Source organism: Eumetopias jubatus, unplaced genomic scaffold (assembly GCF_037043125.1).
Source record: "Eumetopias jubatus isolate StellerSeaLion01/CBP00866 unplaced genomic scaffold, mEumJub1_p1.0 scaffold_14, whole genome shotgun sequence".
NCBI classification, from domain to species: domain Eukaryota; kingdom Metazoa; phylum Chordata; class Mammalia; order Carnivora; family Otariidae; genus Eumetopias; species Eumetopias jubatus.
The window spans coordinates 26,017,539-26,161,717 of record NW_028274820.1 but is presented as its reverse complement, the minus strand read 5'-3'; the positions used below and the strand labels follow the sequence as shown (position 1 = coordinate 26,161,717).

The following is a 144,179-nucleotide window of genomic DNA, read 5'->3' as shown; positions in this document are numbered from 1 at the left end:
CTCCCCATCCGCCACTCCCCCGTGGCTGCACCCACCCATTGTTACAGCTAGAAGCCTGGGAACTTCGTTGTCTAGAAGCTCTACCAGGAGCTTCCACTTTAGGTTCCACGAATCAGAAACACCTGCTTGAGGCTTGGACGCAAGAAAAGCAGCGGAGGCCCTGTTACTGCTCCTCGGGCTACAGTGGGCGGATTGGCCGGGTTTCGGCAGAGATCCTACAGCTGCCTCTGGGCATTTTTCCTGCCTCACCTTGCACAGCATGACCCAGCCCTGTGGTTTTCACAGCATCATCGGGGGACTTGAAGCAATGAAAATTCTTGGACCACGCTGCAGTCCTACGCGCTCAGAAGCTGTGGAGGTAAGTGTCTTAACGGAGTCCCCTAGTGGATTTTATACACCTGTTGACTGAGAAAAGAGGCAGAACTGAAATAAAACAAAAGCATTTATTTGGGGTCTTAGAACTGTAATTCAAGGAGCAAAGATTGGGTAGCAATGCAAATTATGTCCCACTAAGGGAGCAAAAGTCTGTGGGTTTTTGTTTTTGTTTTTTTAAGATTTTATGTATTTCCTTGACAGAAAGAGCAAGAGCACACGAGTGGAGTGGAGGGGCAGAGGGAGAAGCAGGCTCCCCGCAGAGCAGGGAGACTGATGCGGGACTCGATCCCAGGACCCTGGGATTATGGCCTGAGCCAAAGGCAGATGTTTAACCAACTGAGCCACCCAAGGCGCCCCTAAAAGTCAATGGTTTTTAAAGACAAAAAGGGAATGCTTATGTACCTGGTTTACAAAGCATTTTGGTTGGTGTGGCTGCAGGAGATTGATCTTAGCTTAACATAACTGGCCACTAACGGTACCACTACTCTAGCAAGTTGCAGGTGGTCCTGCAGAGTCCTTGGAACATTCGCAGTTTGGTTCAGTTCAAAAGTTCATGGGTTCACCCAGTGATGACAAGCATAGGGTCTGCCTCCTTAATAGCCTCCTAGCTGATTTTTTAAACCCCTTACTTGAATGACTCCATTTTATTTCACCTTTCATATATCGAAGAGGAGAAGTGTTGAAGTCTATTTTAATACAGCAGATCCTTCCAGAACCAACCTAGGTTGGGTGTCTGCTTTCCGTTCAGGTTGTGATCTCAGGATCCTGGGGTGGAGCCCATGTTGGGCTTCTTGCTCAGCAGGGAGCCGGCTTCTCCTTCTCCCCTTCCCCTTGCTTGAGCACTCGCACATGCACTCACTCTCTGTCTCATGAATAAATTTTAAAAATTGAAAGGGGGGGTTGGTTATCAGAATTACGAGGAGTGATTATGAAAATTATAGATTCCTGAGTACCACCACATACTTCCCCATAAATAAGACTCTCCAGGAAAAGGGCCTCTGAATGTGTATGTTTCCAGATATCCCCAGGTGATTCTGATTGTCAGGTGTGAGAATTTGATAAAGTATTGCCCTGTGGCCTTCCCAGTGTCTCGTTTAAACAACATTCCCTTTTTCCTTATAGTTGCAAAGGAAGGGAGAAGCCATTAAGTTTTGATGAAAAAGCTGTCACTTGCTTGTAAAAAAGTGTGCTCATTCAGCATAAAACCCCTTTTTGAAACTTTCCATTCTACAGTTCTGCCTTTCTCAGTACCAACCAAGACGGACCTGCCTCAGCACAGTGATCTCGCCATCCCTGTTGAAATTGCAGACACTGGGCTCCGTTCAGACCTAGTGAATTTCATCTCTGGGCCTGGGGCATATTTAGCAAATACAGCAGCACACAAACGTTTGAGAGCCACCAAGCAATTTTTCCAAGGTTTACATAGACACCACACTAGAGCGTACCACTGGATGCACTCTCTATGCTCCAAGGGCAAATATGACAGAGGACCATCTTCGGAGTCCTGGTGTTAGCTCTGGGCTTCCGTTTCTTCATGGGTCACTGAGGGTATGGAAAGAGATTGTCTCTAATTTCTCCTACTCTAAAGTGATATGATTATATTGTGTCTTATCAACCTATCCACACAGCCACTTCAAAGAACCATAAATAATGTGATATGGTTTCCCTTGGGCGTCCTGCTTGACCGCATCATTTATTGCGTTAGCTAAAGGACAATATTTCAATTGTATTGCCCTTGTTGGCGCAAAACAAAGGGGAAAGAGAAGAATGTTCTAAATATTTGTTCATACTTTGATCCATTTCTTACAAATTTGTTTTTCTTTTTTTCTCAAAATATTTAAAATAATGATCACATTCTTGGACAATCTTATGAAATTACTGAATTAGATTATACTTTGAAATGAAAATATTGTATACTTTAAACATCAAAAAAATCAGTAATATCTAAAACATTCCGTTTCATTTCTTATATAATTTTAATAGTAAATATTTTTTGTTATAAAAATATGACCTATACTGGGGCACCTGAGTGGCTCAGTCAGTTAAGCATTCAGCTCTTGATTTCAGCTCAGGTCATGATATCAGGGTCAAGGGATTGAGCCCCGTGTAGGAGTCTCCACTCAGCGGCGTGTCTGCTAGAGGATTCTATGCCCCTGCCCCACATGCTTGTGCATGCTCATGCATGTGATCTCTCAAATATTTAAAAATATGTATACGCTATACTAATATTCTATTAATGATTGACATGACTAAATGTTTAACCATGTAGGCTTTTTATTGTTTTGAGTTAAAACGTGTCTTTGTAGCCTGTGCCTAAGTAATGATGAACAATCTATATGCTTATAGTGAAACTAAACCTATGTTAAGAAGTATCTAGTACCATGTCTTGCCCTCGTATTTAGCAAATGTTTCTTCAGTGGTGAGTAGGTATCCCACAAATTACTTCTGACACAAATGGTTACTGAAAACATCTTTTGCATGACTTGAAAAAATGAAAGTCTTTCTGTGGGTTTACAGAGGCTTCAGTTTTCTTTGCCTATAATTTTAATGTATCTTAAAATAATTTTCCATTGCCCTGAAATGCAGAAATTTCTCTAGATAAACTAAGAGTTCTTAAGGACATGGGAGTGACAACTGTGAGATTGCAGAAACCACATTATTTCTTTCGTAATGGAATTTTGGTGTGTGCAGCGACCATCTTATTAAAGAAAGGTTTATCAGGAAAAAGTTGGCTAAAGGTAAAATCGAGCAACCATCCAAAATTGATTAAAAATTCTAATGCTGTTTAGGGGTGCTTGGGGGGCTCAATCAGTTAAGCATCTGACTCTTGATTTTTGCTCAGTTCATGATCTCAAGGTGAGGAGATCGAGCCCTGAGTAGGGCTTTGTGCTCAGCGGGGAGTCTGTTTGAGATTCTCTCTCCCTCTGCCCCTTCCCACTTGCGTGTGTGCGTGCGCTCTCTCTCTCTAATAAATAAAATCTTTTAAAAAAATTCTGTTTGGTGACTTAATCTGAAATGATAAGTAAAAAGTGTTGGTTTGAGATGAACATAGGGGAAGGGAAAAAAAACAACAGAGAGGGAGGCAAACCATAAGAGACTCTTAAAGATAGAGAACAAACTGAGGGTTGCTGGAGGGGAGGTGGTGGGGGATGGGCAAATGGGGGATGGGTATAAGAAGGGCACTTGTGATGAGCACTGGGTGTTGTATGTAAATGATTATCACTAAATTCTGAAACCAATATTACACTGTATATTAACTAACTAGAATTTGAATTAAAATTTGAAGAAAAAAAGTGTTTTGGGGGCTTTTTGTGTCAGTTGTTAAGATGTTTCCCAAAGCTAATTTGAGTCACCTTATTTCTGGAATATCCCAGTCTGGTAAAGTGTTAAGAGTTAATGACAAGGTAAGGGCAAAGCTATGGCCAATGGTCATGGTCCAGTAAAGCCAAGTGTATTTTTCTTCACGGCTCAGTTCAGGATCCATCTGTGTAGCCAGATATTTTTCCTAATTGAGAAGTCAGTCGGTTCCTTAGTTTCAAAATTGCATCATTTCACTTTATTTTGATGGCTTTACTTTCATATGTATAGTTCCTGTGATGTTTAATATCAGTACATTTTTAGAAATAAAAGTCTATAATGATTGTTTTTGGCCTTTGAGTAGATTTCATTGTTACTGTTAAAAATAATACTGATGCAAGAAAATTGTACAAAACATGCCAAACTTATTTTAAAACTTGTATTTTTTATAAATTACTCTATGAAAATTCCTTACTATGTGTAAGACTTTATTTGAAAAGATTCCACATACATATAAATTAATAAAAGAACAAAATAATAAAACTTAGTTCCTCTGCAAAAAACAAAAACAAACAAAATCCTTTTTAAAAATCTCATTTCCAAAATGATTTTCTAAGAAAAGTGCTTCTCAAAGTCTGGTCTCTGGACCAGCAACACACTTCATACTTGTTACAAATCCCCCACCTACTGAATCATAAACTCTGAGAGTAGATCCCAACCATCTGAGTTTTGATAAGCTCCCCCATGAAATTCTGGTGCCTATGACAGTTTGAGAACAACCATCTTAGACTGTGGAACATAAGTTAACAAAACTAAGATAGGTCTGAATTTCTGGGTAGACTCATTGGTTCTCCCTGAATCTCAGTCCTACCTGCTGATCCCACTCGAGAGTGTTTTCAAGACCCCAATCCAGAGCAACTGAATCAGAATCTCAGCCTTAGCGTCAGCATTTTCAAAAGTTCTCTGGTGGTTCTAGGGAGCAGCAAGACTGAGTGACACCATTATGAGTTATGCCTTCTCGCTCTCTAGGTCAAGCATGGGCTGTATCTGCAGCAGAGATTAATGCGGGGTTATTCCTGCTGCCCTTCTCTGTTGGCCCTACTTCCTTGCTTTCCCCAGGCCCCCATTAGCTGAAGGTACAGAGAGCTGAGGAGAGCGTGGATCAGCTGCCAGAGTAGCTTACATGAGTTGCTCCTATTTGGGGAATTTTTATGTTTGACTTAAAAATTAGCCAGCTGTTCTTGCTTTTTGTCTTAACCCTTTTCAATCCATTCTCTACGGTATAGTCAACATTATCTTTCTAAAACAAATCTGATCCTGTCCAAACTCTTTTTCATATTGTTTTTTATTTTAATTCCAGTAGAGTTAACATACAGTGTTATATTAGTTTCAGGTGTACACTATAGTGATTCAATAGTTCTGTCCATTACTCAGTGCTCATCAGGATAAATGTACTCTCTTAATCCCCTTCACCTATTTTCCCCGGACCCCTACCCCCTTCCCTCTGGTAACCATCAGTCAGTCAGGAGTCTGTTTCTTGGTTTCTCTCTCCCTCTCTCTCTCTTTTTCTCCCCTTTGTTTTATTTCTTAAATTCCACATATAACTGAAATAATATGGTATTTGTCTTTCTCAGACTTATTTTGCTTAGCATTATATTCTCCAGCTCTATCCACGTTGTTGCAAACAGATTTCACTCTTTTTTATGGCTGAATAATATCCCATTGTGTATATATATACATATATACTATATATTATATATATGACTATATATAATATATAATAAGAAAAATATGTTATATATAGAATATATCTATATACATCTATACATATATATATATTCTTTATCCTTTCATCTATCAGTGGACACTTGGGCTCCTTCATAATTTGGCTGCACCAGTTTGCATTCCCACAAATAGAGCAAAAGTGTTCCTTTTTCTCCACATCCTCACCAACACTTATTTCTTATGTTTTTTATTTTAGCCATTCTGACAGATGTGAGGTGATCTCTAGTTGTAGTTTTCATTTGCATTTCCCTGATGATGAGTGATGTTAAGCATGTTTTCATGTGCCTGTTGGCCATGGATGTCTTCTTTGAAGAAATGTCTGTTCATGTTTTCTGCCCATTTTAATTGGATTATTTTTTGAGTGTTGAGTTGTAGAAGTTCTTTATATATTTTGGATACTAGCCCTTTATTAGATATGTCATCTGAAAACATTTTATCCCATTTTGTAGGCTGCCTTTTAGTTTTGTTGATTGTTTACTTCATTGTGTAGAAGCTTTTTATTTTGAGGTAATCCCAATTCTTCATTTTTGCTTTTATTTCTCTTGCCTCAGGAGATCTGTCCAGAAAAATGTTGCTAGGGCTGATGTTAGAGAAACTTATGCCTGTGCTCTCTATAAGGATGTTTATGGTTTCATATCTCACATTTAGGTCTTTAATCCATTTTGAGTTTATTTTTGTGTATGGTGTAAGAAAGTGGTCTAGTTTGATTCTTTTGCATGTGGCTGTCCAGTTTTCCCAACACCATTTGTTGAAGAGACTGTCTTTTTCCCATTGTATATTTTTTCTCCTTTGTCAAAGATTAATTGACTATACAACTTGGGGTTTATTTTTGGGTTTTCTCTTCTGTTCTATTGACTGATGTGTCTATTTTTAATGCCAGTGCCATATTGTTTTGATCACTACAGCTTTGTAATATCACTTGAAGTCTGGAATTGTGATACCTCCAGTTTTGTCTTTCTTTTTCAAGATTGCTTTGCCTATTCTGGGTCTTTTGTGGTTGCATACTAATTTTAGGATTGTTCTAATTCTGTGAAAAATGCTGTCAGTATTTTGATAGGGATTTCATTAAGTGTGTAGACTGCTTTGGATAGTATAGACATTTTAACAATATTTATTCTTCCATTCCATGAGTAAATCATGTCCACTCTTAAAAATGGCTTGCTAGGCTGTGTCTAAGTTCTTGCTTCCTCTATCCACTATTCTCCTCCCCAAATTCCTCCTATGCAGCAGCCGTACTAAATGGTTAGTCTGTTAGTTTGAGCCCAGCATGTTTTCTCTCTCCTCCTACCAGCAGATCACATGCCATTCTCTCTGCTTGGAACAATGCTCCCTGACAGGTGGTCACCTCACCATCACCCATTCATCCAAGTCTGTGATATGATGTCTTCCAAGAAAACTTAACTGATCATTGAAGCTTGGGATAACACTCTGAGGTTCCTTAGGATCTGCTTTATGGTACTTTGGTATATAGCTTGCTTACTTACCTCAAATTCCCAGGGGACTGGAAAATTAAAAGTATTCATATATTTATTAAATTTTTATTCCTACATCTAGCACAGAGCCTACACATAATGCTTTCAAGAAACTTTTATTAAGTAAATGAAAAAATGAATTTTTTCATTTAAACATTTAAACATTTAAACATTAAACATTTAAACATTTAAACTTAAACATTTAAACATTCACTTAAAACAACCTAAAGACAGGCAGCACAACCACGTAGCAAATTAAAAAAGAAATACACCAAAGAAAAAACAAAAAGGTAATATAGAGTCAGAGTGAAAGTTGTGTATTCACTGCGGTGATCGACCTAGGGTCCAGATGGCTGAGCTCCCAGGTAAATGGCCTTGTTCCTATGTCAGCCTGACACTTGAACCCTTTTCTCTCTGTCTTCCATGAAAATACTGTCTTTTGGCAAAACATTTCAGAGATGCCATTGTCTTTAAAAGGAAGTCCACATCTCTTCATTTGTCAGTATTTCCCATACTTTGTTCCTCAAGCAACAGACTTAAACGATTTTAACAAATCTGTCCTATAAAACTGTTCTCTGGCCAGAAACATTTGGGAGGTACTAGGTTAAATTAAGCAGTTTTCTTTAGTGCAGGCACATTCAGAATGTTTATTATGCTAACCTACTTTGTAAATCTCAAAAGATTTTTTTTTGAGAGATGGCTTGCAGAAATAATTGTCAATAGATTGAAACAATTTGAGAAACATTGGCTTAAAAATATCAGTAAATTTTTCACTACAAGAAATTTGAGAGAAAAAAGAGGAGGGTGTTGCAGAGAGATTCCCTCCATCCCTCAGGAAACTAATTGATCAATTATTTTCTGAACTATGTGAACTTTGTGAGCTCAAAACAAAAATCGATATATAAAAATAGTGACCAATTTATATATTATCAAGGCTACTTAAAAGTATGCATTAAGTGCATACAGCATACAGTATGATAAGTATAAGATCTTGATCTTTCTATAACTACACACTCTTGTGGAACACACAATTCACTGTGGGGCAAAGATGTTCTGCATTGCGAAGACTAAATATAACAGTTCAGAGAAAAAGTTTAGCAAAAATGTCAGCTAAAATAGATAAGGAAGACATAAAGATTTAGGAGAGAACTTAATTGGCCCTATGAGAAAATAGTATGAGACCTTTTTGGAGTCTTGGAACTTGGGGTTCAGTTTACAGCGAACACAGTGGAATGACGCACCATTCGTTTCCAAAGTTAGGCTTTGGGTGTCAGTGGGTAGCTTTAGTGGGTACCTCTACTCTGTGTGCACATTTATACTTAGGAGCCTCTTAGGAGAAAAGGTACTGACACTTTGATGACTATGATTTGAGGGTATGAAACTGTGACTGACCAGAGTGGAGCCAACTGAGTGATTCTTGATTTTCTTGGGCCTGAGTTCCTCAGAAAGAAACTCCTCTCAGTGAGAGAGGCTGGGCCAGGGAGCAGCACTTGAGTGTGCCAAGGTCTCAGTTATCAGAAGAAAGTGTCTTTTCAGGCACACTATACTCTTAATTCTTTAACTTTTCTAAGCAGCCATTCTGGCAATGAGGGAAAATTTAGATCTAAGACAGGCAATTTGACCAGCTCATGTCATAAGAACCCACTTCAAGTTTCTGTTAAACATGGGGGCATGGAAGTCTTCAGTATAGGATCCCTAACTGGGCTTATATTAGAGGGGTCTAGTGGACTGTGTGTGTGTGTGTGTGTGTGTACACATGCACATATGTTCACATTTCATCACTATTTGCACTGAGGAAATATTCCTCTTCCTTTCGTGGTGATTCTGAGGGGACCTGTCAATCACATAGTCCCACCCTCTCCTAGCCACAGGATTTGGCCTAGCTCATCAGGGTAACCTATCTAGTCAATGAGTATGATAGTCTAACGGATAGATATGCACATCTGAGTCCTTCATGAGATGAGCTAGATATCGGGAAAGAGAGAGGCTCTCTTTCTTTTAGTTCATAAACTATGCAGATAAGGAGCTGAGGCTGACTGCATTCCTCTTTTCTGTCATGTAGAAAACCTTCCATAATAATGAAGTTGTCATGTAGAAGGAAGCAGAGCCCAGAAATGGAGAAACTGAGTCAGCTTTGTTAGAGACCCTGAATCCAGATGTTCTCAAAGTCTACCTCATGCTTTCACTTCTCAGGTGCATGAATCAATATTTACTTATTTACTCCCTTAAGCTAGCTTGAGTTTGCTTTTGGTTTCTTTTAGAGAGAGGCTTTTACTAATGGAGGGACCTTTTCACAAGGAGGAGGCAGGAAATGGATGAGACCACTGGCAGCAGTTTTCATCAGGATCTTGGGGAGCAAGACTCTAGGGATTCAGAAAGAGGTGCCTGATGTTCAGATGAGCCACAGACTTGAAGAATTGCTAGGGCTCCCAGCAAAGTTGGCCATGACAGCTAGGTCCCACTGTACAACTAGGAAGAACGCCATCTGACCCTGGGCCATGCTCAATTAATGGCAGAAACGGGTTTGGAAATGGAGTTTGACCTCTAGGAGACTTACTTGTGGTATTGCTCCCTTGGAGTCTGAAGGGTGAGTCCAGTGACAAATATTTCATAATTGACCACAAGCAAATGTTGAAAATTTCTAAAACAAGTCCTTCCAAATATTGTAATTTCCACAAGCAGAATTGGTGGAGGCTTGTAGGAACTGTGGTTTAAGGTACAGTTTAAGTATAACCTCAGACGACTTATGTAGAGAAAGAAGTGAGGAGAGGTCATTCTAAAGAGAAGGAAATACAATGAAATCTTGACATATTCATACAACTGTGAGAACCTCAGACTGATAAGACAAGATGACAATTTTGGAGGGGGTTGCGAGAAATAAGCCTGGTTATTATAAGAAACATGGATTATGGTGCAGCTTGTCAGAGAAGTTTAAATCAGACTTAGTATAAAATAGGGGAGAAGATCGGGCAGAGCAAGATGGTGGAGGAGTAGGACACCTAGATTTCGTCTGGTCTCAGGAATTCAGCTGAATAGGGATGAAACCATTCTGAACACCTACGAACTCAACAGGAGATCAAAGAGGAGAGTAGCAACAACTCTCTGAACAGAGAAGCGACCACTTACTGGAAGGTAGGACGTGCGGAGAAGTGAATCCGAGGCGATATTCGGGAGGCTAGACGGCGGGGGAGGGGGCCTCCGTCGGCCGCTTCTGGCAAGTGCTAGAGCCTCGGAGCACAAAATCGGACCTTTTAGAAGTCGGCTCCGCTGAGGGACGTCGCTCCAGTGGCTAAGCGGGGGGTGGAACCCTCGCGGGACAGTGTGGTCTCAGGACCCTTGGGGTCACAGAAGGACCGGGGGTGCCTGAGTGCGGCAGAGCTCCCAGGTATCGGAGGGGGAAGCCGGCTGCAGAGACGGAGCCGAGGCGCGGGCTCTCAGCTCGGGGTTGCCATAAACTGTGATCCGCGGCCCAGTCGGGCCACTGCTCCTCCAGCAGGGACCCAACAAGCGGCAAATCCGGGGAGACTCCCCTTCCTCCCCAGGGAGGAGCAGCGTGGGAGCGCACCGCAGGGATCTGCTGGGTTTGGAGACTCCACACGGGGTCGGGAGCCAGAGATAGAAACGCTCGGTCACAGGCCGGGTGAGCACGGAGTGCGGCCGGAGACCGGGGAGATGGGAGTGACTGCTTTTCTCTGGGGGCGCACCGAGGAGCGGGGCCCCGAGTTCTCAGCTCCTCTGGGTGGAGATTGGGAGGCCACCATTTTCACCCTGGTGCTCCAAAGCTGTACTGAGAGCTTGCAGGGAACAAAAGCTCCTGAGAGCAAACCCGAGCAGCTTGCTTAGCCCGGACTCACAAGGGCGGGGCAATTCCGCCTCCGGCAAAGACATTTGGGAACCACGGCAACAGGCCCCTCCCCCAGAAGATCAGCAGGAACAGCCAGCAAGCCAAGACCAAGTTTACTGATCAAGGAGAACGGGAGAACTCCAGCGCTAGGGGAATACTGCACATAGAATTCATGGCTTTTTTTTACCATGATTCATTAGTTCATCAAAGTTAATTTTTTTAACTGTTTTTTTAAATTTTTCTTTTTCCCTTTTTCAACCATCATCTTATCAATCCCTTTTTTAAAAAAAATTTTTTTTATTTTTCATTTTTAGAATCATATTTTATCCCTTCATAGTAGTTACCCTTATTTTTGGCATATATATATAAGTTGTTCTCTCTTTAAAATTTTGAGATATAGTTTCTTTTAACAGATCAAAGTATACCCTAAATCACTAGTGTATGGCTTTGTTCTAGTTTCCTGCCTGATCACATTCTCTCCCTTTTTTTTTTAAATCTTTCTTTTTTCAAACAACTTATCAATTCCTTTTATAAAATCTTTTATAATTTTCATCTTTACAGTCATCTTCCATCCCTTCATTGTATCAACCCTTATTTTGTACATATATGTCTTTCTTCCTTTAAAATTTTAGGAGGCACTTTTTTCTAACAGACCAAAATACGCCCAAAATCTAGTGTGTGGCACTGATCTATGCACTAGCCTGATCATATTTGATCATATTCTGCTTTTTTTGTATTCTGTTTTGTTTTTATCTTTTTTTTTCTTTTTTTCTCTTTCTTTTTATTTTCTTTCCCTTTCTTTTCCCCTGGTTTCAGGTCTTTTCTGAATTGTATACAGTATATTTGCTGGGGACGTTGTTAACCTGTTAGCATTTTGTTCTCTCATTCATCTATTCTCCTCTGGACAAAATGACAAGATGAAAAAAATCACTTCAGCAAAAAGAACAAGAGGCAGTACCGTCGGCCAGGCACCTACTCAATATGGACATTAGTACGATGTCAGACCTAGAGTTCAGAATCATGACTTTAAAGATACTAGCTGGGCTTGAAAAAAGCATGGAAGTTATTAGAGAAACTCTTTCTGGAGAAATAAAAGAACTAAAATCTAACCAAGTCTAAATCAAAAAGGCTATTGATGAGGTGCAATCAAAAATGGGGCACTAACTGCTAGGATAAATGAAGCAGAAGAGAGAATCAGTGATATAGAAGACCAAATGATGGAAAATAAAGAGGCTGAGAAAAAGAGAAACAACTACAGGATCACGAGGGCAGAATTCGAGAGATAAGTGATACAATAAGACGAAACAACATTAGAATAATTGGGATCCCAGAAGAAGAAGAAAGAGAGAGAGGGGCAGAAGGTATATTGGAGCAAATAATAGCAGAGAACTTCCCTAATGTGAGGAAGGAAACAGGCATCAAAATCCAGGAGGCACAGAGAACCCCTCTCAAAATCAATAATAATAGGTCAACACCCCGACATCTAATAGTAAAACTTACGAGTCTCAGAGACAAAGAGAAAATCCTGAAAGCAGCTCAGGAGAAGAGATATGTAACCTACAATGGTAGAAATATTAGATTGGCAACAGACCTATCCACAGAGACCTGGCAGGCCAGAAAGGACTGGCAAGATATCTTCAGAGCACTAAACGAGAAAAATATGCAGCCAAGAATACTATATCCAGCTAGGCTGTCATTGAAAATAGAAGGAGAGATAAAAAGTTTCCAGGACAAACAAAAACTAAAGGAATTTGCAAACACGAAACCAGCCCTCCAAGAAATATTGAAAGGGGTCCTCTAGGGAAAGAGAGAGCCTAAAAGCAGCAGAGATCAGAAAGGAACAGAGACAATATACAGTAACAGTCACCTTACAGGCAATACAATGGCACTAAATTCATACCTTTCAATAGTTACCCTGAATGTAAGTGGGCTAAATGCCCCAATCAAAAGACAAAGGCTATCAGATTGGATTAAAAAACAAGACCCATCGATATGCTGTCTGCAAGAGACTCATTTTAGACCCAAAGACACCCCCAGATTGAAAGTGAGGGGGTGGAAAGCCATTTACCATGCTAATAGACACCAAAAGAAAGCTGGGGTGGTGATCCTTATATCAGACAAATTAGATTTTAAAACAAAGACTGTAATAAGAGATGAGGAAGGACACTATATCCTACTTAAAGGGTCTATCCAACAAGAAGGTCTAACAATTGTAAATATCTATGCCTCTAACATGGGAGCAGCCAATTCTATAAGGCAATTAATAACAAAAGTGAAGAAACACATTGACAACAATACAATAATAGTGGGGGACTTTAACACCCCCCTGACTGAAATGGACAGATCATCGAAGCAAAAGGTCAACAAGCAAATAAAGACTTTAAATGACACACTGGACCAAATGGACTTCACAGACATATTCAGAACATTCCATCCCAAAGCAACGGAATACACATTCTTCTCTAGTGCCCATGGAACATTCTCCAGAATAGATCACATCCTAGGTCACAAATCAGGTCTCAACCAGTACCAAAAGATTGGGATTATTCCGTGCATATTTTCAGACCACAATGCTTTGAAACTAGAACTCAATCACAAGAGGAAAGTCGGAAAGAACTCAAATACATGGAGGCTAAAGGGCATCCTACTAAAGAATGAATGGGTCGACCAGGAAATTAAAGAAGAATTTAAAAAATTCATGGAAACCAATGCAAATGAAAACACAACTGTTCAAAATCTTTGGGATACAGCAAAGGCAGTCCTGAGAGGAAAGTATATAGCAATACAAGCCTTTCTCAAGAACAAGAAAGGTCTCAAATACACAACCTAACCCTACACCTAAAGGAGCTGGAGAAAGAACAGCAAATAAAGCCTAAACCCAGCAGGAGAAGAGAAATAATAAAGATCAGAGCAGAAATCAATGAACTAGAAACCAAAAGAACACTAGAACAGATCAACAAAACTAGGAGCTGGTTCTTTGAAAGAATTAACAAGATTGATAAACCCCTGGCCAGACTTATCCAAAAGAAAAGAGAAATGACCCAAATCAACAAAATCATGAATGAAAGAGGAGAGATCACAACCAACACCAAAGAAATACAAACAATTATAAGAACATATGATGAGCAACTCTATGCCAGCAAATTAGATAACCTGGAAGAAATGGGTGCATTCCTAGAGATGTATCAACTACCAAAATTGAACCAGGAAGAAACAGAAAACCTGAACAGACCTATAGCCACTAAGGAAATTGAAGCAGTCATCAAAAATCTCCCAACAAACAAAAACCCAGGGCCAGATGGCTTTCCAGGGGAATTCAATCAGACATTTAAAAAAGAATTAATACCTATTCTCCTGAAACTGTTCCAAAAAATAGAAATGGAAGGAAAACTTCCAAACTCCTTTTATGAGGCCACCATTACCTTGATCCCCAAACCAGACAAAGACCCCATCAAAAAGAATTACAGACCAATATCCTTGATGAACATGGATGCAAAAATTCTCACCAAAATCCTAGCCAATAGGATCCAACATTACATTAAAAGGATTATTCACCACGACCAAGTGGGATTTATCCCTGGCTGCAAGGCTGGTTCAACATCCGCAAATCAATCAACGTGATACAATACATTAACAAAAGAAAGAACAAGAATCATATGATCCTCTCAATAGATGCAGAAAAAGCATTTGACAAAGTACAGCATCCTTTCTTGATCAAAACTCTTCAGAGTATAGGGATAGAGGGTATATACCTCAATATCATAAAAGCCATCTATGAAAAACCTACAGCGAATATCATTCTCAGTGGGGAAAAGCTGAGAGCTTTTCCCCTAAGGTCAGGAACATGGCAGGGATGTCCACTCTCACCACTGCTATTCAACATAGTATCATAGTATTAGAAGTCCTAGCCACAGCAATCAGACAACAAAAAGAAATCAAAGGCATCCAAATCAGCAAAGAGGAAGTCAAACTCTCACTCTTTGCAGATGATATGACACCTTATGTGGAAAATCCAAAAGACTCCACCCCAAAACTGCTAGAACTCATACAGGAATTCAGTAAAGTAGCAGGATATAAAAGCAATGCACAGAAATCAGTGGCATTCCTATTCACCAACAACAAGACAGAAGAGAGGTAAATCAAGGAGTCGATCCCATTCACAATTGCACTCAAAACCATAAGATACCTAGGAATAAATTTAACCAAAGAGGCAAAGGATCTGTACTCAGAAAACTATAAAATAAAATACTCATGAAAGAAATTGAAGAAGACACAAAGAAATGGAAAAATGTTCCATGCTCATGGATTGGAAGAACCAACATTGTGAAGATGTCAATGCTACCTAGAGCAATCTACACATTCAATGCAATCCCCATCAAAATGATATCCACCTTTTTCAAAGAAATGGAACAAATAATCCTAAAATTTGTATGGAACCAGAAGAGACCCCGAATAGCCAGAGGAATATTGAAAAAGAAAAGCAAAGCTGGCGGCATCACAATTCCGGACTTCCAGCTCTATTACAAAGCTGTCATCATCAAGACAGTATGGTACTGGCACAAAAACAGACACATACATCAATGGAACAGAATCGAGAGCCCAGAAATGGACCCTCAACTCTATGGTCAACTTATCTTTGACAAAGCAGGAAAGAATGTCCAATGGCAAAAAGACAGTCTCTTCAACAAATGGTGTTGGGAAAATTGGACAGCCACATTCAGAAGACTGAAACTGGACCATTTCCTTATACCACACACAAAAATAGACTCAAAATGGTTGAAAGACCTAAACGTGAGACAGGAGTCCATCAAAATCCTAAAGGAGAACACAGGTAGCAACCTCTTCGACCTCAGTCGCAGCAACTTCTTCCTTGAAACATCGCCTACGGCAAGGGAAGCAAGGGCAAAAATGAACTATTGGGATTTCATCAAGATAAAAAGCTTCTGCACAGCAAAAGAAACAGTCCACAAAACCAAAAGACAACCGACAGAATGGGAGAAAATATTTGCAAATGACATATCAGATAAAGGGTTAGTATCCAAAATCTATAAAGAACTTATCAAACTCAACACCCAAAGAACAAATAATCCAATCAAGAAATGGGCAGACGACATGAACAGACATTTTTCCAAAGAAGACATCCAAATGGCCAATAGACACATGAAAAACTGCTCAACATCGCTCGGCATCAGGGAAATCCAAATCAAAACCTCAATGAGATATCACCTCACACCAGTCAAAATGGCTAAAATTAACAAGTCAGGAAACGACAGATGTTGGCAGGGATGTGGAGAAAGGGGAACCCTCCTACACTGTTGGTGGGAATGCTAGCTGGTGCAACCACTCTGGAAAACAGTATGGAGGTTCCTCAAACAGTTGAAAATAGAGCTACCCTATGATCCAGCAATTGCACTACTGGGTATTTATCACAAAGATACAAATGTAGGCATCCGAAGGGGTATGTGCACCCCAATGTTTATAGCAGCAATGTCCACAATAGCCAAACTGTGGAAAGAGCCAAGATGTGCATCGATAGATGAATGGATAAAGAAGATGTGGTATATATACACAATGGAATATTATGCAGCCATCAAAAGGAATGAGATCTTGCCATTTGCAATGACGTGGATGGAACTGGAGGGTGTTATGCTGAGTGAAATAAGTCAGAGAAAGACATGTATCATATGACCTCACTGATATGAGGAATTCTTAATCTCAGGAAACAAACTGAGGGTTGCTGGAGTGGTGGGGGGTGGGAGGGATGGGGTGGCTGGGTGATAGACACTGGGGAGGGTATGTGCTATGGTGAGCACTGTGAAGTGTGCAAGACTGTTGAATCACAGATCTGTACTTCTGAAACAAATAATGCAACATATATTAAGAAAAAAAAAAAGAAAAAGATAGCACGAGGGCAAGAATGAAGGGGAGTAAGTCAGAGGGGGAGACGAACCATGAGAGACGATGGACTCTGAAAAACAAACTGAGGGTTCTAGAGGGGAGCGGGATGGGGGATGGGTTAGCCTGGTGATGGGTATTAAAGAGGGCACGTTCTGCATGGAGCACTGGGTGTTATGCACAAACAATGAATCATGGAACACTACATCAAAAACTAATGATGTAATAAATGGTGATTAACATAACAATAAAAAATTAAAAATAAATAGGGGAGAAGAGAACCGTTTTTGTATCACCAAGTGGTATGAATTTAGCCTCACCTGTTTCACTTGCTTCCAGTATAAATACAATCACATGTCTTACTTTCCAGTTAGTGGAGTTTTCAAGTTTCCTTGTATAGCATAAGTTCCTCTCTTTCCCTTTTTGACATGTCCTGCTACACTCCCACCCCAACCCCACATTGAATTGTTGAAGAACCAAAGGGCTTACTCCATACAAAGGAAATTATTTCTGCTTCCATATACCACACAGGGAGAGAGGCCAGTAGGGTCAGACGGGCCCACAGTCAACACTGGTTTGGTCACGGGCATCTCACACTGTCAGATGTTGCTTGCCACCTCCTTCTGAAGTGCCCTTGCAGCTCCAGTTTCCTGCCCAGGATGGCGTGGTGACCAGTTTTCAGCTTCAAGGATAGAGATCTGAGGTAAATAGTTATTTTCACAGACACTGTTTCCAAAACAGGTCACCATATACCAGAGTGGCTGGGTCTGAACTCACCCCGCCTCATAAGGAAGCTGGAGTCACAGGGATGTTCTTTTCGGGTAAACTCAAAATTCCACAAGCTCTGCCTCCCAGCAGCTGATCATGAAGTACATTTTGCTGCCCTGCTGCAAATTAGCTACAAGTTGAACAATACCAAGTGTTCTTGGGGATGTGAATAAACTGCAAGTTTTATAAAATGCCAGTAGGAGTAAAAATTGCTACACCCACCTTGAAAAACAATTTCACATTTAGCAGAGTTCAAGATGTGACTCTGCTTGTATTAGATAATTCTGCTTTGAGATGTGACTCTGCTTGTACTCTCTACTTCTACTTCCTATCAGCTCAAGATGAGCATGCTCATGGCAGTATTGATGAAAGAAAGGAAAATGATCAAAACGTTTAGCAATGAGGGGCTCCTGGGTGGCTCAGTCAGTTAAGCGGCTGCCTTCAGCTCAGGTCATGGTCCCGGGGTCCTGGGATCAAGCCCAGCATCGGGCTCCCTGCTCCGCGGGAAGCCTGCTTCTCCCTCTCCCACTCCCTCTGCTTGTGTTCCTTCTCTCGCTGTCTCTCGCTCTCTCACAAATAAAATATTTTTTAAAAAAGTTTAGCAGTGAAGAATACATAAATTGACACGATCATACAATGGATTAAAATTTAGTGAAAACGAATAAGAGCTACACATGCCAACATGCATAAAGCTCACAAACAGGTTGAGCAACAACAACAAAGGCAAGTCCTAAAAGAACACATGCAATTTGAGGCCATATATCCTATACCATTTCAAAAATATGAAAAACTGAGCAATATATAAAGACTATGTACATGTGTGCTAAGTTAATAAAGTAACACAAAGATTGCTAAATATCAACCTCAGGATCCTGGTTAGCTCTGTAGAGGATGGAGAGAGCCCAGTCAGGGTTAGCCATATGGGGGGGCTCCAAAGATACTAACTTTATGTAACACAGACAACACAAGAATCTGTTTTATTTAAACCATATATCCATGCTCTGTTTTGTGCACACCTATCTACATACAAACAGATAGAATTTCATAATTTAAAAAAAAATTCTTGAAGGATCATTGAAGTGGGCTCTGGAGCTCTAGAAGTGCAAGTCAGTCAGAACATCTTCTCGGCTCCCTCTTGACTCCCTGGCTTGCAACATTCTACAGAGGTGAAAAATCATTTGCAGGGTGACTGGGTGGCTCTGTTGGTTAAGCAGCTGCCTTCAGCTCAGGTCATGATCCCAGGGTCCTGGGATCGAGTCCCATGTTGGGCTCCCTGCTCAGTGGGGGGTCTGCTTCTCCCTCTGCCTCTGCTCCCGGCCAACTTCTGCTCTTCCTCTCTCTCAAATAAATAAATCTTTTAAAAATTTAAAAAAAAAAGAAAAAGAAAAACCATTTGCACAAGAACCTCCGGGGCTTTCTGAGCCAGGAAAGCTCAAATACCAACTCCTCCCTAGCTGTGCTCTGCAAACAACCACAGATACTTGTGACCAGATCATGAGACACTGGGAGAGCCTCCTTACACAAGAGTCTCCCTATAAACGATGACCACTCACATCTTCTTCTGGAACTTTACCTCAAGGTCTCTCCCCTCCAGGCAACCATGGCTCAGGCATGTAGCCTCCCGTGTAGCCATCTACTCTACATTTGTTCAGCATTTGTTCCTTCCCTGCTTTTCTCCTCTCTTTCTTCACCTCCTTTCCTGTTCCTTTTTTTTCCTTTAAATTTTTTTATTGTTATGTTAATCACCATACATTACATCATTAGTTTTGGATGTAGTGTTCCATGATTCCTTGTTTGTGCATAACACCCAGTGCTCCATGCAGAATGTGCCCTCTTTAATACCCATCACCAGGCTAACCCATCCCCCCACCCCCCTCCCCTCTAGAACCCTCAGTTTGTTTTTCAGAGTCCATCATCTCTCATGGTTCGTCTCCCCCTCCGATTTCCCCCCTTCATTCTTCCCCTCCTGCTATCTTCTTCTTCTTTTTTTCTTAACATATGTTGCATTATTTGTTTCAGAGGTACAGATCTGTGATTCAACAGTCTTGCACAATTCACAGCACTCACCATGGCACATACCCTCCCCAATGTCTATCACCCAGCCACCCCATCCCTCCCACCCCCCACCACTCCAGCAACCCTCAGTTTGTTTCCTGAGATTAAGAATTCCTCATATCAGTGAGGTCATATGATACATGTCTTTCTCTGACTTATTTCACCCAGCCACGTCATTGCAAATGGCAAGATCTCATTCCTTTTGATGGCTGCATAATATTCCATTGTGTATATATACCACACCTTCTTTATCCATTCATCTGTCGATGGACATCTTGGCTCTTTCCACAGTTTGGCTATTGTGGACACTGCTGCTATAAACATTGGGGTGCACGTACCCCTTCGGATGCCTACATTTGTATCTTTGTGATAAATACCCAGTAGTGCAATTGCTGGATCATAGGGTAGCTCTATTTTCAACTGTTTGAGGAACCTCCATACTGTTTTCCAGAGGGGTTGCACCAACTTGCATTCCCACCAACAGTGTAGGAGGATTCCCCTTTCTCCGCATCCTTGCCAACATCTGTCGTTTCCTGACTTGTTAATTTTAGCCATTCTGACTGGTGTGAGGTGGTATCTCATTGAGGTTTTGATTTGGATCCTTTTTTTTTTTTTTTAACCTTTGTTCTCTACTTGCCTGATTCTTAAAGCACATAGTTAATAGAGAAGAAATGGAGTGAGAAAAAGACAAAAAGAAAAAGAAATACTTCCCCAAATACTGTTCTGAATATACTCATTTTGTCCCTGTAGGTGTTTGAGAGGGACACAGCCTTCCTTACTCGCTAAGTATAGCAAACATAAAGAAGTTTTATTTTGCATCAGGACTTATCAGTGTCTTTAAAACACTAAGGGGAGGATCTAGTATGCTATTCATTTCCAAATGTGACCAAAAAAATTCCTTCTTTTCTACCTGTCTTTCTTGAATAATACTAAGTTCTGTGGAGAAATTATGGGAAATACCGAGTTTGAATCATGACCAATATTGTTTTCATAGTAAAAGGAAAAGAAGTTAAAAATTATACTTTTTCTACATGAAATATTAGTAATAAAATATTTTAATTGAATTCTCCTACTTTCTACAGTGGATTCTTTGTTGATAGGCGGATAGCAAATTCTCTATGGTAAATACTGCAGTTTAGTGAATATTTTCTCAATGTAATCACCTTTAAAACAAACTAACATCATGCTTTCTCCCCCAGTACTGAATGAGTGTCTGCTGTATATTAGGTACTATCTTACTGCTGGGAACACAATCGTGAAAAATAGAGACCTAATTACTTTCCTCATGGAGCTTATATGTAAGAAAAATATATTATTAGAAATTAATCCCTTCTCTTTTAAATGCACTTAACAGTAACATAAGGAATACAATTTTAAGGCAAATTTAATGTGATTCTTTTAGCCCCCGATATGTTTTTCAAATTGTTATGACTCTTTAGGTAAAGGCCTGGATTAGTTACCTGGGTTTTATTATTTGAAAACTATTAAAAGTAAAAAATATTGTGTAGGGAAGAAAAAGTCGTCCTGTCATAAAAAAAAAATTGACTTAGAACTTTTGATTTAGCTGGTCCTTGCTCAAACATCCCTCTTCTTTTTAAATTTTATTATGTTATGTTAGTCACCATACAATACATCATTAGTTTTTGATGTAGTGATCCACGATCCATTGTTTTTGTATAACCCCCAGTGCTCCGTGCAGTACGTGCCCTCCTTAATACCCATCACCGGGCTAACCCATCCCCCCACCCCCTCCCCTCTAGAACCCTGTTTGTTTCTCAGAGTCCATAGTCTCTCATGGTTCGTCTCCCCCTCCAATTCCCAGCCCCCCTTCATTTTTCCCTTCCTTCTCCTAATGTCCTCCATGCTGTTCCTTATGTTCCACAAATAAGTGAAATCATATGATAATTGACTTTCTCTGCTTGACTTATTTCACTTAGCATAATCTCCTCCAGTCCCATCCATGTTGATGTAAAAGTTGGGTATTCATCCTTTCTGATGGCTGAGTAATATTCCATTGTATATATGGACCACATCTTCTTTATCCATTCGTCTGTTGAAGGGCATCTCGGCTCTTTCCACAGTTTGGCTATTGCGGACACTGCTGCTATGAACATTGGGGTGCATATGGCCCTTCTTTTCACTACATCAGTGTCTTTGGGGTAAATACCCAGGAGTGCAATTGCTGGGACATAGGGTAGCTCTATTTTTAAATTTTTGAGGAACCTCCACACTGTTTTCCAAAGTGGCTATACCAACTTGCATTCCCACCAACAGTGGAAGAGGGTTCCCCTTTCTCCACAACCTCTCCAACATTTGTTGTTTCTTTCCCTGTCCATTTTTGCCCTTCTAACTGGTGTAAGGTGTATCTCAATGTGGTTTTGATTTGAATTTCCCTGATGGCTAATGATGATGAACATTTTTTCATGTGTCTGTTGGCCATTTGTATGTCTTCTTCAGAGAAGTGTCTTTTCATATCTTCTGCCCACTTTTTGACTTGATTATTTGTTTTTTGGGTGTTAAGTTTGAGAAGTTCTCTATAGATCTTGGATACCAGCCCTTTATCTGTAGTGTTATTTGCAAATATCTTCTCCCATTCTGTGGGTTGCCTCTTTGTTTTGTTGACTGTTTCCTTTGCTGTGCAGAAGCTTTTTATCTTGATGAAGTCCCAGAAGTTCATTTTTGCTTTTGTTTCACTAGCTTTTGGAGATGTATCTTGAAAGAAGTTGCTGTGGCTGATGTCCAAAAGGTTACTGCCTATGTTCTCCTCTAGGATTTTGATGGATTCCTGTCTCACATTGAGGTCTTTCATCCACTTTGAATTTATCTTTGTGAATGGTGTTAGAGAATGGTCGAGTTTCATTCTTCTGCATGTGGCTGTCCAATTTTCCCAGTACCATTTATTGAAGAGAATGTCTTTTTTCCATTGCATGTTTTTTCCTGCTTTGTCAAAGATTATTTGACCATAGAGTTGAGAGTCCATATCTGGGTTCTCTATTCTGTTCCATTGGTCTATATGTCTGTTTTTGTGCCAGTACCATGCTCTCTTGGTGATCACAGCTTTGTAATATAGTTTGAAATCTGGCAACAAGATGCCCCCAGCTTTGTTTTCTCTTTCAACATTTCCTTGGCGATTCGGGGTCTTTTCTGATTCCATACAGATTTTAGGATTGTTTGTTCCCGCACTTTGAAAAATGTCATTGGAATTTTGATTGGGATGGCATTGAAGGTATAGATTGCTCTGGGTAGCATAGACATTTTAACAATGTTTATTCTTCCGATCCATGATCATGGAGTATTTTTCCATCTTTTTGTGTCTTCTTCAATTTCTTTCATGAGTGTTCTGTAGTTCCTAGAGTATAGATCCTTTACCTCTTTGGTTAGGTTTATTCCGAGGTATCTTATGGTTTTTGGTGCTATTGTAAATGGAATTGTTTCTCTAATTTATCTTTCTACAGTTGCGTTGTTAAAGAAAGCAACTGATTTCTGTGCATTGATTTTCTCTCCTGCCACATTACTGAATTGCTGTATGAGTTCTAGTAATTTGGGGGTGGAGTCTCTTGGGTTTTCCACATAAAGTATCATGTCGTCTGCAAAAAGAGAGAGTTTGACTTCTTTGCCGATTTGAATACCTTTTATTTCTTTTTGTTGTCTGATTGCTGTTGCTAGGACTTCTAGTACTGTTGAACAATAGTGGCGAGGGTGGGCCTCCTTGACGTGTTCCTGATCTTAAGGAAAGGCTCTCAGCTTTTCCCCATTCAGGATGATATTCGCTGTGAGTTTTTCATAGATGGATTTTATGAACTTGAGGAATGTTCCCTCTATCCCTAGACTCTGAAGAGTTTTAATGAGGAAAGGATGTTGTATTTCATCAAATGCTTTTTCTCCATCAACTGAGAGGACCATATGGTTCTTCTCCCTCCTCTTATTAATGTGTTCTATCACATTGATTGATTTGCGAATGTTGAACCACCCTTGCATCCCAGGGATAAATCCCACTTGGTCATGGTGGATGATCCTTTTAATGTATTGTTGGATCCTATTAGCTAGGATTTTGTTGAGGATTTTGGAATCCATATTCATCAGGGATATCAGTCTGAAATTCTCCTTTTTGATGGGGTCTTTGCCTGGTTTGGGGATTAAGGTAATGCTGGCCTCATAGAATCAAACATCCCTCTTCTGTTAATAGGAGCACACTGAATCATAGGACAAAAGCACCTTCATCCATCCGGGCTTTTAATTATTGTTTTTGCCTTTTATTACCCGAAGTTCTAGCAAGTGTACTCAAATCAACTGTGAAGTCAAATTACCAATGCCGTTGAGAATCTGAGAATTAACACAATTGATGAAAAAAATGATGGAAAAATACTATAATCAAATCTGATATAGAAAGGACAGTCTGGCAGAATAAGAAGTGTTAACAAATAAAGAAAAGTAATTATAAGAATGATAAAATGAATTATTCAAGGGTGAAATAAGAGAGAGGCTTGACAAATATGGTAATCCCTCTAATATTCTTCAAAATACCCCTTTAAGATCATTCTGTAAAAGCCAAATATGAAGGTAGTCAGACTCTATCACATTCATTTATTTATTTGGAAAAATACTATACCAAAAGTATATATTGTTTTACTCTTTGTTCAACAAATTAGAGCACAACTGAAACGTAATCTAAATTTTGTTAAATATAAGCTATGTATTTTTTTCAGTATTCTTAAATTTCATCTGTCAGGAACACATCCAGTCAATTTTATCATTAGTTATTACTCATTTTTCTTCCTATTTTAAAAGGATTCACGTCAAAAGCATTTTTCATTGTCTATTATTCTCATATGAAGAAGATTTCCTACCCTGGTATTCTCCTAGTTTAAACATAAATCTAAAAGTCACACTGAAGTTTAGAGCCCTATTTTCTCAGTAAATGAGTTCCTAATTCTAGTTTGGGAAATTGTAGTTAGCTGACTTAGCCGTGTGCTTGAGGTTGCTAAAATATTGAAACTTTCATTTTTAATAGGATGGGTTTTGGCTCCAATTACTATGCTCTTGACACCAAAGCAATGAAAACAATAAGTCTCTGTTGTAGGCAGAATAATGGCTCCCCACAGATGTCTATGATCCAATCCCTGGAATCAGTGGATACATTATACAGTGTAGGGAATTTTACAGATGTGATTACGTTAAGGATCTTAGCATGGGAAAGAGTAGCCTAGCTTACCCAGGTGGGCCCAATGTAATCACAAGGGTTCTTAGGGAGGCAGGAGGGTCAAAATATTTAGATGGAAGCCAAGGTCAGAGAGGAGAGGTTGGGCTGCAGGGAGCAAGGGGCCTGTGAGGCAAGAAACACAGGCAACTTCCAGAAGCTTGAAAGTCAAGCAAACAGATTCTCCCCTAGAGCCTCCAGGTGACATGCAGTCCCGTGGACCCATGTTAGACTTCTGACTCCAAAATTGTAGGAGGACAGTTTGTATTGAGTAAAGCCACTAATTTGGTGGTAATTTGCTGCAGCAAGAGGAAACCAATACAGTCGTGTTTCAGTTTTTTTTCCCCTGTTTTCTGCTCTGCTGAAAATGCAAGGAAAACTTAGGTTTCCCCTACCTCAGGTCCCTTTTAGGAGAAACTTGGCAAGCAACAGAAAAATGGCTTTCATTTTCCAACTGTTCTTTATAGATCAGTTCAAATGTCTTTCCTCCACAAGGCGTAGGTCCATCCCCTGGCCTCTCCTACCAGGATGCTTTTATTTAAAGTGACCATAGGTCAATTCTGAAGGTGCAATGGGTGAAATTAATAACTATGCTGGGAAAACAGGGATAAACTGGAACTGTCGTGGGACAGGTGGTCACCTTACTTATATTTCCACCACAGTGCTCATTGCAGCTTGCTTTTGAATTACAGTTAAATACTTGTTTGTCCCGCCGCTCCCCGCCACCCCCCGCCCCATTTATTTTCTCCTTCTGCCAGAGATAAGGGAGGTTTTCCTCTTTCTCTATTCTCCATGATATATTTATCATCATCATTACCATTAGCATGCTCATGACCATCGGTATCATGATCATTATCATAGCTAAAAGTTCCATCGTACTCACTATGTGTTGGACACATTGTGTGCATCACATGTAGTAACTCAGCCCTTGCAACTATGGAGGATGGCACTAATGTTATCCTCAGTTTATAGACCCATTATTGAGGCAGGGAGAGGCTGAGTAATATGCTCAAGTTCATACAGTGGGAGGTGGCAGAACCAGGATACAGCTGTAGACAGGACAGCTTCTCTATCACTCTTGCCTCCCCAAGTAGGACTTTTCACTGACACAGTATATGTAGTCATTTGAAAAGTAAAGGACATAGAATTTAGCACAATTACACCCCTAATTCTAATTGTTAATGGAAAAAAGGGTTTAGGAAACAAATAATTGCAATATAATAGTTCGTGTTCTATCTAAACCTCTATGACATGGGGCACCAGGGTGGCTCAGTTGGTTAAGCATCTGCCTTCAGCTCAGGTCATGATCCTGGAGTCCCAGGATCAAGCCCCACGTTGGGCTCCCTGGTCAGTGGGGAGTCTGCTTTTCCCTCTGCCCCTCACCCTGCTCATGCTCTCTCTCTCGTTCTCTCTCTCTCTCTCTCTATCTCACTCTCTCTCTCAAATAAATAAAATCTTTAAAAAAAATTTTTTTTAAATAAACCTCTATGGCAAATTAAAATAGCTATCCATACAAAATGTTGCCCTTGATATTTTAAGATGTCAATTGAAATTATTAGAATTAACTTGGGGAAACAGAAGTCACTAGAAAGAACATATGCATTTTTTATTTTCCAGTTGATTAAGATATAAGTGACATACAGCACTGTAAAAGCATACATCATGATTCAACTTACCTATATTGTGAAATGATTAACACAGTAAGTTTAGTTAATATCCATCATTTCATATTTTTTTTAAATTAAAACTTTTTTTCTTTGTGATGAGAAGTCTTAGGATCTACTCTCTCTTTTTTTTTTAAGATTTTGTTTATTTATTTGAGAGAGAATGAGAGAGAGCACATGGGGGGGGAGGGTCAGAGGGCGAAGTAGACTCCCTGCCGAGCAGGGAGCACAATGCGGAACTCGATCCAGGGACTCCAGGATCATGACCTGAGCCGAAGGCAGTCGCTTAACCAACTGAGCCACCCAGGTGCCCAGGATCTACTCTCTTAACAACCATCAAATATACCATACAGCAGTGTTGACTATAGTCATTGTGTTGCACATTAAATTTCCAGTAATTATTTATCTTTTAATTGGAAAGTTCTACCTTTTGACCACCTACATCTAATTCCCCTTTCCTTCCCGCTCATCTCTAGTAACAAGGCTGATCTGTTTTTCAAAGAGTTTGGTTGGATGTTTTTCTCTTTTTCTTTTTTAAGATTCTACATCTAAGTGAGATCACATGGTATTTGCCTTTCTCTAACTTTTTTTTCCCTCTAACTTATTTCACTAATCATAACCTCAAGGTTATGTCAAAAATGGCAAGATTTCTTTCTTTTTTATGGTTGAATAATACGCCATTGCATTGTGTGTGTGTGTGTGTGCGCGCATGCACGAGCTTGCCCACGGTGTTGTCTTTATCCATTCATCCATTGGTGGACGCTTAGGTTGATTCCATGTCTTGGGTATTGTAAATAATACTGCTATGAACATGGGGATCCAGACATTTCTTTCACATAGTGTTTTCATTTCCTTCAGATATATTTCCAGAAGTAGAAATGCCAGATCATATGCTAGTTCAATATTTAATTGTTGAGAAAACTCTATATTGTTTTTCATAGTGTTTGTAAAAATTTACAGTCCCACCAACAGTGCACGCAGGTTACCTTTTTGCCACATCCTTGTCAGCATTTATGTCTTCTTCTTGAAGATAGTCGTTCTAACTGGTGTAAGAAGATACCTCATAGTGGTTTTAATTTGTCTTGCCCTCATGATTAGTAATGTTGAGCCCCTTTTCATATACCTGTTGATCATTTATGTATCTTCTTTGAAAAAAAATGTCTATTTAGGTGCTTTGCCCATTTCTTAATAGGATTATTTGGGGGGTCGTTAATGGGTTTTATGAGTTCTTGATATATTTTGGCTATCATCCCTTTATCAGTTTATGGTTTGCAAATATGTTTTCCCTTATGTAGGTTGTATTTTCATTTTGTTGATGGATATTTTTGCTTTGCAGAAATTTTTTAGTTTGTTGTAGTTCCACTTGTTAATTTTTTTATTTTGTTGCTTGTGCATTAGGTGTCATATTAAAAAAATCATTGCTAATATTGATGTCAAGGAGCTTACTGTCAATGTTTTCTTCTGAAAGTTTTATGTTTCAGATCTTATATTTAAGTCTTCAATCCATCTTGAGTTAATTTTTATGAGTAGTATAAGATAGTCTAGTTTCATTCTTTTACATATGAATATCTAATTTATTGACAAGACTATATTTTTTATGGGGTATTTTTGGCTCTCATGTCATGTATTAGTTGTCTTTATATGCATGTGTTTATTTCTGGGCTCCCTATTCTGTTCCTCAGATCTATATGTCTGTTTTTATGCCAGTACATGTCATTTTGATTACTATAGCTATATAATATAGCTTGAAATCAGGAAAAGTGATTCCTCCTGTTTTGTTCTTTGTCAGGATTGCTTTGGCTCTTTGGGGTCTTTGGGATTCCAGAAAAATTTGGGGGTTATTTTTTTCTACTTCTGTAAAAAATACCACTGTAATCTTGAGAGGGATTGCATTAAATCTATAGATGGCTTTGGGCAATATGGTCATTTTAACAGAATTAATACTGTTTGATCTATGAACACAGGATTCCTTTCCATTTATTTGTGTCTTCTTTGATTTCTTTCATCAGTGTCTGATAGTTTTCAGTGTAGCGATCTTTTATGTCTGTGGTTAAATTTAGTCCTAAGTATTTTATTTCTTTTGATGCTAGTATAAATGGGATTATTTTCTTTACTTATTTTTCAAATAATTTGCTAGTATATAAAAATGCTACTACTTTTTGCATGTTAATTTTGTATTCTGCAACTTTATGGAACTTGTTGATTAAATCTAACAGTTTTTTGGTGCAGTCTTTTAGGATTTTCTATATATAAAATCATGTCATCTACAAATTGAGACAGTTTTACTTCTTTTCCAATTCTGATGCCTCTTATTTCTTTTTCTTGCCTAGTTGCTCTGGCTAGGATTTCTAGTACTATGTTGGTTGGGAATGGAGAGTGAGTATGAAGCTTTAGCCTTTCACCATTAAGTATATGTTAGCTGTGGGCTTGTAACATATAGCTTTTATTATGTTGAGACACATTTATTTTATACCTAATTTGTTAAAAATTTTTATCATGAATGGATGTGAAATTTTTATCAAATGCCTTTCTGCATCTGAAATAATCATATGACTCTTTATTCTATTAATGGGATGTACCACATTGATTGATGTGTGTGTGTGTAGAACAATCCTTGTATCCCAGGGATAAATTCCACTTGATTGTGATGAATAATTCTTTAAATGTGCTACTGAATTAGGTTTGCTAGTATTTTATTGATAATTTTTGCATCTGTATTCATCAGTGATAGTGGACGTAGTTTGTCTTTTCTTCCTAGTGATGTCATTTTCTGGCTTTAGTATCAGGATCCTTCACTATAAGTATGTGTCTCTTTCAGGCTAAAGTGCTCTCTTGTAGGCAGCATATAATTGGAGCTTGCTTTTTATCCATTCAAACATTCTGTGTCTTTTGATTAGAGAATTTAATCCATTTGTGTTTAAAGTAAATAGGTTAAGAAATTCCTAGAATTGCCATTTTGTTAATAGTTTTCTGGCTTTTCTAGATCTGTTGTAGATTTGTTGTTTCTTATTTCTTGTCCTGCTGTCTTTTCTTGTGTTTTCAGGTCTCTTGGGTATCAGTATGCTTTAATTACTTTATCAGGTTCTTTTGTGTAATTGCTACAGGTTTTTGCCTTGTGGCTATCATGAGGCTTATATAAAATATCTTAAAATTATAGCACTCTTATTTTAAACTGATAATTTGATTTTGATAGCATTCCTAAACTTTACACTTTTACTTCTCTTCCCCACAATTAAGTTATTATTGACATTACTATATTTCATATTTTTATGTTGTGAATCCAGTAACAGATTATTGTAGCTATGACTATTTTTATCTTTGTTTTTCAACTTTTAAACTGAAGTTGTAAGTGAATTATACACCACCATTACCATAATGCACAATCTAATTATGACTATATACTTATTAATACCAGTGAGTTTATACTACCTTCTTCTATTTTTATGATGTTAGTTATGAAAGTATCCTTTTACTTCTACTCAAAGAACTCCCTTTAGCATTTCTTATAAGGCAGATTTAGTGGTGATGAACTCCCTCAGAGTCTCTCTCTCCTTCATTTCTGAAGAACATCTTCAGCAGCTATAGAATTCTTGGTTGACAGGTGTTTTTTTTTTCCCCCTTTAAAATTTTAAATATATCATCTCATTTTCTCCTGGCCTAACAGTTTCTGTTGAGAAATACATCAATACTCTTATGGGGATTCCTTTATACGTAACTTGTCTCTTTCTTGCTGCTTTCAAAATTCTTTCTTTGTCTTTTGACAATTCAGTTATACTGTGTCTTAGTGTAGCCCTATTAAGGTTCAACCTATTGGGGGTCCTTTGACATCCATGAATCTGGATGTCCATTTCTCTTCCCAGGTTCAGGTAGTTTTCAGCCATTATTGCTTTAAATATACTTTTTGTCTCTTTCTCATGCTCTTTCCTTCCAGAATTCCCATAATGCAGATATTGTTTCTTTTGATTGTGTCCTATAAGTCCTGTAGGCTTTCTTTGCTCTGTTTCATTCTGTTTTCTTTTTGACCTTCTAACTGGAAGATTTCAAATGTTCTGTCTTTGAGGTCACCAATTCTTCCTTCTTCATGGTTAAGTCTCCTTTTGATGTTCTCTATTCAGTTCTTCAGTTAAGTCATGGTATTTTTAGCTCTAGGATTTCTGTTTGGCTTCTTTTTTCTTCTTTGATGGTTTCTATTTTGTTGAATTTCTCCTTTTGTTCATCCGTTGTTTTCCTAATTTCACTTAGTTGTCTGTGTGTTCTTATAGTTCACGAAACTTCTTCAAGATTATTTTGAATTCCTTGTCTGATAGTTCACAGATTTCTATTTCTTTAGGGTTAGTTATTAAAGCTTTATTAGTTTCTTTGGTATTTTCATGTTTATGTGATTTTTCATGATCCTTGATTCCTTACGTTGTATCAGTACATTTGAGTAAGCCATCTCTTCATCCAGACATTACAGATTCATTATTTTTTTTAAAGATTTTATTTATTTATTTGAGAGAAAGAATGAGAGATAGAGAGCACAAGAGTGAAGAGGGTCAGAGGGAGAAGCAGACTCCCTGCTGAGCAGGGAGCCCAAGGTGGGACTCGATCCCGGGACTCCAGGATCATGACCTGAGCCGAAGGCAGTCGCTTAACCAACTGAGCCACCCAGGCGCCCTTTACAGATTCATTATGGCAGAGAAAATTCTTCACCAGTTGGCTCAGTTTATCCGGATGTGTCCACTTATAAAGTCCTTGGGGAGGTGGAGCTTGCTATCAGTGTCTATTTATAAGTGAGGCCACTGCCCACACTCTGAGGTCGGGGAGGCAGGGCTACTACTGGCTGAGAAGAGTTGAATAAAACCCCAGGCTTTGTTCCCTGCCCAAGCAAGCCTGCAGGACAGTCTCCACAATTTCTTGGGTTCTCCAGTCAGGCTTACTAGATGGTCAGGATTGGGAACTATACTGAATAATAGGTGGGGATACAAATTAGCTCCCCTGCCCTGGTGGGGCAGCAGAACAAGCTCCTGAGGGCCTGCATGGCTTATTGTTTGGGAACCTGAATCAGGCAAGACTATGTACTAAATTCCCTGGTATTAGAGCCACTGGTTTTGTTCTGCAGATGGGGGAAAGCCCTGGTCTGTGCTTTCTGTTCAAGTACCAGTTAAGCATGGATGTTGGGTGGACTGTGCAACTTCTGTGTGCAATACTGACATTCAGTGGTTGAGTGGGCTGAAGGCTGTATTTGGCTATGAGTGAGGCTACAAATACTTTTCCTGCCTAGGCAGAGTGGGAAAACTGGTTCCAAGGTCAGAAAGGCTCTTTGTGGTCTACTCAAGTTGACCCATGCCCCAAGTTCTCTGGCAGACTAGGGCCACTGGATTTGCTCTGTGGACAAACAGGTCTACCTGCTGGACTCTGCTCAAGTATTGCTAGGCTATATAACATTCAAGATGTTTTTGGCCAGGCTTTCTGCTAAAACAGTTCCAGGAGCTACACTTAGCTGTGGGCTGGGCTATGACTCAGCTCCAGGGCCAGCAAGGTGTTTATGTGAAGACCAAAATCAGGCAGACCTTTCAGGTTCCCTGGTCAGATTACACCATTGCCTTGGCTCAGCAGATTAGCAAAGCTGCTGGTTGGGACTACAGCTCAGGCCCCACATGTATGAACTTAGTCTCTCAAGATCCAAATGTTGGTTATGCAAGTCTCTCCCTTCATTCTCCATCCCAATCAGATTCCCAGTGGCCAAGCCCCAAAGATTCTGCCACAGTTTCTGTGGGACAGGACTGGACTGGGAACTCCCGGGAAGTTAACCCCAAGGCTGGGGTTGCTGGATGTCTATCCTGGACTCTCCCCACTGGAAGGACCATAGGCACAGGGTAGACCTCTCTGCATGATTTTTAGCCAGCGTGGGAGAGGGGCAATGTGATCAATGTGTAGTCATTCCTCTTACCCTTCTATTGTGTTGTCTGTTGGTCTCTGTTATAGAGCACGGTGCTTCAGTCTCAGCCCTGTGTTCTAGGATTCTCTCAGTTGTCTTGTATATGAATAGGTCTTAGTTCTTCTTGTGAGGAGGAGCAAAGTCAGGAATGACCTATGTCATCATCTTAGTGACATCTCTCCTGAATTTTTAAGTTGCTTAACCTTAGTATCTGTAAGTGGAACTGGCAGCTATATTTTCCTAAACAGGTAAATGCTTTCCAATTGCCCTTGACAATAACTAAACAAAAGGCATTTTTTTTTTTGTCCAAGGCTCAAGAAAAATAACATTTCTTCAGAAAATAAGGAACATTTATATGGCTTATTAGATAAACTCTTTTGTCAAATTTGAGAAAATCATGTTGAGATACAACCCTGGGCTGGGACTGCCAGCCAAGTGAGTGAAGTCTTCTGCCACTTAGTAAACAGAGTAACTATGATTTTGATTATCCACACACTTATGAAAAAAAAAAAAAAAACGAACAGTAACAACAACAAAAAATAGGCCTAAAAGAGGAAGTTAGACTCTTAGGATTGATACAGCTATTTCTCTATGGAAAAGTACTGCTTCCAGTCTGAACCGTGGTGTATTTAGGTAAAGTAAGTTCATTCTAGGGCGCATGGGTGGCTCAGATGGTTAAGCGTCTGCCTTCGACTGGGGTCATGATCCCAGGGTCCTGGGATCCAGTCCCGCATCGGGCTCCCTGCTGGGTGGGGAGCCTGCTTCTCCCTCTGCCTCTGCCTCTCTCTCTCTCTCTCTGACTCTCATAAATAAATAAATAAATAAAAACACTTTAAAAAAAAAGTAAGTTCATTCTACTGATTCAGTGATATAAAGGATAGAAACACATGGAATTACCAGAATGCAGATAAAACGTGTATTCATGTTTGCATGGTGGTTTGATTAAAAAAATTATTCTTTCAAACATTATATTGTTTGATACAAAAATAGGGATATAAATTTACTTGAATCTTAATGCCTTTATCGGATATGTAATGATTTAATCAAATTACAATTAAGTTGATCTAAAAGTAGGGTTGTTTTTTTATTCATAATTGTTAGAGCAATTTAAATAAGCTTTAATCATTTGGGCTCTTCCAAACCGAAAGAAATATACCTAAACATAGTTCTGAAATGCCTAGTGTCTTTATGATTTCAATAATTACAAGTGAACTTATTCACCTATTCTGATATAGCTAACTTTTATTTGGTGCATCTTGTGCCACATAGAAAATTGTGATATTTCTCATGGAGTAACTTATCCATGTATATTCTAAAGAGGAGTACAGCTAAAATATGCATAATGTATAATAACCTTCCTCAGATTGATACGATTGAACTAATGAGCTCAGATCCTGAGGGGAGTTTTGACAAACTAGAAAGCTTCAATTGTATAGATAAACAGATGTGATTTTATTGAAACTTTGAGAACAGATGTGATTTTATTACTGTCTTTTGTCTTTATCAAAAACCAAAACATGCATTGAAGGCGTTGGACTATTTGATATGCTCTCATGATTTAAGTCCTGCAGAATATGAAATTCCTGTCCTCCTTCACAGCTCTGGGGAGCTACTCTTTCCGAAAAAAGTTCAGAAGCTTTTTTAATGCATGACTGTCCTCGGCCCAGTCCTGTGGGAGGTGTGGAGGAAGAAAGGAATTTGGCTAAGGGAATTGAAACATATTAAAAAAACAAAACACAACAACATTAAAAAAAAAAAAACGAATCTTGTGATTTGGCTAAAGAACACTGAAGACATGGGTTTGTAAACCAGGGCTTAGTAATTTTCCAGTACCCTGATGGGTCTACTCCTACTCCATGTATTGGAACTAAAAATAACGACACAGCTAATTTAAAAATTCAGTTTTAGAGTATGGATTTTAAAGTGTGTATTGCTCTCTTTTATTACAGCTGACATATTTGAAGTGAGAATGAGCTAGTTCCCCCCCTCCGCCCACAGTAAAAGGCCATATTACATCAAACCATAGCATTTCAGAACTGGAATAGTCTTCACATCTAAGCTTTTTATCTATGGTATATGCTCCTCTAAAAACTTGGGAACTTTTCCATGGAATGCAAATCGAGTTGTGGAAGAAAAAAAAGTGTTTTACTTTTCAAGTAGAAATATAATTCTAGATGCTTGAATATTTTATATATTCCAGTAGCCACATTAACAATGTGAGAAGAGGTCGAATTTTAAAGATACATTTAACTTAACCCGTTATATCCAAAATATTAGTTTACCATGTGCATTCTTTTTTGTATAAGTCTTTGAACCCCTGTGTGTGTGTTAGTCTTGCTGCCCATCTCAATTTGGAACAGCTACATTTCAAGTGCTCCATAGTCACATATGGGTCATAGCTACTGGGTCAGCACTGCTCCAGTGTTTGTAAAACAGTGTGTTAACACACTAGGCGTCTTTCCTGCAGGACTTCTCATAGCCATTGGCATGCTAGTGTGCACCATGCACAGTTATTAACATCTACTTAGGTAACAGCATTTGGGATATGCTACTCTATACCTTGTGGCACTCAGGAAAAATGTCTTTATGCCCCTGGATTTTGAAAAAATTAATTGGTACTCTACCATAACAGAGAATTTAAGAATGGAATAAAATGTATGCCCATGCCTGCACAAATATTCTATTCATGAGAGGTTAACTGTCTTGTGAAGTAATTGCTTGAGAAATGGTCACTTATATTGACAGGTACTTATCTTTGTCATAAAAAAAAAAACCAAAAACAAACAAACAAAAAACCCTATGTTATTCTCCAGTGGAGTGCTACAAAGTGAGTCCAGCACAAATTAGATGAATGAATTTGCTGCCAGGATGGTTCACATTCCACAGGCTACAGAATACCATTCACATTTTCTTTATCCATTCATCCATGGTGGAAGCTTAGAATGCTTCCATCAACACTTGCTATTTCTTGTCTTTTTGATAATAGCCATTGTGGTTTTGAGTTGCATTTCCCTGATGATTAATGATGTTGAGCACCTTTTCACAGACCCATTGGCCATCTGTATGTCATCTTTGGAAAAATGTCCATTCAGATCCTCTGCCAATTGTTGAAATGGATTGTGTGGCATTTTTTGCTATTGAGTTGTAGGAGTTCTTTATATATTTGCAAATATTTTCTTCCATTATGTAGATTATCTTTTCATCTCATTGATCGTTTCCTTTGCTGGACAGAGCTTTTTAGTTTGATGTAGGCCCACCTGTCCACTTCTACTTTTGTTGCCTTTGCTTTTGATGTCAAATCAAAGAAGTCATTTAAGGCCAAAGTCAAGTTACTTACTGCCTATGTTTTCTTCTAGGAGTTGTATGGTTTCAGTCTTACGTTCAAGTCTTTTATTCATTTTCAGTTACTTTTTGTGTATAGTGTAAGACGGTAGTTCAGTTTTATCCTTTTGCATGTAACTCTCCAGTTTTCCCAACATTATCTATTAAAGAGACTGTCTTTTATCCATTGTATATTCTTGTCTCCTTTATTGTATGTTAATTGACATATATATGGGTTTATTTCTGGGCTCCCTATTCTGTTCCTCAGATCTATTTGTCTATTTTCGTGTCGATACCACACTGCTTTGATTACTGTAGCTTTGTAATATAGTTAGGAATCAGGGAGCATGATGCCTCCAGCTTTGTTCTTCTTTCTTAAGATTGCTTTGACTATTCGGATTTCATGCAAATTTTAGGATTGTTTGTTCTATTTCTATGAAAAATATTGGTATTTTGATAGGGATTACATTGACTCTGTAGATTACTTTGGATAATCTTTCTATTTGCATCTTCTTCAATTTCTCTCGTCAATGTCATGGTGTTCAGTGTGCCTCTTTGGTTAAATGTATTCCTAGGTATTTTATCCTTTTTGATGCAATTGTAAATGGGATTGTTTTCTTAATTTCTTTCTCATAGCTTGTTATTAGTGTATAGAAATGTATAGAAATGCAACAGAGTTTTGTATATTGATTTTGTATCCTGCAACTTTACTAAATTTATTAGTTCGAACAGGCAGCAGCTTTTAAAGTATGAAAATATATACAGTTCTGTGGGGCTGCAAGTCTGAAGTCTCATTGGCCACCACAGCCAGGTGTCCTAGAGGTGTCCTCTGGGTGGCAGTAGCAAAAGTTAGGGTGCCAAATGAGTGTATAAGCTCCTTTCCAGGAGATACTGATGACCTGGAGTGAGGCAGAAGGAGAATGCAAAGATGGTCAGTCCACCGACCTCTCTCCCTAGAGAGCAGTTCAGGAGATGCCTAGATGTGTGCCACATTAGGAGCCTGTCTCTTAGGTTGAAGCTCCAGGAAAAGTAAATAGGCCACTTCCAGAAAGACTATGTTTCAGTCTATTGTTGGTCCCGTCCCCTGAGGGTGGTAACTAGTCAAGAACTGTTTCTCCATGTGTTACAGTCCCATGAAACCCATGAAAGCAAGCTCTGCTGGGCTACCAGAAACAAGTAATCAAGGGGCATCCCTGGGTGACAGTCACAGAAACTAGGACAACAGACACATGTACAAGCTCCCCTCTGGAAGACTCTGTCACTCAGGAGCACAGCAGAGGAAGAGCACAAAGCCTATGCCAGCCCTTTGAGGTCTCTGGAGAGGATTATAGTCGGCCCTTAGATGTGTGTTCCATTAGCCTGACTCTCAGGCTGCAGGTATGAAGAACTAGTAGGCTTCTTCCACAGAAATACTGGATGCCTCAGTCTGTGGCCTCGTGCTGTGCCCTAGGGGCAGTAGCCAGTTAAGAACTCTGTTTCTGTTTCTCTCGTGTGTACACCATGACCATAAGCCCCACTAGCCACCCAGAGCGAGGTGTTCTGGAGGTGTTCCCTGGGCAGCAGCCATAGAAGTCAGGGCACCAGAGGAGGGCACAAACTCCTTTGCAGGAGATAACAGCAAGCTGGAGTGAGGCAGAAGGAGAGCGCAAAGATGGCACCTGCTGGCCTCCATCTCCAGAGTATTTCAGTAGACCTCTAGATGTGTGTGGAATTAGATGACTGCCCTTAGGCTGATGCTTTAAGATAAGCAAATAAGCCTCTTTCATAAAAGTCTGGGCACTTTTCAGTCAGCGGCCTCTGCACTGGGCACTGGGGTGGATGAGTCTGCACACTTGAGCCTTTAAGAAGTGTTTTCTCAGTTCACTATAGTCTTGCGGGTTTCATGGATGCAAGCCCCTGTGGCTTTCAGAGCTGGACTTTTTGGGGGTTCATCTCTCAGGTGCAGGTGTTAAAAGTTGTGGTGCTCAATGCCAGGTTCAAACCCTTAGCTGTTCACAAAGAAGCATGGGGTTTTGAGATTTTTCTCAGTCGTGGGTAGCCATGCTAGGAATGGGTTTTATGGTGAGATTGTGACTTTATCTCTCCTACCCACTTCAATATGGGGGTTTTTTTCCCCTCATTCACTCAATGTTTAGGAGTTGCTCAGCTAGTTTTTGGGATGTTGGTGGTTTTGTTCTGTTTTTGTGTTTTGTTTTTTTTTTTCCCAGAGGAAATTGTTCCATATATAACTATAAATTCAGTGTGTCTGTGAAAGGAGATGAGCTCAAGGTCTTCCTACATCTTGACCTGGAAACCAGTACTATTTAATGTAATAAAAATTAAGGACAGAGTTGTCTGGAAATAGCTTTGACTTCACTCCTTTTTGATTTCAGAAGGAAAGGATCGAAGCTGTACTGTGAAGTTGCACAGAAAATAATTAAAATTCAAGAGTGCCTAACAAAATTCTAGGTAATATGTAATCTCCCAAATGGCTTACTTTTAAGACTAGCTTTATACTGAAATTGTACAAACATCTCTCAATTTAGTAAAAATGAACTCCAAAATTACAGATCTCATTAAAAAAAGAAAATTCTGGTAAGATAGAGAATACATATATAGCATATGCAGGAATAAAATTAATTTTAAGCATCCCTTCATAGACACTGCAACTGGAAGAGTAATTTCTTTGGCCTTGAATCTTAGGTTATCAACAGTCCCGCCTTCTATCCTCCTGGGCATTCTTTTAGATGAGGCACTATGCAATTCAGGAGGAAACAGCACCTTCTCTTATTAAAAGTGGCACTTACCATCTGCTAAAATAGTCGTTCAATCGGCCTCGATCTTCTATACCTGCTTTGCTCAACACTACTGTCTCAATTTTCGTCAGTAAATCAATGCATTCTTAATTCGAACAACTGTCTCTTGGCGATGGCAGTTTGCTGGTACGGAGCTCAGGAAGATAGCCCATAAGTCAGGGAAGCTGGAAACATCTGTCCTTCTGTACGGTGCTTGAGAAGATTCATCCCATGGCATGCGTGTCATGGCCTCCTCAGCCCCAGTCTGCATGCTGCCAGTGACTTCCTGCCTGTGCACTTTGGGGTGTTTCTGTACTTGATGAAATGTGTTTCACAACTTTTAAGGTAACTAAAAAAATCCAAGTAAATAACAGAAATCATAACAGACACCAAGGCAAGTCATATTGATTAAGGGAAAAATGCCTGGGAAACCCGCCAATGGAGTTGTGAAATATAAAGCTCGTGATATAGAGGGGCATTTTAACTATTAAGATCGGGTTTTGAAAAGCAACTAACAAGAAAAAAACCTTCCCATATCAACTTTAAAATAACCTAAATCTCTCACATTTTTGGTTACATGAAAACAAGAGACGAATCCTGAGGTTGAATTTTAAAAAGATGCATTTTTGGTCCTCCTTCACTTGTTCCATTCTATCAGGATCAATGTGAGACACTCAGAAGTTTTAACTATAAAGATAAATCCCAGTGGTTATTTTGTTTCTGAGGCGTTGCATCCAAGGCTCATAGCAACAACCACTGGTCAAGCACTGACGATGATTTTAAAGGCACTGCCAAATTAAATAGTCTTTATAATCAAATAACAGGGACATTTATTGTTTGCCACATGCCAGGCTCACTTCTCAGTGCTTAACAGTCATTGTGAACTTACTAAATACTGACAACCATTATGATTAGTGGTCTGATTAGTTAATCCCTATTTTTTTCAGGTGATAAAAAGGAAACAGATACAAATTAAATAAATTGCCCAAGGTTACCCAAGTAATAAGAAATAGAGCCAGGATTTGAACGCAGACTGGATGCCAGAGCCTAGGCCCTACCACCACTCTCTACTTGCTCTACAATAGCACACTGAGCAATGACAATAGTAACATCTGTAACATTGATGATGTTATTAATTAAATTCATTTACACAAGGCACCATGGTTGGTTTGGCAGACACTACATGATATAAAACATCTAAAACTGTTCATACTCTTAGGTAGCTTCAAATCTAATGGATGTTACACTTAATCTTAGCCAAAAGGCCGAGAAGCAATTAATGGATGTTATAACATAAATAGCTTGGGTATAAGACATAATAGGTATCATATTTAATTTTTTATTTTTATTGAGATATATTTGACATATATTAGTTTCAAGGTGTACATGATAATTTGATATTTGTATATATTGTGAAATGATCACCTAGTTGACATCTGTCACCTCACAGTTACAAAATTTTTTCTTGTAAAGATTTACTCTCTGACTTTCAAATATGCAATACCGTATTAACTATCATTGTCATGCTGTATTTTATATCTCCATGACATATTTTGTAACTGAAAGTTTGTACCTGTTAACTTCTTTTGCTCATTTTGCCCACTAGCCTGTTCTGGCAATCACCAATCTGTTCTCTGTATCAATGAGCTTCTTTCTTTTTTAACTTTTTTTAAAAAAGATTTACTTATTTATTTGAGAGGAAGAGAGAGAGAAAAAGGGAGAGAGAGCATGAGTACGGGTAGGGGCATAGGGAGAGACTCTCAGGCAAACTCCCTGCTGAGGGCGGAGCCCGCTTCGGGGCTGGATCCTATGACCCATGAGATCATGACCTGAGCTGAAACCAAGAGGCGGGTGCTTACCGACTGAGCCACCCAGGGGCCCCAGCTTCTTTCTTCCCCCCCCCCTTTTCTTTAATCCACATATAAGTGAGATCATATAGTATTCGGTCCTTCACTCTGACTTATTTGGCTTAGCATAGTGCCCTCAAGGTCCATCCATGTTGTTGTAAATGGCAAGATTTCATTCTTTTTATGGCTGAAAAATATTCCATTGTGTGTATGGAATTGATCCACTCAGCTGTTGCTAGACACTTAGATTGTTTCCATATCTTGGCTACTGTAAATAATGCTGCAGTGAACATGGGGATACATATACATCTTTTTAATTACTGCCTTTCTTCGGAAGTGAAATTGCTGGATGATATTACAGCTCTATTTTTTTAATTTTTTTGAGGAACTTCCATACCGTTCTCAATAGTGGCTGCACCAATTTACATTCTCACCGCAAATGCACAAGCGTTCTCTTTTCTCCACATTCTCACCAACTCTTATTTCTTGTCTTTTTAGTATATGTGCTGCCGAAGCGAGCACATTTCTTGTCTTTTTAGTAATGGCCTTTCTAACAGGTATGAGGCAATAGCTCATTGTGATTTTATTTGCATTTTTTTCTGATCATTGGTGATGCTGAGCACATTCATGGACTTGTTGGCCATCTGTATGTCTTCTTTAGAAAAATACCTATTGGGCACCTGGGTGGCTCAGTTGGTTAAGCGACTGCCTTCGGCTCAGGTCATGATCCTGGAGTCCCTGGATCGAGTCCCGCATCCGGCTCCCTGCTCTGCAGGGAGTCTGCTTCTCCCTCTGACCCTCCCCCCGCCATGTGCTTTCTCTCAAATAAATAAACAAAATCTTGAAAAAAATAGAAAAATACCTATTTAGGTCCTCTGCCCTTTTTAAAAATCGGATTGTGTGATTTTCACTATTGAGTTATAGGAGTTCTTTATATCTTTTCAGTATTAACCCCTTATCAGATGGGATTTGTGAATCTATTCTCCCATTCCATAGGTTGCCTTTTCATTTTGTTATTTCCTTTGCAGCACAGTATCTTTTCAGTTTGCACTCCTACATATTTTTGCTTTTGTTGTCTTTAATTTTGGTATCAGATCCAAAAATTGATTGCCAAGGCCGATGTTAAGGAGGTAACTATGTTTCTTTAGGAGTTTAGGGTTTCAAGTCTTAGATCCAAGTCTTCAATCCATTCAATTTTTGTGCATGTTTTAAGATAGTGGTCATTTCATTCTTTTGCATATGGCTGTCCAGTTTTCCCAACACCATTTATTGAGGAATGTCCTTTCCTCATTGTATATTATTGGCCCCTTTGCTGTAAACAAATTGACCATAAATGCATGGGTTTCTGAGCTCTCTAGTCTGTTCCTCAGATCTGTGTATCTATTTTTATGTCAATACCATACTATTTTGATTACTCTTTTTAATATCGTTTGGGATCAGGCAGCATGATGCCTCCAGGTTTGCTATTATGTATTTTTAATTTAAAAAAAAAAGTGTCGTGGCTCAGATAAACTCAAAAGGTTAAGAGTGGGGATAAGCTACTTATACATTTTCTGGAAATTAGGTAGCATTCTCAAGAGTTCTGTAACAGGGGGCACCTGGGTGGCTCAGTTGGTTAAGTGTCTGCCTTCAGCTGAGGTCATGATCCCGGGGCTCTGGGATCGAGCTCAGAATTGGGCTCCCTGCTCCACGGGAAGCCTGCTTCTCCCTCTCCCACTCCCCTGCTTGTGTTCCCTCTCTCAGTGTCTCTGTCAACTAAATAAATAAATAAAATCTTAAAAAAAGAATTCTATAACAGACATTAAGTCAGAAGTCACAGATTGAAAACCTTGTTGATTTGATCTTGCTCAAGTTAATTAACCTCTCTGAGCCTTTTCTGGTCTTACAGTTACTTTGGTATTCAAGTAAGACCACAGGCATTTTATTCAGGACTTTTTCAGTAAGTAATTGAATGACTTAGATTAAGCATAAAAGGAGTCTTTTAGAAGGGTATTTAATGAAGGGCATTTTAGAAACCAGAACAGCTTTTAGAAACTTAGGGATGAGAACTGGGACTACAACTGGTTCATTTTGAGTCACGTGCCTAGTGACAGGAGACTAGGACTGGTCAGGCTTGGAGCCTATGCCAGCGAGGACTGGCAGCTCTCCTAGAACTATGGAGTTCTCAAAAGGGCAGAATAAAGAAGATGCCAGTTGAGTCTAAAAAGATATCACAAACAAAGGTCCTAATAAATAAAAACATTAGATAGGAGTGAACACTTCCCATGTCCTGGACATTGTCTTAAACATGTCTCACATGTATGTAGAGAGATGCTTGAAAGAAAACACAGGCTATGCACAAAGTACTATTAAGATGTAGTGTGGGAGAGGAGTGGAAATGAAAGGAACTGGGCTCAGATGATGGAAGAGCCCTGTATAGGAGGCGAAGTTAAATTTGATTTTGACAGGTGAGAGACAATGCAGGTCAATGCACAGATGATAACACAACCGCAGTTCTGTTAGGATCACTGGCCTGGATTAGAGAAGGGAGAAATGGGAGGTGGAGAATTTAATTAATAAACCATTTCCTGTGCAAGTTACACAAAAACCTGCTTTCAGTAGGTGGTCGTAGGTATGGGAAAAAAAAAAAGTGAGGCAGTGGACAAGTAGAATTGTGAGCAAGATGGAGATGAGGGCTAAAAAGAGTTCTAAGTGGCTAAAAAGTTCCCCACTAAAGGACTGAATCAATGATGGTATTGAGTGGCCACACCAGGAGGTAAGAACTTGTTTAGTGGTAGAATGATGAGGAATATGGCTTGGCGCATATGGACCCAGAGCTGGCGGCACCTTCTCAGAAGCGGGTATCAAGCAGTCAGCCCTAAATGTGATACCATAGCTCATGAGGAAAACTTGGAGCCGGAAAATTTACTCAAGCTTCTGGAGTGGATGAAATTGCAAAAAGATACCAAAGATACAGGAGAAATGGACATTCTAGATAGATGCTTAAATCCTCAGGCAAAACATGTTTAAGTCAACAGGTTTGTAAAATTTTAAAAATTTGAATTTATTAGGATTTATTAGTAACACAATTACACAGAATAAAGTTCAGGAATTCACCAATGATGGTCACCAAGATGTGCTTCTTTGTGGCTTTTTAAACGGTATTTCTCATGATTCAAATTTATTCATAGTATAGGTGAATTTCATACATAGCTTCACAATATGGATGTTACAGGTCTTCCATCGGTAAAATTAATGAAAACATATCTTTCATGAAAGGCACATAAAGAATCTAAACTAACACATTTAAGAAAGTGTGACAATTTTGAATTTCTTTACAAAGAAGAAAAACGAATCCCCAAAATAGAACAGGTGAAAATGTAGTCTGTGGTTACCCCCCACACACACACACATACACATACTCTTCAAGAAATACACTTCAACAAAATGACAGCACATAACTCAACTTAGAAACTACTTATCCACGAAGCTTACTGAAGGACTTCTTCAAGATGAGGAAACAAAACAGAAGGAGGGTAGGGAATGCTGTTCATGTTGCTGAAATGAGGTCACAGACACACGTTGTGAGGAATCAAAAGAAAAGACTATCAAAATTCAATATCGAGCTGACATGTAAGACTTATTTCAGGACACATACAGTCACTGACTTCTTTATAAATACTACTACTCATTTTCTAAGTGTAATTGCCTGTTTCATTCTCAGAAATAACAGCACAATTTAAAAAGATATTGACTCAAGCAAGTGGAGGAAATCTGAATAGTCTAAGGGAAGAAAGTAATTTTAATATAGTGTGATAATTAAATTTGAAACTAGTTACATATATGAATTTAAAGCTTGCATTATATCAGCAGCAGAAAAATGAAAGGTCTTTCTTGTTATCTTCCAAATAAGGAACTATCATGTATACTAGGTACAAGGGATTTCCCAAAGGAAATACACAAATGAATGTCTCAAAATTCATTATGCTGACATATTTTTTACCCACAAAATGCTCTCAATAATCCACCTAAACTTAGTTATAAATAAAAATGTAGTTATTTAAAGTGTATAAAAATTAATCTGGCATCACCTTTAAGGAAATGCATGAATACCATCCAAATATTAAAATTCAAAGTGAAAACAAACCAACTGAATAAAAATTGTTTACAGTAAGCCTAAGAGAGTATATCCTCAGAAATCTGAAATTTTAGTTTTTCAAACCAAATCCAATGTAGAATCAGATCAGCATGCACTCTTAAAAGAAAAATTAAAATGCATACAATGTTTACATAACTGATCCAAAGGCAGCTATATTCATCCTCTTAAGAACATTTCAATAAAACACATTGAATTTAAAGAACAAATCATGTTATTAAAATAGTCTGTGCAATGTTTATACAAATAACTTTTTTAGGATTATAAGTATACATATAATCAAGATAAGGACGGCAATGTTTCCTATTTTTAATTACTATACTTAAAAATTTACAGGACATGAACATAAATAAAGCTGTTTAAAACTGGCAAACACAGTAATAGTCTGTCATTCAGTACAAAGTACTTAATATTTCTGATATGACCAAAGCCATCACGCTAGAATTTTGCCACTCTTAAAGCCTAAAAGTAGTGTGGGAAAACTAAAGTTATAAATACATGTATACATACATTTGCATATTTACACTTAACGCAGAAATCATCAATACACTAGAGACGAGCGTTAACACTGCCCTTAGTTTCACACTGCAGGACCACCCTTTACATTTAAGAAAGATCCTTCTGTACCTTTCAGTTAAAAAAAAAAAGACACAACAGAACAACTTTGGTCAGGTCCCAGATGCATTTGCTGTATACTACATTCCCGTGTTGCTGCAAGACTCTAGTTTAGAGAGATCCACATATAAGCACTCATTTGGTTTGAAAATGCATTTTTTCCCATTAACTGCAAGACTCAGAAGAGACCACAATCTTTTAGATTATTTTTTATGATGACATCTGTTACAGCATCAAAAACAAACTGCACATTCTTAGTATCTGTGGCACATGTGAAGTGGGTGTATATTTCCTTTGTGTCCTTTCTTTTATTGAGGTCTTCAAACTGACACTGAATGTATGCAGCTGCCTCTTCATATGTGTTTGAGCCTGAGATGGGAAAAGGCAAGAAAAACATAAGGTGAAAAGTTAAAATGAGTACATGGCTAAGCAAAATGGACCTGCAAATACTGAAGTTCGTTTCATACATACAAAATATGTGGATTCTGTCACTGTGTTTTTCCTTCTGGGATGAGAGAAATGATTTCTTCTAAATGAAAAATGCCCAATGTTAATTACCCTTTCATGACTGTCAGCCTTTTAAAAAAACCCCACAATCAAGAGCATGGTATTCCAGGCTCCCCAGGGTCTTTGTCCCCACCAGATTCAAATACCAGATCTCCCTTTTTTCTTCTCCCTTATATGCTCCATCCCAACACCGAACCAACTCCCTTCCCTGATGGTGGCATGCCATTTCCTTTCTAGCCTAGTGGTTGATCAAGAAATGTTGGCTGAATGCTGATCAGTACTTTTTAATTCCCTTTTCTCTATACACATTACTTAGCTTTTCCCATTTTTCTTTATTGAAAAACTGGGACATGGGTCTCCAGTGTGGCTTACGGCCATGAGGTTAAAGACTTCTGAGTACAAACACTCCAGAAGTGGTCCGTATCTAAAGACAATCACATGCATATTCTGCGATGCAGCAATAGTGTCTCGGTGTGCCATGGACAGAACCACGTACATATGTTCACCAGAAGACCTATAAGGCTATTCATAGCAGAACCAACTTCTATGTCAGGAAACCACCCCAAAGTTCATTGATTACAGACTGGCAAATAAAGCTTGTATATCTGTATAATGAGCTGCCGTACAGTAATGAGAAATGAGAATCAAAGTACTATTGCTATGCACAACATGAATGAGTTCCAGAACCATACTGTGCAACAAATGAAGCCAGACACACAAAGGGTATAAAACTGTACAATTCAACTGATGTTTGTTTGGAAGAAGATGGAAAACAATCAAAATTAATCAATGAAGATGAAGGTCATAATTACCCTATGTGTGTGTGTGGGGGGGGTTGTGATCACTTAAGACTAGGAGAGGCATGATGGGGTTTCTGGGGACCTGGTAATATTCAGTTTCTTGATCTGAATGGTGAATAGATCTGTATTTTCACTTTTTAAAATTCAGTGAGCTTCACATTTATGCTAAGTGTGCATGTATGCATCTATTTTATATGTGTACATATAGAATACCTCAAAGATGTTCCATTTGGGAAAAAAAAGGTGAACTCTCTTTTGCAGTAATAACACAAAATTATTTGGTTTTCAAGGTCCTCTGTTACCCAGCCTGCTTGATAAAGCTATTCTGACATCCTCTCCTCCACACCTGTGGTTCACTCCATGTCGGGCAGGACCCTGTACACCAGCTCCCACCTGTGATACTACAGCATGCTTCCCCTCCAGTGGACTTCACCAGTTTCCGTATCTTGGCTTTTGTAAATGCTGCTGCAACGGATGTGGGGGTGTGCTTATCAAGTGTTTTCATCCTTTTTGGAAAAATTCCCAGAAGTGGAATTGCTGGATATTTCAATTTTCTTTTGTGGGACTCTATACCACAGTGGCTGCACCAATTTACACATTCTCATCAACAGTGCAAGAGGGTTACCTTTTCTCTACATCCTCGCCAGCACCTGTTGCCTTTTTGATAATACCTATTCTAACAGGTGAGGTGATAACTCACTGTGGTTTTGATTTGCATTTCCCTGATGAGTAGTGATGGTGAGCAACTCTTCATGGACCTGCTGGCCATCTGTAGGTCTTCTTTGGAAAAATGTCTTTTCAGATCCTCTACCCTTTTAGTGGATGTTTTTTGCTATTTAGAGGTCTTTATAGGTTTTCAATATTAATCCCTTATCAGATACATAATTTACAATATCTTCTCCCATTTTGTTGATGGTTTCCTTTGCTGTGTAAAAGCTTTACAGTTTGATGTGGTCCTACTTGGGTATTTTTGCTTTTGTTGTCTTTAATTTTGATGTCATATCCAAAAACTCATCACCAAGACCAATGCCAAGGAGCTACTGCTTGTTTTCTTCCAGGAGTTTTATGGTTTGGAGTCTTCGTTTTAAGTTTTTGATCCATTTTAAGTTCATTTTTGTGTATGGTATAATACAGTGCTCCAGTTTTCCTAGCACAATTTATTGAAGAGACGGTCTTTTCCTCATTGTATGTTCTTGGCTGTAAATTTTTTGATCATATATGTGTGGGTTTTCTTTTGGGCTCTCTATTCTGTTCCTCATATATATGGTCTATTTTTATGGCAATGCAATACTGTTTTGATTACTATAGCTTTATAATATAGTTGAAAATCAGGGACCATGCTGACTCTCTGTTCTTTCTCAGGACTGCTTTGGCTATTCGGGTTCTTCTGTGGTTCCACACAAATTTTAGGATTGTTTATACTATTTCTGTGGGAAAAAAATGCCAGTGGAATTTTGATAGGGATTGCATTGTATCTGCAGATTCCTCTGGGGAGTATGGGCATTGTAACAAAATTTTTCCAAACCATGAACATGGACCATATTTCCATTTATTTAGGTCTTCTTCTACTTCTTTCACCAATGTCTTGTGGTTTTCAGTGTAGAGATTTTTCTCCCCTGAAATTTATTTTTAGGTATTTTTTCTTTTTAATGCAATTGTAAATAGTATTGTTTTCTTAATTTCTTTCTGATATTTCATTACTAGTTTATGGAAATGCAAAATGTTTGTGTATATACTGTGTATCCTGCAACTTGACTGAGTTCATTGATTAGTTTAAAAGTAGTTTGGTAGAGTCTTTAGACTTTAGAGGTTTATTTATATATATATAAATATCATGTGCACATAGTGACAGTATTCCTTCTTCCTTTCCATTTTGGATGCCTTTTCTTTTATTGTCTAACTGCTCTGGCTAGGACTTCTAATAGTATGTTGAATAAAAGTGGCAAGACAGGAAGACAGGGACTCCTTGTTTTGTTCCTGATGTTAGTGGAAAAGCTTGCAGTTTTTCATTATTAAAGTATGATGTTAACTATGGGCTTATAATGTATGGCCTTCATATGCTGAGGTCCATATATTCCCTCTGTACCCACTTTGCTGAGTTTTTATCATAAATGAATGCTGAATTTTGTCAAAGGGTTTTTCTGCATTTGAGATAATCAAGGCTTTTATCTTTAATTTTGGTAAGGGGGTATATCATGTTGATTTGAAATGTTAAACTACTCTTGTGTCCCTGGAATAAATCCCACTACATCATGGTGTATGATCCTTTTTAATAGATGTTGAATTCTGTTCACTAATATTTTGTTGAGGATTTCTGCATTTATGTTCATCAGGGATATTGGCCTAGAAGTTTTTTATGTCATCCTTGTCTGGTTTTGGTAACAGGGTAATGCTGTCCTCATAAAATGAGTCTGGAAGTAATCCCTCCTCTTCCACTTTTTTGCAAGAGTTTTAGAAGGACTGGTATTAATTCTTCAGTAAATGTTGGTAGGATTCATCAGTAAAGCCATTTGGTCATGGACTTACTTATTGGGAGGTTATGATTACGAAGTAATTGGTCTGTGCAGATTTTCTATTTCTTCATGACTCAGTCTTGGTAGGTTGTATATTTCTAGGAATTTTTCTACTTTTTCTAGGTTGTCTAAGTTTACATTTTAATTTAACTTTCATGTTGCTAGCAGACCACCATATGCCTTACAAATCAAAATTTAGTTTATTAAATCACAATAAGTTTGGTATTCTGAAATCCTAAAGCAATAAAGTGTCTTAATGAAAGAAGTTAATGCAACCTATCAATTAAAAATATGTTTTGGGAAAACAGCTTGCACTGAGTGCATAGCTCAACTTCCTGTATATATTATGGGTAGCTAGACTGCTAAGTGCCAAGAGCTAAAAGATACATGAATAAACTCATGAGCACATTCTGATTTTAAGGATGTGGTGGGAGGGTGCTATCTCTTCTTCACGCGCTAGAACCTTCATGTATAAAGGCAGGTACAGGTGATAACCTGGTTCACAAATGGAGACCTGGGAGTGGGGTGGTAATAGAATTGAAAGGGAGATCGAGGAGATTTGAGAAAACAAAACACACGGGTTCAGTTTGAGTTTCAGGTGCTAAAAAACATGTACATGTTCAACAAGCAGCTGGAAACGTAAGCTTGAGGCTCTAGACAGAAATGAGAATCCACCATGGAATTTAAGTGTTGAGAATAAGACTGCGAAAGGAGAGTGCACTGAAAGATCACAGGTTACAGATGGAATGTGGTGAAATGCCAACACATGGATATTTAAGTAGAAGAGGAGGAATAGTTTCTTATTCAGAAACCCAGTATGTAAACCAGATTAAAAACGAAGTCCCTCTGCTTTAATAAGAGAGGTGCTGTGTGCGTGTCTGGGCAGCAGAGAGAAGCATCTCCGTTCCTGGGACCCACTTTTCAACAGCAGCCCAGGAGATTGCAGGGAACTCAACGAAAACCAAGTTTTAACTCAAACTTCCGACTTCACGAATGGGGTACTGAGACCCAGGTACATTAACGGCCATGTTCCAGATCAAAGAGCTAATCACAGAAAGGCCAGGGCTGTACCTCAGGTTCTCCTTTTCGAAGTGTGAACCATTTCCTGCAGCAGGGAGATTACAGGACCACTAACAGTCTCATTACCAGGGCTGGGATTTCTTGTGAACCTTTGCCTGACTCCCCCGAAAAGTTAACTCATGGATTCCTTCTTCATTTATTCCCTACAATTACCGTTCGTGCTCCTTTGCAGTAACATGTTGCACTGCTTTTTTTTATGAGTACATCCATCTTTGAGGTTAGACTGCGTGCACACACCTGTCTTACCATGCATCAAACATACCTGGTCACTGGACAAACAAATCAGTATTTTAAATGAGTCATCACAGAAAATTGTCTAACAGCTTTCCCATATGACTATGCTATTTTCAATCATCTTAGCTACACCTCAAGGAACTACTTGTCCTTGAATGCAGTTTAATAATTTCCCTTAAAGGTAAGAATTATTAAGGCAAAGATTCAAATCTATAATTGAAATTTTGCATTAGGGGGACTTTCCCTAGAAATACATGACTTGGTAAGTTATCCACAGAAAGCAGAATACCTGCATATTCTGGATAGCATATAGTGAGAGGGCTCTTTTTGATTTTTTCTTCGAAGAGATCCTTCTTGTTTAGAAAAAGTATAATAGATGTATCTGTAAACCATTTGTTGTTACATATGCTGTCGAACAACTTCATGCTTTCATGCATTCGATTCTGTAACAGAGAAGAATACAATCAATTTGTCACAAGGGCAAGGATTTTGAGAAGCATTACTTTTTTAAAAAGCATTATAATAAAATAGAGCTTAGTCAGCTAAAAACCAGCATACCACAAAAACACATTTCTGCCATTTAGGGACAAGTACACTTGATTACAGGTAAGATGAATGCATACACCACTCATCACTTTTTGCATTCAACCAGTGCTCAGAGTGTCCGCTATGTGTCACTCTGCCCGGGGACACCCTGCCGCAATCTAGAGATGCCAAGTGCAAACATCTGGAGACCTCACTGTTATAGACGGAATCGAAGTTTCCATTAAAAGACAAGGAGAGGTTTTTAAAGATTAATAAATTAAACCGAATAAGCTGAAACACAATTAGCTCAACACTCTAAAGATAATGGTTTATTAAGGAAGGAAACCTCCAATCCTGTTTCCTGCCCTTCTAGTGTCTGTGGTTTCTAAAAGGGCATGGATACATTTTATGGTGCCAAAATGACAGAAATGGATGTATGATGGTATAGTGTACCTACTGCACTGCAATTGTATGCGCCTGATTTTAAAAATACAAAAGTGACATTTTGGGGTGCCTGGGTGGCTCAGTCGGTTGGGCGTCTGTCTGCCTTCGGTTCGGGTCATGGTCCTCGAGTGCTGGGATTGAGCCCCGCATTGGACTCCCCGCTCAGAGGGGAGCCTGCTTCTCTCTCTGCCCCTCACCCTGCTCTCATGCTCTCTCTCAAATAAATAAAATCTTTAAAGAATAAATACAGAAGTGACATTTCAAACTTTTTTTTCCCCAACCTGTACTAATGTTAATTTAAAATGACAGAATTTTAGATTTCTATTTAAAAATATTCCCTCTAGATTAATGGTACCTTGGAACACATCTGAAAATTACGTGTCAATAGCAAAATGTAACCTGGATCAAAGATTACAGAGCTGACAGAAGTTAACATTTAAGAAAAATGAGCCTTAGACTATTATGGGAACTAACTTTACTTTCAGTCACTATGTAGATAACCAGATACTAGAAATGCATAGTTAAGCATATAGCGTTGAAGTGAGATTAACTCTCAGTCTTTTCTTATTGTGGGGGTCCATCCTTGCTTCTTGAGTGAGTGTAACTTCCCTTTTATTATATAAACAGAAGAGCTAGAGAAAAAGAAAGAAAGAGACTGAACTTTCAAATAATTCATGCATTAGCAAGAATTACTCAAGAATTTTTCTCAGAAAAATTCTTGGCAACATCTCCAGCCCTTCATATTTCACACTTAATTTTCTTTTTTTTTTTTTTTTAAGATTTTTATTTATTTGACAGAGAAAGAGACAGAAAGGGAATACAAGCTGGGGGAGTGGGAGAGGGAGAAGCAGGCTTCCCGCGGAGCAGGGGGCCCGATGCGGGGCTCGATCCCAGGACCCTGGGATCAAGACCTGAGCCGAAGGCAGACACTTAACCAGGCGCCCCTCACGCTTAATTTTCAACAGTGGTTCTACTTGCCATTTCTTCATCTTCAGCTAGAACCAGGTCATAGTCACTCAGCGCCACACAGAAGATGATGGCGGTCACTCCTTCAAAGCAATGAATCCATTTCTTCCGCTCAGACCTCTGTCCTCCCACATCAAACATTCTGTAAGAGAACGTGTTTGACATCACATTAAATGTTCAAAAGCTCTGAGGGGTTCTATACTATCATCAAAAAAGCTCCAAATTGCAGGGGGATATGGAATGGGAAGAAAGGAGAACATTATAGGAGGAAAATGATGTCACAAATTGGTTTTTGCAAAGGGGGAAAAAATCTGGTTTTTAAAAATTTTTGATTGAAAACAAAGCCCAAAATACCCTCAAATAAACAACACATTCATTAACATATGAGAACACTTAGATCAGAACATTAAAGCAGATACAAATGAGTGGACTGCACTATTAGTAAACACTGAGAAGTCACAGGAAGCAGCCAGGCAATGCGGAGATAATAGAGTATATTCAATTTGCCAAAGTCACAGAACATTAGAGCCAGAGGACACGGTCCCCTCTTCCCACTACAAAATGTTTCCTTTCCCTCAGAGGCAACAAGTAGGACGCTGACATAGAGAAGAAACCTTATTCCAGGTAAGAAAAAGCTGAGCAAGAAGTGGTATTTACATGGGGAAAACAGGTTGTGTAAATTAAAAAGTAAAACCACGTATAGGAACAAAAAAAGATGAAATAGGAGATCAAAGGGTTAAGACTACTGAATAGTCTTAAAATTTAGAGTGAAAAAAAACTGTTATACAATATACCATAGTAGACCATTGTAGCTTAGTGCAGGGTAGTAACACAAACAGTATAAAGACGATGATCTTTTCATCTTTTCCTTATAAGAGTTTATTAAGTTAAGAGTTGAAATTCACATAGATTGTTAATGCAACCTAGCAATAACCACTTATATAATGGAAACACGATGCAAACTGGTACAATCTAAAAGGCTCCATTTATCTCAATGGCGCACTAATTAAAATAGTCCCTATTTAATTCCCAGGCAAAAAGTATTTCCCTGCAGAGTAGTACTGGCCTATAAACCAAATCTGAGTTCATCAATTAATACTGTTACTTTTACCATCATTTAAGTGCCCTTCATTCCACTGGGTTAGTTAGTGAATTGTTACGTATGCTATATCACAAAAGGATTCTACCACACAATAAATTAAAATGGGTAGGACACAAAAAAGGGAGCTGGTAATAAAGATCAAATAAGAACAAAATAAAAACTTAGAATGATTACCGATCTGTTAAACTGCCAAGGAACACAATTTGAAAATAAGCTTACCAAAAAGACTTTACTTTAGATAACTTTTCTGATCAAATGGCACATATATCCCGACCACTCAATATAAAGTAACAACCAAACCCATTCCAACCCACAATTTCCTTCTGTGATGGTGAGTTTTATGTGCCAATTTGGCTAAGCAGTTATTTAGTCAAACACTAACACAGATGTTGCCGTGAAGGTATTTTACTGCTGTACTTAGCATCTCTCATCAGTCGTCTTTCAGTGAAGAAGCTTATCCCTGATATGGGCAGACTTCACCCATCCAATCAGTTGGAAGGCCTTAAGAACAAAATCAGGTCTCCCAGAGGGAAAGGAAATTCTACCTCAAGAATGCAGCATCAGTTCCTGTCCGAGCCTGCTGTCCTGCCCTACAGGCCTGCACTCACCAGCCCCCATGGTCATAGAAGTCAAGTCCTTGGAATGGATAAGCCTGACTGACAGAAATTTTAGCACCCACAGTGGGTGGGTCACAAATACCTAAAAAGGTGAAGCAGCTGTAGAATTGGGTAAGAGGTGGAGGCTGGAAGAATCTTGAGTTACTCAACAGAAATAGCCCAGATTGCTTTGAAAAGATGGTTGATTAGAAATACAGACATAGGGGCGCCTGGGTGGCTCAGTTGTTGAGCTTCTGCCCTCAGCTCAGGTCATAATCTTGGGGTCCTGGGATTGAGCCCCGTGTCAGGCTCCCTGCTCAGCAGGAAGCCTGCTTCTCCCTCTCCCACTCCCCCTGGCTTGTGTTCCTTCTGTCAAATAAATAAAATCTTTAAAAAAAATTTTTTTTAAAGAAATACAGATATAGAAGGTAATAATTTTGGAGATACTTAGGAGTGAAAAGGATGGCGGGATCCTCTCCTATCTTAGAGGATATGTGTATCATCATGAACACCATGTTGGGAGATACATGAATGTTAAAGATGTTTTTGATGAGTTCTCAGAAGGAATTGAGAAAATATGTTCCTGGACACTGGAGAAAAGGCAATTCCTGTTGTAAAGTCACAAAATCTTTGCTAGACTATGCTCTAAGGCTGGGTGTTAAGAGATGAACTTGAATATTAGTTGAGGAAATTTCCAAGCGAAGTGTGCAGGGTATGGTTTTGTTTCTCCTTGTTGCTACAGTAAAATAGATGAGGAAGGAAGGAGAAACTGAGGAAGGAGCCATTAAGCCAATAGGAACCAGGGAATAAGGCCAAGTGACAAAGGCCAAGGAATACCGAGGATTTCCAACCACTACCAGAAGCAGAAAGAAGCAAGAGAGGATTCTTCCCTAGAGCCTTCAGAAGGAGCACAGTCCTGCTGACATGTTGATTTCAAGTTTCTAGGCTCCAAATTTCTGTTGTTTTATGCCACCTAGCTTGTGGAAATTTGTTATACCAGCCCTAGGAAATGGATATATCCCCCCCACCTTGCTTTATTTTTCATTATAGTGATTATTACCTCCTGATAATTATAGTAATTTCATCACCCCTCCCTCTTTCCCAACAATGTAGAGACAAAGACTTTGCTGTACTTCATAAATATTTGTTGAATGAATGAACTATGTCTACAGAGTATTCTAAAACACCTTCAAGGAATAATAGACGAGCTTTCCTAAGTTCAAGATCTAGGTCTTCTAGTTATGCTGTGGGAATGTTGCATATAAGAGAGCTTTAACTTGATAATCAAGTAATTTACAGAAGAAATCTCTATCTAATTTAGAAATGAATGAAGGTCATTCATATATTTGTCATAAGCAAAGAACCTTTCATCTAAACCAGTACTTCTCAAATGTTAGTGTAAATCAGAATCACCAGGTGGATAAAGGTGATGCTGCTGATCTGGGGACCATACTTTAGAATCACTGGTCTAATTCATTAGCCATGAAGCAAAAATGACTAAAATCTGATGTTACAAATGACTGTGACTAGGCATTATTCCATTTTCACGCATACATTAGAATTATCTTCAAATCCTGATTTTTTTAAATTAACCAAAAATAGAAAATTATAACACATTCTCTTTCATAGGAACAGATGAGACTTTTTTCTAGCATCAAATAGGGGAATGGATTTGAGTTTTCTTAGATTTCTTCTTTTAGGGGAAGAGGGGAAAGGTCACAGGGATACTGAAGATTCTGAGATGTTCTGACATTCTCAGGCTGTCATCTAACACTTCCGGGACCAAGACTGGTACAAAGCTAGCTGACCATATAGGCCTATCAACCTTATAAATATAACATACTCCAAAACCCATTTCATATTTATAGTACTACAGAAAAGGAAGACACGTTTGTCTTATAATTTTATAATAGAAGGGATGCTTTAATTCTATATTTGGCAAAAATATTAGAGTAAAATTGTTGATTCCTTAAAGCAAAATAATCCACGTAGACACTTTCCGCAAATGCCTAGTCGCAGAAGTGATAATATACATTCTTAAATTATAATGCTTTATTGCCTCATTTTGAATTTAATTCCAATCATACCAAAACTAAGCGAGACTGAAATTTTACATCAGCTGTTAAAATGAAACAATGAACTACAATACAAAACATGCAAAATGATAAACACACTGGAGAGTTCCCAGTAGAATTATTCTAAGTATATTTCTGCCCTCATTCTTCTAAGGCTCATTTAACATATAAAAAGCAAAGTTAGAACCAAATGTTAGCAATGATAGTAATTTAACAGAACTCAAATCCAAAATAAGATAAAGTTTATCTCAAGTTCCTGACAAACCTATGTTTAAGACAGCAAGTGAAAACAGTAACTAAACACATCCTGTGAAATTCTACCTCACCCAAGGAGACTAAAGATAAATGGACTTTCTGGGAACATCATGCTGAGAGCCAGCTTTACTGAATCCCAGCACTTGTGTGATGATGAAATGACAATTCTGAGACACCGAGGTTAGAAGTGAAGAGTATGCTCTGGAAGGTGAATATTTAAGGTGAATCTAACCAAGACTGAAAGTGAATTTTGTACAGATTGCTTAAAGTGCCGAATGACTGACTGCACCCCACCCCCCCCAACCCCCCGCTGACAGAGCTCTGCCCTCTTCATTTCCCTTAGCGGCAATAACCGCATTTATGTTTACACCTCTGACAATGGGCAAGATTGTAATGCTCTCTGCTAAGAACTTTAACCAAATGGCCCCTTTACCTACTAGGGTAACCTAACTCAAGAATTTGCACTTGTTAACCCTCAACTCCCCGCATTTTCTCCTCAGACTACATTTGTTAGAACAAAGCCATTATTTGAACAATTTAAGTTTGCTTTTTAAAAATAAGGCATTTAGAACAGAGTCAAAAAAGCAAAAAAAAAAAAATCAGAATCTAAGTTAAAAAAAAAAACTTGGAAGCCTCATTTTGACAGTGAGTTTCCTTAGATAAATAGGACAATAGTTCCCAGACCAGACATACCAGACTATTTAAATATTAATGTTTTACTATTCCCGACTTTGGTATTTAATATCCTAGAAATAGTAAACAGATTAAAAGAAAGTAAATGATTTTGGTTAAGAGCTATTGCCAGAAGCCAAAAAATGTCCACTGACAGATTAAAAACTGGTGAAAACAGAAAAGAATTAAAAGCAGATGAAAAACACGACCATGTATTAAAGTACAAAGTTACATGGTCAGATAAAGTAATTATGATCTATAATTCTGTTTTAAAAAAGCAGGGCCATGTTTGTGGGCTTTTAGGGAGGGAAGCTGCCATGGAAAATTAAAATTCAATTGCAGTTTTCTGGAAAATTCAATTACATGAACCACTGAATGTGGGATAAATTGGTGACAAAATGATAGTAACAAATGTATTTAAAATACTTATGGAAGGGGGGCTCCTGGGTGGCTTAGTCAGTTAAGCTTCCGACTCTTGATTTCAGCTCAGGTTATGATTTCAGGGTCGTGAGATCAAGCCCTATAATGATTTTCTCTCTCCCTCTCCCACCCCATCACATGCACCCATGCTCACTTGTGCGCTCTCTCTCTAAAAAAATAAAATACTTATGGAAGGAATCATAAGTACAGTTGCATGTATGTAACTGTACTTCCCACAACTTGTAACAGTGAGCTTCTTTATGAATATCTTTAATCTTTGACTAGGAATCTTTAGATGCTTTCAGAAATTCTGCTTTATTATTACTGTTTCAGAGCATTAAACTGAAGCAAAGTCCAACAGTTTTTTTCATACTTTAAAAAAAAAAAGAGGAACATAGGTCTGTAAATTAATGTTTCACTGAACTTCCCTGACTCTAGCGCCTTACGAAATGAGTGTATTGGACAAAAAGAGTTCCAAGATCCCTTGCATTTCTAAAGCCTATATACAATTCAGTGCTTCTCTGCTCAAACCTCAGTAATTTAATATTTAGTACACACTCTAAATTAAATGACATTTTCCATCATGAAAAAGTGCAAACATGTTTGCATGAATGAAAATTTTCAGGAAAATTTTTAAAAAGGTACCCTTCATTTTTAATATTTCCATAAAATAAGCATATAATCAGTAAAATTCTTTTTACCTAAAAATATATAGCAACTTTCTCCAAATATACAATATCAGAGCAATATTTTCCATTTAGAAATAAAAGCCAAAAACTATTTTTATTTACATCACTTTAAAAAACATAGCCAAGAGATTTGCATGGCCATTTTGTCTTAAATAAATATATAAATATTCCTCCCTAAGAATGTTTCTTGTCCTCTTTCAAAATATTTTGTCCAATCACCTAAGAAAAGTGTTTTGTAATTTCTAGCTCAGTTTAAAAAAAAAAAACTTTTATTAATTCTACCTTTCTTTACTAAACAAGGTGTTTTATACCTAAGTTTGTTAAGTGATATGCTTTGAAGCTACTCACTTAAAATGAAGATCTTTGAAAGTAAAATGGGTTTCAACAATTCCTGTCGTTTTCACTCTGGTTCTGAGAACATCCTGTTGAGTTGGGATATAATTTGGTTGTGCTATTCTGTCCAAGTCATTCAAATAGCTGAGGAAATAAACAAAACAATATGCTAATAGTTAATATAGCCATTAATGATCATCTACATCAAGGATTAAAACATTTTGATGCATGCAATATTCCAAATTATTGTGAATTTTTACATTTCTCTGTAATGATGTAATAATACAACCAATTTAAGTTTATATGTTACACAATTTCCACTGAAATGAAAATGTTTATACTTCTCCAGCCACAAAGCTCTTTTAACATTTTCTAGGTATTGTGTACTTTGCTTCCTCAGGACAGGAATTAGTAATTCCCCTTGTTGGAAACAGAATAACTTCTAAAAGACCACACGCAACCAACTGTACACTAGGAGTTTGTGTCTTGAAATTCTTTATCATACTTTTTTAAGGTGGCACTGTGTTTATTTTCCAGACATTACTCTTGCTGATGATTTAGAAAGTCAAGTTTTTGAGAAAGCAATGAGTAAACCTCTAGCCAAAGGCTGAATTCAATGCTGTTCCTTTTTAATCAGATTTAAGTCACACACAGGGAAACACTACACATGCTCTTTTACTCTGCCTCTTCCTAGCTCCCTAAATCAATATTCACGTTTTACTTCTCACTGACTTTAGTTACCCACCCATTCAACACTCCCTGCCAATGATGCCAAATACGCTGTGCTACTAAAATGTAGTGGTGTCATTTTATATAGTAAATGATGTGACAGAAAGTCCAGGTATGGAGAGATTAATGTGAACTTGAGTGGTTAAAGAAGCATTCATGGATGGTGAGGAGTGTAAATACAAACCTGAACAATGGGACAGAAAAAACAGTGCCCTCCACATAAGGGGAAGTAGTCAAATAGTATGGAGGCAGGAAGAGTCACACCTTGTTTCTCAGAAAGTAAGGCCCCCAGGAGGTTGTGCATAAACTTAATGAGCAGTCTGGAATTGATCCTAAGGTCAGCTGGGTGTGGGGAGCATCCCTACAGTGTTTTTCTGATACTAGAGGGAGTGGTCAAAGATAATTTAGAAGATATACATCTATGTTTATTACAGAGAGGCACCAACTACCACAACTTTGATATTATCCTCTGAAACTCTTCCTTAGCCATTTAGAACAGTCTTGCAAACAAAAGAGCTCAATAAATATTTGATTTGTGGAGATGGAGCTGAAAAGCTATCCAAACACTGAATTAGGAATCAAAAGTGTTTTTAGATAGTTAAGTATATGTATGTGACACTGATACTAGAATACACAGAGGATAGCCTAAGTTATCCATATTGTATTTATTGAACTTAAAAATATCATCTTATTATTGCACTGGTGGTAATCCCCCAGTACTTTAATCGGTGTTTTAATTCCACATACATAATGTTATACATTATTGTAAGAAAATCTGATTTAATAAACAGGTCAAGGCAAGATTTTACTAACTGTCCCTCTGAAGTAGTGTGTTACTCTTATTTAAAATGTGCTTTGAGGGTGCCTGGGTGGCTCAGTCGTAGAGCGCCTGCCTTCAGCTCAGGTCATGGTCCCAGGGTCCTGGGATCGAGCCCCACATCGGGCTCCCTGCTCCGTGGGAAGCCTGCTTCTCCCTCTCCCACTTGCCCTCCTTGTGTTCCCTCTCTCGTGCTGTCTGTCAAATAAATAATCTTCAAAAAAAAATATTTAAAATGTGCTTTGATTACTCAGATGCATTTCTTTGCTTAAAACTGCTACAGTTCTAATAGTCTCTAAAATTAATGCACATTTATATTTCAACATGACAAATGAGAAAAACAGGCATTGTGAAAAACTCCAATTGTTTTAAATGATCACAAATTTAAAGTAAATAGGTGGTTAGATAGTCCTAACGGGCAACTTGGCAGCATCCCTCCATCTCCAGTCAAAAAACTCAGAAATCAAGATGCACTGTGACGTGACCACTATGGAGAAACAGATTTCTATGACTTCCTTCATTCTTGAAAAATGGCTCCATTATTGCCATCTTAAGGTCAGAACTACTAGTAATGAAATATTGGGGAGCCCAAATGACTTATTTTACTCAGTGCATACCCAAACAGGTGAGCACAGGAAACAAGCCTTGGTCATTAGACTGCAGTGGTCCAGGAGGTCTCACCATATGGGGAAACTGACTTCAATCGATTATACCTGAGCAGCACCCCTTATTTACTGAAAAAGCTCCCCTTGCTGGGCTCAGCTCAGAGCAATCTTCTCAACATAACAGTGATTCCCATTTAGATCTTTCTGCAGGTGCTGGTGGTGCCAAAGTATATAATATGGTCTAAGAGTTATGTTCTTGCTGTAAATACTTTTCTTCTAATTTCTCTCCTAGCCTCTGTAAAGTATGGTTTATTCATTCATTCATTATTAAGTGAGGGCATAGCAAATGACAACTATGTGTCAGGCAATGGACAAAGAACATACGGTGAAAACAGACCTGACTGAATTTACAGTGTAGTGTCAGAGACAGAAAACAATCATTTCAACGTAAATATAAACCAAATTACCTCAAAATGTACATCTGTGAGTGCTCTGAAATATTTTGTATTATAAGTATATAAAACAGGGAGGGCAAAGACATAATCTGTGAGTCAAGGAAGAAATATCCTAAGAAAGGATGATACCAGTTGGAGAGGGGAGCTATAAACTCAGTAACATGTTACATACACATATATAAAATACAAACGAAATAATACATATGGTTTATATAGTTGTAAAGCATTAAAAATACAGATTAGGAAATAAACAGAGCAAAATAAAAGTTGGTGTTGGTTACACGATAAGGTGTATTACTTCCTCCCGCACATGAAATCACTCACATGACACGTACTGAGTACTCCGCTGTGTGACCCATGACATGCTGCGTGATAATCAGAAGAGCCATCCCCTATCTGTCTGTTGTTCACTGTGGGGAAGCATGTGTATTTTCCTAGATCTTATTAATAATTCTATCTTACCCTCACTTGCATCCCTGAACGCCAATAGCTCGGTCAAGAAAATGAATAACGTGAAAGTAAAATGCGTGCAGAGCACATTTTTTTTTTCAGAGCACGTATTTCAAGACCAATTAATGCCACTCCTATCTGACATTTTTGAGTATGTGTGCCAAATTATGGAAACAAATACTTGATTTTTTAAAACTGTAGCTAGATCACTAAGCAGAAAGTCCCTGACCAGGTTTTATCACAACTTGATTTATGAGCTTTCTGTGGCCACCACCTAGAAAATTGGGGCAGACTTTTCTTACAAAATACTGTACTTAGCTATCTGTAAACAAGGTCTGATGCAACAGGGCACATACAATTGACAATTTTCAAGCTTAGAGCTATTTTACTCAGTGAGAAAACATCTTGGGATCACCATACACCCCTTCAAAAGGGGTACATCTCATGCAAGGTGCCTGTCACTGGACAAGTAACTCTTCTCAGGCCCTTAATTAGCATAATGAAAAGAACCACATCAGTTACCCTCCCCTTGGGCTAGTCCCAGGCAAACTAGAGATACACCCAAATTCAGAGTGAACTTTGCAAAGTTCCAATTTCTTGGAAATACGCTGCAAACAGTCCATTCTGCATGTTTCAGTTACAGTTACATAAGCATGAGTCTCTTGAGACACTTCTGGACACAAAGGAAACAGTAGTAATGTTATCTACAAACTCACAAGAAACAGAAAAGTTTTCAAATACTGTCATCCTGAATATCCTGAGTTTTACAAGAAGGTGTCAGCCAATTCTGCAATAACACTGCTTTGGAGGTATATATGACTTGCAAGTAATTATTCACGGTACTTAGTTCTGAAGTTATGATTACTTACTATGCTGCAGAATCATTAAGCTGGTACTCTCGGGATCTGTTGAAACAGGCTTGTACACCACTATCTTTCCACAATCTCTTTATAACTCCAGCAAGTTCCACAGTCATAAAACCTTCTTCAGCAGCTCCAGCAAGCACAAAGAGTTGGCGGGCATCATCCTGGACATTCAAAGACCGTTTTTTTGTTTGTTTGTTTTTTAAGTAAAAAGGGAGACATTACAGATGAAAAGTACAAAGGGAGGCATTATAGATTACAAAAAGTGCAATGGTGAATTTCCTTTGTTTTTCATTTGGGGTCATGACTTTTATTTCTCTAAAGCACCACTGAAAAAAACTGGCTTAATCCAAAGAGCATAATCTTAAATCATGAGTCTATGTTTTGTAATATTAGTAATAGCTGTCAAGCACTAGGAAACTGGAAGAATGACTTACACCTACAGCTCATGAGGGGACACATTAACCAACTATTCACTATCACTGACAGCTTGTTGTGCACTGATAATGATCAGTTTTGGAAACAGAAAAATAGTGTGCGCCTTACCCCTCCCACCCAAAATGTTTCTGAGAGGCACACTAACACCATTAGAGATTATTTTAAGATAGAACCTCATTAAATGTTGGCTTTCTGATATTCTCTATAGAAAAAAAGAAATTCAGAGAAGGGAGAAATCAATGTGGAAATAAGAAAAAAGTTTCACAGAACGATGTGAAATTTTCAGGAGACCTTGAAATGTGTATACATTAAAATCAACAGGCCAGGAGGTGGGGGCAGGTGTTTGTTAATGCAGGCATAGGAAACAAAACACAGCTATGAAGGAGAAATACTCACGATGCATATTGAAGACAGCATGAAAAATATTTTAAATGAAGGAATGCTGCATATACAGTTAATTAAATTATCCTTAAGTTTTGAGACTACAAATAGTCATTCTGATCCATAGGTAATCAACGACATTAGGTTAGGGCTGTCCAAAGGAAATAAAACATGAGACACTGATACAATTCTAAATTTTCTAATAACCATACTTTTTTAAAAAAAGGTAAAATTAGTATAACAAGATATTTTATTTAACCTATACATAAAATATTTCAACATGTAATCAAGATAAAATTATTGAGATAGTTCGTATTTTTATTCATAGTCTTCAAAATCTGGCGTTTATTTTATACAGATAGCACATCTCAATTCAGATTAGACACATCTTCAATACTCAATAACTGTATGTGGGGAGTAGCTACAGTGCTGAATAACACAACTAAATTTTCAGGTAAAAACATAGTTAATCCAAAAATACGAGAGATGTGAAGTTGCTAACTTCATAGAGATTTTCTGTACCCTGAAACTTGTAGCTTTATGTTAACTGGGTGGACAATCCCTAATTTTTCTCAAGGGGCATTTTCCTAAAGTATTGTAGTAAATGTTTATAAAGTGATGGCACATATAATGATAAGGTACACAGTAGAGAGGCATGTGGGGACAGAGGAGAGCAAAGAGAACTAGCTGACAGTATAAATTCATTCCGCTGCCAATTTGTGAAACTTTTTTTTTCCCCAGATAGAACCCATACTGAAAAATAATTAAGTAACTCAGCATGGGAACCTATTATACAAGCATATGTTTCCCTTTTTGGTAAATCACAAGATAAATGCATGCAAGCAAGTAACACATGTACAACAGCCTTAATAAAAAACCAACATAACACAGTTTCAAGTCATTCTTAGCACCACTTAACTAATTACAGTAAAAATTTGCTTTTTCAAGTAATTACCTTATATGAGAAATTTCTAAATTTGGTAATTTTTATTAATTAAACATCAAACATACATCTCTGTCCACTTCAGAAAAGTACTTTTCACTTAGTTTTCATGAGCCTTCCTTATGATATATTTATTCAATTTCAATACAATTTCTTATGATATATTTATTCAATTTCAATACAATTTCTTGATAGAAAACACTAATGCCCTCTAGTATGGGTCGTAAGATCACACTCTCTTCAATCTTTCTAGGAAGAAGCCTGAAGAAAAGACATGAGAAACTTTGGGAGTATATTTATAAACTACACTCTCTCTGTTGCATTCAAAAATTTATCTTCTAGGGCGCCTGGGTGGCTCAGTTGGTTAAGCGACTGCCTTCGGCTCAGGTCATGATCCTGGAGTCCCGGGATCGAGTCCCACATCGGGCTCCCTGCTCAGCAGAGAGTCTGCTTCTCCTTCTCACCCTCCTCCCTCTCATGCTCTCTGTCTCTCATTCTCTCTCTCAAATAAATAAATAAAATCTTTAAAAAAAAAAAAAAAATTTATCTTCTAGGGGTTATAGCTCAGTGGTAGAACATTTGACTGCAAAAATTTATCTTCTTCACAAAATGGAAAATAGTCTCTTTTCCTTGAAAAGCTAATTAGAATATTCCCTTCCATGTCATTAGGAGGACATTCAGATGTCTGCAGATTGAGCTTTAAGGTAATAAATTTAAGCAGCAAGGTACCTTAGTAATTACTCTACCTAAATTTGTGTTTTGTATAAGAAGACCCTGGGGCACAGAAAAGTTAGGCAACTCATTTAAAATTTCACTGCGAACTGGTCACCCAATCACACATACCAGCAAGAAATTAGTAAGCAGCCATTGCCCAAGACAAATGTTAAAATTGCAGAATGATAACAATGATCCCACCGAGCCATGGAAGGAGCTCTTTTCAAAATTTGTGTAAAATAATGTTACTTAAGAACATTTAGGGGCCCCTGGGTGGCTCAGTTGGTTAAGCAACTGCCTTTGGCTCAGGTCATGATCCCAGGGTCCTGGGATCGAGCCCGGCATCAGGCTCCCTGCTCCACGGGAGGCCTGCTTCTTCTCCCTCTCCCGCTCCCCCTGCTTGTGTTCCCTCTCTCGCTGTCTCTCTTTCTCTCTCTCTCTGTCCATTTTTAAATAAAATCTTTAAAAAAAAAGAACATTTAGAAAGCTGAACATGAGTGTACCAAAACAGCATGACATAGGGTAGGAAAAAAAAAATTGGGATTACTAAAGAAAAGACTGTAGTTTAATCAGAAGGGACACAGGTTAGTAAAGTGGCATGGGTAGATAGGCAGTCTTTAGTGTTGTTGAAAGAAATGTTGTTTGCCAGGCAATTTCTGAGTAGCAAGGAAAAATTCCTGGATGTAGCCATGTTAGTATGTTTACAAGCTACAAAGAATGAAAAGAAAATCAGATGGTGGAGAGAATGTAAGCTCCAGGTCGCATAACTGTGTGTTCTGGGAACTCAGAAAGGAGTTATGAAATGCTTGCATGTCAAGAGACACATCACAGGGCCTCTTTTCCCACTGATGGTCAGGGACCACTTGGCATATTGTATGTAGTGACAGCACATCTTATTCGAAGCCACTTCATGAGAATTAGGAAGAGTCCTTCTGGGCTGGGGAAGGGAAGACGGAGGGACCCTGACAGCTGTCTTCTGACATATTAAGTAAGGACCATTAAAGGAAAGAGTAGGCTTCCTTATTAGTCATAAAGCCTTTATGGATTCTTAACGAAAAAGATTTCAATTCTGTAAGAACACTTTTAAACAATCAAAGCCATCCAAAGAAAATGGGGGAGGGGGGAGAGGGAGTGAGAGACTGGAATTTTCAAGCAAAGATTAGATGATTATTTATGGTAATACAGCAGACAGAATTCATGAATGAGATTAGGGGTTTAAACAGAAAACATCAGAAAGCCCTCTATAACAGAGACTAAATAATATGATACAGGCGACTTAAAAACAGTGAAACTCTAAATTTTTGGCCACAAGGATGATATACTGAGGTCATGATTGATACATGTACAGGAATCTTTTGTTCCAGTGACTTAGCGGAATTTTTTCATTAATAACATTAGTCAACAATAGTGAATACCGCATATGAGAACCACTCATATATTTAATCTACCACATTTCTATAGGATATAATCACCCCCAAAATTTAAGACAACTATACCACTTTTATCAAAGTTAGTATACTTTTAAGGAAATCCTGAGAATAATGGAGTCACCACACCACTCCATGGCTCATGGTGCCAATCCCAGATATTTCAAGAACTGCTTTGGAGGCACCTGGGTGGCTCAATCTGTTAAGGGGCCAACTCTTGGTTTCAGCTCAGGTCATCATCTCAGGGTGGTGAGATCAAGCCCTGCACAGGTCTTCACGCTCAGTGGGGAGTCCACCTGAGAGCTCCCTTTCCCCTTGCCCTTCCCTTCCCCCTACTCTCGCTCACGCTCTCTCTCAAAAAATAAAGATCTTAAAAAAAAAAGAACTGCTTTAAGAAATATACAAATGTAAAACATTTTTCCCTGTCGAAACACAAATGTAATCAAACTTAAAATGACTGAGGCAAAAAAATAGGAAGTCATTTTTTTTCCCCATAGCACTGCTTAACGGGGGGGGAGCCTAAAAATAAAATAATCTAAGTTAATTTTAACTAAATTGCAGAGAGCAAAATTCTACTAAATTGCAGTGAGCATGAGCTTCTCTATATAAAGAAAGGAGATTACAATAAATGTTGGACAAATATAACTTTTATACATATATTTATGAATCTTATTATTTCTATTTTTTATTTTCAAGTTAATAAAATAAAAAGTTTTAGTGTTTTTTGGATGGACAATAGAACCTGTTGTCAAAAGAGATATAAAAATATGTGCTACCTAATATATGAATTGAGGGAAATAGAAAAATACTGTGGAGCGTCACATATTACATTGCAAATGAAGGTCAATTCCACTTTGCCACATACATAAATCAATATTCCTTAGAATCAAAAATAATATAATCCTGTAACAACCTCTTAGTTCTCAAACATAAGCCAGAATACAAAACCAATTCAAAAATTCATCTGAAAAAATAACAAGTAGAAATAAACCAGGAACATTTTGACAAGGATACTGGGGAAGGAGAGCTAAAATTCTCAGATATTCAAAGCCTAAGTATGTAGGACATTCTGGTACTAAAGCAGATCAACAGGGGAAAAAAACCCAAATCTGACCTTATTATATGATAAAGGTGGCAAGGTAAATTAGTAGGAAAGGATATGATTACTTAAAAAAAAAACTCTAATAGGTAATTAGATAGCCATCTGAAGACAAAAAAAGAAATAATGTAGATCTCAACCCCATGCATAAAACAAAGTTTTGGAGTGATTAAAGAATAATGTTAAAATTCACTCCCCTAAAAAACATTTAAAATGAATATTTAGTAAATCTTTGAGAGCTTTTCTAAATTTAAACAGAATGTAAGAAATAACAGGACAAGACTTAAAAAACCAAAACCATAAGATTAAAGGCAATAAGCAAAATGTGAGAGAACATTTCTATTAGTGGACATTATGTACAAACAAGCAAATAGATCGTCAAAACACTAAGACTCCAAGAGGTAAATGAGTAAGGCAGAAAATAGGCCACTGACACAGAGAAAGAAAAGTATAGGTTGAGACAGAAAACTGTGCAATTTACTAAAAATTGAAAATGCAAATTAAATTGAGATAAGATTTACTAATAAATTAGGCAATATTTTTTAATGGTAAGACTTCTAAATTTTGGTTACTCAGAGCGCTAAGAAAAGGCACTCTAACTATGGACTCTGAGAAACAAACTGAGGGTTCTAGAGGGGAGGCAGGTGGGGGGATGGGTCAGCCTGGTGATGGGTATTAAAGAGGGCAGGTACTAAATGGAGCACTGGGTGTTATACACAAACAATCATGGAACACTACATCAAAAACTAATGATGTAATGTATGGTGATTAACACAAAATAAAATTTTAAAAAAAAGGCACTCTAGTAAATGGGACAGGAAGGTAAATTGATACAACTTTTCTCAAAGGCAATGTGGCAACACAGGCAGAGAGACAGAACTAACTAATGAAACAAACTACAAAATTAGAGAAACAGAAAAGCAGCCATTACGTAGGAGCATGCTGAGGCTTGGGGGAGAAAGAGTACTCTTCAGTCAATTCAAGGCAAGGTTTTCTCCTCCTTATATCTTAAATTATTCCAAGTAAGTGCTTTTTAAACTATATGTGACAAAGCACCAGTCCTGTGTTTTATTTTCTTTTATTTCCAAACTATTTCAGAACTATTACTATTAGAAAAATAAAATTTATGCCACATAAAATATAAACCCATTTTCTTGAACTATCAAAGTTAACATATAGATGACTCTGCCAACTGCTACAAATCTTAAGTGCTTACCTGTAATCGCAAAATTCATCTTGTGTGCATGCTTGTGGACACAGATCCATGAACCACACTTTGAGCAGTGCTGTTTTAAATGATGCACTGCCCAAGAAATGCTAACAGGCCCCTCCATAATGCTTCCCTAACTTCACATTAGAAACAATAATTTGTCATCCACAGACTGAGTACACTCATTCTGAGAGTTTTGAAAGGATATTCAGCATGAAATTTGATTGCTCTATGCCATCCTTGAAAACAACTTTGTTTCCTCTGATTTTAAATAACTAATGTATAATCTGCTTTGCAAATCTGGAAACTGCCAAATATGAAGTACTCCACAGCAAATTAGTCACCATCTCTAAAAATTTTACATCTTTTTAGTCAATTCTCATCAAGTTAACCTACATACTAAGGTGTAATTCCAATCAAGATACCAACAGATTTTTTTTGTTTGTTTTGTTTCATCAGGGATGTGGGGCATTAAGTTGATTCTCAAGTTCACCTGGAAGAGAAATGCATAATCACCTTCACACTTTGGTAAAAGAACAACGGGATAAGTGCTCTTACCCTACCAAATACCAATTAACCCTATGAGGCAATAGGAACTAAAATAAATTGACTGACAAGAATAACAGTAGTATAATAATTATAAATGGCAACAATAGTAGCAACAAACATTTACTGAGCATCTATTATGACCAAGGCATGTGGTAAATAAATGCTGGATGTTTATTATGTCCTTATTCCTCACAACCCTCCCAGGTAAGTGTTATTATTTCCATATTATTATTTTTTAAAAGATTTTTTATTTATTTGTTAGAAAGGGAGAAAGATCACAAGCAGGGGGAGGAGTAGATGGAGAAGCAGACTCCCTGCTAAGCTGGGAGTCCGATGTAGGAATCGATCCCAGGACCCCCGGGATCATGACCTGAGCCGAAGACAGATGCTTAACTGACTGAACCACCCAGGCACCCATTTCCATATTATTATAATGAAAGAAACTTATAAAGGTTAAGTTATGAATAAGTGACTGACCTGGAAAAAGAATACATCAATGGGGGAAAAATGGAGTTCAGAAACACATCCAATTTGATGCTAAAGGCAGCATTTTCAAGTCACTGAGGAACAGAATATTTAATAAATGGCTGTAAGGCAAGGGATGATCAGATAATATACTTAGGTCCCACCTACCAAGAGACACAACCCATTTCCAGGTGGGTGAAGTGAAAAATCTAAAGAATAAAACTTTAAACATTCTAGAAAAGAGAAGTTTTAAAAATAATTTTAAGTTGAGGGCGCCTGGGTGGCTCAGCAGGTTAAGTGACTGCCTTCGGCTCAGGTCATGATCCTAGAGTCCCTGGATTGAGTCCCGTATCGGGCTCCCTGCTCAGCGGGGAGTCTGCTTCTCCCTCTGACCGCCCCCATGTGCTCTCTCTCTCTCTCTCTCATTCTCGCTCTCTCAAATAAATAAAATCTTTAAAAAAATAATTGTAAGTTGAAGAAAACCTAAGATACACAGAAGTCAGAATTGACTGCAAAAAAAAATTTAAGAGTTCTAAAACAACATAACTACTATTTCAAAAAGGCAAAAGAAATATATTGAGCAAAAATATTTGCAAAATTTAAAGAAGGGTTAATATGCTTTATATTTAAAGAGAATCAATGTGAAAAGAACAAGTAATTTAACAGAATTGAGTGAAAAATACTAAGAGGAATTCACAGAAGAAATACAGAAAGACAAAGATTTCCCACCTCACTAACAATCAGGAAAATAAAAAACGAGAAAAAGACAATATTTTTCAGGCATGAGATATTAAAAATTAAAGTGCTGATACTAAGTTGGCGAGACTCTGGTAAACACTGATGCACAGTTGTTAGAAAAGATTATTCATGTCGCCTTCTTTCTGAAAGCACATCTGTGGTTCCTGTCAAAATTAAATATCTGGTTATCCTCCAATTTAGGGATAATATTTCCAAGAATTGGTACTTTAGAAATGGAAATATATTCAGCGCCTTTGAATATACTGTTTCTTATTTATGGAATGCTTTTTCCTTCTTTTTGTCTAAAAACTCTTACACATGTTTCAATATCCAGCTCCCATGTCCCTTCCTCACGTCCAGGTCATGTGTAGTTCACCTTTGTTATTTCTTAGCACAATTCCAAAAGCCTCCAAGTATTTTAAGGCTTAAGCAGAGGCAAGGCAACACAAGAAGACATGGGGCAGACCAACTGAAAGCAATGTGAGAGCACGGAGACATCTGTGAGAAGGAGTTAGTAACAATGGCTAAAGCAAACAGAAGGAAGAGTCTGAAGGTAGGAGGCAAACAGTTACTAGGCTACAGCTAGATGGTCTAAGAAGAGTGACTCAAACTAGCACTAAGTGAAACACAGAGAAAAGAAGTCCCACACGTAGATTTCAAACATCAGAAAACCAGTAAAAATAAGTAAAAATTTTTAAGAAGTGTATGGTGACAGAGCCAATTATTCCCCATCAATTCTGTCATTTGGTCCTTGACAGAAAAACAGGAAATAAAAAGACTCCACAAAATACTGCTTGCACTGACCCTTCAATTGCCTCAGAAAACAGGAGGCTACAAAACCAATCTAATAATCACATATAACATCTAAATGCAGAATGGCATATGGATGAATGATTTAAATCACCGTAACTGGAACCGGCATAAAGTACAATCTATTATCAATTCCTTCTCCTTAAGGGTGGTAGTCCACTGTAAGATTAAAAGTTCAAAAAGCATTTGTTGAATGAATCAATGATAAATGAATCAATTAAAGACAGAAAAAATTACACGAACAGTAGATAAGGCAGAAATATCTGAATATGATCAAATCTTATTCCAGAGAAGATGATTCAGAAGAATGTAATGAATCATTATGAAAAATAATCTTGAAATCTGCTTGAACATTTTAATTCATTATACTAAGTTTTATTTTTTGTTTAAAAGAAAAAGCTTAGTGAATTAATATGGACCAATAACTGATAAGGAAATGTTAGAGTAACTTAAAAAAAAAAGGTTTATTTTAAATTTCCCCCAAAATATCTTTTCTCATAATGCTTTCATTCATTTTTTTCCTCTTAAGCACAAATTGAACCTCAAAGTTAAAAGAAATTCTATCAGACACTATGAAGACAAAAAGGAAAAGTTACAGTCTCAATACAAAAATCCTCATAGTATTAGCAGGGAGATAGCCAGTGCGTGCACACACATGCACACATACACATATATACACTGAATGCATAAAATCTAAGAGACTATAAAAAGCCGTGGTAGTAATACTAGTAACACACCTACTCTGTACAAAAAAAATCAAAATTTAAGCTAGAGTTTCAGTTAAAGGTTTGTGGAAGGATTACGAAGTTTTTTATCAGTTATTAAAAATAAATCAGTGAAGAAAAAAATACACACAAATAATAAAACTTAAACAGATTAAGCAAACAGGGGTGGGGTGAAAGGAAAGGAAAAAAGTGTCCTATGGACTAGACCAAGGAAGCTGTGATCAAATCCAAAATGAGTTATTGGGCCAAATAAGGAAGTGCCAGCCGGGTGCTCCATTCCCACTAACCATACGACAATCCTTCTGTCATGTCCTGGGTTCCAGTTTTTTTACTGATCAAATAAAGGGGGGTCGAACTAGCTTTTCTCCTAAGGTCCCCATCCCTTTAGCTCCAAAATCCTGATACAGGTTTTCTGACAGCCAGTATTTTCCTATTCGAAAGACAGGCAAGATTTTATACTGTTTTCATTGTATGAGATTAGATTGCTTTTTAGGCTGGGCATAACTACAAATAATTAGATCATTTCAGCATTCCAGATCATGAAAACAAATTCTGAAGAGTCAGCATGAAACTAAGGAGTAACTATAAGAAATCGTTATAGAGATACAGGAGTACCCAGTATCACATGTTACACAGAAATACTGCAATGGTTACTGAGTTGTCCAAATCATCTGATGGATGAGGAAACAATTCTAGGTATAAAGAGAAGATGACACAATCCTGTGCATTCTTCGGTCATCACTTCTAAAGCTTCTGACTCACTTCACTCACTACCATCCTTTTGGCAGCAGATAAATCTTAGGTTACATAGTATGGTATTATCATGTAAGTCATTCTTGTTACTCATCAGGCCTGTTCTAATGAATTCAACAACTCACCGCCCGAGCTGAGTCACCGAAGTCGATCTTCAACCTCCCCATGGCCCTGATGATAGCAATGATTGACTGGATGGTGTTACTGTAGACCACTGCTTTGTACTGCTTACATTCCTCCTCTGAATAACCAGCTTCATGGATGATTCTAATGAGACAAAAGAAAAAAAAAAAAGCAAAAAACACTTACTTCCTTTGACGGAAGGGTACAGTTAAACATAAAAAACAAATTTAATGTTTTCAATCTACTTACTTCATTTGCTTCACAATTGTACTTTTCCCAGATTCACCGGCACCTAAAAAAAAAAAAAAAAGTAAGATAAAGGATTTCTAACTTCATCACTTATGCATATCAACCCCCCAACACAGGCACACTCATGAGTGCGTGCACACACATGCACACATACACACACATTTTGTCTTACAGCTAAATTTTATTTTATATCAAAACAATCTTTTTTAAAAGGATTTTTTTTTAAAGATTTTATTTGAGAGAGAGTGAGTGAGAAAAAGAGCGCACACAAGCAGGAGCAGAGGGAGAGGGAGAAGCAGACTCCCCACTGAGCAGGGAGCCTGATGCGGGGCTCGATCCCAGGGCCCTGGGATTACGACCTGAGCCCAAGGCAGATGTTTAACTGACTGAGCCACCCAGGGACCCCTTTTTTTAAAGGATTTATTGAGAGAGAGAGAAATAGAGTGTGTGTGTGGGACGGGGCACAAGGAGAGAATCCTCAAGCAGAATCCCTGCTGAGTGCATAGCTTGACAGGGGGCTAGATCCCACAACCCATGAGATAATGACCTGAGCCAAAACCAAGAGCCAGATGCCCAACCGACTAAGCCACCCAGGTGTCCCTATATCAAAACAATCTTTAATGGTTTCCAAACATATAGAAAAAATGGTCAGAAATAAGTCCCATCTGTTTATTACTTCATGATACTTAAATTCAATAAACTTAACTGAAAAAAATGCTTTTAATTATTGTATTCTCTAAACCGTTAAAAAATTCGATCTTCTGTAACTTAAAGCACTATAAATTAGTTTTATTCAAAATTTTGCTCCATCTTGGGGAAGATGTTCTGTTTGGTCAGTCATCCTAATTTTAACCTTTGCTTCTTAAGAATGAAGTAGAGGGCAGTGGTACCAAGAAGCCATATAACAAATAGTTGAATATATGTTACAAAAGCTGTGTCTCATGCAATGTATGTTCAACCACCATCATTAAACATCTGACACATAGCCGACATAATTTGCTAGCACTGGGGATGCAGTGGTATGCAGGACAGAAATGTCTCCCCCATGTTCTCCTAGCTTCCCTGTCACCCAAGTCATAAACCCATTTTCAGAACACTCCTTCACTTTCTACATATTCAAGTATGTAGGACCTTCACAAGATCCCTAGCATTATGCCATCATAACATAAAAATATTACTAATCAAATGGCCCTTTATAAAAGTAGAGCCCTCCTATCCTTCACATTTAACAGTAGCTGATATCTTCACATCACATTATATCAATTACTTGTCAGGCTCCTTCCAATTGCTAGACACAGAGAATATCTGAACATAGGACCCAAAACAAAGAAAGTATGACAAGTCTATCATTTGCCTTCATGTTGTCTTTGGCCAGGGCTACGTATCATAGAGGCATTCATCACAGTTTCAGAGATACAGCTAGGAATTTTGTTATCTGGTTCCCATATTCCCATTTTCCCAGGGCCCTTCCTACAGCGCTGTGTGATCCACCATTACTGAGTAACTTACAGTTCCAACAACACCTACTGTGATCACACTACAAATCTTCAAACATACTGTTTCCCCTGCCAGAATTTAATTTACTCTGCTTCTTCTTGCCACCCTGGTTATCCTCCATCAACCATAAACTTAACCTTTCATCAACTACCTTTTCCTGATCCACTGCCCCAGGGACCCCTGCCATGCCTCACTTTGCACATGTTTCTGTGAATATTTCTTGAATTCTCAGCTGCTAACTTGTGCTAGACACACAGTCAACCAGAAATGTACTTGAATTTATTTAAGCTACCTGTGCGTGTTACACTTAAATAGCAAACTTCTGGGCTTTGACACACACACACACACACACACACACACACACACACCCACACACACACACCCCAAAATCATCAGAGGCATCTGAGAACAGACCATAGTTAAATGGCCTATTTGAAAATCCTGGGTTGGGGGGGAAAGCTGCTTAAATTTTACTTGTGATTCGATATTCAAGAAATTTTCCCAAGATACCGGCACATTAAGTAGAAAAGCAGGAGCTGAATAAACAATGAGGGTATTCTTCATTCACAGACAGCCTTTGAATGTTTCAGGGCATCTGCCAATAAAAACAATTCCAAGATAAACAACCCATTTTTCATTAATCAACAACAGTGTACTTGGCTCTGTGAAAAGCACCACTGTAGCCATTATGGCCTCACACATTAATTTCTCTCATTGAAGAGAGATCCACCCAACTAACATACCCTAGGTAGTTTCCAGCGGGGCTATCTTTAAGAAGGCCCTCTGGGTTTCTACAGCACTGCAAACTGAGTCAGCGGCAGCCATGCTGTGATGACAAGACCTTCTAGATCTCTGTAACCACACACAGAAGTGGTGATTCCATTGGCATAGTGAGCTCTAATGAACAGCCACCCAAGGATAGTTCGTTTAGTGAAACAACTCAACAACTGGAAGGCCCAGAAAAGCTCACATGATACAAGCCAGTCAGGTCTGAGAGCCAAGTGGGGTAAAATCAGAAATAGTAAAAATAAAATAAAGAAATAAGATTATCAGTTAAACTATGTATATAACAGACAAGAATTTTATAATCTTAAGAAAAAAACAAATTTTCCTAACATTAAGTTCTAATTCACTTCACATCTCTTAAAATAATTGATAGCATGGGAAACTTAGCTTACTTTGCAATGAACACCTTAAGTCAATGGCTTGTGGTTCAAAATATCCTGAAATCTGTTTAACATTAAAGACTGAGGATGGGAGTATTATTAATTGGATTTTTTACCTAATTTGCTAGTCACAAGGTGCTCTTTGAGGCATAGATATCCCAGAGGGAGAAATGCTGAAAAAAGAGTCTTTCAAAGCTCAGCAATTTTATGTAATTAGTTTTCAATTCTCACTTCCATGCAGACGAACTCCTAATAGGAGTTTTCCTAATAGGAAAATCAGAAATGCTACATGGTCAGGGTCCCAACATAATACATACTGGTATTCTTTCCACACAGCATACAGAAAAGAGTTAAAGGCTGTTCTCTACAAATCTAAGTACAATCATGTCTGAGACACTAACAGGAAGAACTATTGCAAAAAAAAAAAAAAAATCTCAGAGCTAGTGGAGAAGCACAAGAAAGGAGAAAAGTAAATTTTACTAGCAGTACTCAACTGGACAGCTATTGTTTTTCCCTTAAATACAGAAGTGGCATTAAAGAGGGCTGCAAGCACCCTTCTTTCAAGGAGAAACAAGGAATATGGAACATGTATGAAAAGATCAAAGTGTGTGACCACTCTGGTCACAACACCAGGCTGGTCAAGGTGACTAAGTCATCTACAAAGTAAATGTCAACAAGCTGGTCACTGTCAAATGAAAGAGTACTAGGAAAGGAGATTTTAACTTCCAAAGGGCCAAGAATGTGTGCAATAATATAGTCATGGTAGACTAGTAAGCCAATGGGCTATAAAGTCAAAAGTGGGATCACCAAAGGGGTCTCTTGGCCTCTCTCTTCTTTTTAAAGAGTTACTTATTTCAGAGAAAGAGAGGGCGAGAGAGCGAGCATAAGTAGGAGGGGGAGAGGGACAGAGAATTTCAAGCAGACTCTGTACTAAGTGTGGAGCCCAACACAGGGCTCCATCTCACGACAAGATCATGACCTCAGCCGAAACCAAGAGTGGGATGCCCAATTGACTGCACCATGCAGGCACCGCCCCCCTCAGATCCCTAAGGAGGAAGTGGCTAATAGAAAACTGCACCTCTGAGAGCAAAGAGTAAGCTCAGCAGGAGTATGAAGCGGAGCTCAGCATGTGATGGTAACGCACCATACAGATGGTGGAAGGTCAAAGAGCATCGCCACAGTAACACCGAGAGGAAATTCATCCCAGTTTGGGGTCACACGTGCACAGCCACCTACTAACAAGGAGATTCGGGAAAGGGAAACACATCAAGTAAGGACAAGCAGGGAGAAGGAACCAAAACACAAACAAGATCTAAGTAAAGTAACCCTTGGCTAGAAAATTCTTTGACTAGACTTATATAATTCGCCATTTAAAAATAATAATCAAATACTGCCTGCCCCTGATTTTGTTGAGGAGCAGTATAGGAAATCTAAAGTTTTAACTGCAAGTGGTTTAAAAACAAAGAACCTCTGACCTCAGCAAACAAATACTTTTATCCCCCCAAGAAGATCCTTTGTCCAATTCTCTGCTTAGGGTCACATTTAGAACATTTATTTCCTGGCTTCAGGATTTAAGCTGCTTGATATCAGAGGCCATTCAGCTATTAAGATGGCAATTTCGCTATCTTATTCTGAATTCCTGACACCAACTCTACTTTTAAGGAATCCTAATTTTTATGTAGAATTTCAACAATTTCAAATTTTTACAGTGAATAAAGCTACAGAATAATTTAGTTCAAAGTGGAATAAAACCAAATTACAAGTGCATATAAAGTCACTTTTGTTTATCATAGTGCTGCCATACAATCAACAATATTAAGGTCCTTATATTTAAGACATAAGCAATAATTAAGGTGTAAGGGCAAATATAAATTTAAAATAGGAGGCTTAATTAAACCTAAGGGGAGAGATAACCCTACCCTCTTATCCTCAGAACATTTACTTTAGAAAAATTACAGTTATAAATACTTTTCCTCTCTTTCAAATATGTGTGTGTGTGTGCATGCACACACACATATTTTAGGAAAATGATTAGGTTGGGTTGTTGTTGTTGTTTGTCAGCTTTATAACCCAGAACATCTTTCTCAAGAGAATGGAAGCCATTTCTTTGAAATGTGAACATCAAAGAAAACAGCACCCCTATCTCCCAGTTTCTGTGAAAGAGTAGGGGTCTAACTTGGGTGAGTGCCCTGCTCCAAGATGCAAAATTACCTCCTGTCATAAAGACATGAGATATGTTTCTCCTCTGGATAAGGCGATTAGTTAACATTAATGGTCTACACAATGAACTATGTGCATAAAGTGTCAAGCCTCTTAAGGATTAATCAGGTCTACCGTGAAAATATTTACGTAGTAAGTTGCATCTGTTTAGCTATATAAGGGAATGAGATTTCTTTCTGTCTTTGCAATCTTTTAGTGGGCTGCCTCTAATATACACCACACTATGGTTCAATGCTTATGCAACAATAAAAGTGTTGTTTTTTTCTTTCCTCTGCTACATTTGTAAGGAGGATTTCTAAGTTGGGAGAAGATTTTGTTTCTAATTTCATTCCTCGACAGGGATCATAACCTAAAAATCTTTTTTACTTAGCTATAAAAAGCTCTGAACTTATTTAAGTAAATACATACATATTAATGGGCTATATCTGACATTCTAGGATATAACAATAATTCGATAATGACTGTAAGCACCAACACCTAGATCCCCCAAATGACCAACTTTCTCTTTGTTAACTCTCCATAAAACTGATCCCTAAGGCATTCGTGCCTGAAAAAGGTCCCATAATATGACACCGAGCAAGAATGACTGTACAAGCAACACTGCTCTAAAAAGGTGGGACAAAAGAAGAGAACCATGGGCAGCACAGGAAGCTTGCTCCTGGCAGCCCAGTCCAAGAGACCACGTAAGTTCATGTTTCCTCTACCATAACATAACCCAATACTTGTGCAGTCATCAGCCGGTCTCTTCATGTTGCCCTTAAGGAACTGGGGCTTGATAAATGGCCGTAGTACTGATTCTCTGACAACTACAATTGCTGTAATAAAGTCCTTTTTTGTCTCTGAACCAGGAATCTCCTGTCTTCTAGAGACAGAAGTTAGCATAAAACTGGAGTAAGCTGACGTGTTAGCTTGTAAGTAGGGTAAAGCCTCAAATACTGAATAGTTCTTGACAGGCTCTTCTGTTTAATTTTCAGTTAACTCCCAAATTCTGGAAACTAAGGGCAGGTCCAGCCAATATTTCTACAGCTGTACTACTTAACTTTGAAAAATTCTAATCTTTTATTTCTTCCCACAAATGGCAGCTCAAACACGTATGTCCAATAAATCCAAAGGAACAGAACAGTGGTTCTCAAGCTAAGATCTCAGAACCAACAGTATTAGCAACACTTACAGTATCAGTAACACTTAAAAATGCACATTCCCAGGCCCCAACCAGAATTTAGTGAATCAGAAACTCTGGGAGTAGGCCCAGCAATCTGTGTTTTAACAAACCCTCCAAGTGATTCTGCAGGAAGCTAAAGACTATGAACAAATGACGTAGAAGAAAGGTCACCTTTTTTTCTTGATTAGTGATCAGAATAATTGTAGTCATTTAATTGTTGACCACCTATAAAAAACATGAACTAATTCTATTTTCCTCCTCCCCTTAAAAGTGAGATAAGTAACAATGTCTTACATTTCTGCAAATAGCTTATTAAAAGGCATCAGGCTTCTCGATTTTCATATCTACTTCTGCATTTAATATAGTGCAATTACTTGTTACTTAGGTTGAAGTATATTGAAGTATATAAAGAAAATCTGGGGGGGGGGGAGGGGCGGAACAAGATGGCCGAGGAGTAGGAGACCTGGATTTCGTCTGGTCCCAGGAATTCAGCTAGGTAGGGATCAAACCATTCTGAACACCTACAAACTCAACAGGAGATAGAAGAAAAGAATAGCAACAACTCTCTGAACAGAAAAGCGACCACTTTCTGAAAGGTAGGACGTGCGGAGAAGTGAATCCGAGGCGATATTCAGGAGGATAGACAGCGGGGGAGGGGGCCACCGCGGGCCACTTCAGGCAAGTGATAGAGCAGCAGAGCACAAAATCGGACTTTTAGAAGTCTGCTCACTGAGGGACGTCGCTCCAGTGGCTAAGCGCGGGGAGGGGGGGGGGGGAACCCTCGCTGGGGCAGTGTGGTCTCAGGACCCTCGGAGGTTACAGAAAAACCAGGGGTGCGTGAGTGTGGCAGAGCTCCCAAGTATCGGAGCAGGGTGGGGGCTCTCAGCTCGGGGTTGCCATAAAAGGTGATCCATGGCACAGTCGGGCCACTGCTCCTCCAACAGGGACCCAACAAGCGGCAGATCCAGGGAGACTCCTCTTCCTCCCCCAGGAGGAGCGGTGCGGGAACGCACCGCAGGGATCTGCTGGGTTTGGAGACTCCACACGGGGTCGGGTGCCAGAGATAGAAACCTCGGTCACAGGCCAGGTGAGCACGGAGTGCGGCCGGAGACCGGGGAGACAGGAGTGACTGACTGCTTTTCTCTGGAGGTGCACTGAGGAGTGGCGACCCGAGTTCTGGGCTCCTCTGGGGCGGAGATTGGGAGGCCGCCATTTTCACTCTCATCCTCCAAAGCCGAATGGAAAGCTTGCAGGGAACAAAAGCTCCCGAGAGCAAACCTGAGATTACTTAGCCTGGACCGAAAAGGGCGGGACAATTCCGCCTCCGGCAAAGACATTTGGGTCCCAGGGCAACAGGCCCCTCCCCCAGAAGATCAGCCCGAACAGTCAGCCAAGACCAAGTTTACCCATCACTGAGAATGGTAGAACTCCAGCGCTATGGGAATACTGCACATAAAATTCATGGCTTTTTTACCATGGTTCTTTAGTCTTTCAAAGTTATTTTTTAACTTTTGTTTTTCTGAATTTTTCTTTTTCCCTTTTTCAAACAACATCTTGTCAATCCCTTTTGTAAAAAATATTTTTTAGGGAGCATCTGGGTGGCTCAAATGGTTCAGCGTCTGCCTTTTGCTCAGGTTGTGGTCCCGGGGTCCTGGAATCAAGTCCCTCATCAGGCTCCTGACTCGGCAGGGAGCCTGCTTCTCCCTCTACCTCTTCCCCTGCTCATGTACTCTCTCTGTCTCAAATGAATAAATAAAATCTTAAAAAATATATATTTTTTTATTTTTCATTTTTAGAGTCATATTCTATCCCTTCATAGTAGTTACCCTTACTTTTGGTATGTATATATAAGTTGTTCTCTCTTTAAGCTTTTGAGATACACTTTCTTCTAACAGACCAAAATATACCCTAAATCTCTAGTGTATGGCTTTGTTCTAGTCTCCTGCCTGATCACATTCTCTCCCTTTTTTTTTAAATCCTCTTCTTTCTTTTTTCAACCAACTTTTTATCAATTCCTTTTATAAAATCTTTTATAATTTTCATCTTTACAATCATATTCTATCCTTTCATCGTATTAACCTTTATTTTTGTACATATATAAGTTTTTCTTTAAAATTTTGGGAGGAACTTTCTTCTAACAGCCCAAAATACGCCCAAAATCTAATGTGTGGCACTGATCTATGCACCAGGCTGATCATATTTGATCAAATTCTGTTTTTTGTTCTGTTTTTATCTTTTTCTTTTTTTTTTCTTTTTCTTTTTTCCCCTTTCTTTTCCCCCAGTTTCAGGTCTTTTCTGATTTCTTTAGTGTATATTTTCTGGGGACATTGTTAACCTGTTAGCATTTTGTTCTCTCACTCATCAATTTTCCTCTGGACAAAATGACAAGATGGAAAAAATCACCGCAACAAAAAGAACAAGAGGCAGTACCGACGGCCAGGGACCTAATCGATACGGACATTAGTATGATGTCGGAACTAGAGTTCAGAATGATGATTTTAAAGATACTAGCTGGGCTTGAAAAAAAATGGAAGTTATTAGAGAAACCCTTTCTGGAGAAATAAAAGAACTAAAATCTAACCAAGTCTAAATCAAAAAGGTTATTAATGAGGTGCAATCAAAAATGGAGGATAACTAACTGCTAGGATAAATGAGGCAGAAGAGAGAATCAGCGATACAGAAGACCAAATGATGGAAAATAAAGAAGCTGAGAAAAAGAGAGATAAACAACTACTGGATCACAAAGGGCAGAATTCAAGAGATAAGCGATACCATAAGACGAAACATTACAATAATTGGGATCCCAGAAGAAGAAAGAGAGAGAGGGGCAGAAGGTATATTGGAGCAAATTATAGCACAGAATTTCCCTAATTTGGGGAAGGAAACAGGCATCAAAATCCAGGAGGCACAGAGAACCCCTCTCAAAATCAATAAAAACAGGTCAACACCCCGACATCTAATAGTAAAACTTACAAGTTTCAGAGACAAAGAGAAAACCCCAAAAGCAGCTTGGGAGAAGAGACATGTGACCTACAATGGTAGAAACTTTAGATTGGCAACAGACCTATCCACAGAGACCTGGCAGGCCAGAAAGGACAGACATGATATATTCAGAGCACTAAATGAGAACATATGCAGCCAAGAATACTGTATCAGCAAGGCTGTCATTGAAAATAGAAGGAGAGATAAAAAGCTTCCAGGACAAACAAAAACTAAAGGAATTTGCAAACACGAAACCAGCCCTACAAGAAATACTGAAAGGGGTCCTCTAAGCAAAGAGAGAGCCTAAAAGCAACATAGACCAGAAAGGAACACAGACAATCTACAGTAACAGTCACCTTATAGGCAATACAATGGCACTAAATTCATATCATTCAATAGTTACCCTGAATGTAAATGCCCCAATCAAAAGATACAGGCTATCAGATTGCATAAAAAAACAAGACCCATCGATATGCTGTCTGCAAGAGACTCATTTTAGACCCAAAGACACCCCCAGATTGAAAGTGAAGGGGTGGAAAACCATTTACTATGCCAATGGACACCAAAAGAAAGCTGGGGTGTCAATCCTTGTATCAGACAAATTAGATTTTAAACCAAAGACTGTAATAAGAGATGAGGAAGGACACTATATCCTACTTAAAGGGTCTATCCAACAAGAAGATCTAAAAATTGTAAATATCTATGTCCCTACCATGGGAGCAGCCACTTATATAAGCCAATTAATAACAAAAGCGAAGAAACACATTGACAACAATACAATAATAGTGGGGGACTTTAATACCCCTCTCATTGAAATGGACAGATCATCCAAGCAAAAGATCAAGGAAATAACGACTTTAAATGACACACAGGACCAAATGGACTTCACAGATATATTCAGAACATTCCATCCCAAAGCAACGGAATACACATTCTTCTCTAGTGCCCATGGAACATTCTCCAGAATAGATCACATCCTAGGTCACAAATCAGGTCTCAACCGGTACCAAAAGAATGGGATCATTCCCTGCATATTTTCAGACCACAATGCTTTGAAACTAGAACTCAATCACAGGAGGAAAGTTGGAAAGAACTCAAATACATGGAGGCTAAAGAGCATCTTACTAAAGAATGAATGGGTCAACCAGGAAATTAAAGAAGAACTAAAAAAATTCATGGAAACCAATGAAAATGAAAACACAACTGTTCAAAATCTTTGGGATACAGCAAAGGCAGTCCTAAGAGGCAATACAAGCCTTTCTCAAGAAACAAGAAAGGTCTCAAATACGCAACCTACCCCTACACCTAAAGTAGCTGGAGAAAGAACAGCAAATAAAACCTAAACCCAGCAGGAGAAGAGAAATAATAAAGATCAGAGCAGAATTCAATGAAATAGAAACCAAGAGAACAGAACAGATCAACGAAACTAGGAGCTGGTTCTCTGAAAGAATTAACAAGATTGATAAACCCCTGGCCAGACTTATCAAAAAGAGAAATGACCCAAATAAACAAAATCATGAATGAAAGAGGAGAGATCACAACCAACACCAAAGAAATACAATTATAAGAACATATTATAAGCAACCATATGCCAGCAAATTAGATATACTGGAAGAGATGGATGGATTCCTGAAGATGTATCAACTACCAAAACTGAACCAGGAAGAAACAGAAAACCTGAACAGACCTATAACCACTAAGGAAATTGTAGCTGTCATCAACAATCTCCCAACAAACAAGAGCCCAGGGCCAGATGGCTTCCCAGGGGATTTCTACCAAACATTAAAGAAGAATTAATACCTATCTTTCTGAAACTGTTCCAAAAAATAGAAATGGAAGGAAAACTTCCAAACTTGTTTTATGAGGCCACCATTACCTTGATCCCCAAACCAAAGACCTCATCAAAAAGGAGAATTACAGACCAATATCACTGATGAACATGGATGCAAAGATTCTCACCAATACACTAGCCAATAGGATCCAACAGTACATTAAAAGGATTATTCACCACGACCAAGTGGGATTTATCCCTGGGCGGCAAGGTTGGTTCAACATCCGCAAATCAATCAACGTGATACAATACATTAACAAAAGAAAGAACAAGGACCATATGATCCTCTCAATAGATGCCGAAAAAGAATTTGACAAAGTACAGCATCCTTTCTTGATCAAAACGCTTCAGAGTATAGGGATAGAGGGTACATACCTCAATATCATAAAAGCCATCTATGAAAAACCCACAGCGAATATCATTCTCAATGGGGAAAAACTGACATCTTTCCCCCTAAGGTCAGGAACACGGCAGGGATGTCCACTATCACCACTGCTATTCAACATAGTATGAGAAGTCCTAGCCACAGCAATCAGACAACAAAAAGAAATCAAAGGTATCCAAATCAGCAAAGAAGAAGTCAAACTCTCACTGTTTGCAGATGATATGATACTTTACGTGGAAAACCCAAAAGACTCCACGCCAAAACTGCTAGAACTCATACAGGAATTCAGTAAAGTGGCAGGATATAAAATCAATGCACAGAAATCAGTGGCATTTCTATAACCAACAACAAGAGAGAAGAAAGAGAAATTAAGGAGTCGATCCCATTTACAATTGCACCCAAAACCATAAGATACCTAGGAATAAATTTAACCAAAGAGGCAAAGGATCTGTACTCAGAAAACTATAGAATACTCATGAAAGAAATTGAGGAAGACACAAACAAATGGAAAAACGTTCCATGCTCATGGATTGGAAGAACAAATATTGTGAAGATGTCAATGCTACCTAGAGCAATCTACACATTCAATGCAATCCCCATCAAAATACCATCCACTTTTTTCAAAGAAATGGAACACATAATCCTAAAATTTGTATGGAACCAGAAGAGACCCCGAATAGCCAGAGGAACGTTGAAAAAGAAAAGCCAAGCTGGCAGCATCACAGTTCCGGACTTCCAGCTCTATTACAAAGCTGTCATCATCAAGACAGTATGGCACTGGCACAAAAACAGACACATACATCAATGGAACAGAATCGAGAGCCCAGAAATGGACCCTCAACTCTATGGTTAACTAATCTTCGACAAAGCAGGAAAGAATGTCCAGTGGAAAAAAGAGAGTCTCTTCAACAAATGGTGTTGGGAAAACCGGACAGCCACATGCAAAAGAATGAAACTGGACCACTTCCTTACACCACACACAAAAACAGACTCAAAATGGTCGAAAGACCTAAATGTGAGACAGCAGTCCATCAAAATCCTAAAGGAGAACACAGGCGGCAACCTCTTTGACTTCAGCCGCAGCAACTTCTTCCTAGAAACATCGCCTACGGCAAGGGAAGCAAGGGCAAAAATGAACTATTGGGACTTCATCAAGATAAAAAGCTTTTCCACAGCAAAAGAAACAGTCAACAAAACCAAAAGACAACCAACAGAATGGGAGAAGATATTTGCAAATGACATATCAGATAAAGGGCTAGTATCCAAAATTTATAAAGAACTTCTTAAACTCAACACCCAAAGAACAAATGATCCAATCAAGAAATGGGCAGAAGACATGAATAGACATTTTTCCAAAGAAGACATCCAAATGGCCAACAGACACATGAAAAAGTGCTCATCATTGCTCGGCATCAGGGAAATCCAAATCAAAACCTCAATGAGGTATCACCTCACACCAGTCAGAATGGCTAAAATTAACAAGTCAGGAAACGACAGATGTTGGCGGGGATGCGGAGAAAGGGGAACCCTCCTACACTGCTGGTGGGAATGCAAGCTGGTGTAGCCACTCTGGAAAACAGTATGGAGGTTCCTCAAAAAGTTGAAAATAGAGCTACCCTATGACCCAGCAACTGCACTACTAGGTATTTGCCCCAAAGATACAAATGTAGGGATCTGAAGGGGTACATGCACCCTGATGTTTATAGCAGCAATGTCCACAATAGCCAAATTGGGGAAAGAGCCAAGATGTCCATTGACAGATGAATGGATAAAGAAGATGTGGTGTATATATATATATATATACAATGGAATATTATGCAGCCATCAAAAGGAATGAAAGCTTGCCATTTGTAACAACGTGGATACAACTGGAGAGTGTTATGCTGAGCGAAATAAGTCAATCAGAGAAAGACATGTATCATATGACCTCACTGATATGAGGAATTCTTAATCTCAGGAAACAAACTGAGGGTTGCTGGAGTGGTCGGGGGGTGGGAGGGATGGAGCGGCTGGGTGACAGACACTGGGGAGGGTATGTGCTATGGTGAGCACTGTGAATTGTGCAAGAATGTTGAATCACAGATCTATACCTGTGAAACAAATAATGTTACATGTTTAAAAAAAAGAAGAAGAAGAAGATAGCAGGAGGGAAGAATGAAGGGGGGGAAATTGGAGGGGGAGATGAACCATGAGAGACGATGGACTCTGAAAAACAAACTGCTAGAGGGGAGGTGGTTGGGAAAATGGGTTAGCCTGGTGGGGCTAAAAGAGGGCACGTTCTGCATGGAGCACTGGGTGTTATACGCAAATAATGAATCATGGAACACTACATCAAAAACTAATGATGTATGGTTATTAACATAAAGTAATAATAAAAAGTCTCCTGATGAAAAAAATATAATCTATTTTCACATAATTATGTAGTTAGAAAAGGGAAAAGCAATTTAATAGCATTTATAGATAACTGTGGATAGTCTTCTTTGATTCTGTATCAAAATTTGAAATGGATAGCTTAAAGATTGGTTATAATGCATTTCTATGAACTTTTCATACTTTGATACTTTAAAGTTCATTGGTCTATCTTGTACTTGGATGGGTATTTTACCCAAGTCTGATTTGGAAATTAGTTCACTAAGCTGTGCAGAACTCGATATGATGTATTTTTAACACAAAATGATACTAACATAGTAAGAATATATATTATCTGTAGTATATTTATTTATTATTTAATCACCTTTTTAATATTACCTGTAATTTCATCAGAAAAGACTTTAGGTCTTGGGAAGGTATCAGACTCTCAGTGCTAGGGATACATTTTTTTAATTTCAAAAAAATTTTTTTGCTTAAAATCTCTAATTTTATTATTGGCAACTAACACTGTTAGCTGTTTTCTTTGAAGTGACAAACTAACTCTGCCAAATCCCGAAGTAGGACTAACCATAATTTCCTTCAAGGATAAGTGGTATTCCAAGAAAAGAGCAACTAGTTCAATTCACAACTCAATCACACAACTGTTCTTCCTCAAGATAACCAACAGGCTTTGGAACATGGCAGAGTCCCTTAGGTATACTTCATATTTGGTTACACAGCATATTAAAGAACTATGTACCTAACAGTCAAGATTTAATAAAAATGATTTTTTACAACATCAGCTTTTTTTTATCACAAGTGCATACTAGTGAAGACTACAATGACTACTGGTACTATTTAGCGCCATGACCTGACTCAGTAGTTTGACAGATCAGTATTTTGGTACTAGTATTTGGTACTATTAGTATTTGGTACTATCATAACAAACAACAACACAATAACAAAGGCAAACAACATCTTAGTATTATTATGAAAATGGTCTCTGAGAGAGGAGGGTCCATAGTTCACTCCTAGAAATGCTGATTTAAGGTCTTTCACAGGCACTGGACTATAAGCTATGAAGGAAGAGAGCTTTGCTTTTTGTTTGTTTTTAAGATTTTATTTATGTGAGAGAGTGAGCATGAGTGGGGGGCGGGGAGGGATAGAGGGAGAGGGAGAAGCCGACTCTGCACTGAGCAGGGAGCCCCTCCCAACACAGGTTCAATCTCAGGAGCCTGAGATCATGACCTGAGCCCAAGTCAGATGCTTAACCAACTGAGACACCCAGGAGCCCCCAGAGCCTTGGTTTTTTTCACCATGATATCCCCAAAGCTTTCTCCTATACTGAGCACATGGCAGGAATGCAATAAACACATTTGCTGGCAGGCAGACAGGAAGGAAATACACCATGAAGAAAGTATGAGAAAATGTAGCAATATTTTCATGAACTGTGGAAAGGGAGAATTCTCTTAGAAGACTGGAAAAAATAAAAGTGTGGTGGGAACTTGTGACTGCCCATTAAAACAGGTTCTCTTCTATTGTAATAGGAGTCCTGGCTGGGAACTTGGCAGCTAAAGACTATATTTTCCATCCTCACTGCTACAGTGCTAGGTATAACATCACCACATTTCCCATCAAAGCATATGATGTGTGCAAAAGGAAAATGCAGCCTTGGATTCTCTCTCCTGGTCCTTCGTATGAGCCTGAAGTTAGAGGTGTCTGTGGTCTTGTTTTAAGTATGTGGATTAAAACAATGCCCACAGGCATTAAGACAATGCTGGGGCAACAAGAAGGCGGAAACTTGGGTCGTTGAATGCACCTCAACACTACTTAACTTTAGATTTGTTACATGGAAGAAATAAGCATCCATCTTCATTAGGCCATGGTCAAATTAGGTTTCTTTGGTACAGAGCTTGAACTTCAGGCTGATAATTTTTTTTGAAGTTGTCTAGGTTTAAATATATAAGCAAATACATAAACATAGAGATATATAAACCAAAGAAACTAAAAATTCCCAAACCTACAAATCACCATAAATGAAGCAGAAAGGCAAAGTACAGAATAGACGAAAATATCAGTAATTAATGAGTATCAAAACATAGATTTAATGCATAATGAATTAACATTAATTGACCAAAAAAAGAGAAAAATTTATAGAGGAAAAACAAACCTGTATTTTTAACCTATATATAAATATATATTCATGAAAAAATACATTAAAAGATGTATATCATTAAATGTTTATATCTTAGGCAATTTTATTCCTCAAATATTTCTGTAATTGCCAAATTTTTATGTTGTACATAATGCTGACTCAAAATTATGCAATTTATTTAGAAAAACTTGGTCATATCTCTCTTGTGATCAAATTTGAATAAAATTATCTTTTTAAATCCCATTTGCTTCAGACCCACATTCCCATATCACTCACTCATGCATATAAATCTCACATTGTAATCACAGCAAATTACTTCTACTACCAAAACTTTCATGATCATCCCTACCTTCCCCTATTTTATCCTAAGTGGAGCCCCTTATCAAAATGGACACTAAAAATGACCACAACACGTTTAGGCAGGGGAGTATCTGGGGCTGAGCCTTCCCAACCAAGGTACTTCCAATTTTCAGGTACTGTGGAAACTAAGATGACAGACACTGGGTCTACACCCCATGGCCCAATATGGTGGCCAGGATGACCACAGCCCTACAGAGACTTGGGTGACAGATTATGAGGCTGCACTTCGAGGCAGCTCAAGCAGGCAGGCTCTCTGCAAGCCATGATTTATAGCATGAGACACTTCATCTGTGATGCCAGGACCACCTATGTAAGAGCCATCATGTTCAAGAGCAGAAGAGGCAGAGCATAGCACATCTAAGACTCTGGCCCTGCTACACTGAGTTGCAGTAAGTCACTCTGCCCTTTCTTCCCACTCACCCCCATGCCAATTAGGCATAACAGCCAGGAGTGGAGGATGGCAAAACATTTTCATCTGAAAACTACATAAATGGACTATTTACTCAGCCATAAAAAAGAATGAAATTTTGCCATTTGCAACATGGATGGACCTAGAGGGTGTTATGCTAAGTGAAATAAGTCAGACAGAGAAAGGCTAATGCCATTTGATTTCACTTATATGTGAAATCTAAAAAAAAAAAAACAAAAAAAAAACCAAAGAAACAAAAAAACACAAATAGATTCATGAATACAGAGAACAAACTGGTGGTTGCCAGAGGAGAAGTCAGGGGGCAGGCATGGATGAAATACGTGAAGGGGATTAAGAGGTACAAACTTCAAGTTATGAAATGAATAAGTCATGGAAATGAAAAGTACAGCATAAGGAATATAGTCAATAATATTGTAGTAACATTGTATGGTGACCACACTTATTGTGGTGAGGATTCAGTAATGTGCAGAATTGCCAATTCAATGTTGTACATTTGAAACTAATATAACACTGTATGTTAATAATAATTCAATTAAAAAATAAATGGGCTGTTTTGGGGCACCTGGGTGGCTCAGTCGTTAAGCGTCTGCCTTCGGCTCAGGTCATGGTCCCAGGGTCCTGGGATCGAGCCCCGCATCGGGCTCCCTGCTCAGCGGGAAGCCTGCTTCTCCCTCTCCCACTCCCCCTGCTTGTGTTCCCTCTCTCGCTGTGTCTCTGTCAAATAAATAAATAAAATCTTAAAAAAAAATAAAAAATAAATGGGCTGTTTAAATAATCAGATTGGACTAAGGCTTAAGCAGCATTGAACATTTTGTAATTTTCCCTACTAATTAGCAGGTAGGGGTTTAGCAGGAGGTAGGCTGATTTTAGGCTAAATTAAAACAGAAATGGTGTGGGCACCTGGGTGGCTCAGATGGTTAAGCGTCTGCCTTCAGCTCAGGTCATGATCCCAGGGTTCTGGGATCAAGGCCCACATTGGGCTCCTGGCTCGGCGGGGAGCCGGCTCCTCCCTCTCCCTCTGCCTCTCCCCCTGCTCATGCTCTCTTTCTCTCACTGTATCTGTGTGTCTCAAATGAATGAATAAAAAAAAAAAATCTTTAAAAAAAAAAATGGTGTGCATTAACTGCTGTAACCCTGTAATGGTTTCTAAGCATATTTAGAAGGAGATATGGATATTATACTTTTCCCTGTCAAACACCCCAAATTTTACCTACTATCACAGCCTACTATGAAGAATTATCAAAAGGGATTTGGATGACCATGTGTTACACACCTGATGTGAACTAAGGTCATTCTCTTACCACTTTAAACATTTCCCTCAAGTAATCCTATGCATATACTACCATTCTATTTTTCTATTTTCACCAACGCAGATTAAATCATTTCTATGTGACACCATGCTTCTGGTGGAATGGGAGAGAACAGAAAAACCCAGAAATAAACCCACAATTAAATGGTCAATTAACCTTTGACAAAGGACAAATGACTATACAATGTTAAAAAGACAGTCCATCAAATGGTGTTGGGAAAACTGGACAGCTACATGCAAAAGAATGAAACTAGACCACTTTCTTTCACCATACACAAAAATAAACTCAAATGGGTTGAAGACCTAAGTGTGAGATGTGAAAACATAAAAATCCTTGAAGAGAGCACAGGCAGTATTCTCTGACCACAGACTGTAGCAACATTTTTCTAGATAGGTCTCTTGAGGCAAGGGAAATAAAAGCAAAAATAAACTATTGGGACTGCATCAAAATAAAAAGTTTCTGCACAGTGAAGAAAACCATCAACAAAACTAAAAGGCAACCTACTGAATGGGAGAAGATATTTGCAAATGACATATCCAAGAAAGGGTTAGTATCCAACAAAATATACAAAGAACTGATACAAGTCAATATCCAAAAAATGAATAATCCAATTAAAAAAGGGCAGAAGACATGGACAGACATTTCTCCAAAGACATCCAGATGGCCAATAGACACGTGAAAAGATGCTCAACATCACTCATCATCAGAGAAATGCAAATCAACACTACAGTGAGATATCTCACACCTGTCAGAATGGCTAAAATCAAAAACACAAGAAACAACAAGTGTTGGTGAGGATGTGGAGAACAAGGAAGCTTTATGTACTGTTGGTGGGAATGCAAACTGGTGCAGCCACTGTGGTAAAGAGTGTGGAGGTCCCCCTCCAAATTTTTAAAAATAAGACTACCCTATGATCCATGGATTACAGTACTAAGTATTCACCCCCCCAAAAAAAAACCTTAATTCAAAGGCATACATACATCCTTATGTTTATTGCAGTATTATTTACAATAACCAAACTATGGACACAGCCCAAGTGTCCATTAATAGATGAATGGATAAGAGGTGGTCTTTTGGAATGGAATGGAATACTAGTCAATGGAATATTATTCAGCCACAGAAAAGAATAAAATCTTGCTATTTGCAACATCATGGATAGGCCTAGAGAGTATAATGCTAAGCAAAATAAGTCAGTCAGAGAAAGACAAGTACCATATGACTTCATTCATATGTGGAATTTATGAAAGACACACACACACACACACACACACACACACACACACACCCCAAGAAATAAACTTTTAACCACAAAGAACAAACTGATGGTTACCACAGGGAGGTGGGTGGGGGAGTTGGGGGATATAGGAGATGTGAATTTAAGAGTGCATTTATCATGATGAAAAAACAAAATAGACAAAAAAATCATTTCTATGTGACACCATGCTTTTGGCATGTAAACATGGGACTCAAAGTTTTCCATAAAATTTTTGTTCAGGCAAAGGAAGTAATCTAAACAAGAGAAAGAATGCCACCTCTCTTTCACACAGCGGTCCAAGTGTAAGTAGTTCGGAGCTCACGGTCAGCGTGATAATGTAGGGAACCAAGCGCCTTTTTAGCTTATTGCTGCTCTGCCATCTTCACAACATGGCTTCTGGCTCAGTGTAGCTGTCTGTTTGTGATCCCACGTGTACACAAACCTTAGAGGCAGTGCGAGGGAGACCAAGCAAGGGAAGTGGAGGAAATGCTCTTTCCTTATAAGTGTGTAACCCAAAAAGTGTAACCATCATTTCCACTCAAATCCCCACGAGCAGAACCTAGCCTCCCAGCCTCACTTGGCTCCTTGCTGTGTGGGTGTGTCTAGAAAATAAATACTGAGGGACAGTGCATATTGGGGGATAATCAGAAGTCTCTGCTATACTCCTTAAGTCTCTTCTTTTCTTCCCTTTGTAATCTGTTTATCTTTTAAGAAACTTTTTAAAATTAAGTATTATGTCAATCAACATATATAAAATAAAACAGTTGGGTTTTTGTTGTCATTGTTTTGGTTTTCCTTCTAAAAACTAAATGAGATGCCTTGGAAAAACCCAATAAAGCAAGCTCATCAAGGCTACTGAATCAAGTAAGTATGAGATACTGTTAAATAGACGGGAAAACATTTTTTAACTCTAGTAGGATTTTTCATTCAGATTCCTTTGCAGGTATCTTTAAATTCTCACTTGAAAGAAACTGGAAATAAAAGGTCTATTTTGGATATGTAAAAAAGACAACTCAACTGTAATGAGTGAAGCATACTCAAAAAAGGCCATAATCCTTCAGTTTTTCACTACGAAGTATGATGTTGTCTGTGGGTTTTTCATACAATCCTACATCAAAAGATTGCTAAATAAAAGTATATTTACATATTTTTAAAAGAAAACATTCAAGGTACGTTTGCATTTTTTTAGGATTTCCCCTTAAGAGGGGTAGTTTTTTTTTTTAAGATTTTACTTATTTATTTGAGAGAGAGTGCACGAGAGAGAGAGGGCGCAGGGGTGGGGTAGAGGGAGAGGGAGAAGCAGACTCCCCACTAAGCAGGGAGCCCGAGGAGGGAGAGGGACTGGATCCCAGGGTCATGATCTGAGCCAAAAGCAAACGCTTAACTGAATGAGCCACCCAGGCGCCCCAAGACAGGCAGTTTTTGACAAATTCAAATCCCATCAGTACAAAGGAAACTTCTCCCCGCATATCAACATATTCAAAACTTAATTACCTCAATCTCCCAATTTTTATACTCCTTCAAAACTGCTTTTCTCAAATGTTTAAATTTGTATCTTCAGTGCAAATTTCTTGGCACAGCATTCCAAGGATCTTAGGATTTGAACCCAAATGCCTTTTAGTCTCACCTCTTTCACATGCCTGCAACCACTTTCCAGCCACGTAAATGTTCAAAAGAATCTATCTAATCCACACAACCAGAATTCTAGCATCTTGGTGTCAACAACTATGTTAGGCAATCAAGTCAAAGTTAGGTAAGACAAGGGTATTGATTCTAGGAAGGTGTAACCAGAATGTAAGTAGACAGTTAAGGAAATGAACAATCACAATGTTTTTTTTTCTTTTTAATTTTATTATGTTATGTTAGTCACCATACAATACATCATTAGTTTTTGATGTAGTGATCCATGATTCATTTTTTTATATAACCCCCAGTGCTCCATGCAGTACGTGCCCTCTTTAATACCCATCACCAAGCCAACCCATCCCCCCACTCCCTCCCCTCTAGAACCCTGTTTATTTCTCAGAGTCCATAGTCTCTCATGGTTCGTCTCCCCCTCCAATTCCCACCCCCCCCTTCATCTTTCCCTTCCTTCTCCTAATGTCCTCCATGCTCTTCCTGATGTTCCACAAATAAGTGAAACCATATGATAATTGACTTTCTCTGCTTGACTTATTTCACTTAGCATAATCTCCTCCAGTCCCATCCATGTTGATGTAAAAGTTAGGTATTCATCCTTTCTGATGGCTGAGTAATATTCCACTGTATATATGGACCACAGTGTTTCTTCTTTCCTATATGAAGTACCCCCTATATGGCAGGCTCAATGCTAGACACTGAGGACAGAGTGAGTGGAAATAAGAGTTGTGGTCCCTGGTCTCATGACGGGGGAGAAATAGGTGCCAGGTAACAATACAGATTGTGTGGTAAGGAAAGCCTACTCAGAGGAAGTGATTAATACATGCAGACAGTTGACTTAAAATATCAACACCTGCTACAAATGTAGCTTAACAAATTAATGTATCTAGTAATTTGCTGGAAGAACTGAATTAATAAAAAGAAAATGACAGTAAAAAGTTACAGAAAAGTTAATACAAAATATGCACAAGTACATATAATTCCAAATATAAGAACTATACCCTATTAGACTTTTCCATTGCTCCGCTAACATCTGAAATACTTTTAACCACTCTTCTAGAAAGGACAGTGATAAGTGGGATTATGTCCAGAGAGGTGGCATACAGGTCTATGAACTGCTTCATTCAAAAGCTGAAGAAGTTAACAGAAAAAAAACATCAGGGAAAACAGGCTGATGGTTAATAGCTAGAGAGCCCTCATGTAGAAAGAGAAGTTACATTGTGTGACACTCAAGAAGGCTGAATTAAGATCAATAACAGAAATTACACAGAAGCAAATTTGCCTCAGTAAAATAATAATCTATTAATAATCTGATGCCAGATCTATTAAACAACATCATATGTCAATGGGACTGTTTTATACACACACACACACACACACACACACACACACACACATACTATAGTTTTGCTAGAGGTCACTTTACATCAGATATAAATTAAAAAGAAATGGGGCAACTCCACATTTCCCATAGTTAACAACACTCTACTGTTCACTTAGTATTTTGTTAAGAGGATCGATTTCATGTTAGGTACTCCTATCACAATAAAAAGACAGTGGGGGGGAGGGAGGGAAGAAATGGGGCACAAAAGAGCTCTGGATTACACTGCTGAAAATCATTAAAATTATTTGTACCATCCTGACTCATGCAGTTGTGTTAACATGTAGATTTCATATCAACAACAACAATAAAAGACTCGGTTGAGTTCATACTTTCTGGCCATACTCAGTTTCTGTACCAGGTCAAAGTTCCACACAGATCAATAAAAGACAAGGCTTCGCTGCTTTTTCTCATCAGCTGTCTCCACCGAATGAGAGTGAATCTAACAATGATTAATGATGGGGCAGCCTTAACCAAAGTTAAGGCTTCATGCACATGGACACACAGAGATCTCAAGTTTATAAAAAAGAAAATAGGCAAAAGTCCTTGAATAAATATCCAAAAAAATTAATGTTTTACAAGGAAATTGGGAATTACTTTTTATTCAAAAATGAGGATAAATAATGCACCAAATCACTGGCTAGGACATGATAAAATAGGTTCACAAGCACTGGCACACTAATCAGAAGGTTTATAAAAGCAGAAAGTCTTCACATGATGAGTTATTTAGAAATGTAATCCAATGAAGTATAAGAGAATATTTGAACTTAACTTGAGAATACTTTAAGTTCTAGTTGAACCAGTTGCTCTAGGACTACAGAACCATAATCAGTGAACTTCTTAAATGTCAAGATTTTCTTTTTTCAAGCTGTTTTTACTAAAGCCATATTACACTTGGTGTATGAGGCACTCATATCAGTGACCTATATGATAAAGGGCTAGCATATGATAAAGGGCAAAATCTATAAAGAACTTATCAAACTCAACACCCAAAAAATAAATAATCCATTTAAGAAATGGGCAGAAGACATGAACAGACATTTTCCAAAGAAGACATACAGATGGACAACAGACACGTGAAAAGTTGCTCTACATCACTCAGCATCAGGGAAATAAAAGTCAAAACCACAATGAGATACCACCTCACACCTGTCAGAATGGCTAAAAATAACTCAGGAAACGAGATGTTGGCGAGAATGTAGAGAAAGGGGAACCCTCTTACACTGTTGGTGGGAATGCAGCAAGCTGGTGCAGCCACTCTGGAAAACAGTATGGAGGTTCCTCAAACAGTTAAAAATAGAGCCATCCTATGACCCAGCAATTGCACTACTAGGTATTTATCCAAAGGATACAGGGGCACATGCAGCCCAATGTTCATAGCAGCATTATCAACAACAGCCGAAGTATGGAAAGAGCCCAAATGCCCAAAGAAGATGTGGTATGTATGTGTACACACACACACACGTACAATGGAATATTTACTCAGTCATCAAAAAGAATGAAATCATGCCATTTGCAATAATGTAGGGTATATTATGCTCAACAAGTCAGTCAAAGAAAGGCAAATACCATATGACTTCAATCCTATGCAGAATTTAAGAAACAAAACAGATGAACACAGGGAAAGAGAAGGAAAAATAAAATAAGATAAACACAGAGAGGGAGACAAACCATAAGAGACTCTTGACTATAGACAACAAACTGAGGGTTGCTGGAGGGGAGGTGGGCAGGGGGGTGGGTTAAATAGGTGACGGGGTTTTATGGGGGCACTTGTGATGAGCACTGGGTGTCATATGTAAGTGAGGACTCACTAAATTCTACCCCTGAAGCTAATACTGTATGTTAACTAACTTGAATTTAAATAAAATCTTGGAAGAAAAAAAAAGATGCACTGAGAACAGTGACGTTAAAAGTGAAAATGTGTATCTCTGAATTAATGAGATATGAGGTGTCCCCTTGTTTCATCCTCACTGATGGACCTAAATACCAGGTTAGGGCTTCTACTAGGGATTTATTATACTTAAAGTTTGAAGAGTTAATAAACATAAAAAAATACTCAGCATCAATAGTCATCTGGGAAATGCAAATCAAAACCACAGTATGATGCCACTGCTCACCCACTAGAATGGCTAGAATCGAAGAGTGAGATAGTAACAAGTATTGGGGAGGATGTGGAGAAATTGGAACCCTCATACACTAGTGGTGGGAATGTACGGTGGGGCAGCCACTTTGGAAAATACTCTGACAGTTCTTCAAAATGTTAAACAAAGAATTATCATTTGATCCAACATTTCTACTCCTAAATACATACCCAAGAGAAATGAAACATAAACTCAGGTAAAAATCTGTACTTGAATGTTCATAGCATTATTCTTAACTGCCTTAAGACAGAAACAACCTAAATATCCATCAACTGACAAACATGTAAACAGAATGTGGCATATCCATATATGCAAACAATAGATATTACTCCGCCATAAAAAGAAATGAAGTACTGATAGATGCTAAAACATGGATGAACCTTATAAACAGTATTCTGAGTGAAAGGGGTCAAACACAGAGACCACATATTATAGGATTCCATTTATATGAAATGTTTGGAAATGTCAAATCTGGAGACAAAAGTAGATTAGTGGTTGCTCAGAGTTGGGGTGTTTAAAGGGGAAATGGAAGGTTACTGATAAAGGATATGGGGTTTCTTTTGGGTAACAGAAATGTTCTAAAATTGGCAATGGTAATAGCTATACTACATTGTGAATATACTAAAAATCATTGATTCACACAACACTTTAAATGGGCAAACTGTGTGGCTGATATCTCAATGAAGATGTTTTTAAAAGTTAAAGAAGTTTGGTGAAAATAATAATAGATAGTTTAAGAAAATTTTAAAAACCTGATTACAGATATTCCATTTACTTCCTTCCCATGAAATCATCCCAAAACTTTCAATAACACTTTGCTCCTTGCTCAGTAAGACCAAACCTTTTCTAAATGGAACATTCTTTTTTTTTTTTTTTCATTCCACAACACCCCCAACCCTCCATTGTGTAGCATTTCTGACAGCAAGAGTTTGCTGAAAGACTCGTGATTTTATCTAAAGCAGAAGTCCAAAGATTTTATACCTAAGCATATAGGTGGCGTCTGATATAAGAAAATGATATATTTCTACTTTAGTATGATTTTAGTACTAGCAAAATAGTCCCTCAGGAGGAAATTTTAGCCTGTAGGTCTGTAGACTTGCAAAAGTCAAAAGCTTTTAAGACAGTCATTTCAAACTCAGTCATTGTAAAGCTTTATTAAAGAGAGCCAGGACGGTTCCTACAGAAGCAAGTGGCTGGAAATGGTCACCCCAAGTGTGCCAAATGTATGACAGAGAATCTTCCTAAAATCGTCATCCATCAATTCACAATTCTTGCTCCCTATTTTTCTTTCTTGCTCCCTATTTTAAATTCGAGAAAAAAATATGCTTTTTAAAATTCTGACAAATAATGAAAATAAAAATAATCAGGGTGGGGCCCCTGGGTGGCTCAGTTGTTAAGCGTCTGCCTTCGGCTCAGGGCATGATCCCAGGGTCCTGGGATCGAGCCCGACACTGGGCTCCCAGCTCCGCGGGGAGCCTGCTTCTCCCTCTCCCACTCCCCCTGCTTGTGTTCCCTCTCTCGCTGTCTCTCTTTCTGTCAAATAAATAAAAAATAAAATCTTTAAAAATAAAAAAAACTAATAATCAGGGACAGCAGCACAGAAAGAGGGTAATGGAAAAAACTTTTATTTAAAATAGATGAGAGGAAACCAATAAACACAGAATAAGGAGAGAACAAGTATCAGTAAAGAAATAAAAAACAAAGCACATGCACTGACGAGAGGAAATCACAAGCTCTGTAAACATAAAAAAAAAGAGCCTATCTCAATGATCATCCAAAGAAAGGGACAAAATATTTTCAGCCAAACCAGTTGGTATGGGAGTTTGAGTATGCTCACATACTATTACTGAGACTAGAACTGTTACAACCTTTCAGAAGGCAACAGACAATATATTTTTTAAAACCTTTAAAAATAACCTAAATCCAATTGCTATGATCTTTTCTAGATATTTGTCCTTAAGACATTTATGTATTTTAATAATACAAAAAGAATGTAGTTAACCTAAATGTCCAAGAAGAAGGAGTTTATTAAATTTATGACAGAACTATATGAATATTTTTATATAAGCATTAAAAATGTGATGATTCTACATGAATCAACATAGAAAAATGTAGGGCACCGGGGTGGCTCAGTTGGTTAAGCGACTGCCTTCGGCTCAGGTCATGATCCTGGAGTCCCAGGATCGAGTCCCGCATCGGGCTCCCTGCTCGGCAGGGAGTCTGCTTCTCCCTCTGACCCAACTCCCTCTCATGCTCTCTCTCTCTCTCATTCTCTCTCTCAAATAGATAAAATCTTAAAAAAAATTTTTTAAATCTTAAAAAAAAAAAAAACATAGAAAAATGTATAGGATACATCATGTGGAAAAAAAAGCAGGCTACAGGGGCGCCTGGGTGGCTCAGTTGTTTAGCGTCTGCCTTCGGCTCGGGTCATGATCCCAGTGTCCTGGGATGGAGCCCCACATCGGGCTCCCTGCTTGGCGGGAAGCCTGCTTCTCCCTCTTCCACTACCCCTGTTTGTGTTCCTGCTCTTGCTATCTCTCTCTGTCAAATAATAAAATCTTAAAAAAAAAAAAAAGCAGGCTACAAACGTGTGAATAGATCAAATATATATATGTACATATATAATCAATCAGTATCTGAAAGGATATACACTAAAATTGTTATCTTTTGAAGCTAAGATTATAAGAGTTTTTCATTTTCTGATTTACATCTTTTGTAAATTATTTTATAACAGTCACATATCTTGCAATAAAAATAATAATCTTACAATGGAAAAGAAAACATTGAAACAAAGTCTGAGTATCTGGTGGGCAATAACGAAAGGTAAGAGATAAGAAATATGATGGTTAAGGAGAAAGCTGAAAAAGAGACACAGCTAAAATAATTTCTTAAACACACAAAAATGTGCACGTCTTTAAGAAAATGACCTCATAACAAATTAGAAAAATAAGAATATTTTTAAAATTAAGTAGAGAAAAGTAATGTGATAAGGAGATTAAGACATTAAAATGGTAACATCACTAAGACTATAACAACAATTCTGAAATTTAAAAGTTAAAAACCTAGTTAGATACCCACATGCAAAAACATTAAGTTGGACCATTACCTTATACCATATACTAAGATCACCTTAAAATGGATCAAAGGCCTAAATGCAAGGGATAAAACTATATAATTCTTAGAAGAAAACACAGGAAAGCCTTCATGACTTTGTATTTGGCAATGATTTCTTTGATATGACATCAAAATGACAACAGAGGAAAAAAACAGCTTAATAGGATTTCATAAAAATTAAAAACTTGTGCCTCAAAAATACTAAAAGGAAAATGAAAAGACAGCCCACAAAATGGAGAAAATGTTTTCAATATACCTAACAAGGGATTAATACGCAGAATGTGTGTGTGTGTGTGTGTGTGTGTGTGTGTGTGTGTGTGTGTGTGTGTGTGTGTGTGTGTGTGTGTGTGTATCCTACAACTCAATACAAAAAGACAAATAACCCAACTAAAAAATGGATAAAGAACCTGATTAGACATTTCTCCAAAGAAGATATACTAATGGCCAATAAGCACATGAAAAGATGTTCAGCATCCTAATTATTAGGAAAAGGCAAAACAAAGCCACGCTCGGATACACCTCACACCCATAAGGATGGCCACTATCATAAAAATGAAAAATAACAAATGTTGACAAGGATGTGGAGAAAGCAGAACCCTTGTACTCCACTGGTGGGAATGTGAAATAGTGCAGCCACTACGGAAAACAATCTGGAGGTTTAAAATAAGAAAAACAGAATTTTTTATTTTAAAAAATAAAAAAAAATAAAATTACTATGTGATCTAGCAATTCCATGTCTGGGTACATACCCACAAGAATTGAAAACAGTCTTAAAGAGATACCTGTATCTGTACCACCCCCATTCATAGCAGCATTAATCACCACAGCCAAAAGGTGGAAAGAATTAAAAGAATTAAAATGTCTATCAATGGACAATGGATAAACAAAATATGGTAAATATGGACAACAGAATATTAGCCTGAAAAAGGAAGGAAATTCTGACACATGCAACATGGATAAACTCTGAAGACATTATGCTAAGTGAAATAAGCCAGACACAAAAGGACAATTACTGTATGATTCCACTTACATGAGAGATACAGAACAAATTCATACAGACAGAAGGTAGAATGAATGGTAGTTGCCAAGGGCTGGGAGGAGGAGGAAATGGGGGGAGTTATTGTTTAACAGGTACAGACTTTCAGTTTGGGATGATGTAAAAGTTCCAAAGATGGACAGTGATGGTGCTTGAACAACGGTCTGTCTATTCTTTTTCTCTTTAAGAGAGGGAGAGAGGGGAGGGGAAGGGCAGAGGAAAAGAGAGAATCTTAAGCAGGCTCCATGCCCAGCAACAGAGCCTGACACAGGGCTAGATGGATCTCACAACCCTGAGGATCATGACCTGAGCAGAAATCAAAAGTCAGGATGCTTAACCAACTGGGCCATCCAGGCACCCCAACAGTATGACTATTCTTTTTTTTTTTTTTTTAAGATTTTTTATTTATTTATTTGACAGAGGGAGACAGTGAGAGAGGGAACACAAGCAGGAGGAGTGGGAGAGGGAGAAGCAGGCTTCCCGCTGAGCAGGGAGCCCGATGCGGGGCTCGATCCCAGGATCCTGGGATCATGATCTGAGCCGAAGGCAGACGCTTAACGGCTGAGCCACCCAGGCGCCCCAACAGTATGACTATTCTTAATGCCACTGAACTATATACTTAAAAATGGTTAGAACGGTGAATTTTATGTTATGTACATTTTTATCATAATAGGAAAAATTTGTCAAGTGTGTCTAGTGCTCAAGGTGTGGCCTTTGGGGGCTTGTTTCTAATAATTTCACAGTCATCTTAAAATCTAGTAAATTACTGAAAAGAGGCTAAAGAGATAACTAGAAATTTCTAGAGCACCTTTCATATGCATAGATTTATGTTAAGTTTTTGACATAAGGTAGCTCCTAGGGCTTTAAGTTGCTACATGATGTCCTACTGGAGTCAGCACAGGGCAGTGATTCTCAAACAGGACAGTACTGACCCATGGGCAGTGTAACGGAAATTTATGAGAGCATGTTTGGTTTTAAAGAGTGGCTGTGTGCAATATACAGAACAATCCTATCAATGAAACATTGCCCCCTGTGCTGCACAATTTTCAAATGACCCTCTGGACACCCATATTGGTTAAAAAAACAAAACAAAACAAAACAAAAACACCAGGGTCATAATCTGAGTCTAGAACCCCACTATGCATATAAACACAAGGACTTTTTTTGCATGCCTTAAATATATACCAAATTTTTCCAAGAATGCAACTACTTCACAAATGGAGAGAAGACTTTATCACAACAGTTGAGCACCATTTCTGACAATGACATTCTCAGAGGCACACCTACTGAAGTTTGCATGTAGAGCAAACTACACATGATTCTACATATGGAAAAAGTATTTGAGTTTTATGACTTGTAGTTCCAGCTGAGCATCCACATACTGAAAAACATTATAAATTACTTTCTTTTATTTCTCTAATACATTAGTTACATGTTATACTGTTTTTAGTAAGTATATATAGATAGGTTATAATTATCTATACATCTTATCTCAGGACATTACAGGTGACATTAAATCTATTTGCTACAAAATGGATGTATATTGCAGATATTCCACAGAATGTGAAGCAATGAAAGGAAGAACTTTTTTCTCTTCCATCTATCCAGATGCAGCAGTGCTCAGAATCAGGATGAGATGCAGAATGACAGAGGTCATTCTTACATTCACTATAAGGCTGGACAAAGATCAACTCCAAGTTTTGCTCCAACTCCAAGAGGTCTATGAAACTATGAATGGTTCTCAGGTGATTTGGAGTTATGCAACACTACCAGAAAACAACAATCCGTTAATCCACTCACTCCCACTGGTTATCATTTATAATGATTCCACCCACGTCATCAGTTCTCACACCCAACATGATGCCCCAGGTGATAAATACACACCAATGGTGACAAATTTATCATAAAACTTCTATAGAGCACATCAACTTATAAACCTGAAGACTAAAAAGAGCATCTGAAGCCTGCTTGGGGAACTGTAGCAAATCACTTAAGAATCACAGGTACACATTTTTATAGAGCATTATATGTAAAATAAGATCCTTATCATCACCAACCAATGACATTAGGAAGAATGGGAGGAATGAAACTGAATATAAATATGGATTATTTTTATAAATATATATTATCAGAACTCCCATAGTTTGAAAGCACTAAAATTAAATTACAATATGTAGAGTTAAAGAATATTAGAATGAAAACTCAATGAGTAATCATAAAGCCAATCTAGAATACTAAATTAAATCAATATGCAGATATTTGCAATGGTATTATCTGAGACTCTCCACTTCCAATAGTGCTCTACACAGTCATTTATAGTCAAGCAAATGCAAAATGCATTTCTACTGCTAATCCTATGATTATTGATGTTTAGAACAATTTATCAATCTACTGTGAACAAAGAAAAACAATCTAACAGCAGCTTTAAAAAAAAAAAACAATTTTGGAATTTCTGTTGTTCCCAATGAACAGTCTTTCTTTCTGAAAGACTGCATTTCTGTGATCATTCTTGTATCACAATTACTAGTTTCTACCTATGTTCCCCATGTAAGTATGAGAGCTCCCCCAGAGGAAGGACTGATTTTCTCATTCTTAAGTGCTTAGTGCCCAGTATAACGCCTACTAAATGGTGGTAAGCAAACCGTATCTGTTTTTGTTAATGCATAAAAATGGCTACCTTTATAGTTCTGTGTGACAAGCACTAATGCTAAGCATTTTGCATTCATTTTATCATCAATCTTAATAAGCACTATGTTCTATCATAATGGTAAAACTGAGGCTTAATAAAAGTTAAATTGCCAAAGATTACCCCACTTTTAAACAGAGAATCAGGAGCCAAAGATTTCATATTAATTTACCTTCTCTGTCTTTAATTCTCAAAGGAGTAAAATGTAATGAAGGTCAAATGAGGTGACACTGTCCTAATGGTGGAGTAACTGTTATGAGAATATTTTGCATATTTACTTTAATATTTTGATTATATCTATGCCTTATTTCATTCCTAAATAAAAAAAAATTAAGGATGATATTCCTAAATAGCATCTGCTCTTTTGGGATAGATAATATGACAGGCTGAAGAGTAATCTAGTTTTCCAAAAAGTACTATAGGAAGAAATACCTCCAGTTATAGAATAATTTAGCTAAAAGAACTAGTAATGACATATTTGAGGGAGAAAATAAAAATAAATGAATGGCATAATCAATTTCACAACAGACACACACAAAAAATACTCTTGTCAAATCTCCAAAGATAAACTGAAAAAATAAAGTTTGTCACTAAAAACAAGTACCCTGTGCCATTTAAATTAGTGAAATATTACATGAGGTCTTTCTACTTTATATAAATAGTTTTATTTTTATACTGAGAAGAGCACACTAAACTGCACAGTCACTTTTCCATTAGCAGATACATGATGGAATGTTAACAGCACTTTACATGACAGAAAGAAAGAATAAAACTGACTCTAATGCAACAGATCTCTAGATGTGAAGAGAGATTGTGAAAAGACAAAATCACTGAGCCAGAAAGGACTTGTAAAGGTCATCTAGCATCTCTGTGAGTCTCTGGGAGCACAATAAGACTATACCATTCCTGAGAAATGAAAAATCTCTCATTTCTGGAGACTAGGGAGAAAAAAAAATCCACTTCCTCTAAAAAGTCACTCCAGAGAGCAACAATATTTAGAATCATAAAATTCCTAATAGCACTCAATATAAATCCCTGAACAGTCCAGCTTCAATCCATTTCCTTTTGTTTGGTCTTTGTGGAATGTGCAAAACAGTCGACCATTAACAACACAGTCTCACTGATAAAGTCTTCATCTTTCTCTTTTTGGGGGACAAGTATGTCAGCCTTAGCTTTTTCTCATAGGCTTTATTTTCTAACCTCTTATAAATCCTTTTCTCTGATGCCCCTCCATTACTCTTAAAAGGCCGAATGAAGAAGCAGGTGGTACTCTAATGCTCTGAAAAGTCAATCTGCTATTATTTAGCCATCATTCTTGCTCGTCCAATTGCTGGTACCTTTGTAAAGTCATCAAATGAAGCTATGAAATCATGGAGAATGTCAGAGGAGACATGAGCAAGAAGGGGTGGGAAAACAAGATGGAATCAATTTCTGACAATTGTGAAAACAACTCATTAAAAGGTAAATTGTAAGCACTCAGAAAAGTCACTGGCATGAGGAGTGCGATAGGTTCACTAAAAAAGCCAGCCCTGTTTTGATAAGATTACTGGACAGAGGAAAGGGCATGAGTATACCTGAGACTGAGAGTAACTTAATTTCAGCAAAGCTTTAACAATATGTCCCATAATATACACGTGTTCAATACAAGGATACAGGGCTAGACTTCATTTAGGCCGGTTTGTATCTAGCATATATTTAAAGAATATTGATTATATATTAATATCAGTGTGTTAATCATGTGCTACAAAATCCATACCTTAATCATGAGGTGGACAATAGAAGGAAAACCTCTATCTGTAAATATCTTAAAATTCAGAAATAAAATTTTCACACATGTTAAAACGGATGTAAGACACAGAAGTTAGATGGCAAATGTCTCATTTCTCAAATGTGTTACTGGTTTGAGCTAAGTAGTTGTATCATGAATTTCAGAAGAACAGAATTAACCTGACAACGGTAAGAGTTTACTAAGCACAGCAGAATGATGAAGAATCTACCCCAAACAGACCATACTGTGAAGACATCTGGAGATCACACAAGGTCTAAATATCTGCTCTTGTTCAAATATACCTTGTTTTACAAACAGGATAGGCCCACGCACAGAAGGGCTACTAGGATGCTAAGGTATCTGGAGGGAGGGGGTATGTGATAAAGATAAATTACAAAGCTAAAATTACTTATCTTAAATAAAAAATTGAGGGGTTCTAGGGTAGGGACCATTTTGTACTTCAAACATCTAAACACCCGTTCAGATGCTCTATAAAAGAGAATGGACCCAAACACTACCAGAGGGAAGTGAATACGAGGACTCCAGAGACAGGTGCACCTAGATGTGTCAGTCTCAAGGCAGCTCCGAGTCTCCCTCGAAGCTGTAGTTAGTACTTGGCCACATTCCCTAAAATAAGTCCAGCTTCACAAATTATTTTTTAAAGTTTAACAAAGATTTTGTGGGGAGAGAAGGAATGTGCATCGCAGAAACCTAACAATGTTACCCCCACATATCCAATCTTCCTTCCCCTGCTTCTCTTCACTGAAATTCACCCCAATCCCCTTCCATTCTCTTCTCCCCCGGTGTCTCAACAAGCATCCACCATGCCCAGTCACACCAAATCCACATACTAGGACTGGCTGCATAATGACCACTTATTATTTCTCTCCACCAACCTTAAAGAGCTATTCAAAGTATTCATTCAACCCAAGAAGAGTTTCTTTCTAGGTGGACAGATTTCCCTGAACTACTGAAATGACAGTTCCAAGAGCAAAACCTCTTTGAAAACATGAAATTGAAGAGAATTCTAATGATTTTGCTTGTGCATCAACAAAGCCAACTCTGGAAGACGTAGCATAGTTCTCTTCCTGCGGTTTATATTAACCTTGGCATGCAGGTGTGTACCCTCTGTTTGAGAGTATCTGTCTCCTGATCTATCTTAGCAGGAGAAGACTGTTAACTGATCTATAAAATGAGGATACTCATACACACTTCCTCAGCAAGTTGCTGTAGGATTTTAATAAAATACCTTAAAGAGCCAGGCAAACTACCTGGCACATTAGCAGACAATGACTATTAATGAAATACACTGATATTTTTACAGATTCCTTAGGAGGATGCCTGGCAAATAGTAAGCACTGTACAAGTTCCTGTTAATAAAACAATTGAGCACCTTTCCAGTGACTTCCAATCATACTATACAATTCCATGGTCTACTAGAAATGTTGCAGGAATAATTTTAGCTTTCTGGTAAAGAGGACAGATGAAGTAAGGGACGACAAAATCTCTCTGGACTACACTTCCTATCATTCTATGATTCAATGTACTTTGTGTTTTTGTTTTTTTTTTTTTTAAAGATTGTATTTATTTATTTGACAGACAGAGACACAGAGAGAAAGGGAACACAAGCAGGGGGAGTGGAAGCGGGAGAAGCAGGCTTCCCGTGGAGCAGGGAGCCCGATGCGGGGCTTATAGAGCCATATAATGCACTTCTGAAAACATATGACACTTGAAATTCTTTCTTGTTGACACAAACATAATTAAGGAGTGGAAAATTTCACTAGCATGCCAGTGATAAACAGCTGACATTCTTAAACTCTCATTCTCTAAATCAATGTCTTCCAAAAGATTTCTCTTTAATCACCAAAGCCATACTCAATTAACTTCTCAAATGCTTCTCAAAACAACATGCTGCTGCTGATTTAAGATCTAATTTCCTTCTCAGCATAAAATAATCTCCAACTACATTTATGCACGCCTTCATAATGTAGCCAGCCAGTTTCTCCAATGCTCCTATACCTGCAAAACAATACCTAACAGGGCTGAGAGAATCAAATGAGGTAATAATGTAACAGTACTTCATAAAGTACCAAGTACTATATATGAATGAGCTTCTCACAAACCGTAACCTTGGAATACTAATATTATGAAGAATGCCAAGAAGTGTTCTGTGAATACCAGGCTACACAGTACAGTGTGTACCTTCTTTTTGAGAATTCACAATGCACACTAGCATATTAAAGATTCAAGTGTCCTACAGTAAAAAGTCTGTCAACTTTAACTTCTTAGATGTGGGAAGCCAATTTACCTGATTTATGGAAATTCCGAGTTTTGGAGAAAAGTGTTTGGAAGATACTATGCCATACGACATAAACTATTATGTTAGCTATCAAAGCATTTTTTTTGAAAAATAATATTACTAAATGGAAAGACTATTAAAAATGTACTTCCTGCCTTTCTTAGGAAATACTTAAGTATTTTACCAAAATATTCTCTTTAATAGATTTTCACACTGCTCTCACGAATATAACGTACCATAACAATTCAAGGTAATATTCTTCTTCTTAAAAGTACTAACTGGTAAAATCACTCCAGATAACACACTGGCAAATAACTTGAAATGAAGCCTTTGATCTTCAAATGAATGTCACAGCATAAAAATCTCTGAAGGCCTCAACCAAAAGGGGCTGCAAACTGACCAATTTCCAAACTCTGACTTCTACTGAGTTTCTCCTAGACACTCAATTACTCCATGATGGGAATACCAGAATATATCCTTCTTACATGAGAACCACCTTCCTAGAATATAAAGTTGAGCACAGATCTTATAGAATAACAGACTTTTTAAAACAAATTAAAGTTCTTAAGATACCTGGTTCATTCCTGCCATTTTTCTTAATAACTAAATTGAGGTTCAGAGAACTACAGAGAAACGGGCCTCCATGCGCTCCTGTGTTTTAATCTACACTCTGCTGACTGTCATATGCTCACATCACGTGCAAACAGTTCTAATGTTACCCCACATATTTTCAAGGAAAAATGTCTGCAGTGAGCTAACCTAAAAGAGAGGCTACCTATACTGTGCAAAAGTCACTTGCGGAGTAATGGTGGAATCATTTAGAAGAGAGACTGTCCAGTTCCCTAGAGGCTTGCCGGGAACCGATATGCAACAGAGCTGTCTCCAAGCAGAGATCTATGAGACAAAGTAAGGGGCAGGGGATTTGTTTACTGATGGTTAATGAGTGATCCAACCAACTCAGGGAGGTCAACATTAACTAGCAGGTAATGAGCATCTAGCATGTGCCCAGCCCTTGACACATGTCTAATCCTCATTACAATCCCTATGAGACAGATGTTTTCTGCCAATTTCACAGATGAGGAGATTGAGTTCCCCAGAAATTTAGAAATGTGCCATGGTCACCCCACGAGTTAAAGTGCTGAAGTGGAGATTCAAACTGAATTCTGCCTATTCGAAGACTGGAATATTTTAGTATAGAAAACTGAAATGGAGAGAATCTACCTGGATATAACCACAAATAAAGATTCTTGGCCATCCAAACAGAAAACAAAGATATTTTAAAATACCAACAGTTTGCTGAAAACAAAAACAATAAATAGAAATGTCTCAAGTGTCTGTGATGAACCACCCACTGAGCATTTTACTTGAACTTGAGCTGTGGTCATCTAGGATTTAGGCTTTTCGAGACACTACAAGACACTATATCAAAAGAAATAGAGGAGTGAGGAGGAATCAAGTCTCACAGTCTAGCTCAAAAACAAAGGAGACCAGACCCAGAGCTATGGTTCTTAGCACAGTGTCACTCGGCCAAGCCCATCTGGATTTGCGCCACAATAAGGCACAAGGGCACTGAAATAAACAAGTAAAACCTAAAAAGAACTGTTTCATAAATGTGTCTGTGGGACTGTGAGAGCACAAGGCACCAGCAGCTGTGGCCCAGGACAGTACTCTCAACCTGACTCACCAAGAGACTTGGTGAGGCCCCAACACAGACACAGCACACTCAAGCCTGGGCACCAAGAGTCCCAGCACGTGTGGGTTGGGTAGTGAGCAGTGGCAGGAGGTAGGCCACCTCCGACCTCAACAGCTTGAGAAGACCTCCCCACGATGAGTCATGCCAAGAGCAGAAGAAAAGGACAGAGTCCATGCGGAAGCCAAGAGCAAAGGCACGGCTCAAAAAGTCTCCCTGGCAAATCCCAGGATGGATTGGGAAGAATGTGAAAGGGATGGATTTCTGAGGCTGGCAAGATTAGCTTGGTGCCTGTTGAGAAAATAGGCTTCACCACTGGCAATGCGTCCTTATTTTTAAAGGTCACTCTTTGGAAAAAGAAAAATTTAGTATCTAGAAACACTGTTAAATATTTGACTGATTAACCATACAAACCCCTCATTAAGAGTTTTAGAATTAGAAAGAAATGATTTCAGAAGTTCTCCTTTAGGATAAGTGTTTTTTGTTTTTGTTTTTTTGGTGATTTCAGCAGGTGCATAAAATTTACTCAAAAAGTTTAACAATCGAGGTTCACCGTACAACTTGAGAGTTTCTCTTCAGGGGATTCTCTATGTTTTCAACTTTCAACTGAAATAAACAGCTCTTTCAGTTTTGAGTAAGGGGAAAGTGCCACAGCGTGTGGTTATTCCAATGTTTGATACCTTAAAAGAAATTTCAATTTGATTAATTCTCAAGAAGTTTACTTGCTTTGCCATTCACCCACTAACCCTTATAATCTATGATAATTTCATTTAAGAATTTGAGATGGACAGGGCGCCTGGGTGGCTCAGATGGTTAAGCATCTGCCTTCGGCTCAGGTCATGATCCCAGGGTCCTGGGATCGAGTCCCGCATCGGGCTCCCTGCTCAGCAGGGAGCCTGCTTCTCCCTCTGCTTCTCTCTCTTTCTCTCTCTGTCTCTCATGAATAAATAAATAAAATCTTTAAAAAAAAAAAAAAAGAATTTGAGATGGACATACATGGCTGTGGAAATATGAAAACAATGTATATTTGATTTTCTAAAACGGCCGTGGATTTAATAGACTTCTAGAAAGCCAAATTAGATACTATGCTCAGGTTATCCATTCAATTTCCCCCTAAAATAAGATAGTTGAGTTTTCACAAAAGTATTAAGAAGCAATTCTTGGATAAACATATAATCCCTGAGGAGTGATATTAATCAGCAAAAAAGGGGGGGAGATAATAGCACTGAATGAAGGCTCACTGATCATGTACTATAAGAAGGAACCTTAGAATTTTAATGCTTTTCAGGGCCTCAAAGGTAATTTAGATAGAGAGTTTTCAATCTTTATTTAAATATAAACCTTTTTCTTCTAATGTGGACTTCCACTGAAGTCCAATTTCCTATTTCCCCCTGGTTGGATCCATTCAAACCACAATGGTCTCCTCACTATTCCTAAATATACCCGGAATATTTCCAAAGTAGGGCCTTTGCACTTGCTGTTTCTAATCCTTGGAAGTTTTATCCCAGTTATTAGTGTAATTTACTCCATCATCTCTTTTAAGGTATTTGCTCAAACGTTACCTTCTCACTGAAGGATTCCATGAACAACTATTTAAAATTTCAACTCCCAGCCTCAATACTCATCTGCAATTCCTGCTTCGTTTTTCTCCATAGAATCTAACACCATATAACATAATATATACTTAACTTATATATCTTGTTTATTGTCAGTCTTTTTTCTACCCTTTCTCAGCTTATTTTTTTTTACCCATTCTTTTTTTTTAATTCAGTTTAAACTTAATTTAAAAAAAAAGTTCATCCATTTCTCTTCCCTCCCCACGCTGACAACCACCAATCTGTTGTATTTATGAGCTTGGTGGGTTGGTTAGTTGGTTGACTGATTTTTAGATTCTACATGTAAGAGAACACATGGTATTTGTCTTTTTCTGACTTATCTCACCTAAGCATAATGCCCTCAAAGTCCACCCATGTTGTCCAAATGGCAAGATTTCAATTTTTTTATGGATTAACAATATTCTAGTGTGTCTTTGTATCATAGTACTCTTTACCCATTCATCCACTGATGGACACTTAAGTTGTTTCCATACCTTGGCTACTGTAAATAATGCTGCAGTTAACATTGGGGTGTGCATATATGTCTCAGAGTCAATGTTTTCATTTTATTTGGATAAATACCCAAAAGTGGAATCGCTGGATCGATCACCTAGTAGTTCTATTTTTAATTTTTTGAGGAACCTCCATACTACGTTCTGTAGTGGCTGCACCAATTTACATCCCTACCAACAATGCACAAGGGTTCCCTTTTCTCCACACCCTTGCCAACAGCTGTTAATTCTACTCTTTTTGATACTAGCCATTCTAAATAGTGTGAGGTGATATCTTGTGGTTGTGATTTGTATTTTCCTAATGATTAGTAAGCACAGTGTCTTTTCAAGCACTGTTGACCATCTGTGTATCTTCTTTGGGAAAATGTCTATTCAGATCCTTTGACCATTTTTTAGTCAGACTGTTTGCTGTTACTGAATTGTAGGAGTTCCTTACCTATTTTGGATACCAGCACTTTATTAGATATTTGGTTCGCATGTATTTTCTCCCATTTGGTAAGCTGCCTTTTCATTCTTTTCAATGTTTTCCTTTGCTGTGCAGAAGCTTTTTAGTTTGATGTAGTCTCATTTGTTTATTTTTGCTTTTGGTGTCAGAGTCAAACAATTACAACCTAAGTTTTCTTTGAGGAGTTTTATGGTTTCCAGTCTAATGTTCAAGTCTTTAATCCTTTTTTTTCCCCCCGAGGGAGAGCGCACATGTGCTCGTGTGCAAGTGAGGTGGGGGTACAGAGGGAGAGAGAGAATCTTAAGCGTGCAGCCCAACATGGGGCTCAATCTCACGACCCTGAGATCATGATCTGAGCCAAAGCCAAGAGCCAGACAGTGAATGGACTAAGCTACCCAGGCACCCCATTTTGAAATAATGTTTATGTATAGTTTAAGACAGTGGTCCAGGTTCCTCCTTTTGCATGTAGCTATCCAATATTCCCAATACCATTTACTGAAGAGATTGGCCTTTTTCCACTGTGTATTTTCAGCTCCTTTATCATAAATCAGTCAATCATGTATGTGTGGGTTTATTTCTGAGCGCTCTATTCTGTTCCATTGATTTATGTGTCTGTTTTTATACCAATACTACACTGTTTTGATAACTACTGCTTTGTAACATAGTTGGAAATCAGAGAGCCTGATATCCCTAGCTTTTTCTTTTTTAACACTGCTGTGGCTATTTGGTGTCTTCTGTGCTTCCATATATATTTTAGGATTATTTTTTCTAGTTTTGTGAAAAATGCCATTGGGATTTTGATAGGGATGGCACTGAATCTGTAGACTGCTTTGGGTAGTATGGACATTTTAACAATCTTAATTCTGACAATCCATGAGGAAAGAATATTTCTCTGTGTCTTCCTCAATTTGTTTCATTAATGTCTGATAGTTTTCAATATACAAGCCTTTCACTTCCTTGGTTAAAGTTATTCCTAGCTATTTTATTCTTTTTGATGCAATTGTAAATGGGAATTTTTTTATTAATCTACTTTTCTGATAGTTCATTATTAGTGTATAGAAAAGCAACAGATTTTGTAAGTTGATTTTCTGTCCTGTAACTTTACTGAATTTGCTTATTAGTTATAACAATTACATACTGGAGTCTCTAGAATTTTCTATATATAATCATGTCACCTGTAAATAGTGAGTTTTACTTCTTCCTTTCCAGTTTGATGCCTTTTATTTCTTTTTCTTGCCTAACTGCTCTGGCTACGACCTCCGAGACTATGCTGAATAAAAGTGGGAAGGGTGGGCATCTTTGTCTTATTTGTGAATTTAGAAAAAAGCTTTTGGCTTTTCACCACAGTGTATGATGTTAGTTCCATATATGGCCTTTATTATGTTGAGGTGGAGTAAGTGTACTTACAATGTGTACTTGGGGATTTATTTCAGCTTACAAAGTATACTTTAAATCCCTCACTCACCACTAGACCCAAGGTACAGGAACCTTCTCTTGTTTTCTTTCACTTCTTACAACAGGATACATGGCACACAATAAGCACACAGTATGTGCTTACAGACTACAACATTCGCATTTAAGACAGGGGAAAAGTGGGAGAATTATGCAAATGAACATGGCATTCTCTAAGCCCTGCTCCAACAGTTCTTTGTTAAAAGATGACTAAGGATAAGCTTCAACAGACTTGCCTGCTCATACATACATTAGCTTTCTAATAGTCTACTCAGTGACAGTGAATTTTTTTTTCTTAAACATCTAACTACATAACTCTGTTATCATTCTTTCTGGAATGCCATTGCTACTTAAAATTTCAAAACCTCAATTATAATCACTGATCTTTAATAATAAAGACACCAGCCTACTCACTGACTTTGACACCTTAACGCTTCTAAGAGTGCAAAGTCTTAAAAACTAGACTACATAAATTATATTTGAAGAAGGTAAGTACATAGGAGTTTTTGTTTAACCTTGACGAAATCATGTGATTTCAAAATAAAAACAAATACTCCTAACAACCAAATTCTGAAATCACTAAAAACCTTTATTGTAGACTTAGCACACACACACACACACACCAAAAATTCATTTTTACACTTTATACAAGTCTGATAGAAAGAGAGAATTGGGGGCGCCTAGGTGGCTCAGTCGTTAAGCGTCTGCCTTCAGCTCAGGTCATGATCCCGGGGTCCTGGGATCGAGCCCGGCATCGGGCTCCCTGCTCCACAAGAAGCCTGCTTCTCCCTCTCCCACTCCCCCTGCTTGTGTTCCCTCTCTTGCTGTGTCTCTTTGTCAAATAAATAAAATCATTAAAAAAAAGAAAAAGAAATGTAGAATTGGAAATTATTTAAATTGGCAATACTATCTAAGAAAATTTTGTTTCCTCTTCTATGTAAGAAAAAAACAATTCAGTCATGAAGAAAATATCCAAAAAGCAAAATAATTTAGGTGTTTGATTAACAGCAGCTCTGAATGGTTTGTTCTTATTCATGGCAGGAGACTCAAAGCATTAAATTTTGTTTTTACCAAGGAAGGCTCAATAATTCAAAAGTTTCATAAGCCTACTTACTGAGTCAATAATTTTGAAAAATTTCTGTACTTTGGTTAGAAATACAACATTTATCCATATAAAAATGAATTCTCAAAAGCAGACTAAAAGAGAATAAAAAATAACTGACCTATTTATTTTCATAATATTCAATAGGTATTTTTGCTGCAGTAATATTTCTAAAGATGAATCTATATCTTATAAAAATAACCTACTTTAAAAAATATTGTATTTGTAGCTTAATAAACTGTAAATCCAAGTCTTTCACAATTAGACCCCAGAAATAATTCTGGAACACAGCCCAGAAAGCTATTCCTGAGGTCAAAGCTCTAGTTACAATAATTGAAATCTTTCTAAGTTCTTGCAACTGAGAGAAAATACCAATTTCAAAAGATATTTTATAGTTTTCTCTCAAATGTAAAATATACCCATCATTTGCTTTAGTATAAAGAAAACCACCCTAAACAATTATGTAACAATTGAACTTTGTTACTTGTTAACCATAAACCTAAATAAAGTTACTCTAGTAAATAATATAAATTATGGTAGAAATTTCTTTATCTAAAAAGTACCCAAATAAAAAATGAAAGCTCCAGATAATTTCAGTATAGAAGTTAACATACACACTAGAGTTCACAGAATCAGGTTCTATCACCCCATCCCTGCCACTCTTTCCAGGGCAAATACCCAAGACTTTGGAAAAGATTAAAGCTTTATTTCTAAAAGTCCATGTGCAGTGAGTTCAATCCTACCTTACCATAACTGTACTAAACCCAAAATTTGACATATTTTCACAGGGGCTTAAAAACACACACTTAAAACATTTACAATCTAGAACTCAAACACAAGACATTATAATCATAAAAATAACAAAATAAAGGTGTGCCTCTTTATTGCTCTTTAAAAAAATCAGTTTAGTGAGTATATAAACCTGATTTCCATAAAGCTTACATAAGTTGGCTGCATGAAATATTTCTAGGAATTGCAGTGCAGGAAACAGAGTAGATGTCACAAAAGATTAAGAAAACTAGACAATTTTCTAAATGCAAGGAAAAAAAAGTATTATATTCAGTTCACAATTTTTTTTTCCTCTCCTTCTTGCCCAAGGCACAAAAGACAGATCTGTTTTTTTGTATTTTCTGAAGCACCCAGGGCCCTGTTTAAGGATGGTAAGGCCATTAACTAATACGACCCCTCAAAATAAGCTGACCAGAAGCACTCCTTTGTATATTTATATTTTAGTATTTTGGATGAAACAAGCTGTCTATCCCAAGCACTTTTGAGTTGTTTATTAATCATCTCTTTTTCTTCAATTGTATCAGAGCAAAAATACCTCCAATATATCCCTGGTTAACCTGTAGGAAGGGAAATGGTCTTAACTTCAATTTGATAATCAGACCTATCAGTGTTCAAATATACTTCCAAAGTTATTAGAAAGATACTGTACAAGCATTAACTACAGCTTCCCATTTTTTAAGATACACATATTATAATCAAAACCTTAAACCAGGGATGTAAAACTATGTATTATGCCTTTATCAAAGAAAAAAAAAGGATGCCAAATTAAAAAGAATACTTGGATTCTTTTTGAAGAGTACATCAGACGTGACAAACTTGATTAATTTAATCGGCCCTCTTAAGAGTCTCTTTATCATCATGCTGTGGCCAGCTTGTGAATGATACGGATATTTTTACTTTGTGGCATAGTCTGAAAAAATTAACATTTCAGCTACTTTGGTTAATGGGGAAGTCATTGACATAGAAGAAAGTATTTCTAAAATATAATAATCCACATTCATTCTTTGCTAAATATAGTTTTTAAGTATAATTAACTCTTTCTTCAAAGATTCAGGATATTTAATTATACCTGTATTTCTAAAATATATACATATATTTCATTTTTCATTTGAAATATTTCAGCCCTAGATAAAAAGATATAAAAGATGAGACTGAATCTGTACTAATCTCAGACTATATCCTAAACTTGGTTTCTCACATTTTTTTCTTTTTTTTTTTTTTAAAGATTTTATTTATTTATTTATTTGAGAGAGAGAGAATGAGAGATAGAGAGCACGAGAGGGAAGAGGGTCACAGGGAGAAGCAGACTCCCTGCTGAGCAGGGAGCCCGATGTGGGACTCGATCCCAGGACTCCAGGATCATGACCTGAGCCGAAGGCAGTCGCTTAACCAACTGAGCCACCCAGGCGCCCTCTCACATTTTTAAAAAACAAAACACTGACACTATTTAAATGTACAGGTAGGAGTTATTCTCCCCTTTAAAAAATCCAGTTAAAACACCTGATTATGTATATCAGTTAATACTGGTGTTTTAAGTTATAGTTATTAATTCTTTCAACATAAGATATAACTGTAATTTATTCAACCAACATTTACTGAATGTCCACTCTTTACCAGACTCTGTCCCCCTAATGGAGGGAAAATACCCTTTAATTTCTCAAAAGCAAAAGTCCACTTAATATAAGACGAGGATAGAAGTTTACTTTAGATCTAAGAAAGTACTTGACAAGCAATATACCAAGAGGGTTAAGAACCTGGAATTTGATGAGACAGACAAGACCTAGCCTGGCCACTTACTAGTTGTACAACCTTGGGCAAATTACATATCTATCTAAGCCTCAATTTTGATTTCCTACTTTGCAACATGAGATTAATATTACCTACCCCAGTTCTAAAAAATTGAAGAAACAGGGTCCATGAAAAAGAAATGAGAGGCAAAGAAAGGAGAATGAAGAACATAAATACAAAAGTAGAGAAATCAACACAATATAAACATATCAACCGAATATTCTTATTTGTGCACTTTAATAGCTGAAGGGCTGAATAGTAAACAGCTCTGAACTTAAAATTCAAGTGCCTCTCCTTGTAAGTTCAAAGCCCACCCCCAGCATTTATTCCCCCCATAACTAAGGTTTCCTTTTGCTTTATTTTGCCACTAAACTCCTTGAGGGCAGGACCCATGTTTGATGCTTGTTTGGCTCCACACACTTGACAGAGCCCACAGTTGACAGTAGCTAAAGATTTATTGAATGATATCTGCATTAAGGTCCCCATTATCCTCATGTATAAAATCAGGCTACATGGTAGGAACACCACTGAGCCTTATTATTCATGATACTCACAGATGATTCCTCAATGAGGCATTTATTCCAATGAAGGTGGGAGCATCACAGGAATGAGGGTTTTACAATAGCTCAATTATAGAAAGTGGAGGAGAGAACTGAGACATCTTGCGGCATTTGGTAGTATAGGCATGCCAAATGCAAAAAGTAGTCTCTACCGGATTCATATCACAATCGGCACAGAACAAACAAGTAATGTTCATAAGAACTGTTTAATTTGTAAACTTGTAATTTTTTTGGCTTTATGACTGCTTAGAAGTTAGAAACATGTGATTTTTACACCTAGTTATGTGTTGCATAATTGTATGAAGTGATGTCACAATGTATGTAGACCATTAGGAACCTGTAAGAATTGTTTCCTCTTTATTAAAGACATAGATATTATTCAATTTTGACAAACACTGTCCCAAACTCAGCTCATAAACACACATGGGCAGGACTGGAAACTGGTAAGGATGGAAAGGTATTCCTAGAAAGAAGAACAGCATGAGCAAGGGTATCAAAGATGAGAAAGCACAGGAGGTCCTCAGAGACTGCCAAGGGATAGTCATGGGAAATATGAAAAGGCAGGGTAGAAGCCAAACCACAGAAGCTCTTGAATACCATACTAATAAACAGGGTGATATTCTGTAAATAACCGGAGCTATTAAAGACTTCTGAGAAATTACTGATAAGATCAAAGCTGTCATTTATGAGGACTAATTTAGAATGGAGGGCAGAAAGTGTGTAGGTAGGAAGACCAGGTGGGAGGGTATTACAGCAGATTAATTCATGTGAAAAAATGGGAGGAGGAGGAGGATGGACAAGGCAATGGAAATGAGAGTAAACAAGGCTTGGGAAATAACCAGATGTGGGAGCACAGAAAACGAAGATGCCAAAACTGCGATGAATTAGCCTATAACAACAAAACTTCTGTTTACTTATGAAATATTTCAGTCATACAAAAGTATCCAGAAAATAAGAAAACAAACATCTGGGCCTCAGAAGATGAAAGCATTACAGCACCCTAGACACCTCTCCCTCATCTACTTCCCTTTCTCCCTTCCTTAAAATAACCAGCACTCTGATTTTGATGGTTAGCCTCACCAGGCACTTTCTTATACTTCCGTATATAGTCTACCTATAAACATATGATACAGTTTTTAAGATTTTTTAACTTTATATGAATGGGTCATAGAGCCTATCATTTTGCAAACTGCATATTTAACATTGCCACTGAGATTTATCACACTGTTTCCTTTCTCTGTACAGTATTTCATTTGTATAGACAATTTCATTTTTAAGATATACTCTATTCATTCTTTCGCATTTAGTCACACCTGATGATGAATAATTTAGGTATTTCAAATTTTGCTCTTACTAGCAATATCGCAGGGAACATTTTTCTCACTACAGCTACTATACTTTCTCTGGAGTCTGTACCTGGGAGTGGGATTACTACCTCCAAGGGATGTGTATCTTTACCCAACATGCTTCTAGCAACTGATGTTCCCACCCAAAAGGATATTAAAGTTGTCCAGCTCAGCATTTGGTGTTGTCTGATTCTGAGAAGCATGAAATGATAACTCATTTTAATTTGCATTTCCATCATAATAGGTGGTACATAGCATGCTTTTTGCCCCACTTTGTTCATGGTGCACACGTCATCAATGTTAACAGGAATGAATTAATCCATTTTGTCTACTACAATTTGCACTTGTTCCTTGTTGTTTAAGAAAGTCTTCTCTACTGCTGAGAAAGTTCTCGGGTTGTATATTCTGAAGGCATATATAATTAAATTAATACCAAAAAACCATTTGTCAAAAATCACTCAAGGCACAGTTACTGACCCAACACCTTAAGCAACTCTAAACCTTCTTACTGAACTTGAGATAAAACAAGCAATGTACGTCCAAAAGCAACAAAATCAAGAAGCACACAACAGGAAATCATATGCAACAAGTATGCAAAGTATTAAAGGGTAAGTTCTGATGAATCTCAAAATGGACAAGACTCACTTCTTTAGAACAGACTGTCCTTCCACCACCCCTTCGCAAATTAGATTGCAGATTAAAGTAACAATGTGAAGCCATTTTTACTCATCAGTTTAGTACAGACAATTACAAGAACCCTCAATGCTAATGAAGGTGAGGTGAAACAGCTGTCTCACATGCCACCCGCAGGGGTGGGAACCAGAATACGCGGGGAAAGCAATCTAGTTGTACACATCATCAGTCTTAAAACAGTTCAAACCTTGTAACCCAATAATTTAAGGAAATAATTAGGAATACAGGCAATGACAGACACATAAAATGCAGTCCTCATGGCAGAATATCTGATTATAAAACTGAAAGACCTCAATTTTCAACATTAGTGTGATTCAATAAATTATGCAGATCTAGAAGATGGATTAGTGTAGGCACTAAACTTGAGATATATTTGGAAATATTTAATGGTAGGTAGATACATAAGCCACAAAAGTACATCGTTATATACATATACAGTATCATTTAAACTATTCAAAATGCATAGAGGAAAGAAACTTACTCAAAGGCTTATTTTCCCAAATATTCAAAGAACACATGCAATACTCAATAATTAGACAATCAGCCTTTGAAAATAATTAGATACTAGAACAAAAGAGAGCGGTGCCTATATTTTCTTCCTATAACACAATAATGCTGTACATAACTAAGGATATTCAAGTTACATTGAGATATTAGTAACATCTCACGTAAAGCTCAAGACTAAATGACACAAAGCATGTAAGGCAATGAACATATATGCTGTCGCTGATGGAACAGTCTGATAAAAAAAAAAAGGCCACTTCTTCGTTAAGAGATAATAAGTAAACTATTTTTTGATACTAGATGTATAAAGGTTTTGGAAGCAGCACCAAACTTTTTTGTTTAACAGAGCCTGACAGCCCTTTCTTTCCTTGGCCGAGGAGCGGGCGCCATGCCACGGCCCTGTACTGCTGTCCCGCCACAGCTGCCTGGACCTAGGAGGATCGAGTGTTTGACCAAAAGGTAGCCCAACCTCCACCTGCCAAAGGCTGAAGACTCCACAGCTGAGGACAAAAAGTGAGATGGGCAGATCAGAGTTGTCTGATTTTGGAAAACAAATTAAGAGTTTGAAGCAGTGAGAAGTATAAACTGAGCATAAAACTTATGGAGGAATCAGAAGGCTGGAAGGAAACCACCATGGCAAGGCCACCAGGTCCAAAGCCAAAGGCACAGTCTTGTTCCCCACCCACCAGCTTTAAAGTTTCAGTGTTGGGTTTCCTCTGAGATGTCTGCCTCAGAACACACTCTGTGCCGGAGCTAGCTTGAAAAGTATCTCCTCCTAACACAGAAAAAGCCTTACCTATAAACGGGGGTATTCTTCACAAACCATGCCAAATGTTTACTGTGTCTACCAGCACAGATGCCATTTTTATAAGAGAATAATACATAAATATTAAAGATAAAATTAGAAAAACAGATGATAGTTAGAAAAACTTTGTGAATATTTTACGCCCAAGAAAAGTTGCAGACTCTATCTTTTATGAAGTCTCTATACTGAAATTATCACACCACTGTTGCATTAAAGTATGCAACTATCTTGGATCTACACCATACAATCCATTATTAGAAGAAACATACTCAGAATAACAGAATCAATATATCATAACAGAAATGCTCCAGCTGAATGCTTCAATTTAAGGCATACACATATCCAATTTTAGAATCTTAGTAACAGTAAACTAAACCTTGAAAATGCTGCAAAGGTAAATGATAGATATGTTATTAAAAACCTTTCTTAAATCACAGACTACAAACATGGGAAATAAATGACAAGTAAGTCACATCTCTATATTCTTACTCAAAATGTCCTATCAAATGCACTGAATATCTTGGTTGCAAAGTTATCCATATAATATTTAATGACTAAAACTATCATAAATCTAAATAATCTTAACTTTCAGAAATCCAGAGAAACCATTATGCCAACTGATTTCTAGAATACCACACAATTCTGAAACTATTAAAGTTGAGTTCTCAACTTAGTCCCCCATGTATATGGGTTCATTCTGTAAGAACTTTACAGCATTTTCTACTTTTATTCAGAAAAAAAATAAAAATGAATTGTTTATCTGAAAGACTCGTTCTGATGCTTGAATTTTCTAACACTTTTTGTTTTGTTTTGTTTTTTTAAATAACATTTGCTCACTGATTAACAAAAACATACACATACCCAAATATAATTCAAAATCTACACAAGTCTATGAATTATAAAAGTTCTGCTGACTGGCTCTTCAAATATAGCCACGACTAAGAGTCTGTTAAGAGTTTTCTATTCTTCAGAACTACTCATTTTATACTGGTTACATTTTATATCGGAGTTTAAGTCATCTCAAAAGACTGCTAAAACTCCCATGGGCTACGCTGTTGGTTGATAACTTTTCAAGAAATTAGTCCTAAAATTCTAAGCATCGCCATGTGCACAGTATAAATTATTCTGGAGTTCCTTACTAACTCCTTGATCTGAAAGCTTTTGAATAGCTTTTGGCAAAAAGCAATAAAATTCAACCTGATGTATAAAATGCAGTCATCCAAAACAAAGTTAAAATGATCTACTACATAGGCATAGTAAGACAAAAGGGAGAAGAAACCCAAAACCCGTTTTCTTTATCCTTAAATTTATTAGTAAACAAGCCAAAATAACCATATTGCTTTTATCCTGTGGTAAAACACTTAAAGAATATTTCCTGTATTTTAATTAATATCTGCTTCCCAAAGACTGTTCCATTTCCAGATACCTAGATAATGCAGGCTATAACATTGGCATCTATAAATATTTATTGAATGAATTTACACATTTCGTAAGAACCAGGTGTCATAACTAACTTAAAGCCTAACCAGCAAATGAAAGCAGAAGTGATAGATCATTTATGCTATATTTAATCACAAAATGTTTCATAGTTTGTAGCACCTGTCAGTAAATATTAATGTAAAGGATAGTTTTCTAAGATCAGAATTGCCTTTTAAAGGCAATGGAAATCATGTTGTATGTGAGGCCAGATTAGGAGAGATGAGGTTACATAAAAATAGTACAATCAATTATTTCAAGACCCACGACTATAAACTTTCTCAGAGTTTGCAACCATCCTTGATTTACTTCTGAGAAAGGAATGTCATCACGAACATTACCAGATGAAAATGTTCATAAAAACATATTTATAAGGTCACAGTCAACCTGACCTGAATAATCATATCATCAAAAGATGAAATCCACTTTAAAAATTCTTGCTAAATACACAGAAGATTCATTATGACTAATTATAGTTTTTGATCACTCTCCAGGAAGTGCATGTTTCCATGCAAGATAATATCAAACAGTTTTTCTCAAAATGCGCTACTAAAAAACCATTTCAGGTTAACATTAAGAGCTTAACTATATAAGTGTTACAGGCTTTACATATGCACATGTACATATGTGTATGTATAAATTACAGTGAGCTCTTACTTTGTGCAAAGCATTGTTTCAAATACCTTATAGATGAGGTTATGGGAGATTTCACAAATGTGGCAAAGATGGGATAAGTCTTGAAAAATGCTTATCCAATGGATAAATGGAAAAGATCCAGGAAGATCACCTACTCTAGGATTCTGCTTCCCAAAGTATGCACTGGCCTGGGGATCAGCGGCAAAGACAGCCCCTGAGAGCCCATGAGAAATGCAGAATCTCAGGCTCCATCCCAGACTCAGAATGAAAATCTACATTTTAAAAGTTGACAACTTATTTCTATGCACATTAAAGTTAAGAAGGGCTGCTTTAGGAAAATAAGGTGAGCAGACCTGGACCAGCAAAAGCATACAAAAAGGACAAGTATGAAAAGACCTAACTTCAGAGCAGAAATGTAAAGAACAAAAGCGGATGTATATGCTGGTAATATTTTGAAAATTACTGATGTGTTTTTTTTTCCTCCTTCGCATTTACATGCATAATGGGAGAAGAGGCAGATGGGGTGCCTTAGTGCCATCAGATGAAAATGGATGAGCACAAGTGGTTTACTTTCCAGGCATCGCGTGGCAGAGACCATCAGCCTGGCAACCGTAGCGTCATCAGTGGCCTAGTAGCAAAGGCAGAAGGGAGCTAGGGATGAGAGAGGCCGGGAGTCACCTCTATCTTGATATCCCCCTCTGAGCCATGGTTTCAGAGGTGACCAGTATTGCAGAGAAGATGAAGAGACTGCTCAAGGCAGAGGGTCTGTGTGAGATCTGGGAGAAGAAAGTCACCGAGGCAGGAACACATCTACGCAGCCTGGTGGAGAAGTGTGGCTGTGCAGAAGGAACATCTGAGGTCATCTCGCCATGGCATATCTGCACCACTGTGAAATGCATAGGACAGATAATCTTCCACATGCTTGATGTGACCAGAGAAGACTGAGCACTCAAGGTAGCCAAGAAAAAGCCTGGCTACCAGTATTGGCTTTGCAGCAAAAGGCTGCCCAGGAAAAACAGATCAGGAGGTCCATAGCATCCATGAGATACAAAGGAGGGGCAAGACCGTAAGAGAAACCATCCCGGCCATGAACAAAATGAGCCATAATAGACCAATAAGCAGTGGATGCTGGCAGGCAAGAAAAAAAAAACCCGGCTGCCAGGAACAGGGGCACCATGGAAATTAATGAAGAAGTCCAGAACAGTACTGGGAGAGCCAACCCACCACACACACGCACGCACATACCCCTCATCCTAAGCAGAGACCACATGAGCAAAGGGTGGCGAGAGGCAAAAAAAAAAAAAAAAAAAATGCACAGGAATGAAGGGAAACCTTAAGTTCAGTATTGCTGGATGATAAAACGCGAGAAAGGAAAATAAGCAAAATATTTAGAAAACAAAGTCGAGAGAACTTTTGACTAATGAGTGTGAAAGCAAATAAATCAAGGATCGGTGGTGCCACCAACTAAAACAGAGGCAACAGGGAGAAGGAGGAAGTGGCTGGGTAAGTGGGTGAGAGTTGGCGCCTTCCGTTTGGAATATTGCGTTAATAAGGTAAGTAAAGTAAACCTGCCCTCTACCCTCACCCCACGAGACTAAGAGGAAAGCTACAGCCAACCTGGGGTGCACAGGATTCACAAAGACAATGTGCTGGTTAATATGTGCTCAAAACAGGGGCGCCTGGGTGGCTCAGTCGTTGGGTGTCTGCCTTCAGCTCAGGTCATGATCCCCGGGCTTGCTGCTCCGCGGGAAGCCTGCTTCTCCCTCTCCCACTCCCCCTGCTTGTGTTCCCTCTCTCGCTGTCTCTCCCTGTCAAATAAATAAAATAAAAAATCTTAAAAAAAAAAATGTGCTCACAATAGAAAATTACTAGAGGACGCTATCTACCTACAGTGACATACAGTCAAGACCCTACAAATATGTGAACCCTAAGAACTTTATATAATAAATTTTTCACAAAGAGACTATGAATTAAGTATGGTATGATGAAAGTGACTTTTTTAAAAAGCTAGAAAATATTAGAATAAACTATTTACAAAAGGTTAGAGTTTCTAGAAATACAAATATTACTAATAAAATAAACAACTCAGTATGCTAAAAGGCACATTAGTTTACTGCTAAATAGATAAGGTGAACAGAAAATATATAAGTAACCAAAAAGAGAAGGAGATTAAAAAAAAAAAAAAAAACCTGGAGAAAAGTTGAGACAGGAAGTTAGAATGAGAAGCCTGACCTAATTATAAAACAAAAAATCCAGAAGACAGAGACTAACCATAAAATAATCTCTCTCTAAAAAAATATATTTGTATGGATTACATGAGTGCCTGTTCTATTTCTCAATATTCCTATATAATTGAAAAATAACTTTTTAAATAAAAAGCAGTTTAAAGAGCGAATGTAAAGTGAAAAAGTAAAAATGGGAATGCAGCCTCATATTTTGAAAAGGTCAGATGGAAAATGAAAGAGTTAAAATGATTTAAGGACAGCATGGACAGTTTTGCTTGGATTTTATTATTTTTAATGCTAGGCATGACTTGAGAATGTTTATGGACCAGGACACAGGAGTCTTTAGGAGAAATGTGAGGACGGCAGAGAGAACCAGGGTGGATGGAAGGTTCTGGGAGGCAAGAGAGGATGAGTGAGTGGGAGTGCACAGCACTGGCCTTGATGAGCACCAGCTCATCAGTTCCAGCAACTTAACTGACCAGACTGACGACTGGTTTACAGTCAGAGCACATCCCTTGCCTATAATTCTTGATCTTGTTGCTGATTACACTGACTGCTCAGTTTGTGAAAACTCAGTAGATCAATTTTAAATTGCACTGAAATAAATTTAACTCTTGAAATTAGATTAACTTCAAAACTACCAATAAGAAGGCAGTTTTCTTCTAATTCCTATTATATTATATTGATCTTAGGGGCCATTTACTTACAGGTCCCATGCTTCTTAAATATCATGAAAGGCTGTCAAATAAAAGACATGTGCCCAAACAAACAATAAATATTACAATATAGATAAGTAAATTACTAGAAAAAAATTTAGACTGTGCCTTAGAAAGGCAAAGTAAACAGAAGAAATTCCAGGTAATTCAAGGCTAAGTCTTTAAGAGACTCCTCTGAAATATTATTAAAAGAGACAAATACTATCATAAATTCAATGTTTCATTGTTTCTATATCAAGGTTACTACCACTTCTCAAGAGATGCTACTTCTCTCTTAAAAGTAAATTCATGGTCATTTTAGAGTTTTATTAGGAATCGGTTTGAGTCATCAGTACAGAAAGTTTCATAAAAGGTTTTTAAAATTTGGGGGAAGTAATCATAAATTCCCCAGAGAAATGGCACATTCATCTGAGTCAACTCAAATAATGTTTCATAACTTACACTAACAGCCTTGTTTTATTTTCAAGAAAGATAAAAGGAAAGTTTGCAGGAAATTATTACATTTATTCTAAAAATGGGTAATAAAAGGGAGAGAAAATTACATTTAAATCATTTGTAAAGTTTTCCAATTACTTAAAATCTACTCTCTCTAGAATTCCTAACAGCACAGATATTTACCTGGTCTTTTCCCAATGGGGATACTGTTAACAGAATGCCAAGTCCCACAAGGAAGCCGTGGCTGGATCAGAAATTAGTAATTAAGACTGATTTTATACTTCTTGATATCTTTGCTATGTACATACCCATTGCTAAGAAGAGCCAATAAAAGGATTTAATATCTATGACCATAAATGGATCAAACTGGAAGGAGACAGAGAGGGAGGGCTGACTCCAAAGAGTCTCTGAAGTATTTATCATAACAGCTTATATTTATTAAGAACTTCTGTGCCATGTATTATTCTAAGTACTCTGGATGTATTAGCTTACTTTGTCCCCCAGCCCTATGAGGTAGGTACATTTATTATCCAGAATTTATGAGAAAAAATTTTAAAGCTTAAAGAATTAGGATAACTTGTCCAAGATCTCAAGGAAAACATTTTACTGCCAGAGTTGTAGGTCAATCGCCTTTCCCTGTGTAAAGAGTCTCTGGATAAAGCTAAATAAACGCTGGAGGGCTAAAATTCCTTCTATGTGGAGACTGTAAGAAAACAAAGTTATAGATAGCAAAGTCTCTTCTAAATTGCAGGTTTCTATATAATACAGAGCTTACAGCCAGGCAGGATCAAAAAATAAGCTCAGAAATGCATGGAAATGGACAGATTTATAACCACAGTAATTTCTGAGATGTACATGACCACCACCCTCATCTGTGATCAATAATGAAGAACCCCAATGTTAAAGCTCACCTCCCCTAGTATCAATTATTATACCATTTCTTCCCTATCTGCCACTATGAGGAACTACTTTTATGTATATATTTTATTTCCCTAAGTAAATCGTAAATTCTCATAAGGATTTGGTAAACCTAAGGCATAACTCCAAACCAAAAACATACAACGCACTTTGCAAATGCCACCAATAATTCTTGCCACATAAGGACAGGCAAGACATAAAGAACAGACTTTGGTCAGTTTCTGAGCACCCTACTGGCTCCAGAAAGCCAAAGTTAACAATCTCATTGTCCTGCTGTGAAAGATATTATTGTGAGAATACATTTGATGCCACATCATATGACTGCATGCATTTTAAGAAAGCACTCAAATAACATGTGAAATACCAATGCAGGGCGCCTGGGTGGCTCAGTCGGTTAAGCGACTGCCTTCGGCTCAGGTCATGATCCTGGAGTCCCGGGATCGAGTCCCACATCGGGCTCCCTGCTCGGCAGGGAGTCTGCTTCTCCCTCTGACCCTCTTCCCTCTCGTGCTATCTCTCATTCTCTCTCTCTCAAATAAATAAATAAAATCTTTAAAAAAAAAAAAAAGAAAAAAGAAATACCAATGCAACAATCCTGTTGAAAAAGTGTCCACAAAAAAAAAGTGTGCAGAATACACAAATATAAAAATCACATTTCACTCTATACCTAATTTCCCAGGAGTCATAACATCCTTCTGATCATGCAACAAGAATTAGGTATCCTAAATTAACTCCAGTTTTTAGAAGAGTGTGAATAATAATGTAGTAGGTTTTAGTTACGCTAACCAGCAAGATATAAAAGAAATAAATGAGAATACACTGGGCCAAAACTCAATAAAATTATCCAAGGCACAAGAAAAATGTATCAACTTTTTCACTTTAAAAGATTAGTCAAAATTAATGTTCAATTATTTAACTAGGCAATCATTTAATCAACATTTATGGAAGGACTACTCTGTGCCATTAGATGATAAACAAGTCGGACTGGATTTATGCTCTGAGGAAACCAACCCTAACAAGAGGCACAACAGATGATAAAAAAGTAAATGCACAAGATGATTTCAAAATGGTATAATTAGGAAGGGAGAGGAAGGAAGACAAATTTAGACTAGATGGTCAGGAAGAACTTCACTGAAGCAGAGGCAAACAAAAATAAAAGTCTTACTCTGTAACACTATGTCTGGAGTAAAATACCATGGGTTCAATATGAAGCACTAGAAACTGGTGATTTTGCTGTTACCATGATAGTCACATAAATTGTAAAGGACTGAAGAAAATGAAGTTAAAATCATTCCGCATGTTCTAAAGTTATACATGACATATCAATGATGCTGCCACACACACACACACACACAAAAAAAACACCAAAAATGTGGAAGTGGGTTTGGAATCAGGCAATGGGCAGAGGCTGAAATTTTGAGGAACAAAGTAGAAAAAGCCTGGATTGCTCCCAACGCGCTATCAAAAATACAGATGTTAACACCTATATGAGCATATATTAGAGAAAACATATGAGATCTCAGAAAATATTTTCATTGCCATGAACATGCTGCTGACAGACATACGGATTTTAACAGTGCTGCTGGCGAGGACTTGGATGTAAAGGAGGAACATGTTATTATAAACTGGCAGAAAGGGGATCCTTGCTACCTAGTGGCAGAAAGCTTAAGTGAATTACGTCCTATGGTTATGTGAAAACAGAACGTAGAAGCTATGTACTTGGGTATTTAGATGAGAAGATTTCCAAGCAAACTGTTGGAAGGTACACGCTGTTTTCTTGCTTGCTGGTTATAGTAAAAAGGGAAAAGAAAAAAGATAAATTAAGAGAGTCCAAAATGAAAGAATGCTGTCAGGTCACAAGAATTCTACAGGCAAGAAACCGGGTGATAAAATTACTCAGCGGCAAACATGTGCTACCTTTCATTAAAAAGGAAGGGCGGAGTCTAGCACCTGGAAGGTGGAGCAGGATCAGAGGATTATTCCCAGGTCTTGAAACCTAATGTAGTTTGGACAGTGCAGGGGACTGGATGACTCCTTTTCTTTGTTCCACTTTCTTTCTGAACAGGAAGACCTATAACTGGATACTCTGTGCTGGTCCCACCATTATATTATATGAGCAAATGACATGTTCTGAAGTTTCACAGGTTCACAGGTAGAGAAGAACTTTGTCACAGGATGGATTATACCCAGAATCTCACCCAAAGTGAGTTAGATTATGAGATCTGGATGAGATTTTGGACACTGTGCTGATGCTGTCATGGGCTGAGACTCTGAGAGATGCTGGAATTCGGTAAATGCATTTTACATAAATCTTTAGCAGCCAGAGGGCAGACTATGGGAGGCAGAGTAAATAGCTCCCAAAGATGCCCACGTCCCAATCCCTGGAACCTGAGAACATGTCACCCTACATGACAAAAGAACTGTGTAGATGTGATTAAAACAAGCCTCCTGAGGTGAGGTAGTTATCCTGCATTATCCAGGTCCAATGTAATCACAGGATCCTTGTAAGTGAACGGACCAGCACAAGAGCAATGCTACATGAGAAAGACTCTACCAGCCACTGCTGGCTCTGAAGATGGAGAAAGGTCCCATGCGCCAGTGAAAGCAGGTAGCCTCTATATAGAGGCTGGAAAAGGCAAAGAAATAGATTCTCCTCTGGGACCTTTAGAAGAAAATTAACCCTGCTGACATCCTGATTCTAGCCTGGTGAACCCCATTTTGGACTTGGACCTCCAGGAACATAAAGTTAATTACATTTTACATTGTTTAAAAGCCACTACGTTTATGGAGTGAACATCCACCTTAAAATGATGTTTGCCTTATTTCTGGTAAGGTTTTTCATTAGTATGTAACAAGTTATGACAGAAGGCTAAGCACTTTACAAGCTTAGGTGCTGCTGCCCTTAGTTCATACAGCTCAAATGCCATCTGGGATCTGAGCTTCCCCAATGTCACACTGTGGGAAGTCACACATTGGGTAGCTGCAGGCCAGAACAGGTGACCAAGAAATACATGACCCAGAAGTGCAACAGATACATTCAGGTCCTCCCATGGGAATCTATGGTAGTTTGAACTTTCCAAGGCTGAGGCACGCGTAAGAAAAACAGTTAAGACTGTGGTTGGATGCTCACTTTTTGTTTAAAAAATCATAGTAATCATTCTCAGGTTTAAATAACATCTCCCACTAAATCCTAGAAGACAAGCATTATATTTCCAAGCATCTACTAAATCCTATAACATAGGCATTAGATTTCCTATCACTGATAAATTTAACAGGACTCATGCTCTTTATTTATGGTTAAAAGAGGCCAAAAATAAAGATTACAAAATGAGATGTACAAAAGAAAAAAAAAATGTAAGGAATGACATAACAACTGCAACATAGCAGACTTTCCTCCAATGCATATCCGCTGTCATTTTTCTCTAATTTCCCTAATTTCTCAAATAATATAAGGACTGTGAAAGGTTCTCACAAAAATCAAAAAGAATTCTTAAACCAATTTGCTTTTAGATACCATGAGCTTATTTTGGTCATCACATGCTGTTAACACTCCTTTCTAGTTTACTTTGTTTGGCTGGATACTTATTCCCAACAATACTGAAAATGGCAAAGTATATGGTTTGTATTCTAGGTTACGTCCTAATTCTACACTAGGTATTAACATAATTAGGAACTCCTTAAGCACATGACAAAGTAAATGGTTGTTAGGGATGTCTACAAGTACAGCTTACAATGATTCTGCCCCTGAAGTGTCCACACGAGTCAGAGACACAGGCAGGGCACACAGCTAAACAACACTAGAGACGAGAGTGCAATATGCTTCGCCATATGCCAACTGTTCCTATCTGGAGGAGGAGGGTGCCCTGAGGAGAAGAGTGTAAGGGTGGAGGGAGGGAGGTCTAGAAGAAAGTTTTTATTGTGCAGGCAATGGAGAAGTCAACAAAGGTTTCTGAGCAAGAAGGAATCAGCGTGACAGGAAGAGTAAGCTAGAGGCAAAAGACCAGAAGCTGGAAAGAAAGCCTTCTGGACTCAGGTCGCCAGAGACATGGGAGACCTTGAAACTACAAATTTCAAGAATGAGAAACAGAAGATACAGAAAAATCAGCCCTTTCAAAACACACGTTAATACCACCTGTAGTGTCTATCAAAGTAACTGTTAACCTCAGCTAGGTGAGTGAGGGAGAAGCACAGAACCCTTGTTGAAATACCAGGTCCATTTATTCAAGGAAATGGGACTCCTGACATCTAAGATCCTGAGCCAATGCTAAGGAAATAGCTAAAGCCATGCAAAATCCAAAGTCCTGCAATGCCAGAATTTCCCAACAAAGGAAGTCACAGGGCAAGTTTAAAGGGAACAAAAAGATTAATGATGTAGCTTCTCAAAGAGCTGGTTGCTGGTCGCAATGGAAAAATATTCACCAAGCAGAAGAGAGCTTATCCCTCACCTCATTTTCACTCAACCTATAACATTTAAAACAAACTCCAGAAAGAGAAAGGGTGTGGATTTTTGTCTGTCTGTGAGGATGAGTGGAGAGGATAATGAGGTGGAGTAAAGGAGATTCAAAACTCAGCTTCAGAGTGAAATGAATAATGAAGAATGGATGAAAGTTTTACTTTTGTATAATTAACCCTTTACATCTTTGAAAATTGTAACAATATTTAAGAAGCACCCATATGCATAATATAGTCTTACTGAAAAAAACAGCCAAAACCTAATGATACAGCCCTTAAAAAATGATAAACCGTAACATCCTCAAAGGTATGACAGTAAAAAATGTTTTCTCCTCAGGCAATTAGCCATCTATAATGGACAGAAAACTTTTGTTATAAAAATAAGTTTTTCTATTTAGGATTTTATTCTCATACCAATGCCTGGAAACTAAACTTAAAGATTTGAATCACTCTACCGCTGACCTAATTTCCCTTAGGTCAATGATTAGACTAGATCCTCTCTTTTTTAAGGCCTAACTCACTGTTCCTAATATGGATAGTGAAATATCTGATTTTTAAAAAAATTTAAAATAACAGACACCCAGTACCAAATTTTTTTTCTAATAATGTGCATCTCATACCTAAATCTCTCAACCCAGATGTCTAAAAGACAATACATACACGCCTCAAGAAAAAAATGCAATACGATGAACTATTTAATATGATATCTTAACTATACTTTGGATGCTTTTTGCCTTAAATGGAAAAAATTCATTTGGTGAAAAAAATAAAATTGAAGAGGAAGACGACTTGATATAAATGGAAGTGACAGTGGTTATAGAATACCTAGAAAACCATTTTGTATTTCCAGTTGATTCAGTTGTGTTTTTTTTTTTAAGATTTTATTTATTTGAGAGAGAGAGAGAGAGAGAGAGAGAGAGAGAGCGCGTGCCAGAGAGACAAGTGGGGGAAACAGCAGAGGGAGAGGGAGAAGCAGACTCCCCGCTGAGCAGGGAACCCGATGATGCGGGGCTCCATCCCAGGACCCTGGGATCATGACCTGAGCCGAAGGCAGATGCTTAACCGGCTGTGCCATCCAGGCGCCCCTCAGCTGTGTTTTACATGGAATGATTTCATTGAGTTAGTTACACATACGACTTTAAACATCCAAAAAAGAACCAAAGGTCAAAACTTCACTGCTAAAGACAAATTAGGAAAAAAAAAAATGTTTTGAAACATTCCAAGAATAACATTTATGAAATAAGCCAGCATTTTGTTTATAGGAACTGGAGTGCTGGGACCCTGGGCAGAAGGGTAGCTAGCGAAGGAGTAAGATCAGGAGGAAGAGGAGGGAGAGCTGGGCCAACAAGACAGGGTTACAAAGGGATTTCTACAGAGAGAGGAGATGCTGGGGAAAGCCAAACACCAAAGCTAGAAAGGACAGCTGAAGGAATTCAGTGACCTAAAAAATTTTAAAAATCATTCTGAACTCTTTCTAACATTAGTGGTATAGAAAAACAAAATCTCGTAATTTCTTCTGAAAATCATGACTCTGCTACACCTTCCGCATAACTCTCGTTATAGCTGGTTGCAGAGGTGCAACTTTTACTTTTCTACATTATACATTCAACGGTACTTACTTATTAATCTAGGCTCTCACCAGAGATTAATTTTTACCCCCAGGGGACTTTGGGGACTATCTGGAGACATTTTCAAGGATCAAAGGTTGAGGGGGCTGCTCTTGGCATCTGATGGGTAGAGGCCAAAGAACATCCTACAATGCTAAACATCCCACCCGGTACCAGACAGCCTGCACAACAAAGAATTACCCTGCCTAAAATGCCAGTAGCGCTAAGGCTGAGAAACACTGATTTCTTCTGAATATAGGCAAAATCCAACTCCTCTGACCTTCATCCTAGTCCATCTCTCTCCAACAGACATCTAATTAAAGCATTTTTCAATTGCTTTAAACATGGTGGATGGCTGGCTCAAACTAGAGTCACACTAAAATACACAGAAAGAATACATCAGGGCAGGAGCGCAGAAAACTGCAAGAAAAGAACTTTGTAAGCTTCCTTCTGTTTCATTTTTGTCTCAAGCACATCCACATCAGAAGAGAAACATCTACATGTTTCCGTATCGAGGTGTGTCTCTTCTATGCTCAATACACTAAAAATACACTGACCCAGGCAAACAAAATATGTTATTAACATAAAAACTTAGGTGAACAGCATTACTGAGAAAGATTTATGTTGGGGGCAAGGGTAAAGAAAGCCACCCGGGTCTTTAAAATGCAATGTTATTTCACAGTTTGCTAGCAAAATGACTCAGATCATTATTACTTTTAGTCATGCCAAGTTTGCTGCTTCTAAGCCTACTAGTAATGGAGAAAAAAACCCCACCATTTTTCCTGCAGTCATTAAACCAATGAAACAGAAGCTTACTGAAAACAGGTTTGTGCAAGATCTTTTATCATAACTGTTCTAAAACAAAAGCAATCGCTGGAAGTGCAAATGAAGATTCTAAGAAATCCTTCCCCTACCTCAAATAGCTACAGAGTGTGTATGTTGGGGATGGGGGGCAAACAAAAGAAAACCCTAACTCATAGATCTACAATCTTATGCTGTGAATATTTTCCTAATGTATCCCTCAGTCAGAATCCTGGCTTACTATTTTTTTTCTTTTTCTTTTTTTTTTTTTTTTTTTTGGTCTCTCCTTTCAAAAAGCTGGAAAAGACCTCCACATAGCGTTCCACCAAGAGAACAATACTAAGAACAAATAAAAGCCTGGCGTGTCCCTGGCCAAACTCATTCATCAGAAACCGTGGCAGCTGGGAGAGAATTGTTTTCCGCGTGACCCTTTCGCACCTTTCACATAGGTTTCTCCCCTCGAGTACCTGCCTTACCTACTACTGGAGCAAACGTTACCCAACTTCGATGGTTTCCACGTCTCCACAGTAATAAAAATCAAGCACCCAGCAGAGCCTACTTCCTTGGGCAAGGGAAATATAATCAGTGCTCCTTTTACACTTACTGAGTCGCCACAGGAAGTTAACAGGAAGGACACATTTCGAGCCCACGGAACCTCACAAAAGGTGCACTAATTTCACAAAGCGAGGCACTCTTGACAGGGGAAAACCACCACCGCGATACGACACCGCGTACGAAGGGTTTTCAAGGGGGGAGGGGCGGTGTGGTTTTGTGTTTTGTGTTTTTGTTTTTCCTTGCCGCGAATGCTCCCTTTCATCTTCAGAAGGCTGAGCTAACTTCAGAGAAACCGGGCTTACTCGCGACCCGCTCCTCGGCTCCTCGCGGGGTCCACACCAACGCCTGTGAGTGAACTGAAGCTCCCGCCCCCCCCCCCCCCCCCGCGCGGGCGAGTTCTCACCGGCCAGGGAGGAGGGAGGCAGGAGGGGACCAGGGAGAGGAGCACCCGCCCCGGCTCTGCACCGCACCGGCCCGGAAACCATCCCCCAGCGCTACAAGCCGCGCTCTCGGCCGCTCTGACACGTCAGCTCTGGGTTTCCAAACGCGAGGGGCCAGCAGCGGCCACCTCAGGGCGCCGCGCCCAGCAAGCCGCTGCCCGACCCCAGGGCCCTCCCTCCCCGGGACGCGCCTGGCCGCCCTTACCGAGCAGCAGCAGCTTGACCTCGCGCGCCGCCTTCTCGCCATCCTCACGGAGGTTCCGGTCGATCATCTTACTCCGTTCCACCGCCGCCTTATCCTCGGCGCTCAGCGTACAGCCCATTGTGCCAGGAGCGAGAGCTCGCCGCCGCTCCCTCCACGTCCGACGCGCTGCCTTCAAACACAGGTGAATGCCTCCTTTCCGGGCGCGGGCGTTCGAACACCTCCCGACGCTGGCCACGAAACACCCCCACCCACTTCCTAAACGGAGCGAGGAAAGCGCTGTCTGCAAAGGAGCGAGCTGCACCGCGCGGCTCTTCCCCGCGGCCGGGTTCCGCTCCTGCGTCCCTCAGCGCCCCCGAAGTCCCAGGTTCTCAGGCTCTGGATACGCTGGCTGCCGCCCTCCCGCTGGTGGCCGCGCCGCAGCCTCAAGAAGCCCGGTGGACCTCGGCGTCCGCGCGCCGCCGCGGCCCCGCCCCTTGCCCGCCCCGCCCGCCACTCCACGACCCCTCCCCGGGCGCGCTCCCGCGCACGTGCCCTCGGACAGCGCCCCCTCGGACGGGCGCGCGCGCCCGCGCTGCCACCGACCCCGGCGCCGCGCAGCCCCCGAGGGCCCGGCACCCCCGCGCGCGCCCCTTGGAAGCGCCCCCGGAACGCCTAACTGCCCGGCTCGCTCCCCTACCTCGCTCCCTCCGTGGGAGTGGGTTAATTTCTTCCCTCTTACTCACACCGCGGGATCTGTGCGGACCTGCCCTTTCGGGGTGCGGGTGGGAGAGCTGCCAAAGTTGGAAGCTGAAAAAAGCCAGTGCTGGGCGTTTGAGCATGCCCAGCTCCGGCAGCCACGCAAGGGTTTTCGAAATGTAAACCCCTGTCGGCTGGCCTTCAGGGTTGTGGGAAATAGAGGGAGCTGGGAAGGGAATGGAGCCATGGCGAAAGCAGAGATGGGGACAGTGGGGAACAGAAAAGTCTGGGAGGGGGCTAGGAGGTTAACTTCCTTCAGGTTTTTCTTTAGGTCCTTCTTTTCCCTCCTATCCATTCTCAGCGTTTCTTTTCACAAGCAGAGAACATTTTGATAGATTTTCTCATAACTTGAGAAAATGTGAGACAAATATTCACACTATATTTTATAATGACAAGAGCAATAAAACACACCTACACAGATAAATCTGCTCCGCACCAAAACCTATCTCCTCTGGAGCAGCATGTAAGCTTCCACGCCAAATTTTGGAACCCTATTTATGACCCCGGTAGTAAATCATAAGCTATCAGGCATGATATTCCCTTTTACAGGCCTTAGTTAGCCTCCTTGCCATAAAATGAGTTGGAGTTTATTCATATTATGGTTCCATCCTTCCAGTGCCACTGGTCTGGGGGAGATAAGCTCGTAGGGCCCTGGGAGGCATTTCACCCAGAATGGAATGAATGAGTGCAGGTTTAAGGTCTGGTCTCTTCTGTCAGTTACACTACACTTTTCCCTTACTGACATTGCAGGAAGTGTTGATTGATTAGAAGAGGGGGCTGGTAGCAAAGAGAAAAACATTCTCTTCAATGTATTAAAAATTAGGAAATTGCTCTTTGGTTTCCACCTGGAAGTCTTACTATCTAAAAAGTGTTTGTAAAAAAAAAAAAAAAAAAAAAAATGGCTTGAGTTTTCCATGAAGGTAAGGCTGAGCTGATGCCAAAGGCAGAAGTGGGTCACTGAAGCCAGGCCTGTGGGCTAGCAGAGATTGAAGTTTCCTCCTTATTGGACATGCCCTTTTGTGTCCTCCTACAATAGCCAAACCTTCTGGGCTTAAGAGATAGAATTTCAAGAACTGCCTCAACTTTTCCTATGACCTTTTGTAACATAACAAAAAGGAGCAAGCTTTAAACTCTACTTAATCACCTTCTACCCTCTTTGTATTTCTTGGTGCTTTAAATGTTGATGCTCAGAAACTCTGGAGTTAAACTTGGCAGAGTGAACTTTCAACATAGTGTTTGTGTATTAGCCATTTTGGATTATTGGCTATGAGGCCTTTCTCAACATCCATACTGAGTGTAGGGCCAACAACCACAGGAAAAGAGGAAGCAACCATGACTTAATACTGGATGAAGTGACTATAAAATTCATATTTTGGAGAAAAGAAGATGCAACAAAATTATCCACATTACCTCTCTCATTTGACAAACTTGTCAAGTAGGTGAGGAGTTAAAATATAGTACATAGGTGAATAAGAACTGAAAATTATCTTTATATGAAGCTAATCTTCTTAGAGGATGCAGAGTAATGAAGTAATCAGTAAGGGGTGGGGGGGAGTCCAAGAGAAGAAAGTTACCAAAAAAAAAAAAAAACCAACTTTGGAAGGAAGCCATAACCAGGATTAGTGAAGGATTTCAAGGGGCATATATTGGTCAGCTGGGGCTGCCATAACAAAATAGGACAGATCGGTGACTTAAACCACAGGAATTTATTTCTCACAGTTGTGGAGGCTGGGAAGTCCAGGAACAAAGCACCAGCAATTCAGGTCTCCCATGAGGACTCTCCTCCTGACTTACAGGTGGTCTCCTCCTTGCTGTGCCCTGGCATGTACAGCTCTCATCTCTTTCTCTTCTTATAAGGACTAATTTCCCATCATAGAGTCCCAGACTTATAACCTCATGTAAACCCAATTACCTCCCAAAGACCCACCTCCAAATACCATCATATTGGAGTTAGGACTTCAACATACGAATTTGGGGGTGAGGGGGAAAGGAAGACAGTCTGTAACACAGTACATTTTGTTTGAGAGGAAAAACCAGCTAAAAGGGTTAATACGTAAAATACGTGTTGGGGAAAGCAATTGTTTTATAATTGGAATGTAGTTTGGCTGTGAAGAATGATAGGAAGTGTGGGACAAAGTTGGAGAAAGCTTTAGATATTAAGGTGAAGTGTAAGACTTTATGCAATGGGTGCTAAGTGTTCCTTACATTCTCCTGAGTTGGGTAATAAGTGTTTTAAAAAGAATAGGCTCTTACCCCACAAAACAAATGAGTTACCAGTAAATGGATTGTGTTAGTAATTCAGATATGAGGCAGTGAGAGTCACTCAATAACTTACATAATTATGATGTTGCAAAGTGTGATTCAACAACCTTGTCAAGGAGGTGGAGCAGGAATTATTAACTCATCTATTTTATAGAGTGAAACTGAAATACAGAGGTTAAGGCAATCTACTTCAGAATATTGTTTTCCCTTCTGGACATCATATTTTTTGAACAACTGTATTGAGATATAATTCACACACCATATAATTTATCCATTGAAAGTGCACAATTCAATGGCTTTTAGCATATTCACAGAGTTGTACAAACATTATGGCAATCAATTATAGATTATTTTCACCACCCCAAAAAGAAACCCAATCACCCATAGCCATTATCCCCAATTTTTCAATCCCTGACCCCAAGTCCTAAGCAACCACTAACGTATTTTCTGTCTCTGTAGATTGGTCCATTCTGGACATTTTATATAAAAGAAGCCATATAGCATGTGGTCTCTTGGGACTGGCTTCTTTTCACTTCACATATGGTTTTCAAGGTTCATCCATGTTGTAGCATGGATCCGGACTTCATTTCTTTTTACTGCTGAGTACTAATAAGCATCATATGTTGAGAGAGTTAATTGTACACCCAAAACTAATATAACACTGTATGCTAACTATACTAGAATTAAGTTCTAAAAAAAGTTAGAGACATGTTAAGACCAATTGGGACACATTCAACTGAGGACATCTAGGTCTTAAAAAGTATCTCAAAACTGTGTCATAACTCAAAACTGCCGGACTTTGAGGTGGTACATTTAGAAGTATTGGAAGAAAGCTACACCAAACAAATTTTACTTTGATGTGAAGAAAAATGGCGTACAATTCCCCCAAAGGGAATAGGCAACCTTAGAAGCTTGCTCATTCTTGACTACGATATAAACATCTAGACTGGATGATTGCATTTTGGGAAAGATCTAGAAATAGATAAACCTTAAAGATCCCTTCCAACTTTGAGATTCTATATCATTCAGAAGTCAGATGGGATCAGTGTCAGAACTGAGATTAAAATTCAAAGACTCCTTCTGGCCTCCAACCTTGTCCCTACTTATCTTGCCATATGACAAACAAGCAAAAGTGGGAAAAGGGAGTGTATCCAAGATGTGTTGGCTTGGTGTGTTGATAGATTAGTGTAGGGATAAGGAGGAACCAGAGAAGAAGACAGAGTCAGGACAACCTGACATACACACACACAAAGGGAGGGAGAAAGAAATCAGAAGGGCAGTGGGTATCTTTGGCTCACACAGGTGAGAACAGATGTGGCATGGGGACATTTTTCCATCGCCTACATTGAGGTTTTTGCTTTCTAAGTGAGAAGGAAAGAGTTTGGTTTGGGGACAGACAAAAAAAAAATTAGAAAAACAGAAGGGCTAGCATGGCATCTGTACCTCTCTTTAGCTAGAGCTAGAAAAGCCCAAACCAAAACCATTTCTATTAGAGAAGTGGGACTCTAGGCAAAGGTTGAAAAAGAAAAGCCCGTTGAATTATTACTGAGAGACTGTATAGGAAAAGTCACACTCTTTGGGTGTTCAAGTCACATTGTAGGGCAGAGATTGTAGAAGCTATCATCTCTGAATGGAACATACCACCTCTCAGGCACCTGCACACTCATGGACTAAAATTTCTAGATGCAGGGCTTTGGGTATGGACATTCACCTTCTCCTGATGGGCACTGCACCAGTGGCAATCCTCCGTTTCCCTCAAGTAGCTTCACAGACAGTGGCCATGACAAAAGGAACTGGAAAAGAAGAGAAAAAACATGCAGAATATTAAAAAAAAAAATGACTTCAACCAACGGACTTGTCTGGGAGCACCTGAGAAGATGAGGCCACCTTGGTGGGCTCTCAGAATTATTTGGGGAATGCTTTTAGGAGGCTACAGTTCCTGCTAAAGCAGGTAAGTCTTGAAGTCACTGTTGATGAGGCCAGGGGAAACTGAAGCATACAATAGGACATAGTGAAGGAGGGAGAGGTTTAGGGGAAAAGGGTAATATATGATTTCCAATACATCAAAAAATATCCTCAGGGACAAGTATAAAGAAAAAGAATTGACAGTAGTTTATGGTAGAAGAAGCTCTAGGCAGGTAATCAGATAAACTTAGAGCAGTTCAAAGCTCTGTTTTCAAGTTGTCTTTGAAAGTCCCTTCACCTCTGTAAACTACAGTATCCCAATCTGTCAAAGTGATTTTATTGAATTAGATCACCTGCCAGGTCCCAATAATTCTGAGTTCCTACGAATCTGTCATTTCAACAAGGAGTGGTTGGCAAAGATACAAAAGTACTTTGATGTACTGTTGCGAATGGAATCCATACTATGTAAAATTCCAGGTTAAGTAAGTGCTCTGAATGCAGAGCTTAATGAGGAAACGTTTACGAATTTTAATCACAAAGAGTGGTAGACACATGGGATGGTAGATGGAGAAGTAGATTTGAGATTTATCGTTTCATTTTAGCCGTGAGTCTTCTCAAGTGTTATGCTGGGGTAGGAAAGGAAGTGCTTATGGTACAAAAGAAAGAACACAGCTGCCCCACTTTTGGACCTCAGCCTCTGATTTTTCCACCTCACTCCCGGTGATGCCTTCCAGCCACCATTTCTTCAATGCCTTCGAGTCCTTCCATCCCTGAGCACAGTCCTTTCCCCTGTCCCTCGTGACCTGTCATGTGCTAATTTCTCTCATTATGCAGCTTATGTCCCATCTTCCACTAGGATAATCACACTTTTGCCGCGAACCTTCAAAACACCGCCACCATTGTATTCAACAGGGAAAACCTCCAACTTGGTTAAAGTCTTTGTCCGTACATGTCTTTGCACCTGCACAGCTGAGCTCGAGGGGAGGAAACGCAGTAGTCAGCAATTCCACCCTTCCATTTGTTCTGGCCAAAAATCGGAAGTCAACATTGATTTCGCCCGCCCCCCCAACCCCTATATATCCAGTGTCAGGAAATCCCGCTAACTCTGCCTTCAAATAAATCCGGAACATGGCGTGATATCAACACCCACTGATACACCCTGGTTCAAACTGTCTATGGAATATTGCAATAGCCTGCTCCTATTCCCTCTGCTTCTACCACTGTCTCCTACTATTGTCTAGCTAGCAACTGGAACCATGCTTTAAAAATGTCAAGTCAGATAGCTTCACTCCTCTACTCAGAACCATCCATTCACTTTCCACCTTACTTAGAGAAAAATCCCATCTAAAGTTCTTATGATGACATACAAGGACTCGCCTGACTTACCAAGTTTACCTCTTTCACCCCTAATATTATTTCCTGCCACGTTCCTTCCTGCTCTCTGTGGTTCAGCCTCACTACCTCCAGGATATTCCTTGAACTTGCCAAACACACTCCATCATTGCACTTTTGTGCTTCTGTTCTCCCTGACTGAAACACTCTCCTGCCAGATATCTGCTTGGCTCACTCCCTTATTTCATTCAAATCTCTGTTCAAATGTCACCTTATCAGGGAAATATACTCCCTAACTACCCACCTGTCACTCTTCATTCCCTTACTATGCACTTCCACTTCTTTGTAACTCTTAGCACATAACCCACATATTTTTGTGATTATTGCCTGTCTTCCCTCACTTGAATATGAATTCAGAAAAGCAGAGATTTTGTTTCTTTTGTTTACTGTTTTATCTCCAACAGCTAGAACAGTAAATACCCCCTGGAAATGGATAAATGGAAGAAGCTGGATTTAGAGCGTAAATCTAGTCTTCTAAACCATTCATTAATTCATTCAACAAAATTAACTGAAGGCCCGTCATGAGCCAGGCAATGTTCTTAGCACTGGGAATAAATGAGTGAGATGTATTACCTCAGGGGGCACCTGGGTGGCTCAGTTGGTTAAGTGACTGCCTTCGGCTCAGGTCATGATCCCAGGGTCCTGGGATCGAGTCCCACTTCAGACTCCCCCCTGCTCAGCGGGGAGCCTGCTTCTCCCTCTGCCTCTGCCTGCCACTCCCCCTGCTTGTGCTTTCTCTCTCTCTCTGTCAAATAAATAAATAAAATCTTTAAAAAAAAATCCAATTTATCTTTAAAAAAAAAAAAAGATGTATTACCTCAGGGTGTGAATGGGGGCAGTGGTTGGAGAGAGATGTTAAATAAATAGGTAAGCTGATCAATTAAACCGGATACATTCAAAAGTAGTTCTAGGTGCTATGAAGATTACAAAACAGAGTGTTTTACAAGAGAGCACACCAGTTCAGGTCTTTGGAGAACAAGATATCAAAACAGAATGAGTGTGCAAGAGGTTTATTAGGGGAAGAGAGGGGAACAGGAAGAGCGCCTTCAAATGGGATGCAGCTCTGACACCTGCTGAAGGAGAGAAGGAAAGAAGGACTGGGTAGGAATAGCCTCAGACTAGGGTGCAACTCCGAGAAAATCTTGACCCCCTCACTCCCTAGTAAATATTGCTCATTGGAAGAGTCCTGCCTTGGGCAGAAACAGCCTGGGGTCTTGTACCCTCACCTTGCTCACCCACTCTGGGCAGCCTCTGAAGGGTAAAGTCTCAGACCTACACTGAACACTGCAGTGGATCTAAAGATGGGCAGTTAGAGGCAGTCAGTCAACTACACTCCCCTAAAGGGTTATCTGAATGATACACTTCCATGGCCACAACAGGAAGTGACTCTGAGAGAAGAATTAGGTACTTTTAGCCAACTATTTAGAGAGATCATTCCAAGGAGGTGACACTTTGAGCTAAGAAGTGGAAGATAAGAAGGAACCAGATTTAAGAGGATTCTAATCTCCCTCACTGGCAAGGTGCGAGTGCAAAGTCCCTGGGGTAGAACTAAGGTTGGCCCACTCTAGGAACCCAAAGGGCGGTTTGAAGTATAAAAGTGAAGATGAGGGGTAGGAGACAAGACAGATGAGGGCTGCAAGGTAGGCCAGATAGTGATGAGTAGACCATTCAAAGATGGGCAGAATTTATTTTAACTTTATTCTAAATTAGAATTTGTAAGCCTCAACTTTTTCTTCAAAACTGAACACATAAGCAGAAGTGCTGGGATGATTAAATAACAATGTATAACCTAATTCCTGGCACACCATGTGCTCAGAGTTAAACAGTACTTTTCTTTTTGCTTTGTCAGATCCAAGAGTTTAAGTATTTCACTCTTTAGCTGACTGGGAAAGAGAAGAGATTAAGGTAGAGAAGACAACTGAGGGCTTTGAGAGCCAAGACAAGGGATTTGCATAAAATCCAAAGAGGGGAGATTAGGTTCTAGTCAAATTTGTGATACAGTATCCATGTGTGTCTTGATGGCCAATGCTTTTTTTTTTTTTTTGATGGCCAATCCTAAATTTTTGAATATATTTTTGTGATTCCTATCTGCCTTATCTTTTCACGGGTCTCAAGCTTCCCACTTTTCTTTTTGAGAATAAGCTTGAGAATGGGGAACTTTTTCTTTCTCCCATATTTGACTTTACCAAAATTCCTAAAATGCTGTCCTGATAAAGGACCAACTGAACTTTGGGCCAAGCTTGAAGCAAAGGCCA

At 38.5% G+C, this 144,179-nt stretch overlaps 1 protein-coding gene across 1 annotated transcript; it reads right to left on the bottom strand.

Annotated features, from left to right (window-relative positions):
- Positions 1–44,657: 44,657 nt before the first annotated feature.
- On the bottom strand, positions 44,658–135,960 carry GNAI1 (G protein subunit alpha i1). Its single transcript, XM_028120762.2, has 8 exons — positions 135,631–135,960; positions 72,719–72,761; positions 72,472–72,613; positions 62,101–62,258; positions 58,191–58,319; positions 52,046–52,175; positions 50,388–50,541; positions 44,658–45,333 (listed from the first exon to the last, which is right to left on the bottom strand). Exons 1-8 carry the CDS (start codon positions 135,746–135,748, stop codon positions 45,143–45,145), a joined length of 1,065 nt encoding a protein of 354 aa, XP_027976563.1. The 5' UTR covers positions 135,749–135,960; the 3' UTR covers positions 44,658–45,142.
- Between the last annotated feature and the right edge of the window lie 8,219 nt (positions 135,961–144,179).

What these genes read in the sequence shown, in the direction of transcription:
- GNAI1 (XM_028120762.2), bottom strand. Translation starts at nt 135,748, where the DNA reads ATGGGCTGTACGCTGAGCGCCGAGGATAAGGCGGCGGTGGAACGGAGT. An exon ending in ACAATTGTGAAGCAAATGAA is followed by an intron (nt 72,614 to 72,718) that starts GTAAGTAGATTG and finishes TTGTCTCATTAG; the next exon opens with AATCATCCATGAAGCTGGTT. An exon ending in TCGGTGACTCAGCTCGGGCG is followed by an intron (nt 62,259 to 72,471) that starts GTGAGTTGTTGA and finishes TTGAATGTCCAG; the next exon opens with GATGATGCCCGCCAACTCTT.